Source organism: Triturus cristatus, chromosome 3_2 (genome assembly GCF_964204655.1).
Source record: "Triturus cristatus chromosome 3_2, aTriCri1.1, whole genome shotgun sequence".
Lineage (NCBI taxonomy): Eukaryota > Metazoa > Chordata > Amphibia > Caudata > Salamandridae > Triturus > Triturus cristatus.
The window spans coordinates 1,225,500,818-1,225,644,996 of NC_140584.1; the positions used below are offsets into that span (position 1 = coordinate 1,225,500,818).

Sequence of the window (144,179 nt, forward strand, 5' to 3'; positions counted from 1 at the left end):
GCCGCTCTGTCCCTGAGCCCCACAGTTACACCACCACGCAAGCGGTCACGGAGGTCCCCGGTCAGGGTGGTTGAGTCTCCCCCCCTGTCTCCACCCTCCCCCGGTGGCGCTGCGACCCATCCCTCTGACCCCCCCCCCTCCTTGGGGCCTGAGGTCCCTTCGGGTGCAGGGGACTCCCTGGATGACCTTGCAAAGGTGTGTAGTGCCATCCTGGCCTCCGCCTTTGGCACTGACCCACCCCCTGTGGTGGACTCCTCCATCCCTGCACCCACAACGCCGCCCCTTTGCCCTGATGTCCCTGCGGTGCCTGTTGCTCCCCCCCCCCTGATGCCCTCACCAGTGTGGAAGACGATGCCATTTGACTGTGCAGGCAAGGTGGGGGACACGCATCCCACTGTGTCCCCCATCCAGCTGAGAATCATTGACTGCCCTATGGGCTTTGTGAAGATTGAACTGCCTGCGATCCACGGACATTGTGCTCCTGCAGAATAAAGCTTAATTTTGTTTTCATTATCACACTACTGCTATGCTGGTATTGGTGTTGGTGGGGCTGCTACATGGTTTTGGGTGGTGTGTAAGGGTTTGGGTGTGTGGGATATGTAGTAGTGTACTGCTCATTGGTGGGACCCTGTGATCTGTGTGCCATCACAAGGTGTTGGCTAACTTTCTTTGTTCATGTAGGCAGTTACTGCATGGTGCACTTGTCCAAGGGTGTATTCCTTCCTCTGTGTACCCAGCTTTCTTCCCTGCAGGGTGTTCCCAATGTTTAGCGCAGAGCTGTGTCTACATGAGCTGTGTGTGTGACGGAGCCCTTCTACTTTGGCCATGCATGCAGGGCCATGTCTCCACCTGCGACAATCGTGGCATCCTTGGTGATCACTGTACTTGTGTGTGGAGTCTGTTGACATGAGTTCATGGGGACATGTTCCCTTGTAGCCAGTATGCATGTGGATAATTCTGGCCTCACACACATGTGTTACACCCCTCCAGTCTCAGGGCACTGCTGGGAGGACTCTGCACCCACCCCTCCTGTCTCAGGGCACTGCTGGGAGGACTCCACACCCACCCCTCCTGTGTCAGGGCACTGCTGGGAGGACTCTGCACCCACCCCTCCTGTGTCAGGGCACTGCTGGGAGGACTCTGCACCCACCCCTCCTGTGTCAGGGCACTGCTGGGAGGACTCTGCACCCACCCCTCCTGTGTCAGGGCACTGCTGGGAGGACTCTGCACCCACCCCTCCTGTGTCAGGGCACTGCTGGGAGGACTCCACACCCACCCCTCCTGTCTCAGGGCACTGCTGGGAGGACTCCACACCCACCCCTCCTGTGTCAGGGCACTGCTGGGAGGACTCTGCACCCACCCCTCCTGTGTCAGGGCACTGCTGGGAGGACTCCACACCCACCCCTCCTGTCTCAGGGCACTGCTGGGAGGACTCCACACCCACCCCTCCTGTGTCTGGGCACTGCTGGGAGGACTCTGCACCCACCCCTCCTGTGTCAGGGCACTGCTGGGAGGACTCTGCACCCACCCCTCCTGTGTCAGGGCACTGCTGGGAGGACTCTGCACCCACCCATCCTGTGTCAGGGCACTGCTGGGAGGACTCTGCACCCACCCCTCCTGTGTCAGGGCACTGCTGGGAGGACTCCACACCCACCCCTCCTGTCTCAGGGCACTGCTGGGAGGACTCCACACCCACCCCTCCTGTGTCAGGGCACTGCTGGGAGGACTCTGCACACACCCCTCCTGTCTCTGGGCACTGCTGGGAGGACTCTGCACACACCCCTCCTGTCTCTGGGCACTGCTGGGAGTGATGGGCACCCACCCCTCCTGTCTCAGGGCACTGCTGGGAGGACTCTGCACCCACCCCTCCTGTCTCAGGGCACTGCTGGGAGGACTCTGCACACACCCCTCCTGTCTCTGGGCACTGCTGGGAGTGATGGGCACCCACCCCTCCTGTCTCAGGGCACTGCTGGGAGGACTCCACACCCACCACTCCTGTCTCAGGGCACTGCTGGGTGGACTCTGCACACACACCTCCGATTTCTGGATATGTGCGCTTGGCACATACACGGTGGGGTTACGCACACTGCATTAGAGGTGAGGGTACGAGTCTACTGACACTGGTGTGGTGGGGGTACGCTCCGTACGTCCGCGGGTGTGGGTACGGGTCGTACTTACACTGTTGGGCAGGGGGGTACGCTCCTTGCATTCGCCGGTGGGGGTACGGGTCGTACTTACACTGTTGGGCAGGGGGGTACGCTCCTTGCATTCGCGGGTGGGGGTACGGGTCGTACTTACACTGTTGGGCTGGGGGTACGCTCCGTACGTCCGCGGGTGGGGGTACGGGTCGTACTTACACTGTTGGGCTGGGGGTACGCTCCGTACGTCCGCGGGTGGGAGTACGGGTCGTACTTACACTGTTGGGCTGGGGGTACGCTCCGTACGTCCGCGGGTGTGGGTACGGGTCGTACTTACACTGTTGGGCAGGGGGGTACGCTCCTTGCATTCGCGGGTGGGGGTACGGGTCGTACTTACACTGTTGGGGTGGGGGGTACGCTCCTTGCATTCGCGGGTGGGGGTACGGGTCGTACTTACACTGTTGGGGTGGGGGGTACGCTCCTTGCATTCGTCAGTGGGGGTACGGGTCGTACTTACACTGTTGGGCAGGGGGGTACGCTCCTTGCATTCGCGGGTGGGGGTACGGGTCGTACTTACACTGTTGGGCTGGGGGTACGCTCCGTACGTCCGCGGGTGGGGGTACGGGTCGTACTTACACTGTTGGGCTGGGGGTACGCTCCGTACGTCCGCGGGTGGGGGTACGGGTCGTACTTACACTGTTGGGCTGGGGGTACGCTCCGTACGTCCGCGGGTGTGGGTACGGGTCGTACTTACACTGTTGGGCAGGGGGGTACGCTCCTTGCATTCGCGGGTGGGGGTACGGGTCGTACTTACACTGTTGGGGTGGGGGGTACGCTCCTTGCATTCGTGGGTGGGGGTACGGGTCGTACTTACACTGTTGGGCTTGGGGGTACGCTCCTTGCATTCGTGGGTGGGGGTTCGAGTCGTACTTACACTGTTGGCATGGGGGGTACGCTCCATGCATTCGTGGGTGGGGGTACGGGTCGTACTTACACTGTTGGGCAGGGGGGTACGCTCCTTGCATACGCGGGTGGGGGTACGGGTTGTACTTTCACTGTTGGGGTGGGGGGTACGCTCCTTGCATACGGGGTGGGGGTAGGGTCCGTACATATCCGTCCCCACGCTATGTGATGTTTGTGCGGCCCGTACCCAGGCCTTTGCCACGTGGGTGCGATCCGTCCCGCCATTGTTGGGGTGACGTGTGTGGGCGTGGTCCGACTCGTACCCACGCTCTTCAGGCGTGGGTACGGGACGTACCTGTCTGGTTGTGTTGCCGGTTCGCGTGGTGACGGACTTCCGTTGTGGCGGTCGCTGGATTATCAGGACACGCCCCCACCCCCTCGTGGTGACCAGGGCATGGGAGTCAGGTATGTCCAGGCCATGTGTAGTGTGTCACTCATGTGGTTGTTTTGTGGCCTGCCCTGGTAGTGCCACCCCCACCCCACCCCACTTTCCCCCCTCCCTTAGTTATTCTGACCTTCTGCGGCGTCTGCGTCGTAACCTGTAGAGGAGGTGGACTGCTATGAGGGCAGGGATGACTCGTAGGTTCGGGTCCATGTCTGTCCGTCACGTACTGGTCCTCCTTGTTCGCGTCGTCGTCTGTCCGTCGCGTACTGGTGGTCCTTGTTCGCGTCGTCCTGATTTCCCGGCAGTTTTTGGCTGCCGCAAAATATTCACCGTGCGGGGTGACGTCGGTGCGAATCGTGATTCCTGGGTCGTGAATGGCTGGCTGCGTGCGTCCCGACGTCAGGTCGGCGCTTTCCCGGATCGCATTGGTAGGTGTTTTTTGTTCGGTCGGTCTTTTTTACGATTCGTACGGTAATGGTGTACCCGTGCGAATCGTAATTCCATGTTTGTATATTTTGACGACCGGGTACGCGTCGGACGGAGAATATGCTCCGTCCGACGGTTCGTACCCGGTTTTTACCGGATTGTGATCGGCACCATTGTGTGCGACAGATCTTGTGCTAAGAGATCAAAACCGGAGGCTCAAATGGGAACAAGTTACCCCAATAACTTTCCTACAGGAAACTCTGGCCAAAGTCGCCGGTGTAATTGCTATCTGTCTAGATAATACAAACCCCAGTGTCACTATGGTCGAGGCCTTTGGTGTTATTTGCCATCAAGTCAACTTAGACCTGACTGTAAAGGCAAAACTTAATAAAATAAAGGGCCCTAAATGGTTTGACACAAACTGTTCTAGGGCCCATTCAACCCTTCTTAAGGCCCTAAAACTTAAACCTAGAGACAGAGCGCTGATAGCGCTACTGAGGAAACAGTACAATCAAGCAATTAGGAAGAGGAAATCTGAGATAAAAGACGAGGCCTGGAATGATTTATTACTGCCCGAGACACAGAAAGATAGTGCTAAATTTTGGGCAATTATAAATCACCCATATTTTGTGGGATTAGATAATCAGAGAGCTGATTGTATTATTCCAGATGAACAGTGGGTGACACATTTTAGTAACATCTATAGTTATACTCACACCACTATAGAACGTGAAACTCCTCTCCTAAAATCGCTAACTCACATCTCACCTTTTACTCAGGAAGAGGTGAAACAAGCAATTAAAGACACACTCTGTAAAAAGGCACCGGGGCCAGATGGGGTCCCTGCAGACTTTTTTAAGAGCGCTCCTGAACTTAGCTCAAAAATTTTAACTAACATTTTTAATGCTACAAGGGAATTTATTTTCCCCTCTAGCTGGGCAAATTCGACCATTGTGCCAATCTTCAAGAAAGGACAAAGGACAGACCCGGCCTGTTATAGGCCAATCTCTCTTATTGACTCGAGCGTTAAAATCTTAGGGAGAGTCCTCTTAGGTAGATTGACCTTGATTTTAGAAAGTAAGGGTATTTTATCTAATGCACAATACGGCTTTAGAGCCAATAGAGGAACTTTAGACCAGTGCCTAAACCTAGAATTAATCCTAAATAAATATGTAATCGCCAAGGGGGGTTCATTGTACATGGCCTTTATGGATCTCTCCTCAGCTTTTGACCTGGTCAATAGGTCGAAGCTGTGGGGGATCCTTTTGGCTGTGGGACTTGACCCCCCTTTGGTTGAATACCTAGCTGAGCTACACAAGGACCTTATGACCTCAGTTAGAGTCACTAGGGAAGGAAGATGTACTTGTCATTTCAGGTCAGAGAGGGGGGTTAGGCAAGGGTGTATACTCGCCCCCCTCCTCTTCACTTTATACATAAATGACCTTGAGGCAGTAATGTCAAAATCCCATAGTGACATCCCGCGTGCAGGTGAGACAAAGATACCCGTCCTCCTGTACGCGGACGATGCTGTTCTTTTAGCACGCTCCGGAGTTGCGTTGAACAAACTTCTCACTTCCTTTGGAGTTTGCATGTCATCTTTGGACATGAAAATTAACACAGAAAAATCACATGTAATGATTGCTGGATCCGCAGGTAGGAAAAGAAAGTCGCTAACATTTTATTGCGCAGGGAAGGAGGTTAAGAGAGTCCCCTCTTTTCCATACCTAGGCGTGACCTTCGATGAAAAGGGCTCCTGGGGCCCCCAGCTTTTGGTTAAAAGCAGCGCTGTCGCTAGAGCGGCCGCAGGGCTGCTAGGTTTTGCTAAAAAACTGGGCGCCCGCCCCATGGAAAGTATCATCAAAGTTTATAAAGCAAAATGTTTGTCAGTCGCCCACTATGGCTCTGCTATTTGTGGATATACTAGCTCTGCCAAAATACAGAACGTAGAAAATAAATTTTTGAGATCTCTGCTTTCTGTTCCCCAATCAACTCCGATCTTTTCACTGCATACAGAGTTAGGTTTGGGCTACATATCTGATACCCTAAAATTAGCTCCAGTGATTGGCTGGTTAAAAACTTGGCTCAACCAGGAGCTTACTCTAAATCATATCATTTTAAAAGATTGTCTAGCCCTGGATAGAGCCCTTAACATTCCATGGGTAAGACATGTGAAAATCCAGCTTACCCTAGCAGGTCGTCCGGAGCTTTTCTCATCTCCAGATGGAATAACCCATGAAGACTTAAAATCAGTCAAAAACACTTTGTCCAACTTATATTGTCTGGAGAGGGAAGAAACAGAGCTGAAAAAAATCATGGTAAGGAAACATTGTATGCTTTCCTCTGCCCCAGGAATGGAACCATACCTTTTGTCGGTTACAAACCCTTACCACCGTTTTCTCCTAACAAGATTTCGTTTTGATTTAATTCATTTTATCCTGGGCGATTTTAGAACCTGGGCTAGACCTGATGATGCTGAACCATGTGACTGCGATCATTTTTCAACGCAGGACACAATGCACTTTATTATGTTTTGCGGTCATTATATTGAGATTAGAAAAAGATATTTGTTCCCTATTTTACGTAATCAGGGCTTTATTCAGGTAAAACCAGCCCTGCTGTTTTTGCAACTTCTTCCTAACACAAAAGTAGCTTTTTCAGTTGCTAGTTTTCTAGTTGCAGGAGCACGTTTAAACAAGCATCGTACAAGGCACAGGCACTTTATCTCTGGAAAATGATTTCTCTCTTTACTCATTCACTTAAATGAGCTTGTATTTTAATAAACCCTTCTTTTAATCTTTTTTAATTATTTATGCACATTTTATTGTAAAATTTAGTGTTTTTTTTTTATAATGATTGTTTGTAAAAATTTGTGATCTGATGAAATGGTGACATGTAGATTTGCTCGTTCTTTTATGATTTTTAATAATCGAATAAAGATAATTGACTGACTGACCTAGGGCATTGGTACTTCACAGGCCTTCCAGGGGCTGCAGCATGTATTATGCCACCCCTGGGAAGCATTCTCAATCTGACACCACAGGCCTGCTACTGCAGCCTGTGTGAGGTAGTGTTAGCACTCCTACACACAAAATACTATGGTCCAGCACCCAAAATACAATTAAAGTATGAAGCATTATTAAGACACAAGTAAATGTCAGTGGATTATATTCCATAAGAACACATGAGCTTTCAGCAGAGTTGTTTCTCATCAGATCCTTTATTCAGAAATTTCTTTACAACATGTTAAAACAGACCAAAGCCAACGCGTTTCATCCTCGCGGACTTCTTCAGGGCTACAAATAATATATATATATTTACAAAATGAATATACATTATTTACATAATTTATACAGTACAGACATTTTATACAATACACACAATATTTACATCAAGTTTTATTAAATAAATAAACCATGTTGTTTCCAGTTTCCTAATTCCTTCTGAAGAATCAATATTTCAATTTTTTTCATATAGCTACTTATTTCACCCATTTTTCTTCATGTATTTTTTATATAGAATCTTGATCACTCCGCTGATTCCAATATTAAAATATAAACAGTTTATAATATATTTCTAAAACATTTCATTTTTCTACATTCTTTATACTCATGAGTTTTTATTTTTTTAAATCTTTTTGTCCTAATGGAGCACGAGAAAAATCTTTAACCAGTGACAATATCATACACGTTAGATTTCGCTTACCACTGAATAGTGACTTTATTTTTCTGTGGTCTGTGCTCTACCCATTTAAAGTGCAGAATTCTTTATTTTCGGAATCTTTGTATACTCTTATGGTATCTATTAAGAAAATTATTTTTTTTTTAAAACACAACACAAATACGGCTGAGGTATGTTACATTCAGAATATATCACTGATTTTTTATGTAGGTTTAATGTAATTAACTAACCATACCTGAGAGGGGGAACAACCTTTACAACGCAACTTTTACAACGCACTACCATTACAACGAAACTGTTACAACGCAAATGCATTGACAACGCATGCCATTACAACGCAAGTCTTTACATCGACTTGCACTAGATGGCGTGCTAACATTAAAAATAGTGTAGTTTACTATCCAAACACCTTCCCTACTGTTACGTGGACTGGAGTTAGAATAGTAAATTACACTTTTTTAATGTTAGCACGCCATCTAGTGCAAGTCGATGTAAAGACTTGCGTTGTAAAGACTTGCGTTGGCACTGCATTTGCGTTGTAAAAATTTCGTTGTAACAGCATGCGTTGTAACAGCATGCGTTGTAACATCATACATCCCCTGAGAGAGGGATATGGCGATTTTGATACGTTCTATTCCTGGTTTTCGCAATACATTAAGTTATTCAGTGTCAGCCATCCCTCATTTCGATTGTCATCTAACTATTAGAAGAAAGGACATTCAATGTATAACTAGTCATGCCCATATATATCCAGTTCTAACATACATATATCTTTCTAAGACATCATAATTGTTTTTTTAAGTATTTGAGATTATTTTGTAGAAACCCCGTCTAGTCATAAAGATTACAGTCAATGTCTTCTGGGAAGGAATAGGTTGCCCAACTTGCACAGTGAAAGAAATTCTCAAGTAGAAAGGATTAGTTATCTGTCCATGGCAAGCAGGATTTAAATAGGATTTAAATCACAAATTTTAATCTTATATGAATTCCAATGAGTCACACCCACAGTTTTCTGCCCACTAACTTATATAGTTCAGCTCCAACTTAGTATTTAGTTCACAACCCCACCTCTAAACTCTAGCAGATTAAGTCTGCAATTCCTATCAACTTACTTGTGATTGTCAGTCAGCCGGCATGGTCGGGTGGCGTCAGTTTATGCCAGAGTGGGGATGATATCCACAAGTGGATGACTGCTATGGAGAGGGCCTGTAATGTTCAACAGGTCCCCCAGACCCAGTGGGCAGCAATCTTGTGGCTCTCCTTTTCAGATAAAGGTAGAGACAAGCTTCTCACTGTTCGAGAAGAGGAAGCTAATGACTATGAATCCCTGAAGAGTGCATTAATAGATGGGTTTGGCTTAACCACTGAACAGTACAGGTTGAAGTTCAGAGACACCCATAAAGCACAGACTCAGGATTGGGTGGACTTTGTAGATTGTGCTACCAAGGCTCTGGAGGGTTGGATAGTTGGCAGTAGAATCACTGACTTTAAAGGATTGTATAATGTGATTATGAGAGAGCAGATCCATAATAATTGTCAAAACCAACTCTTACACCAGTACCTGGTGGACTCTGATCTGACCTCTCCCCAAGAGTTGGGAAAGAAGGCAGACAAGTGGAGTGGTGTGGCTCACTGGTTAGAGGCAGCAGACCCGGAAGCAGAGGACGGCCCGGGACCAGGGTTCAATTCCCGACGCGGCAAGGTTGTGGACCAGGGCCAGCGGACTCGATAATTCTCGCCTCGGTGCCTACTCTAACCAGGGATCACACTCGGCAACTCTGGGCATTAGCTCGCCTCATCTCCACAACGGCCCCCCACATTCACTGGGGATGCCTGGTTTCACCTTGGAGATTCCCAGGAGGGACCATCTCACAGGGATAGCCAGGACGGGTTCCCCAGCGGTCTACAGCGCCACGACGCCTCAGGGCAGCAGTGCGCTTTACAAGACACATACATTTACATTTACAAATGGGTCAGAACCAGGGATAGGCCCAAGAACCAAGGTTGTGACCAGAAGAAAGATTCCACTAAACCCAAAGAGAAAGGTGGGGATAATAAAACAGAACAGTCCTCTGAAAGGCCCCAAAAACCCAGTTCTGGGGGTGGGTCCCAAAATCCTTCCTCTTCCAATAAGAAACCATATTGCCATGTCTGCAAGCAACCTGGCCACTGGAAAACTGACTCCAGCTGTCCAAAGAATGGCAATAAAGAAAATGTTCCTCCCACTGCAGCTCCAACACCTCCTGTTACTACCAGTAGTAGTCCCCCAGGTGGTGGGAGTGCACCCAAAAACTTAGTTGGGTTTTCTTGGGGAACTCAGGTGGACTCTGGTCTAACCAGGTCCCCTACACAAGCAACTCTAGTCTGTGATGGTGACATGGGGTTTGCCAACTTTACCATGAGTCCCAATATCTTGCGCAGGTACAGACAAGAGCCCATGATCAATGGTCAGAAGGCTGTGGCCTTCAGGGACACAGGGGCTAGTGTCACCATGGTGACAAGGAAACTAATGCCCCTAAAACAGCTTTTACCTGAGTTTAGATACCAGGTGACCAATATTGATGGAATTGGGACAGACCACCCCATGGCAGTGGTAAATCTCAGCTGGGGAGGGGTTACTGGCCCAAAGAGAGTGGCAGTGTCCCCAACCTTGCCTGTAGATTGTCTACTGGGGAATGATCTGAAAATCTCAGCCTGGGCTGAGGTAGACCACAATGCCCATTTAAGAATGTTAGGCATCCCCGAGAGAGTGGATGAGACCCTGAGGGCCTCATCTCCACCCCAGGAGAAATTAAGAGGAGTGAAGCCTGAAACTATGGATCACTCCACACAAACAGAGAGCATAGGGGGTGAGGAACAGTCCTCCCCCACCAGACTAAAGGTAAGGGTCAGCTTTCTAAGGGAACTGATCCTGCCCCTTGTGAAGTAGCTGCCCCAGAGGTGGCCAGGCCTGTCCTGGCCACAGCGCTAAAGTCAGGGGATCCTTCTAAGGTGGTACCCAGTCTGGAGCAGGTATCCTGCCCCTCTCTACCCTGCCTCAATCAGCCCAGGGCTGCAGAGGTCAGAGAGGTCAGTGGACCATTAGTGGGCCCCTGTCCAGAGGAACCCCCTCATCAACAGATTAGGGACACCCAGCAGAGTAGTTCTAGCCAGGTGCATATTCCTCTACATACTGAGGGATCACCCTTACCCCTAGGTACAGGCATCCCACAGATGGACTCTGTTGGGCACAGGGAGACCAGGGACATAGTTGCCCCAAACATTCCAATATCCTCCACTGCTCCAACGGGAGGGGCCCAACCCCCAGCTGTGGGCAGCCAGAGGTTGACCTTTAGGGCCAGATATGACTCAGTCATGGACAGAAAGGCTTCCATGGTGACCAGTGTCCTGAGGAAGTTGAGACCACCCCAAACAGGGCCACACTTTTAGACTCAGACACCCCACCAGCCTACTTCTGTACCAGAAAACAATACAGGTAATTTCCCTAGACTTTGGAGAAACTCTAAAACCCCTTGTGCTAGGATTTCCCAAGTGGACCATGAGACAGGGAGCAACCATGCTAGTGCCGGTTCTTACTTATATGGCCACTCAGGAAATAATGGCTTATCTGGACAAGGTTAGCCTTATTTCCTTTCGTTTGGGGAGGGAGGGTTATGTAGGAAGGTGGAATCTGACTATATGGTTGCCCCCACTTTTTTCCTGGTGTTTGAATGGTTTTTGACTAGTCTGGCTGGGATCCTGCTATCCAGGACCCCAGCCTATCTGCTTACTCCCTTAAAAGATTGGTGTGCATATTAGATGCACTAGTGATTGGATACTGTGGTACCTTATGAGCCCCTAGTATATGGTACCTTAGGTACCTAGGGCATTGGTACTTCACAGGCCTACCAGGGGCTGCAGCATGTATTATGCCACCCCTGGGAAGCATTCTCAATCTAACACCACAGGCCTGCTACTGCATCCTGTGTGAGGTAGTGTTAGCACTCCTCACTGAGGTATAGGTTCCTATATCTCACCATACACACACATATAAACCTATCAGCCAACCCTATAGCAGGCCCTATCAATCCTGAGGGCAGGGTGCTTGGTTTACTATGTGAGGGGGTGCTCCTGCATGAGCAGGACACCTCTGCAGCTGACAGAGTATATTCTCTGTGGCTGTTAGTGGATGCGGTTAAACCATATACTCTTGAATGGATGACATGTACCCACTGTACTAAAACAACAGAAATCTGAAAGAGCCCTGGCATCACAAAATGGATGCCACCAGCACAGACACTGGGCTGCCCTCCTGCTGCTGACTGAAACTCGCAGTGGAGGAAGCTCAACAATAGGCATCCTGTCACAGGGAGGTGTCACCACCTTTCAGACAGGATTTAGTGTATTGGAGCTGGGTGGGTGCACTCCTAGAGTGCTTTGAAGTCCTGCACTGGGGGAGAAGTAGGCACCTCTGTGCATATGCCAGCTCAAACTGGTTCAGGGGCTACCTGTCACTGCTCTGGCATGAAACTGGACAACCCTCCTAGAGGAGTGGTCATAGAGCTTGTCCCTCCTGTATCTTCATTATAAGATAGCAAGCATTGCCATTGCAAAGCAGATAACCCTGGACGACGCTCTACAAAGAAGAATCCTGTCCCTTCGACGTTCCACTACCTTTGGAAGATAGAAGAATCTCCCTTGGAGTCAAGGAGTGACTCCCCTGCTTGGCAGGCACTAAAAACCTTATTCAATGGTTGCAAACTTTCCCGCTCCTGGTGGAGTTCGAAGGCCCTGCTGCCCCAGAAGTAGATTTCCTGGCTTCTTGACGGACATTGTGAGTCCCCAGCGAAGCACAGGAACAGCAATACCCAGGGACCGTGCACAATTGTTGAGTGCAAACACTAAACAATATTCTACGAACTTGTGCATTCGACCATTTGTGGCCCAAGCCTCCAGCAGGTCTTGCACCAAAAATCAGCAGCCTACCCCATCCCGAGTGACCATGGGCTTCTGTGAAGCATTTCCTGAGGAGGCATCTATGCAATCAATTGCCTGTTGGCTAGTGGGTCGCCCAAAGACTTTCTCCTCAACTCAAAGGGCTCCCCTGGTTGCTCAAGGCCTGCCCTCACCTACCTTTGCTGGGTGAGTCCATCAGACCTTGCTGTTCTGCACCATCGACTTTCTTCAATCTACACGAGACCAGCAGTTGCCAAGGCTTGTTGGCTCCAATCGGGTTGCCGACACCGTCATCTGTTGCAGACTTTATGGGACACTCAGAATCTAGCTGCTGGTCATTGTCAATCCCTCCTGGACCTCGTGAGTGAAGAGTCAAAACACCATCGACAACCTGAAAGGACGCGACATCTGTGGTCATCCATCTTGCTGGCCACTGGTCACTGGCAAGTGACCTTGAACACTGTCCCTTCAATTTTCAGGTCTTCTACATCTTCAATCCATCTTCGGATTCCACCGGACACTTCTTCAGTCGTCACAAGCAGCAAGTCTTCTTTGGTCTCCATTGAAAACAGCGACTCGACCCGACACCAAAAGACACCTATGCACCCAGCTTCCCTGGGTGAGGTTACTTGTGCACTCCGGTGCCTTAGTGTGTTGGCCCTCGAAGTACTTACCTTGTAAGTGGCTTGCTTGTTGACTTCCTCGAAGTACCCTAGAACTTTAAAAATCCAACCGCGACTTGCTCCATTAAAATCAATAGGGAACCTGCGGCTGCGTTCACACACTGCACGCGTCTCCCGTGGGCTTGTTACTTACCTGCTAACATTGCAGTAGTGAAGCCCCAGCGATCCCCAGGCCCTAGGCCTTGTCGTTTTGCAAGTCGACATTGTTATACAATTTTTTTAGTATATGTTCTGGTACGCCCCTAGTGCTCCAGCCATATTTGTGCTTAATTTATTGTGAAACGTTGACATTTGAATGTGTACCTGGCTTCTAATCTCATAAAGAGATTAGTAGAGTGTGTAGTGAGTAGTAATAAATACATATATATTTGACATATATACCTGTGTGGTGTCCTTTCATTTGGTAATTCAAGAGATTATAAAGTAAAACAAGCTGCTTTACATTCCTCTGAGACTTAGCCTGAAGGCTGCTCTCCACAGCTACCACTAGGATAGCTTTCTTTAAAAGGTTGTCTTAAACCTATCTATCAAAAGAGTCGAATTGGACGGGGGCAAGGTGGCCACTTTAACTAGAGACCAGCATATGCTAGGCCAACTTCTCATAGTTGCACACAATGGGCCAAGCCCCACTCCCCCGCATCAGCCATGATATAAGTGCAAGCAGAAATCTATAATTAACAAGATTTATTATACAATTATATATATATGTAAAACAACCCTACACTAATCTATGTCCCTATCTCTAGCCCTAAACTAACTACCTAAAACCAGCCGGTGCTGGTGCCGGGGCTGGTGGAAGTGGTGGTGCATGTTGGCCTGACACCGGTGCGGGTGTGGCAGCAGTGGGATTGACAGTTTGGCATCCCACAACGACACCTGAGGTGGATGGTCTTGAGCCGCTGCCAGTGATGATGCATTCCTACAGCGACGGCCAGGTCCCTGCCTTCTTCTCGGCCCGGTACCTCCTTGTCATCAATATTGAAACCCTTATGTACCGTACGCACATGGAGGTACCGGTCCTTGGCGACCTGGAACCGGTGCTGTTCCTCAGGTGTCATGTTGTCTGAGAGAAAAAAAAATCTATGTCAGTTTTCTGTCCCCTACACCAGTGTTTCCCAAACTGGGGTCCGAGGACCCCCAGGGGTCCATTTGCACATTCCCAGGGGGTCCTCAGCGAGCAATTTTAAAAGCACTGCAAAGTTCTTTGCAAAATTAGCAGTTTTCGAGCAACTATAAAAGTGTCACGAAAATTCCAGTGATTAATGTACCTGCTGGAGAGAGAGATGAGAGTTTTCTCCAGTGGCAGCTTTGACTTATCTAAGGTGACACAGAGAGTTAATATGCCTACTGCAAAGAACGTGTACAATGCATTTTAAAAAAACAGTATTTTATGTGCATGGGTTACTGATTTTGCCACAGAGATTCTTTCGTCACTGTGCAATTCATAAGGGACAATCGTAATCTAGCAGTGTCCTATAAACTGTCATCAAAGAGCTGCTTGCAAACTGCATGGTAAAAGTTAGCAACATATGTTTATTCCCAGTCTATCATTATCCTGATGCTACTATGTTCCCACTTCCTGCACATGAACAATTTTGTAATGCTGTTTTGTCACTCCTATGTGTGCTGCCTAATGCAGCACACATGGAAGTTACAAAACGTCATTTTTATTAAAGATTGTTTTTGTGCAGGAAGGGTCACCTTCCTGAACATAAACAATCAAAGGTGTTTTGCTTTTTTCGTTGGAAAACGCAAAAACGAGGAGAAATAAGGCATTTCTCCTCATTTCTCCAAGTTAAGACCAGGTTTTTCATGGTCTTAATTTGGGTGCTGTCTCCTATTTAAGCTGACCTTGTAAATAGAGGGCAGCGTCAAAATCAATGGGTGTTGGAATGAAACGGCCACTGTAACTCCCACTGCCCACCATTTTCACGCTAAGCATTGCGTGAAAGGGGGCCTTATTTACAAGGCAGGGTTAAGCCACAATAAGTGGCTTAACGCTGCCTTGTAAATAAGGCGAAGCCCCTATTGCCACAGGAACATCGCTAAAAGTGACATTCCCATGGCGATAGGGACTTGTAAATATGCCCCTGAAATCCTTAATAATTCGAGTATTTGTTTTGTGTGCACACGTGTGTTTATTTTTTTTTAATTACTGTTTTAATGTTTGAAATTTACATCCTACAAATTGCTTGGGGGTACCCAGCTTTCAGCGGTGACTCAATGGGGGTCCTCAGGAGACAAATGTTTGGGAACCACTGCCCTACACTATGTAACCGTACAACATGAGATCTGAATCACAAGGTAAAAACAACATGTTAATTCAAGGACTGACCTGTTAAACACAATGTCTACGCATGAATAAATAACTACATGCTGTTGAGACTGACATGACAGTGCATGACATGGTACATGCACTGACACAACTGAAAGCTAAGGATACGCTACAAACATGGCACCTTTGGACAACCGGGCTGTGGGTGACCTGTACAATTGACTTCATTCGTGAGGCATAACCCCTACTTGCACAGCACAACCCTCTCCCATCCTGTGACAGACAGCTGCATCAGAATTACAATGCACATGTGCAGCCATGTGTGTCCCCCAGGAACTGTGTGCAGCACATCAAGTCAGTGCCAAGACAGGCAAGGGTGTATGTGTGCAGGTGTGAATAACTACCTATTGTAGTCTCACACTACATGCACAATAACAGGACTGGGACTGCCCTACTCACACTTGCAATCATGCTGCATCATGCCACCTACATGGAAACATGTTTGGTGTATGAATGCGGACTTAGGCACTTACTAACACCACCATTACTATGCAATTGGTGATAGTCATCCACTGCGAGGGGGATACATCATTGAACCACAACTGTCGCTCATGCATGTGTTGTAACCCCCAATCTCTCTTCAAAGTAGAGATGAACATGCATGCATCAACTACGCAAACTGTTACAATGGATTACACATTGTAATGGCACCCTGGGGTCATGAGGGTTGTGTAATTGTTATGGCTAATGTGTACACACAGGTATTGTTTCCGCAGTCCTGATTTTCAAATCTATGTGACATCAAATGATGCATAGCTAATGCATGGCCATGAAATGTGTGTTAAGTGATGTCACCAATTGTGTCAGATGAGTTGGTACACATGATCCTGATTCCAACCTGGAATGTCCACACGGACATAGCCTGTCAACACCATTGCAGTGCACAAATATCAATTATCAATAGACGTACACCTCTATGGAATGTGTCTGAGTAACACGCCATTGACAATATTGGGTCTGAGCTACACCCTGCCACTTCTGCTTCTGTGCTATGCAGCATACCTTAGGTATCACTGTGCCAAGATGTCTGACCTTGTACGGACATAAATGCACTGCCTCATTGTGCACAATGCTACACCTACTGCACGCCCCTTGGACAATGTTTACAGCATGTAAGTGTGCCATCTTGACTAGGCTGCGGAAATGAACATGGGAGTAAATGCTAGTGGCCTATTGCCAACACAACTGCAGTGTAAATGCCTAGTTGGCAGCATTAGTTGCTCGGAAATAGGCACATACATTGACATGTGCATCACTGACTGTTGATGGACAAAGTCACAACTCTGAATAAGATGCATTGTACCCCTTCAAACTACCATATTTGACACAGATCGGAAAGGCTGAATACCTCTGCACATCGTAGGCAATTGCAATGCGATACACACCCATACTGCTAATCAACAACGTGTTGCATTTGGCACAGACACTCATGACCACGCAACATGCCAATATTTCTTGTCACTACTCACCAGTGGCGTGTGGGTCCCGGTATCGGTCAATGTCCCCCGCGGCGATAGGTTGGCGTCCATCTGTGAGAGGACAAACGTAAATAGGTGTTGTTAGCAAACCCCAGCAAACGTGGCATATTCACAATGTGAATTGTAACAGTGACAGACAATGCTACATCCCTGTGGTGTTGACTTCATGTTGGCCCCATGACTGGGCCTACTTTGAATGGCATCCACACACGAACCTGTGGAAGCAGAGGCTGCACAGCCAAAACATCACTGCTGGCAGACCTGCACATATGAGTTGTGTCACGCAATATCAAGGGACCTCATCCACACGGAGCGCAAAAAAAACAGTTTTACTCATCATCCTTGACCGATCGCTGCGGCGTTCAGCACTGTCTCTCAAAGCCCACCAATATGCGGACTCCACAACAAAGGGATCCAAGACAAGGCCCTCAACTGGATCTGCTCCTTCCTCAACTGACATACGGTGTGGGTCAGACACCCCTCTTTTGTCTTGGAGCCTGCAACAACCACCTGTGGAGTCCCCCAGAGATCCTCATTCAGCCCTACAATCTTTGACATCTACATGGATCTGCTCACCACATCGGGATTAGCTATGGACTCAACATTGTATCATAGGCACATGACTGACAACTCCTCCTCGACACATCCAACTAACACAACTCTGGCAAACACAAGTATTGAGAAGCCATGGCAGAGCTTGCTAAATGAATGTCAAACAGCTGCATTGAAGTGAGCAACAACAAAAAATAAGTACCCATCATGGGATTGAAATGATAGATATATCCCTGATAGCCCTTGCGAGCTCTACCGCTACACGCCGGAAAGTAAAGGAAATACTCACTCACCGGAGAAGAAGACAAATCGGAAGCTCCGGACGACAGGAGATAGACCCGGGGACAGCGGCGCCCACTCGCCGGAGCAGTGGACCGAGACTCCGTTGGAGACAGCCTGGAGGTGAAGATAAAAGGAGCACCTGGCCCGCTCCCGATGAGAAGGTCGACTCCCCACTGCCCCGGGAGAGAGAGAGAGAGAGCCTCGAGAGCTGTTGGTGCACCCAGTTGCGGGAGCGCCTTGCACACACCCGGGAGCTGACGCGAACGCGGGAGAGGCAGGAGAGGCGGGAGAGTCTCGAGAGCTGGGTCTCCGCCCCCCCACCCACCTGCATTACAACGAAGCACACGAGTGCACTGCCAGCACCTGGAGCGGAGAAGGACGACACCCCCTCGGGCCCGTGTCATAGCGGTGAATAGCATTGAACCGGGAGGAATAACGGAGAAATCCTGGCAGTACATCGGACCTATGCCGGATCGGCATCGCAGGTCCTTTCAGCAGGTACCGTCCATCCCACCCACCAGCCGCTAACTTATTGATACATCAATGAAAAGTACACCCGGGCTCAATACGCCCCCTGGCTCCCCCTGGCAGCATGAACGTGGTTTATAACGCTCTAGGCATTATTCAAACACGCATCCATCTTGGTGTAGAAATAAGGAGCTGGCTTATTTATACATGCAGCCCCATGCTCAACAAAGATAGACTTTATTTCTTATTTTTCTGCGACCACACATAGGGATTAAGCCCTCACGTTTTGCCCAATTACTCAGTGGCGGCAGGGTGCATACACTAATCACCACAAGTCTTAACATGTTATGCCCGAACAGGCTAAATGCAAAATGGCAATCTTGTTGAGCTAAACAAAATAAATGAAGGACTACCCACCTTACCCCTCCACATGGACAAAGACAGAGGACTAACAAACACAGCACAACCAGACTCAAAGTACAGAGCCAGATACACCCCCCACAGAAACAGAAAGAGGACTAGACGAAGTTGGAATGCATAGACATAGGAATTTGCCTAGTTAGTCTGGAGGCATGGAAAGAGTGATAGGACTAATCACTCCCTCACGAGACAAGCAAATGGCCATCTTGGAATGACTAATATATCAGGCAAACACTCCAGAGCACAATCACTGATCAGTCAGTCCCCAGATCCTCTATTCCCGTAATACGGTGTTATAATAAATACCGTGACCACTACTCCCTTAATGCGATGACGTAATAAAGACTGAGGACTTTTACCATTTATACTCACCGAATAGATCCCCTTCCACTTGAACTCGCTATCTGTCCTTCTATCCCCCCCTTGCAATCCAAAACACACATTATGGAACCCAAGGGCCAACACACCTACTCCATCAAATACCCTCCTACCCTCTCAAAAAAGGCCGCCAAAGGATTCAAACATAATCTCCTAAAGGCACACCCAGAAACTCCAATCTCTGACCCCTACTTCTCAAATAGCACAGGACACATAACGAATTACATTATATTCTACACCAAGAGGAGAGCACAATGGCGGAAAGCCTTTCTTACCCTATTCTCAACAGCATCCACTAAGAAAACTGCACACGGCATCACACTATCTATCATTCCCTCTCCGTTCTACAACGCAACTGCCACAATCACCATTTACCATAACGGGATCATACTCTTGCAGGCATCAGACCATGACCTTAATATATTAGATAAGGTTGGGCGTAGTTCGCGAAAGTGCAGTTCGCACTACGCGAGCTACGCGTAGCACTTCGCGAACTGCGTAGTAACATGTTCGCACTGTGCAAGATGTTGTTTTCAATGATTGCACAGTGCGGACAAGCAACCGGCACTGTGCAATCATTGAAAATGGCATCTTGCACAGTGCGAGCTGTAGTTTTCTGCTGCTCGAGTAGATTTTTAATTGAGCGGCAGCTTTCTCAACGTGAACTGGTAGTTACTCATCGCGAGCGGTCGCGAGCATACGCGACCCCTCGTAATGAGAAACCTGACCTCCTCGCGTTGGGAATCTTGCCAGGAGGTTTATTTTCCATGCTCGCGATCGCCAACTTGATGTTGCTGATCGCGAACAAGGAAAAAGTCTCGCCGGGATGTCATTTTGCTTGCTCGCGGTCGCCAACTTAACGTTGAGGACCGCGAGCAAGCAAAAAATGACCACAGCACTACGCAAGACTACGCTACGTGTGTTCGCACTGTGCTACGTGCAATTCGCATAGTGCGAAGTAGCGCGAACTTCGCAAACTACGCAAGCGTAGCGTAGTGCTTTGCCCAGGCCTAATATTAGACAATATCTTCCCAATCTTCAAAGCGAAGGTTACAAGACCCTATACCACCTCTCATAACCTTATAAGTGTCCCCCCACCGATTCCCTCCTCTAGACATTCTCCCTCGGTATCCCATTGCACAAATACACCCACCACAGGTCCAACTATCACCCCTCTGAATAACGGACATCTGCATTATACCGACTCCCCCCTAGCTCCACCACTATCTCCACTACACCCACCCCGCCTCACACCCCTCTCACCTCATCCATAGCCTCCCCACACACACCCACCCTTCTGCATACAGCCCACACCAATACACCATCACACCCCCGCCCCACTATACCCCTTCCCAGTGATTTCCACCCCACAACAATGCAACACATAGAATCGGACACCCTAATCTCGACCCCTCCCCTCCCCATGGGACCACTACCCCTCAAACCAACACATGTCATACCCTGGGACTCCACACAAGCCACTAATCCTCCTCACTTATCCACAGTCCAAGCCTTCAAGATGACAAGCCCCACACCAGATGAAATTCTATTATCCCTACAACAAATAAAAGATGACATACAAACTCTTCATGACCTAATCCGGCAACCACCCAAACCCCAAGCAAAACCCATTCAACAGGCTTGCGCTAGCCCGTCACCTCAGGGACCCCTCAAATGGAAAACAGTACCTTACCCCAATGCATCATCCAGGCCAACCAGGGAAAAGAACACCTTATCACCAAGCTACATTACTTCCCTACTTCACTCATACGAACCTCCATCCCTACCATGTGGACCTGTACACTTAGAGAACACACAGACATGGTCCTTAATCCAACCCCTCAACCCCAATGCCTCAAGACTGACAAGACACACCCCCAGAGGCATTGTTGAAAGCAACCTCACAAGAGTACCCACCTCTCATGACCAGAACACCACCCCGACCAAGGCCCAGATAAAATGTATCCTTCTAAACTGTAGATCGGCAGCACGTCATGCAACTGATATAGCCGAACTCATTATAACCAATGAACCCGACCTCATCATTTTAACGGGAACTTGGCTAACTGAATCATCCACACCCATTTTAGACATACTAGTTCCCCCAAACTACTACATTACAAGACTAGATAGACCAGATAGGACAGGTGGTGGTAATTCCTGCATTCATAGGAACAACCTTTCGGTGAGACGCGCAAACATCCCGGTGCTCTCCTGACACCTGAGGTGGATGGTCTTGAGCCGCTGCCAGTGATGATGCATTCCTGCAGCGATGGCCAGGTCCCTGCCTTCTTCTCGGCCCGGTCCCTCCTTGCCATCAATATTGAAACCCTTATGTACCGTACGCACATGGAGGTACCGGTCCTTGGCGACCTGGAACCGGTGCTGTTCCTCAGGTGTCATGTTGTCTGAGAGAAAAAAAAATCTATGTCAGTTTTCTGTCCCCTAAAATATGTAACCGTACAACATGAGATCTGTATCACAAGGTAAAAACAACATGTTAAGTCAAGGACTGACCTGTTAAACACAATGTCGACGCATGAATAAATAACTACATGCTGCTGAGACTGACATGACAGTGTATGCCATGGTACATGCACTGACACAACCAAAAGCTAAGAATACGCTACAAACATGGCACCATTGGACAACCGGGCTGTGGGTGACATGTAAAATTTACTTCATTCGGGAGGCATAACCCCTACGTGCACAACACAACCCTCTCCCATCCTGTGACAGACAGCTGCATCAGAATTATAATGCACATGTGCAGCCATGTGTGTCCCCCAGGAACTGTGTGCAGTACATCAAGTCAGTGCCAAGACAGGCAAGGGTGTATGTGTGCAGGTGTGAATACCTACCTATTGTAGTCTCACACTACATGCACAATAACAGGCCTGGGACTGCCCTACTCACACTTGTAATCATGCTGCATCATGCCGCACACATGGAAACATGTTTAGGGTATGAATGCGGACTTAGGCACTTACTCACTCCACCATTACTATGCAATTGGTGATAGTCATCCACTGCGAGGGGGATACATCATTGACCCACAACTGCCAGTCAGGCATGTGTTGTAACCCCCAATCGCACTCCATAGTAGAGATGAGCACGCATGTATCAACTACGCAAACTGTTACAATGGATTACACATTGAAATGGCACCCTGGGGTCATGAACTGTTTGTCAGCTATATTGGGATCAGATGAAAGCGCAGGAGTGGACTCTGCAAGAGAGGCGGCCCAGGTCTCCGGAGATAGTTTGCGCCATTGTCGATCGGTGACTTCGGTTTTTGGGATCGAGTAAGTGCGAGTGGAGATTTCCCAAGAAAAAGGTACCAAAAAGTGGTCCGTCCATGGTAAGGACAGCGGTGGGTCAGAGGCCATTGTTGCTATGTTGGTGAGGATCGGGTCTAATAGGTGGCCTTTATCATGAGTAGGCTCTTTATTCACTAGGCGGATGTCTAGAGATGTTAGATCGATCCTAATGTCCGATGCTGCTCGATCCATGGGGTCCAGAAAATGGACGTTCAGGTCACCTAGTATGAGGAAATTGGGGGCCGAAGAAGCTAGTTGTGAGCTGGTTTCGACAACAGCGTTGATGAAATTACCCGGGGCCCCTGGTGGGCGGTAGATTAGAAGTCCTGCCAGGGTAAGAGCTGGGGCGACTTGGATGGAGAATTGGCCGCTCTCACAGTCCTCAATACCAGCGTTGGTCATGCGGCAGGTAAATTGTTCCCTGTGGATAATGGCTATCCCGCCTCCTCTCCCTCTTGGTCTATTAAGAGTTTGACAGATATACCCGGTGGGGAGGGCCGTGACAACATCTGAATCGGTATTGTCAGAGAGCCATGTTTCCGTTATGAACAGAAGGTCAAGCTCCTGGTTCTGAATCAGGAGGTTCATTTCGGTAGCATGTTTGGGGAGGGAGCGGCAATTAAGAAGTCCTAGTTTCAGAGCAGAAATGGGTGGTTTTGAGGTGGAAATCAGAGTGCATTGTGAGCAGGTAGAGAATGCCTTACCTGCAGTAAACGAGTGGTGACAGGCTAGGGTATTCTTGGGTCGTAGGTTATATAAGGTGTCCGCTGTATACGTTACTCGATCCTGAGGGGTGCCAGGCATAGTGACGGGGCCTAGGGCCTTCTGGGCCCGGACGGGCCCAGACGGGCTTGCCTTTGGCGCGCCTTCGGCGCGCTGACGGCGCGCCCGCTGCGCCCGTCCGCTGCGCGTCCGGTAGTTGCACATCCTATATGTACGAGAAAAAGGGGCGGGTGGGCGTGGCCTAGAGTGGGCGTGGCCTCTCTCCCTCGCCGAGAATGGCGGCAGGGAAGTTTGTTGGTCGCTTAACGTTGCAGCGAAGGAGTCGCTGTTTTGTTGACTCAGAGCCCGCTTCAGGAGGAGAACGGGTGAGTGAAGTGAAATTTAAAAAAAATACAGAGTATTTTCGGCGCTTTTGTGACACAAATACAATTTTTAAAAATGAAGGTTTCTTCTCCCGGCTTCCGCCTCAGGAGCTTTCAAGATTCTAAGCGAGTTGCGCTGAAGGCAGCGTTTAAGTACCAGGGGTGGCGGGTGGGCGTGGCCTAGAGTGGGCGTGGCCTCTCTCCCTCGCCGAGAATGGCGGCAGGGAAGTTTGTTGGTCACTTAACGTTGCAGCGAAGGAGTCGCTGTTTTGTTGACTCAGAGCCCGCTTCAGGAGGAGAACGGGTGAGTGAAGTGAAATTTAAAAAAAATACAGAGTATTTTCGGCGCTTTTGTGACACAAATACAATTTTTAAAAATGAAGGTTTCTTCTCCCGGCTTCCGCCTCAGGAGCTTTCAAGATTCTAAGCGAGTTGCGCTGAAGGCAGCGTTTAAGTACCAGGGGTGGCGGGTGGGCGTGGCCTAGAGTGGGCGTGGCCTCTCTCCCTCGCCGAGAATGGCGGCAGGGAAGTTTGTTGGTCGCTTAACGTTGCAGCGAAGGAGTCGCTGTTTTGTTGACTCAGAGCCCGCTTCAGGAGGAGAACGGGTGAGTGAAGTGAAATTTAAAAAAAAATACAGAGTATTTTCGGCGCTTTTGTGACACAAATACAATTTTTAAAAATGAAGGTTTCTTCTCCCGGCTTCCGCCTCAGGAGCTTTCAAGATTCTAAGCGAGTTGCGCTGAAGGCAGCGTTTAAGTACCAGGGGTGGCGGGTGGGCGTGGCCTAGAGTGGGCGTGGCCTCTCTCCCTCGCCGAGAATGGCGGCAGGGAAGTTTGTTGGTCGCTTAACGTTGCAGCGAAGGAGTCGCTGTTTTGTTGACTCAGAGCCCGCTTCAGGAGGAGAACGGGTGAGTGAAGTGAAATTTAAAAAAAATACAGAGTATTTTCGGCGCTTTTGTGACACAAATACAATTTTTAAAAATGAAGGTTTCTTCTCCCGGCTTCCGCCTCAGGAGCTTTCAAGATTCTGGATCACTTCCTCACTGGATACGTTGCTCCCGATAGTTACCACCCTTAAACAACCTAAAAGAATACCACCTGCTTTATGGTACACTCCTGAGCTTAAAACTCTGCGGCAAGAGTGTAAAAAAACCGAACGCGCATGGAGGCGCGACAAAACAGCGACTAACAAAATCCTCTACTCTACTTCTCTCCTGACTTATAAAACTACTATTCATAAAACCAAAAGTATGTTTTTTCAGGAGAGAATAGAGAATGCAGGTTGCTCCAGTAAGGAAGCTTACGCCATCCTTAAAGAGCTGTCTAAACCCCAAGGACAAGGATTAAGACCCATTGCCGACCCTGAAGCAGACCTGAAGAAATGCCAGGAACTGGCCAATTTCTTCCACGATAAAATCAGACTTATTCTGGAAACTATCCCCCCCTCCAGCCCCGAGGAAAACATCGTTTGCCCACACACCTCCACCTACCTGTCCACATGGGGCCAGGTCACGGTGGATGAGGTATCAAATGTGCTCAACTCTATGAAGAGCGGCTCCCCTAGTGACCCTGCTCCTATTCGTAACCTTAAAGAGGTAGCCCCCACTATCATCCCTTCCCTGACCCACCTGATTAATACCTCTCTCCAACAAGGAGCTGTACCCCCGAGCTGGAAGAAGGCGGTGGTAAAAGCTCTGCTGAAGAAACCTACGTTGGACCCCGAGAATCTGGCTAACTACCGACCCATCTCCCTATTGCCGGGAGTAAGTAAGGTCGCAGAAAAATTGGTCAATAGGAGACTCTCTCAGTTCCTAGAGGCCAATAATAAATTAAAAAGCTCCCAGACAGGTTTTCGACCTGGACAGGGCACGGATATCGCCCTCCTGGCTGCTGTAGAGGAGGCAAGAGCACTATTGGATGGGGGAGGATCAGTGGCAGTGATCCTCCTCGACCTCAGTGCAGCGTTCGATACAGTTGACCACCAACTTCTTATCGAAAGACTGGCTAGGGTGGGAGTGAAAGGAACAGCCTTATCCTGGCTCTCATCTTTCCTGGCCCATCGCTCTTACCAGATCTGGGAAAAGAACGCCCGCTCCTCCGAAATGCCCCTCCAATGTGGTGTTCCTCAGGGCTCCTCCCTGAGCCCCACTTTATTTAATATCTATATGTCCACATTGGAGGAGGTTATTATCCCTTTCGGAGTGAGCGTCGTCAGCTACGCCGACGACACTCAACTAGTGGTGTCCTTGTCCCACCCCAAACAACAGAAAGCTGATCTGCTCAACTGCCTTACCCAGGTTCATCACTGGATGAACAGATCAGCCCTCAAACTTAACGGGACAAAAACCGAGGTCCTTATACTGGGCCCGAAAGGAGCCTCACTTCCTCTGGACTGCTGGCCAGTCTGTCTGGGCCCGCCCCCTGACCCTAAGAAAGAGGTTAAAAGCCTGGGGGTGTGGATCGATTCCGATCTCTCCTTCATCTCCCAAGCCAAGAAGGTGGCGGGGACCTGCTTCGGCCTCTTAAAATCTCTGAGGAAAGTCCTGCCCCTTCTCCCCCCTAAATCCCAAAAACTTTTAGTCCAAGGTCTCATAATATCGAGACTGGACTATAGCAATGTGATTTATCTGGGTGCTCCTGAAGCTACCCTTACTAAACTACAGATGATTCAGAATGCGGCCGCCCGGATCATCACCAACGCCCCGGCCAGATCATCTGCCAAGCCCGCCCTTAAACTCCTCCATTGGCTCCCCATAAGGGAGAGAGTCAAGTTTAAAGCCTTATGTCTCGTTCATAAAACACTACAGAACCAAGGCCCTCCTGTTCTCAGTAAAATGGTCACTCCCTATAGGAACTCTAGGCCCCTCCGCTCCAATGCAGAAAACTTCACGAACATCCCTAGATTCAGAAAAACTCGAGCAGGAGGAAGACGCTTCTCGGTTCAAGCCTCCCGCCTTTGGAACGCACTCCCCCGTAACCTACGTTTTGAACCCCAATACCTGCGCTTCAGGAAACTGTTAAAAACTCATCTTTTTCCCTAATCCTGTACCCCCCCTTCCCCTCCTGTTGCTTCAGTTTCCGCCTTCGTTCCTTGCCCTTCTTAGTCTCTGGCTCCGTTTGACCTGGTGAATTCAGGGTTCTTTAGCGCTGGGATACCTCCGGGTGACTATCGCGCTTTACAAAAATAAATAATAATAATAATAATAATAATAATAATGAGGGTTGTGTAATTGTTATGGCTAATGTGTACACACAGGTATTGTTTCCGTGGTCCTGATTTTCAAATCTATGTGACATCAAATGATGCGTAGCTAATGCATGGCCATGAAATGTGTGTTAAGTGATGTCACCAATTGTGTCAGATGAGTTGGGACACATGATCCTGATTCCAACCTGGAATGTCCACACGGACATAGCCTGTCAACACCATTGCAGTGCACAAATATCAATTATCAATTGACGTACACCTCTATGGAATGTTTCTGAGTAACATGCCATTGACAATATTGGATCTGAGCTACACCCTGCCACTTCTGCTTCTGTGCTATGCAGCATACCTTAGGTATCACTGTGCCAAGATGTCTGACCTTGTACGGACATAAATGCACTGCCTCATTGTGCACAATGCTACACCTACTGCACGCCCCTTGGACAATGTTTACAGCATGTAAGTGTGCCATCTTGACTAGGCTGCGCAAATGAACATGGGAGTAAATGCTAGTGGCCTATTGCCAACACAACTGCAGTGTAAATGCCTAGTTGGCAGCATTAGTTGCTCGGAAATAGGCACATACATTGACATGTGCATCACTGACTGTTGATGGACAAAGTCACAACTCTGAATAAGATGCATTGTACCCCTTCAAACTACCACATTTGACACAGATCGGAAAGACTGAATACCTCTGCACATCGTAGGCAATTGCAATGCGATACACACCCATACTGCTAATCAACAACGTGTTGCATTTGGCACAGACACTCATGACCACGCAACATGCCAATATTTCTTGTCACTACTCACCAGTGGCGTGTGGGTCCCGGTATCGGTCAATGTCCCCCGCGGTGATCGGTTGGCGTCCATCTGTGAGAGGACAAACGTAAATAGGTGTTCTTAGCAAACCCCAGCAAACGTGGCATATTCACAATGTGAATTGTAACAGTGACAGACAATGCTACATCCCTGTGGTATTGACTTCATGTTGGCCACATGACTGGGCCTACTTTGAATAGCATCCACACACGAACCTGTGGAAGCAGAGGCTGCACAGCCAAAACATCACTGCTGGCAGACCTGCACATATGAGTTGTGTCACGCAATATCAAGGGACCTCATCCACACGGAGCGCAAAAAAAACAGTTTTACTCATCATCCTTGACCGATCGCTGCGGCGTTCAGCACTGTCTCTCAAAGCCCACCAATATGCAGGCTCCACAACAAAGGGATCCAAGACAAGGCCCTCAACTGGATCTGCTCCTTCCTCAACGGACATACGGTGTGGGTCAGACACCCCTCTTTTGTCTTGGAGCCTGCAACAACCACCCGTGGAGTCCCCCAGAGATCCTCATTCAGCTCTACAATCTTTGACATCTACATGGCTCTGCACACCACAATCGAGATTAGCTATGGACTCAACATTGTATCATAGGCATATGACTGACAACTCCTCCTCGACACATCCAACTAACACAACTCCGGCAAATACAAGTATTGAGAAGCCATGGCAGAGCTTGCTAAATGAATGTAAAACAGCTGAATTGAAGTGAGCAACAACAAAAGATAAGTACCCATCATGGGATTGAAATGATCGATATATCCCTGATAGCCCTTGCGAGCTCTACCGCTACACGCCGGAAAGTAAAGGAAATACTCACTCGCCGGAGAAGAAGACAAATTGGAAGCTCCGGACGACAAGAGATAGACCCGGGGACAGCGGCGCCCACTCGCCGGAGCAGTGGACCGAGACTCTGTTGGAGACAGCCTGGAGGTGAAGATAAAAGGAGCACCTGGCCCGCTCCCGATGAGAAAGTCGACTCCCCACTGCCCCGGGAGAGAGAGAGCCTCGAGAGCCGTTGGTGCACCCAGTTGCGGGAGTGCCTTGAACACACCCAGGAGCTGACGCAAACGTGGGAGAGGCGGGAGAGGCGGGAGAGTCTCGAGACCTGGGTCTCCGCCCCCCCACCCACCTGCATTGCGACGAAGCACACGAGCGCACTCCCAGCACCTGGAGCGGAGAAGGACGACACCCCCTCGGGCCCGTGTCATATCGGTGAATAGCATTGAACCGGGAGGAATAACGGAGAAATCCTGGCAGTACATCGGACCTATGCCGGATCGGCAACGCAGGTCCTTTCAGCAGGTACCGTCCATCCCACCCACCAGCCGCTAACTTATTGATACATCAATGAAAAGCATACCCGGGCTCAATGCGCCCCCTGGCTCCCCCCGGCAGCATGAATGTGGTTTATAACGCTCTGGCCATATTCAAACACACATCCATCTTGGTGTAGAAATAAGGAGCTGGCTTATTTATACATGCAGCCCCACGCTCAACAAAGATAGACTTTATTTCTGATTTTTCTGCGACCACACATAGGGATTAAGCCCTCACGTTTTGCCCAATTACTCAGTGGCGGCAGGGTGCATACACTAATCACCACAAGTCTTAACATGTTATGCCCGAACAGGCTAAATGCAAAATGGCAATCTTGTTGAGCTAAACAAATTAAATGAAGGACTACCCACCTTACCCCTCCATATGGACAAAGACAGAGGACTAGCAAACACAGCACAACCAGACTTAAAGGACCGAGCCAGATCCACCCCCCAAAGAAACAGAAAGAGGACTAGACGAAGTTGGAATGCATAGACATAGGAATTTGCCTAGTTAGTCTGGAGGCATGGAAAGAGTGATAGGACTAATCACTCCCTCACGAGACAAGCAGACGGCCATCTTGGAATGACTAATATATCAGGCAAACACTCCAGAGCACAATCACTGATCAGTCAGTCCCCAGATCCTCTATTCCTGTAATACGGCGTTATAATAAATACCGTGACCACTACTCCCTTAATGCGATGACGTAATAAAGACTGAGGACTTTTACCATTTATACTCACCAAATAGATCCCCTCCCACTTGAACTCGCTATCTGTCCTTCTCACCCCCCCTTGCAATCCAAAACACACATTATGGAACCCAAGGGCCAACACACCTACTCCATTACATACCCTCCTACCCTCTCAAAAAAGGCCGCCAAAGGATTCAAACATAATCTCCTAAAAGCACACCCAGAAACTCCAATCTCTGACCCCTACTTCTCAAATAGCACAGGACACATAACGAATTACATTATATTCTACACCAAGAGGAGAGCACAATGGCGGAAAGCCTTTCTTACCCTATTCTCAACAGCATCCACTAAGAAAACTGCACACGGCATCACACTATCTATCATTCCCTCTCCGTTCTACAACGCAACTGCCACAATCACCATTTACCATAACGGGATCATACTCTTGCAGGCATCAGACCATAACCTTAATATATTAGACAATATCTTCCCAATCATCAAAGCGAAGGTTACAAGACCCTATACCACCTCTCATAACCCTATAAGCGTCCCCCCCACCGATTCCCTCCTCTAGACATTCTCCCTCGGTATCCCATTGCACAAATACACCCACCACAGGTCCAACTATCACTCCTCTGAATAACGGACATCTGCATTATACCAACTCCCCCCTAGCTCCACCACTATCTCCACTACACCCACCCCACCTCACACCCCTCTCACCTCATCCACAGCCTCCCCACACACACCCGCCCTTCTGCATACAGCCCACACCAATACACCATCACACCCCCGCCCCACTATACCCCTTCCCAGTGATTTCCACCCCACAACAATGCAACACATAGAATCGGACACCCTAATCTCCACCCCTCCCCTCCCCATGGGACCACCACCCCTCAAACCAACACATGTCATAACCTGGGACTCCAAACAAGCCACTACACCTCCTCACTTATCCACAGTCCAAGCCTTCAAGATGACAAGCCTCACACCAGACCTCAGACTAGACGAAATTCTATTATCCCTACAACAAATAAAAGATGACATACAAACTCTTCATGACCTGATCCGGCAACCACCCAAACCCCAAGAAAAACCCATTCAACAGGCTTGCGCTAGCCCGTCACCTCAGGGACCCCTCAAATGGAAAACAGTACCTTACCCCAATGCATCATCCAGGCCAACCAGGGAAAAGAACACCTTATCACCAAGCTACATTACTTCCCTACTTCACTCATACGAACCTCCATCCCTACCATGTGGACCTGTACACTTAGAGAACACACAGACATGGTCCTTAATCCAACCCATCAACCCCAATGCCTCAAGACTGACAAGACACACTCCCAGAGGCATTGTTGAAAGCAACCTCACAAGAGTACCCACCCCTCATGACCAGAACACCACCCGGACCAAGGCCCAGATAAAATGTATCCTTCTAAACTGTAGAACGGCAGCACGTCATGCCACTGATATAGCCGACCTCATTATCACCAATGAACCCGACCTTATCATTTTAACGGGAACTTGGCTAACTGAATCATCCACACGCTAGTTCCCCCAAACTACTACATTACAAGACTAGATAGACCAGATAGGACAGGTGGTGGTATTTCCTGCATTCATATGAACAACCTTTCGGTGAGACGCGCAAACACCCCGGTGCTCTCATCATGTGAATACCTCTGCCTACACATTACGAGCAATAACAAGCCAATTTGCTCACTACACTCTATCTACCATCCTCCTGGCAACAACCTCACCTTCATCGAACACATGATGGATATTCTAGCGACAAATGCAGGACAACAGAATACACAGATCTTCCTGGGGGAATTCAACCTCTACTGGAACGATCCTGACGATCCAGAGGTCAATAGCCTCAAACTTTTCCTATCCGACCTCATCTTGTCCCAAATATGTGACAGTCCCACCCACGGAAAAGGCTCAATCCTTGATCTAGTAATTTCCAAAGCGGACTCTTCCCAGCTAGAATCGATTCTCCCTTGCGACTGGTCTGACCACTACATTATCACCTTCCATATCAAGGAAGGTGTTAAACTACTCTCTGTCCAACCTACAAGAACGAAAATCTGGAAGAGGAACCTAGAAAACATCAATCCGGCCGATCTTGCATCCGCTAGTCACTTCCTCACGCCAGCACCGGATGGATCAAAGGATGTACAGGATATGGCCAATCACTACTTCAACTCTATGAACGTGGTACTTGACACCTTAGCCCCATTACAATTAAAAAGAGTCACCAAAAAGAACTCAAACCCTTGGTATGATGGTTGAATAAATGAAGACAGAAGAGCACTGAGAGCGATTATAAGACAATGGAGAGCCGCCCCATCATCTGCCCACCTCAAACTACTACGAAGCACCAGAAGTGCCTACTACAGAAGGATTAGACGCTCAAAAGCTGACTTCATAGGTGTACAACTAGACCAAGCCAAGAATCGCCACGAAAAATTGTTTGAAATAATCAATACTCAGTCTAAGGGTGGCCCCCACTCCCTCATGCCAACCTAGATATAATCCCCAACTGTGAGGATCTTGCCTCCTTTTTCACAACAAAGACTGATAAATTAAAGACAGACTTACTTAATGATCTATTATCCATTACCAATACACACTCAATCCCCTCACGGTCCACGCTTAACTGTTCCACGATACTTGACCTCAAGAACAATGCCTCCTGGACTACCTTCAACCTCTACAGCGAAGAAACTATCCTAAACACGCTCACCACTCTGAATCCTTCCAATCATTTCACAGACCCCCTTCCAGCATCCCACTTAAAAACCTTCATGCCACTGCTAGTGCCCCTATGGACTAGAATCATAAATTCCTCTCTCATGCAAGGAACCATCCCTGACATCCTCAAAGCTGGTCAGGTAACCCACATCCTTAAGAAAGTATCAGCGGACCCATCAGACCTAAACAACTATCGACCAATATCCAATATCTCAACCTTGGCCAAACTACTCGAAAAATGTGTCCACATGCAGCTTAGTCAGCACATAGACCACTTCAACCTGCTCGACCAATTCCAATCAGGCTTTCAATCAGGGCACAGTACCGAATCAGCCATGACCCACATAATTGATGTCGCGTTACAAATACTGGATCAAAACAAAGCATGTTGGCTAATCCTACTTGACCTCTCTTCAGTGTTCGACACTGTCAAACATGACAATCTACTTGACCTCCTGAAGCATAGAATGGGGCTATCTGGAACAGTGTTAAACTGGTTCACTTACTTCCTCCAAAACAGAACACAAAGATTCAAGATCAACCAATCTTTATCCAACCCCACCCCAGTCACCTTGGGAGTACCCCAGGGCTCTTCCCTCTCCCCCACACTCTTCAATCAGTTTATGGAACCACTCGCAGAGCTACTAAACTTCGAAAATATCCAATATCACATGTACGCAGATGACACACAACTCTACATTAAGGTCCAATCTCTTGAAGACATCAAGGGCCTCATGTAGGTAGCCAAATACCGGTCGGTAACGGCCGATTTTCGGTAAATATGCCGTTACCGACCGGTATTCAGACAAGTGAGATGTAGGAGTCCCAAAACCAATTTTCGGTAAATATGAGGCGGTAAATACCGATTCATATTTACCGAATTCCAAAATACCGATTCAGAGTTACCGAATACATAATTAACGAATCGGTAAATATGAAGTGGTAAATATGAAGTGGTAAAAATGAAAATGACATGTAGGAGCACTCGGTAATTAAGAAATCCAAGAAAATCGGTAAATTAGAGTCGGTAATTAACACGGATTGAAAGCAGGTGGTAACCATCAACAATGCATATGAGCAATCCCAAAATGCTACAGCGTGGACAACATGGCCGCTATGTACGTCATTGCAAGGCGCCTACGTCTACAGGCAGCAGGACTGAGGGTGTGGCGACGGGAGGAACAAATCTACAGACAGCGCATCACACTATTCCAGCTGACTGATGCAGAGATACATGAGAGGTACAGGCTAGACCCCGAAACCATCATGGACTTAATCAGGGACCTACAGCCACTCCTGGACCATCCAATAAGAAGGGCGCACGCCATACCCCCACATGTGCAGGTGCTCTGCAGCCTACATCTGCTGGCATCCGGCAGTTATCAGGTGGTGATAGCTGCGGTGGGTGGGGTATCCCAGAGTTGCCTGTCACGTTTCTTCAGGAAGTTCCTGGATGCCATGATGCAGAGAATGCACCACTACATAAGCTTCCCAAACACACAGGCTGCACTGCAGAAAACAAAAACAGACTTTTATCACATGGCACAGTTCCCCCATGTCATCGGCTGTATTGATGGTACACACATCCCAATCTGTCCACCAGCTGATACAGAGCACATCTACAGGAACAGGAAGTCCACCCACTCCATCAATGTGCAGGTGATCTGTGATGCAGGGAACATCATCACAGATATTGTTGCAAAGTTTCCTGGGAGCACCCACGACTCTTACATCTTCCAGAATAGTGGGATCTACACACGACTGAGTGCCGGAGATTTCGGAGAGGGATACCTGCTAGGTAAGTAACAGTGACGCCCCTTGAAACCTGCAAATCATAGTGCATAGAGGCATGTTACTGATGGTTCCCTTTTACTCATCCAGGCGACAGTGCATATGCATGCCGGTCATTCATCCTCACTCCCTACCTACACCCAGCAACCCAGAGTGAGAGACGATACAACGTGGCACACAAAACAACACGCAATGTGGTGGAGCGCACGTTTGACCTACTGAAGAGCAGGTTCCGCTGCCTGCACAAGAGCGGAGGCGCACGCCAGTACAAACCCATCACCTGCTGCAAGATTATTGCCACTTGTGCAATGCTGCACAACCTTGCCACGAAAAAAGGTACAGATGTGGAACTGACATATTTTGAGGACAACGAGGATGAGTCAGGCCAGCCAGAGGGCAACGCAGCTAGAGTGCCAACTGCAATCGATGGGAGAGAGAGACGGGCAGATATCACATGCAACTATTTCTGAGTAAGTAAGGGGACACAGCGAGTTGTGAGAAGTCCTGACGTAGTTTTAATGTGGCACCACGCCATGAACACATGAACAGGCCAATCTGGCAATATACCATCTATACAAGGAGTATGTCCAGGGTTACGTCACCCAATTGGAAGTGGCTAAGCAGGGCTACATCAATGTTTGCGCATACGCGCTGCAGTGGTGGATTGCACGGCCTGTGCATCCTCACTGGAGCCAACCCCAAGCCGCCTGCTGCTCCTGCGTGCTTCTGGGACGGGGGGTGTGATGCTGCTGCTGGTGTCGATGCTCTCCGCAGCATCCCCTGCAGCAGTTGTCGACGCCTGACTAGTCAATAGCACCCCTAGTGCACTTGTCACCTGCACCATCCCCCGAGACAGGTCGCTGCAGCACTGTGTTAGGCCCTCCTGCATCGTCACAGAGCGCCGGCACAGTAGAGAAGTCGCAGTTGCCAGACGGTTGAGTGCCCTGCTGGTAGTGTCCCTTCTCTGGCGTTCCCGGCGCCGTGCTTCGATGTCAGCATCTAATTTGCTGCACAACTGCTGGATTGACTGGGACATGTCCCGAATGCCCGCAGCCATGCCGCTAATGTTGGTGTCCATGTTGACTAATGTTGTCTTCATCACCCGCATGTGCCTCTGGACTGACATGACTGCCTTTGATTGCAGGCGCTGTTGCTTCAACATTTGGCCCTCGAGCCCCAAGAAGACACCATGGCCGTCAGTGGGTGCTGGTGGACTCTGGACACGCGACCTGCGGCGCCCTCTTGCTTCCGTCTGTGCTGCCTGTGAGGTGTGGGGCACAGTGGCATGGCTCCCTTCCTGGGGCCCGGTGCGGTCTTCTGGGCCCATGCTGTCGTCTGACGAGGTGTCTAAGGCTCGTAGCCTGGCTGCTGGACGCCTCCTCATTCTCACACCTGCAAGCGGAGATGTGGCCGGTGATTCGAACATGAGTGGCGATGCTGGCTCTGGTGGTGGTGATGCTGGCTCTCGGTGAGGTGATGCTGGCTCTGTGTGCGGCGAGGCTGGCTGTGTTGGTGGTGCGGCTGCCAGTGGGCCTGCTCCCTGGTCTGAACTGGTGCTGGCTAGAGGTGATTTATGTGGCCGGTGTGCCGTCTCTCCTGCAGCATGCCCTGTCCTGCATGATGTCACATCTGTGGACAGAAATACAACATTGGCTCAGTGTCCCCGAAGGGCTGCATTGCATGCGTCACAATAAATCATTTCACATTCCAATATGTCCCCTGTCTCCTTGTGCCTCGAGTGCGTGACATGCCTTGTTGCCCTGTAACATTTACGTCATGGTTAGTGTTGCCCTGACTACATCTCCCGGAATGCATTGCCTGTCTGCACTGACACGTGTGGACTGCAGTGTGATTCTCGTTTCACAATGGGGGATGTGGGATAGGGGTAGGGGGGGCTACATTGCTGTGCTTTCGTCTTACCTTGGTGTGTTGCGGCTCTGGCAGAGCTGTCGGCGTCCCCAAGACCCACGACGCTCTCTTGCTCGATTGTAGCCGCCACCAGCTCCTCCAGTTCGGTGAGGGCAGGTGCCCTGTTGGTTCCACCTCCGGTCTGGCTGGCCTCCTTCTGGATGTCGCCCATCTTCCTCTTGGTTACAATCCGGAGGTCATACCAGCGCTTTTTGAGGACCTCAATGTCCCTGTGGGTCACTCCCACAGCATTGACCTGCGCCTGGATGGCCAGCCATATGTTGCGCTTTTCGGCCTCAGGCACTTGCAGGGATTGCCTTCCAAACAGCTTCTGGTGCTGCTTCACCACCTCCTCCACCAGCACCTGGAGTTCCTTGGGGCTAAATTTCAGCTTCCTCCTCCTTTCCCCTCCGTCTTTCTGTGTTCTCTGGCTGGACATGCTGTTCGTTTACCCGCTCGCACATGCAACGGCTCCCTGCCTCTCCTCTGCACTCCAAGCTTCTCCAGGGTCGGCTAATTATGTACACCTGCCTGGGTGTGGCCACTTCGGCTAATTATGTACACCTGCCTGGGTGTGGGCACTTCCTGGTTGGGTGGGCTGTCGTTGCACTGGATTAGCTGTTTCGTCAAGTCATGTGATTTGATTTACCGAATCCGTACATACCGATTCGGTATTTTCCGATTCGGTAAATACCACCTCGGTATTTACCGATTCGGTAAATAACACCTCGGTATTTACCGAATCGGTAAATACCACCTCGGTATTTACCGATTCGGTGAATTCCGATTCGTGATTACCGAATGTTACCGAATCGGTAACTGTTACCGAATTTTTACCTACATATAACTTACCGATTCTAATTTACCGATTCGGTACGGCTCGGTATTTAAGAACCGGTAAAATTTATTTACCTACATGAGGCCCCAAGTCCCTTAACTCAACACTCCAAAAGACACAGACCTGGCTAGCTAAGAACCATTTAAAACTAACACACTAAAAACAGAATTTCTCCTAATCGCTCCCCCTAACCAAACAACTATCATCCGTGAGTGGATGAAGCACCTAACTGCACTCGACGGTCAACCTCTCATCATTGATTCCACTAAATCTCTAGGAATAACCCTGGATAATAAGCTTGGTCTTCCCGAGTCAACGACCGCTCCTCTCAGAGCATCAATCAATACAGCCGCCAGACTCGTTACAGGCACCAAAAGAAACTGCCACATTTCCCCTGACCTGCATGCCCTAAACTGGCTACCTTTTGAGGCCAGGATCCAGCTAAAAATCGCCTGTATGACTCATAAGGCACTACACCACAAAACCCCGAGGTACCTAGCCGAAAAACTGGTATTATCAGGTGGTAACAGGTCTACCAGCAGTTCCAACAACCTCTACTGAAACCGCAACGTTTCTCCAAGACAAAAACATACAATCGTACCTTCTCAGGAATGGCCCCCAGAATATGGAATGCCTTACCCCCAGAAACAAGACTCAATCCATCTACGGCTTTTTTAAAAAAAGAAGTGAAATCGATCCTCATGTCCAAATTCACATGAACCTATAGCTATGTGCCTTTCTCTGTATTCTGTATATTGTATACACATAATCCTGTATTTATATGTACACGTCTTCCTTTTTTCCTCTGTTTGCTATGTAAAGCGATCTGATTCCCGCAAGGGTCTTGTTCGCGCTATACAAAACCGTCAAAATAAAAATAAATAAATAAAAATGCTTCAAAACCTCCATGCATGGAATTACACAGGGTCCTCACACGGCATGGGGAACCCACACCCCAACAAGGACAAGGCACGCAACATGGAACCCATCATGGACTCCGATGTCCAAGATAATTGCAAGATCTATCCGGTCTCATCATCCTGCTTCCACACACTCTGCCTCCTATGTCAGACAGTCAAATGACTCCTACTCAAACACACATAGACACTCACTCATGTCCTGTGTGACAGCTCACCCTACTACGGCACCACAGTCCATGACAGAATTTACATGAACAACATCCGCAAGCTGCAGGACATCTCAAATGCAACCACAGGACTCATCCTCACACTGCCAGGACCCTGTCACACCTCCCACCACCTGCGCACACTCCACTGTCTCCAAATCAAAACTAGAGTCACCTTCAAGATGTTCACCCAGGCTCACACAGCCATCCACAACACTGGGCCAACATACCTTAACGTCGAACACTCTTTCCATGGCACATCAAAGGACCCGACGATCAGACCAGCTGGCCTATGCCGTGTTCCCCTGCCCCAGAGAGACCAGATTGTGAGTCTGCTCCTTTTCCTACCTTGCAGGCATGGCCTGTGGCAACCTTCCGCTACACCTCTTACAGGCAACGTTGCTCCCCATCTCCAAGCTCTAACTCTGAACATTGCTCTTCAACAGACACACCCCTTGATATACTTCAACATGCAAACACCGCCACGCACCCTGCAACCCTTCCTGCTGAGTATACGCTCACATTAAGCATGTGTATTTTGGGATGGTTAACACCGGGGATCTCCATTCTTATGTGGTATTTCCAGTGGCCAACGTAATCTACGCGGTCATTGCAACGCCAATCGTCACTCCACCTTGCATTGCATGGCGCACATTAATAATGGATATTTGGATTGACTATCCCAATACCTTCCCTACTGTTGCACACATTGTAGTGGGAAGAGTGAGTCATACAAATCCAAAGTCAAGGCCATCATGCGCAAGTATTTTTAGCAAGTCGCACTGACTGCATTAACCACGTTGTTACAGTGTCACGGTCTTGAGACAACATAAAGACATCATATCTTCTTGTCAAACACGTCACTCATATATGTACGTAACATTAGTCATGGACAAAAAGTAATTGGTACTTACCACCCTGGATGCCAGGCATGACTCTTGTGTAGTCCAGCAGGTCGGCCTCCCGCGCCAGCATGTCCTGCCAGCGGTGCTTCCACTGGCGCACGGTCCTGTTGACTTTAATGTAAATATGTAAATTGATACTTGTATAGCGCACAACTCACCCGCAAGGGTCTCAAGGCGCTTGTATGAATACCGCTGTGGAACCCATCCTGGCTTTCCCTGTGAGGCGTCCACTCCTGGGCACCCCCAAGGTGGAGGCCAGGCATCCTTAGCGTTGTGGGGGCCGTTGAGGAGATTAAGCAAGCTATTGCCCAGAGTTGCAGAGTGGGACTCCATGATTGGAATGGCACCGAGGCAAGAATTATCAGGTCCGTGGAATTTTTGAGCCCAAGACCTGCCGAGGCAGAGAATTGAACCCTGGTCCCGGGCTAGACCTCTGCATCAGGGTCTGCCGCTCTAATCATTGAGCCACACTTCTCCATTGTCGAAGCGGAGCATCTGCACCCGCACAAGTTCCCACTGCAACTTCTGCACTGCCACACTGTAGCCCTGGAGGATATGTCCTCCCCTCTCCAACATCAGAGGCAGGTAGCACCGCACCAGCCACAGGAAGCCTCCCAATGCCCCCTGTGACATCCGCCCTGACCTTCCCACCGCCGGTATCTCCACACACCCCAGTTCTCACCAAGACTAACAAAAGAAAACCCTCTAATGACAGAATACGAAAATAACCCACAACAAACACAACAAGACTGAGGACAGTAGACAGTAAAAAGTAAATAAAATGTAAAATAATTCAAAAAGACACTTTAGACAGGACACAGCAACACAGCAACACTCCAAAATCCACTTTCCACCAGCACAATCCACAAAACACCTCCTCACTCAGCGAAATCCACCACAATATGCTCAAAAGAGAAAGTGAAAGTGAATGCCACACCCAAGGGAGACAGAAAGCAGGCATACATCACTTCCTGTAAGTTAGAGGCAGTTTTTGTACAAAGCTACAAAAATCTGCACGCTAAGGGGCCGCTAATGTACTCAGTCTGATACTGTAATGTGTATGCGGCCCGTTTTATTAAATGTGATCATAATCTGAACGCTAAGGGTCCGCTAATGTACTCAGGCTGAATAAATGCGATCAGAATCTGCATGCTAAGGGGCCACTAATGTCCTTAGGCTTACTGTAATGTGTATGCAGTCAGTTTTGTTCAATGCGATCATAATCTGCACGCTAAGGGGCCGCTAATGTACTCAGGCTGAATAAGTCGATTAGAATCTGCACACTAAGGGGCCGCTAATATCCTTAGGCTTACTGTAATGTGTATTCGTCCAGTTTTATTCAATGCGATCATAATCTGCACGCTAAGGGGCCGCTAATGTTCTCAGGCTGAATACATGCAATCAGAATCTGCACACTAAGGCCCGCTAATGTCCATAGGCTTACTGTAATGTGTATGCGGCAGGTTTCATAGATAGCAATGGGTTTCTTCACGCTAAGAGGCCGCTACTGGCCTGATGCTGATACAGTATTGCAGGGTTTGTCCAGCCATGTCCTTTTAAAAGCACGGGAGAAATATCATCGCGTTTGAGATAAAAATATCACGCCCCACCATTTTTCAGACAATGATGGACAGTCAGGCCAAAACTCTGATCACGGCACAATAATACAATGTGAAGATAGGTTTGCACAATGAAGGCAGACTCCTTTTTAGGGTTACATATTTTTATAGAAAGGCAGAAATATTTGGCAAACACAGCTTGCTGCCTACATCTGGATGCCGGCCGTGCAAGCATTGTGGGCATTTACACAGCGTTTAAGCCGCAACCCAGAGTCCAGCCTCATACCAGAAGAGCGAACAAGCCACTAAGAGTGTCTTCCATTTTCCAAAGAATAACCATGTAAAACAGACAAGTGAAACAATCAAGAACAAGGGAGAAAAGAAACCCCTCCCCCAAAACTCTCCCACAACCCCACCTTCCGCACCGGTTGCAGCCTACCTAGATGATAGTAAGCATACACAATATGTGTGGAAGGGAGCCCCCTCATCAATCCACTGGGTGAGCGGCGGCGGATCATTGCCCCATTGGCAGAATGCGTCAGACCTGCAAGTACTTTGGGCATGTGACTTCCGTCATATCTTGGGACAATGAAATCACAAAGGGGCAACACAGATTTGCAAAATCTCTCACCCTTCCCTCTGCACCCCGAGACAGACACTCCATAGCTAATAGGTTCCTTAGACGTTGTAACCAGGACAGGAGCCCTGGAACTGCCACTGTACCCCACTGTGCTAGGATGTCCACCAGCAACGCTGGGACTATTTGCCTACCCCTGAGGGATTTTAGTGGGAAGGCCTTCAGATGTGAGAGGCCAAGGAGAGTGTACTCCGGTGCGCCAGGTATTGCAATGTCGCACACTGTATCTAGGTTATCTAAGGACTCACCCCAATATCTTTTCATTTTTGGACAATGCCAGAGTAAGTGCACGAGGGTACCAGTCATTCAGCATCCCCGACAGCAGTGATCTGGCTTGCTTTTATCCCAGACATGAAGTTGCACAGGTGTGCAACACCAATGAGAGCGAGCCTTGAAGGAGGTTCCAGCCCCCGCTACACAGTGCGCAGTGTGGTGTGCGCATACAGGATACGTTCCCATTCCTTGGAGGAAATCGGCCTCACCAGCTACATTTCCCACAAAACCTTCGCTTTTGTGCACTGACCACTCGGAATGGTGAAAATAGCATTTTGTACAGCTCAGATATGAGGGAATGTTATTCCTCCTTATGCGCTAACCACTTCTCATATGACGTAACAAACGTCGAGTCCCGTGACCCAGTGTGTTATTTGGCGTTATGAATACACATCAGCAGCAGAGAGATCATAATCCTGTAGGGGCGGCAGATATGGCACAAGCCCTTCTGGATCAAAGAATGACCCTATGCTCTTGCAGCCCTGTTCTCACCAGCGATGGAATATCGCTGATTCCTGACCCGGGGGCAAGTCCGGGTAATCCACGCTGAAGTTCATCGGTGAGGGGGAAAGAGGTCCACCCCTTCCGTACTGCCACCCTGTCCAAGACCTTTTGGGTGGGCGCCCTAACCAGCAAAGAGTACAAGCTCCAGGGCCAGTGCTTATGGGCTAGCCACAGTTATATCGAGATGTTTTTGCCCACCACAGACTGGTCCATGAAGTTCCAGTGCTTCTCCGATAGCAGCCTTTTCCATTCCACTATATATCAATGGCATGTGGCTTGGTAGTAGCCACCAATGATGGGCAATCCCAGGCCACCTTGCATTTTCAGGCGTGTAAGCTGCACAATTGAGAGGCACGTCCGCTTGCCCTCACTGACAGACTTATTAACGGAGGCTTTCAATTGTGTGAGTGCACGGGGGTGGGACACCATGTGTTCAAATTGACATACATAGGAAATGCGTGGAAGATTCTACATTTTCCCTCCCGCTATGCATCCAAACCATGTGAGGCGCAGTTTTGAGCAGGCGTCCAGCGCCTTAGCCGTCTCATCCAACTGTGTTGAATATTTGAGCTTCACTGTACAGGCAAGAGTCGGAGACAGGTGGAGACCCAGGTACTGTGTATCCCCCTGCACCCAACAGAATGGAAATTGTTGTTCCATAGACAACACTTCCTCAGGGGTATACACAAACTACCTTTTATGTTCCAAGACAGTTGACACCCAAAATGGCATGTAACATTACTCATTCCCACCTCTTTTGGTAATTTCACAAACATTCGTTCAAAAAAGGGATGTGAATTGTAAGGGCACTACTCACCTGGGATGGTCTGTAGGTGATGAGTATGTGCGCATATCAATCCGACAATAAGGCTGGGCATGATGTGCCCTACTCACACGTGAGGCTCCCAAGTCGCTGTGGGGGAGTGGGAGTGCAGCTCCGCCTCAGCCAAATAGCCATGTCTTGTCGTTCCGCATGTAAGCGTGCTGGGTGTGAGATTGTTTGATGTTGACTTTCATCTCATCCATGGCTTTGCTTGCGCCGTAGGTGGCAGCTCTTCCTCTGCCTTGTGATTTGCTGATCCCGGTCGAGTCTGCAAGGTCAAGGTTGTCAGAGCAGCAGTTCTTCCTGGGGATTTTGAGGTTGACTCTCTCGTGGATGTCTTTGTGCCTGATGATGTGTAGTGAATTGTAGTTGTGTGTGAGTAGTAGCAGCTTACTTTCTCCTTGTCGGTGCTACATTGGATGTTCTGTACGTGTTGCCTCTTGTGTTTGGGACGTGGGTTTCTGAAGACAGGTGTGTCTGTAGCTTTCAGGCTGTGTTAGAACTTGTGTAGTGGCGTTTTGTATCTCCCTGCGTAGAGTTTGTTGCAGTCCAGTCTGCTGGGGATGAGTGCATTTGTGACACTTTTAATGCATCCTGGGGTTATCCATTGTGATGGATTCTGTTAGATCTTTAGACAGTTGTAGCACACAATGGAGTAGATCTGGATGGGCAGGATGATGGAGGATTTGGGATGATGCCAAACTTGCGTGCATGGTCTGTCAGTGAGGGCAGGCTCACAAGTGCAGATAACCACCAGAGGTTATCCCATGAAGATGTGGATGGACCGGAGATGAGGAGGTCAGTCTTCTCACAATTGAGCTTTATGCAGAGGTGTGTCATCCAATCTGCTCGTTCCGACATTCATTCCTGGGAGCTGGCTTTTGTGTCTCCTGCATTATTCTTGAGGGGGAGGATGAGCTGTGTGTTGTCTGTGTGGGATGATATGCTTACCCCGTGCTGTCTAGCAATGGCAGTGAGTGGGGACATGTGCATATTGCAAAACGTGTGTCTTAGTGACGCTCCATGTGGTACTCAATCAATCAATCAATCAATCAAATAATTTGTAAAGCGCACTACATACCCGCAAGGGTTTCAAGGCGCTGAGGGTGGGGAGAGGGGGGATGCTGTTGCTACTGGTCGAACAGCCAGGTCTTGAGTCGTCTCCTGAAGGTTAGAAGGTCTTCGGTTTGTCGCAGGTTGAGCGGGAGGGTGTTCCAGGTCATGGTTGCGCAGTGGGAGAAGGATCTGCCTCCGGCTGTGGTTCTACGGATGCGTGGGACGGTAGCCAGGGAGAGGTCTGCGGAGCGGAGTTTCCTGTTGGGTACGTAGAAGGAGAGTCGACTGCTGAGATAGGCCATGCCGGTCTTGTGGAGTGCCTTGTGTGCGTGGATCAGGAGTTTGAAGGGATTCTTTTATAGAAGGGGAGCCAGTGCAGGTTTCTCAGGTGGGGGTGATGTGGTCGCGGCACGGGACGTCGAGGATCAGGCGTGCAGAGGCATTCTGGATTCTTTGCAGTCTGTTGATGAGCTTGGTCGGGGCTCCGGCGTAGAGTGCGTTTCCGTAGTCGAGTCTGCTGCTGACTAGGGCCTGGGTGACTGTTTTCTTGTGTTTGTCGGGATCCATCTGTAGATCTTGCGGAGCATACGGAGGGTGTTGAAGCAGGTGGAAGAGACTCCGCAGTTGTTGCCTGTGGTTTAGGAGATAGGGGTGGGTGATGGTCCTTTGGCTTATTGCGGGGAAGACGGAGTGGACTCAGGTGAGGGCTGTTCCTCGGATCCCCTTGTGGTGGTGTCTGGCATGTGGTGTGTGGTGTGTGAGAGGGTGTTTGAGGCTGCATAGAGGTGTAGTAGGATGTGTTGTCCGCAATGTGACACACCTCAAGTGGCATGCATATTTAATCATTTTCAGCATGGTGTACGTTCTTGGTGCTGTGGTTGATGCCAAAACAAGACTGGGAGTGGTCCATGATGGAGTTCTCTTCAATGTAGCCAGTCAGCTGGGTGTTTATGGGTCTCTCAGTGACTTTGTCCACCATGGGTTGCAGGGAGATGGCCAGATAGTTTGTCTTGTCTGTTGGGTCATACTGCCAATGAGCCAATTTGTTAAACATCGTGACCGGTCTTGACGGTTTTCATGAAGGTGTCTAGGGATGGTGTGCATGTGAGCCTCACTCAATGTCTTGGATGCATGAAGAGTTTCTTTCCCCCATTTGGCACCATTTCACACCCAATTTACAGCTTAGACCCTCAGTTCACCCACTTTTAAGATTTGCACCCAATTTAGGACACATTTTACCAAATTGAGCACCAAATTCACACCCATTTTTCTACTGGGACACACAGTTCACACCCACCTCTCATATTTGAGCACCATTCCACACCCATTTCATAGATTTGAGCTCCATTCCACACCCACTTCTCCACATTGGGCCCCATTTCACACCCACTTCTCAGGTTAGTGCCCCATTCCACACCCAATTTTCTGATTTGGCCCCCTTATCACAGCCTTAACAGTTATATTTAACAATGAATTAACCAATGAAATCATTTTTTGTCAGTTCATAGACCATACATTATAAATTATCATGTCAAGTACACCCTGTGAATCGTGAATTACATAGTATTTGACACAACCATTGATGAGTTGTGTGCCCGATTTTACCCATTGTAAAGTCAGCTTGCACACGCTTGACACACTATTGCAACTCTCTGGGATGATGAAACATACACAGCATGATTTTACTTTGGCACTCTTACTTGCAATTATTGTACAATGGTAACATTTCATAGTGCTATACTGATGCAGGAGAGTAACTTGCAGACAGGGTATGTGTGTTGAGTTTGTTTATTGTCACAAACAGTACTTGAGGTCCTTTTCTACATTAATGTATTTGCTTTTGTCATTCAAAATCTGATGTGCTCATGTGAAGAAATTATTTATGATCCTGTCCCTTTGGGCAATTCCAGCCGCAGTGGCTGTGGGGTGTGGGCCACCTCGCTGCTCCTCGTCATCATCCTGTTCATCGTCCGGTGCTGCAGGCACTTGTATCCAGGGGGCATTTGTGCGGACACAAATGTTGTGCAATACATTGCGTGACTTGAGCACGCCAAATGTACGCTCCACGATACCACGGGCGTCGATGTGCAGCATTGTACTGCCTCTGTGCCTGCGTGGTGGGGTTTCGTATGGGTATCATCATCCACGGGCAGAGAGCATATCCTTGATCACCTATGACATGTGAGGGATAGATGGGTACATGATTCATTAGGCATACTATGTTGGCAGTGTTGACAGTTTATTATCTTGTGATTTTAGCAATTTTTAGACTTAGGTTAGACATGAGTTGCTTCTGGCTATTTAGCAGCATCAATGCAGAGTACATTGCCTCAGTGATGATCGTCCAGCCAGCCATTTAGCTTGTGTTTGCTGCACAGTTGCATACGTGTCACTACACATGTACACAATGGAACTGAGACCTGACCTAAAACCACAGACACCAACAGGCAGCCTGGCTCTCCTGACATGTAGCCAGGGCACTGAACCACACTCCTCGCAGTCACCGCCATGTGAATGGTAAAAAGACATCGGCCACACATGACACAGCTCACATTCAGACATGCATCTCATGCTGATGGCAGACCTGTGACACCACACAAGCAATGCAATTGTATTTTCTGTGAGATAACGAGGGAGAGTCCGAAGCCACCTCACCTGCAGGGCCCACTGGAGACCGTGAAGGTTTGAAAACACCATCAACAATAACTTTTGACACAACTTAAACTTCATGGCCTGGGTCATCTGTCACTAGCAGGGCATGAAACTCACATGACACCACTTCTCCAAATCATTTACACTATGTGGTTTATTTGACCAGATCTGACTGGCCACACACTTCACCATGCTGATACACATGGCATGGCTCACCTTTGCACACTTCTTAGCATTTGTAATTGTTTAGCATTTTACCTATCTATTTCAACACACAAGTAGTGGCCGAATAGACATCCACTTACTTATCGGGCAACCACATAACACACCATATCACAGGGGTGAGAATGAGAAATATGTGTGGCAGAGTGAGAGAAGAGATGCTACGAGACACCATCAACAGCAGCACCAACAACACTGCAGTCAACACCAATGGCGCTGTATGGTGGTCTCATAATACATTTTCCGGTCTATGCATGCACATTTGCCACACTCTGCACTTCCTACAATCAAAGTGCATTGTTACATCCTTGGTCATGACAAACCTCTGAATTGACACAGTGATTGTACATGTGTGAGTACTTATTTCACCTCCCCCGCTGGCAGCCTGAGCTGGGACAGCTTCCCGGGCACACACACACAGCCACACCCCAGTACTTCACAGGTCTTTCATGGACCATTTACTTGTTAACGAGGTTTTGTTATATTTCACCTCTGGCACACATGCATCTCCACTCTGACTATCGCTGGACTCGCACAGCCCCCATGGTGCAGAGTCTCTCAGAGTCTACGCTTGTGTGGCAGTGTTTGGTGGCACTCTTATGAAATCTGCAGACATGGCACACAGGCACAATGTCTGCAAGGTCCACGGCCCAACAAGAAAGGCTTGCCAGGCCGCTGGCAGCACGTGGGCCATACTATGAGTACCAGTGCTCTACGCAGTGGAGCCTGTATACCTCATCCTCGTACACAATACATCAGCATGTGCCCATGCATTTTGTGCCCCCCCCAAATCAGTACCTAGGCAATGTATTTACATCCTGCCTCTTGATGGGTCAACATGATTGTGTTTTTTGAGCATGTGGTGTGTTCAGTTGGTACTTACCCACAAGCAATGCATTTCCATATGTGCCATCCTGGAAGCGCTGGTTTATGATGCAGTGTCGGAAGATGAATGCATCATGCACACTTCCTGGAAATTTGGCAATGACATTTGTGAACAGTCCGCGGTGGTCCACTATTGCCTGCACATTCATTGAATGGGTGTGCTTCCTGTTGCGATATATGTGTTCGCTGTCCGCAGGGGGCACAAATGGTACATGTGTGCAGTCAATTGCACCGATCACCTGTGGTAAGCCAGCAATGGCATGGAATCCTTGCTTAATGGCAATCTGCTCTTGCACAGTGTTGGGGAAGTGAAGGTGCTGGGGAATCAGGCTGAGTATGCCATCCAAGACAGTGGGGAGGAAGGTTGAGAAGGCTGCCTGTGATACTCCACCGACTCTGGCTGTTGTTGGTTGGAATGTCTCAGAGGCCAAAAAGTGCAGCACAGCGAGCAGTTTTGTCTGCGGAGGGATGTTGGTTGTCTGCTGTGTTGGTGGCGTCTGCCTATGGGCAATAAGGGTCAGGATGTGCTGGATGGATGTCCTTTTGAGCCTGTAGTGGGCTATGACTTCCTCTGGCCTCTGGCCTTAAGTCTGCGAGGTAGACACGTCTGCGCAGTGCCCGCTGTCTTCTTCGTCGCTGCATGGGTGGTGCTGGTCCTGGTGGTGGTGGCATTGGCGGTGGTTGTTGTTGTTGCTGCATTGGTGGGACTCCAATCTGCATGATGACTACCTCCATGACTTCTGTGGCTGTTCTGGGGAAGCTCGGGCCGACTCTCCCTTATATACACCCACTTATCTCCAGTGTAAGTCAGGTTTTTATCAGGTGTTAGTAACTGGAGTTAGCGTGCGTTTTTTTGTAGCTAAGTGGTTTGGCGATATCCTTGATAATAGTGAGAAGCTGTTTTAGTGACTTTTTTCGTGGGATTTCAGTCAGGAACACCTACTTTGCATGTCATTAGCGTTGATTATCGCTGGCTTGAAAGGCGATAAATTTCCGGTCGCTATCGCCGGAAAAGTAACACTAACAGGGGTTAGTGTCACCTTGTTGATAAGGCGAATTATCGCTGCTTTATCACCGGAGACTGGCGCTAAAGAGGCGATAATGCCCTTGTTGATATGCCCCATAGTTGTTCAGCTGCAATGAAAGGGTAGGTGGCCCAGAGGATGTGGCCACAACATGTTCTTGTCTACAAATAACATAATAATATATATATATTAGCACTGATTGCAGAAAGGCTCACTTGAGCAACACGAGTGGGCACTTCAAATCCCAGAAGGCCGTGCAAGCGACGACGCCCATGGGGGCGGGGATTTCGAACTATCAAAAGAGCACCTTTACCTTCGTGCAGTTCAGTCATCTACAAGCCAATGATTAAGGGCAGGGGCCCGAAACGCGTCTGGCTACATTTTGGACTTTGCATCACCTACGATGTTGCGCTGCAGTCACGAATAAATTTTAAAGCATATTTCATCCGTGTGTGGGCTCTCTCTTAAAGGTAACTTTTGCGGATTGATGTTTACGACCTTCCTAGCCGTGAGAGAGTCCCGCTGCAGTTCCAGCAGACCTGTATGACGCCAACCGGCAGCCATCAAAGCAGGACCGGAGCCGTTTTTCGTGACAAAAAGGTGTCGGTGCAAACTTTCGAGGTCTACAAAGTGACCCACTGGCGATATTATAATGAACTTATCACTGATTGCAGAAAGGCTCACTTGAGCAACACGAGTGTGCACTTCAAATCCCAGAAGGCCGTGCAAGCGACGACGCCCATGGGGGCGGGGATTTCGAACTATCAAAAGAGCACCTTTACCTTCGTGCAGTTCAGTCATCTACAAGCCAATGATTAAGGGCAGGGGCCCGAAACGCGTCTGGCTACATTTTGGACTTTGCATCACCTACGATGTTGCGCTGCAGTCACGAATACATTTTAAAGCATATTTCATCCGTGTGTGGGCTCTCTCTTAAAGGTAACTTTTGCGGATTGATATATATATATATATATATATATATGCAAACTGATACTGTCCCACATTAAGCATGAAATGACATTAGTTTAAATAGCAACAAAACGTGTCTATGTGACCATGAGTGGTATACCTTGACATGGTAAAGTTACCTGATGTTAATGTTACACTGCAAGGACCTTGGTTAAGGAACCATAGTAAAAGGAGTTCTTCCCTCAGGAGATTGACACAGCATAAGGGAGGATGCCGGACTGCTAGTATTGTGGGAGGAATGAAAGGGTGAGCTCCACACAATATCAAGTGTTCAAGCCCAACAGGCAAGTGTCACTGTCACTGGGAACACAGGAAATCTGAGGAGTCGGATTGAGTACATCATGCGTGTAACATAGGAAATAAGAGTGCTAAGGTGCGCAGGTCCATGGTATTTCTTCATTCAGACTAGTCTTGTGGCTTCACAGCCTGAACACCCAGCTTTGCTCTTTGACAAAAAGGAACTTGGACATATCTTGAACTGTCGCTCGTGATACCATCCACTGCAAGTCATTAGCGGTGTGGCCTTGTTCAATTAAATGATTTGTCAGTTTGTTTGAGAGTGTCTTACTTCTTATGTGGCTCCGATGCTCTGTAATACGTGTTTTGATTTTCCTGATGCTAAGGTCCACTAACCACTAGTCAGATGAAGGTGATGGCTAAAAGGCCTGGTTGAACAGCCATGTTTTCAGGCAACGTTTGAACGAGCTGTTGTCTTTGGTGGTCCGTATGGGAAGTGCATTCCAGCTGAAGGTTGCAAGAACTGAGAGGGAGGAGTAGCTCTATTTCTTCCACCTGGTTTTGGGCACAACAGGCAGCAAGGAGCCTGAGGAGCACAAGTCTCTCATTGGAAGGTAATGAGTGAGTCTGTTAGCCAAGTAGATGGGCCAGCCTTCTAGAAATTTCTGTAAGCCATCACAAGCCACTTGAAATTAACTTTTTTGGCAGATAGATAGCCAATGCAGATCCTTGAGGTGAACATGAATATGGCCATATTTTCAGAGAGTCAGGAAGCAGCATTCTGCACCAACTAGAGTCTCTTGAGTTGGCATGTTAGTAGGCCCCAGTGCAGTGCGTTGGCATATTACAGCCATTAAGGTTATGAGCACGTCATCAGGGATCTTACGAGTCTAGTCCTACTAGGGGAAGCGCGTTCTCTCTGTGACTTTGTTTATGCAGCTCGTACAGTGCCAGGTTATTTAATTGAATTCAAAGTGATGATGAAAAGTTTGCATCTATGCATTGCAAAAAGGAAACTGAGATGACTCATCAAGGGTGGTAAAAAATGGGAATATAATTAAATCTAAGATCATTCCCTGTAATCCATTAGTTCCAAATGTAGTTTTAGTTAAGGCAATTTGGAATATGGATTTAAGAACAGTTGATAGACTTGAGTCAAAACTAGTCGTACTATAGGTGATCTGTTTTATAGACTTTTATATATCTTCTTAATTTCTTTCATCAGCACCCAAGGCCAAGAAGAGGGGTGAATCGGAAAGGTCCGGGACAAGCTGGTCAGCCAGCGCAGACCACCAGAGCGGCTGCCGAAGGCTCTGCTGTTTCTAGTAAGTCCTTTTATGATTGTTGTGAACTTCTTAGGGTAGAGCCATAGAATCTTGGGGTATTTGTCTATTGGAATGTTGGTGTTATCTATCATGATTCATGAAAATTCAGATTGCAGGCCCAAGTAAGCTAGCATTGGAAATAAAAATCCCCATGGTTGTTTATTGAGAAGGCTGTCTTTTTCCTACTCATGCCTAGTTCTAATACAGTTCAGCTCACGAGAGAGTGACCATGGTCATCATGGATCACATCCCATCCCCCCAATGAAGTGCGCTACAGACCCGATCATTTATATTTACACTATATCAGCAGTTTCCCATGACAGTGCTGTCAGATGGCCCATGGGGACATTGTCGACTTCATTAAGTTAGCATGTGTACGCTGCAGACTGTCCGCTGCTTTGAGCACGGTACAACATAAGTTTATTTTTGAAATACCTCTTTTGATATTTTAAAGCAAACGCAAGATGATGATGCTCGGAGTGCTGTAACTTTTCAGACACTTACCCCCACTCACAGACCTAGGTTGAATCCATCATCGTTTTTTAGCTCACTTCACCACCCCAGTTCGGACCCAGCCATATGCAAATCGGTCTTGACTCTGTTCTTTATGGGATTAGTCCAGCCCAAACTGCCAAACCAGGTCTTCCTTGGACCAGAAACAAGCATCCTAGAACTGGTTTAGGGTAACATCCCTCATCAGCCAGGCTAGCATGAATCCAGTGGCAAAGTGAGCAAGGGTCTACGTCTTGGCATACTCTGCCAATTTAGGATGAACAAAGCAAACACACGTAGATGATGGACAGAGTACTGACACTTTTCAGACTTTTCAGAGTGTCTGAAAAGATTCAGCCCTCCATCTGTCTTCTCCTTGTGTATGCTCTTTTGATATTTTCACATGAGATCGTACCGCTGTATTCACGGTTTGCAGGTTCCTGGGCTTTAGTCTGAACATTGTGAACAAGGTCGAACAACAATGCCCCTTGTTATTCTGTTGTTATAGGCGCTAGCACCTAGACAAAACATATAGATCCAGCTTTTTTTTGGGACTACGTATTTTGGACATATTGGAACACACGGATAGGTAGCAAAAACACTTGGAAAGCGACCTTTCCAGGGAGAATAGCATGACGGCACCTATGATGTAGATCCATCATCTATAGACTGAGGTACGGGGTCTGCAGATATTGGCCAGAGATCTTCTAAAATATATTCATCCTGCTTCTATAGAAGGGATGGGAGGTTAGGCCATGCTGTCTTTCACTATGACAACTCCTTTTATGATTTAGGGACTACTTGCTACGCTTATTGTTGCACGTATACTGCATATTAGAGCATGTTAGTTAAAATACATATTTTAAACTTGTTTGTATCTCTGTCAGATCATATTGTGGACAAGTACAAGAGTGTGAGCGAAAGGGTGATGTTTTGAAACCACGATTCCTGAGAGAGTCGGGAGTGTTGTGTTCTGAGGTGTCTAATCACTTGTTCCTGTGTGAGTGAGTAAGAGGGCAGGTGAGGCACTATAGCTAGTTGGTCAGAGGCTCATGAGTACTAAGGTGGTAGAATGACTTAATCCCTGTATACTAAGGTCCCATAATCCTATGCATAGTTATATGTTTGTGCAGAATCCCTGAAACAGTGCCGCAAGGCTGGAAAAACAGAACGAGGTCCAACTCCCATTGCATTTGCCATCCAACACCATATGTCTTTCACTGACCTTTATGACACACCCGGCTTGTCTAACCTTGAAAACTAACCATTCAAATGCCCAGAGTGATATTTGGAAGATACTGACATGGAAACTGAGCTGTAGTGTTGCTTTTGTGTTGTTCCTATAAACCTATATAGAATCTGCACGTTTAGACACATAGACTGTGGGATTGGTGTCCATACTGATTCCATTCCCCCCCACCGGGTATGTTCGCTGTATACCAGCTAGCTCACCGTGCCACTGTAAACTCCTCTTACCAAGGAGAGAATAGTTCCTGGCAACTATCAAACATGACAGCTCTGCCCCATCAGGGACCGTGGAAACAGTACTTTTCGCTCAGTCCCTCGTGCTCACTTGTCTCAGTGAGGTCCACAGCATAGATGGTGGGATGTTTTCAATAAGCATTTATTGAACCAGAGTCATTCTAGTGTAGAAAAGGTGTGCTGAAACAACCATTAGACTGAAACAGATGTACATTTCTACCATAGTGCTAAAACAATGAATACAGGCAGGCATAAAAATACATGACAATGAAATGCGTACTCCTACGATGCGACCCTAAATAGATGCCCCTAGGTGTACCTAGCATGTATGTAGGTGTAGAGCCAAGAATCCCCCTAGGCTGAAGCCAATCCCATTTCCTGTATTGAGAGACTTTGGGCCCCTGTCTGAGTCTCAAGATGGACACCCCGTGAGGGATGTCAGAGCACTGCGAGCTGGAGTGTCTGTGTACAGGAACCTCTGGAACCTCTGCGTCTTGCGTCAGTGTGTCAGCATGGAAGTATTTCACTGCTGCCTGCCCCAGCAAAGATATGGTGTATATATACCCAAAAGGTACCCTTAGGGGAATCTACCTTGCGGTTGAGGATGACGGAGGGGGTTGACCCTTATACATAGTTTTTATGCAGAAGATGGAAATCCTGCAGTGATTCTGAGAATCTTCATGCATAATTAATTAGGCTACTTTATGGGGAAATCCACACGACATTTATGCAGCATTTAACTAGGCAAAAGGAAAATACCGAAACCCATTGTGTAGTGTAATGGTACGGTAAATGTAGGTGACAGGTTAGGGGCCTACTCAAACCTTTATTGGTATACCCAATGAAAACATCTGGTTAATCAAAAGGGGGGAGAGAGAGGTACGTAGTGGACCTTGCCTCCCATATTATATCTTAATCAAAAAACGTCCACTAGAGAAACCTATTCCAAATGATATCTTTCCAGATACCCCAGTGATCACTAAGGGAAACAAGTAATTTTCTTAAAATAACCCTCACCCACCAAAAGGTCCCTTGGTGGCATGCTTTATCATTGGGTTCTTCCACCCCGCTGCAGGACGGGCGTGCTGCGACTGAAGGAGATGTGGGAGCACTTATTTTTGCAGATGTCGGTTATATTACTAGAGTAGGAGTGGAAGGGTCAGATAGTAATAAAAACATTCTAAAAAATACCAGGAACCTAAACGTTATCAAACCCTGTGGCGGGTATTGTTAAAAAAGGGGGGTTTTGAGTCACACAATGTAATGAGTGTGTTACTGGCGGTCGAAACGTAACATTGCACTGCTGTTGTATTTGGGGTTGTGTACCTGGGATCTAAATTATGCGTAATGTTTTATTCTTGCCCCACAGAGCATTGGTGATGCCAGCTCCAGTGCCGCTGCAGGTAGATATGGCGATGGGTCAGTTGGAGGGGGAGAAGCAGCAGCAGGGACGGGTACTGGTAAGTGACATCATTTCTTGTAATTACAATGCTCACTAGCTATTGCCGTGGCTTTGCTCTTCGGCATAAAAAATGACCGCGAAGTGACCACCCCAGCTTTACCAGACACAGCGGTGGATGACTTTTTATTATGCCATCTTCTATCTGCAATGCAGCAAAATCTCACATAATGAGCTTTGATGGCTTGAGGGATACATGAAAGAGCAGAAGGTAACTTAAAAGAAAGGAAATGGTATATGAGTGAAAGGGTGGATGGGCGAAAATATGGCTTGAAAAGAGGGTTGCTATGTATTGAATGGGTGCATGGGAGAAAGTAAAGCTTAATCATGGTAAATATGGGTGAATTAGAATGAAAGGATGAAGTCTTCTCATGAGGGACGTGATGCTGCTGACTTACTCTGCTTACTTGGTTTATATAGGGTTATCACTATCATTTTTCTGTTATGTTATGTTATATTATTTTATAATGCGTGCAGCTACTCCGAAGAGTGTCCCAACGCAAAACTAAGAGGAGTCAACACACTAACACTAGACGAAAAGGTAGGTTTTTAGATGTTTCTTAAAGGCCAGAGGGTCTTGGGTATTGCAAAGTGCAAAAGGAAAGCATTCCATGCCTGGGCGGCTTTCACAGCAAGGGAAGAGCTGCCCAGCCTGTGGCGCACGAAGCAGGGCACTTGAGCTAGAAGAAGTGCTGATGAGTGTAATTTTCTCAGCGTGACATAGAAGGAAAACCGCTTCTTCAAATAGGCGGGACCTAAACTGAGCTCCCTATATAATTTTTCTATATAATTTTTCTATATTAGGGGATTTTAATGTTCATTTTGATGACATCTTATCCCCTGTCACAGTTGAATTGATCGAAAGTCTGGGGTCCCTTCTTCACGATCAAAAAGTGAGTGGTCCTACTCACCTCAAAGGCCATTTTCTCAATCCGATCTTTTCTGATATTAAAGATCTTCTGGTCAGTAATCTGATTCCGGGATCCTTGTCTGACCATAATCTGATCCCATTCTCAATGGCCCCTTAGTTGCAAGTACGCCAGGTGTGATGGCCAAAAAACTCACCTGCAAATGGTCAAAATTATCCATTGAGTCCTGGGTGCCAATTCTCAACAACACCAGACCTATGTTTCATCCTAATCCCATTACGGTGAACGATAAGCTTGACAAATGGCTCGAATCCTCATTAGAAACTGTGCTCCCCCAAAAATTGACAAGTAAGAAGATAGGAGCCAATAGAAAAGCGAGGTGCACTCCAAAGCTTCGAGAGATTAAGCAAAATTGTAAACACCTGGAGAGAAGATGGAGGAAAGATTTTTCCACTATTAATAAAATTGAATATAGGGAGGCTATAAAAGCCTACAAGGCAGAAATCAGTTGCGCTCAGACGCTTCATTATGAAAAATGGACCACATCAGCTTCCAACTCACCACGTAAAATTTTTCATATTTCAAAATCCCTCTTTAGACCCCCCTTCTTTTGCACCTGATGATGCGCTTTTGCATAGTAATAAATCGGCAACATTCTTTTTTAAGAAAATACAAGATATTTACTCCTCTTTCCCCAGACCACAACACAACAAAATGCTCTATCTATAGTCAATCAGTTTCTAATTCAAGATTGCTCTTTAGCGGAAATTCCTCCTCTGAATTTGAATCTTTTGCGAAATATTCTCAACCATTTGAAATCTGGTTCCCCTAGAGATTTGGCCCTTCCCACTATTCTTAACCAAGTTACCGATACGGAATCCCCTATCATCTTGAAAGTGATTAATACCACACTCTCAATCGAGCTTGTTCTCCCTCGCTGTAAGCAAGCTATGTTTAAAGCTCTTTTTAAAAAAATAAATATGGATCCAGAAGTATTAGCGAACTACTGTCCCATTTCTCTATTGCCAGGAATTACCAAAAATGTAGAAAAATATGTTAATTCTGTTCTTTCTGCATTTTTGGAGGATAATGATTGTCTCCACCCCTCACAAACTGGGTTTAGACCTCAACAGGGTACGGAGACCACTCTTCTGGTAGTGTTAGAAGAGGCTAGAAAAATCCTGGATGCTGGAGTCTGTGCTGCGATTGTTCTCTTTGATCTAAGCGCAGCCTTCGACACGGTCAACCATCAACTGCTCATCCAGATACTCAGGGAGGTAGGAGTGACAGGGACAGCTCTTAAATGGCTTAAGTCCTTTTTGGAGTATAGATCATTCCAAGTATTTGAGGATTCATTTACTTCTGAATTTATGCTGCTGGAGCAGAGTTTTCTGTTCAAAATTTATCGGGTTTTTAAGCTCCAGATTCAACTATATGTGGTGATTAAAATGACTAATTTTAAAACACTAATTAATAGTTTGTTTTGTTGAAAGTCTGAATTAATCAACATTACTAATGAGAAGAAACAACTATACGTGGGATGCATTTATGTTGCTTATTAATAATGTGCAGTTTTACTAAAAGAGTGTTGCAAAAGTGTTATTTTGTTCGTGTTTATGCTTTTAAAATAACGTGTGCTAATGCTTTCCTGTGTTGCAAATGGCTAGATAATTACATACACATAAGGGTATTAGTGGGGATTAACACTGTACAGTCATTACGATGTGGTAACGTTGTTTGTGTTTCTTTTAATTAAGATGGTTCGTTTTGGCCTAAAACAAGATGGCTGCCATTTACAGCCTGCACTCGAGTGATTGGGTTTTTTACGAGAGGCCTTGCTGAACATGGTTGAAAGTCACCTGACCATTGCTTCTGCTGGAGTCTTGGAAGTTTCCGCGGTGACAGTGACTCCAGGACTGCTGCCAACCCTGCTAACTGTCCTTGGAAAAGATTAAAACCACAATGAACATTTAATAATTCGCTATGGTTCCGAGGAAGGACATTAACAAATGTGTCGTTTTCAAGTTCAAGTTTCCTTCTTCCGTCTTTTTATTTTTGTGATTTTTCCTGAGCGGAGGTTTTTAAAAAAATGTTGCAATGCAACATCCTTTCTTGCTCGCTCTGCTCAGTGGCTCAACGGATATTCAGAATTTGTTTGTAACTTTTATTCTGATATTAATGGTATAAATATTACTAGACCAGAGAGGGTGTTTGTTGGTTCGTTCATTATTTTTTCCATTCGTGGGGATCGTTGCTGAGCATGAGGACGGCAGCTCAAGTGACTTTACTGAGAGATCGGTCCTGATTTTTTAGCTAGAATAGGTAACTATGAGAATGATGATCTTGCTATTAATAGATTTACAAATTGAACTAATTTAGATAAATAAGCATTTATTTGAATTCCAGTGTCGAGTGATTATTTCTTTGTCTTTATTGAGTATCAAATGTATTTCTTGTGTTCAAAATCATGACTCAGCACAATATCTTTATGGTTGCATTGACCTCATTGTAGATGCAGATTGGATGAAGGTTTCTTCTCTTATATTCAAGGTGGATAGAGTAATAGTGTGAATTTTAGTGTGATGGGCCCAAGCGTATGATGTGTACATGTGCGTGTGACTGTGAATTTACTCTGTCCGTGGAAGAAGAGAGATTTTATATGCGTCGATCTGCAGCAGTTTCCTGGTAGCAGTATGATGGTTAGATTATTGTCTTGATCTGATTAGATTGCTTGTACATTAGACTTCGATTTATTGATTATTGATTGATGTTGAAATATGTACTAATACTATATGTTGAAGTCGTCATATTGAGTTTTATGTAGTGCTTCTGGAATTTGGGAGCTGATGACAGTTCCGTAGTAGGGTAGAGGGAATTGTGTGCTGCTCTCGGGAAAGACGGGATTGTTGGAATTACCTGTATGTATGCAGGGAATAAAACGTGTGACAATTAAAGTTGCGCGTCACATTGTCTGGGTTCGGAATCAGTGACATCGTTGTGTGTTACTACTAGAGATATTTTCGCTATAAAAGAGTGTGTATGATAGTGAAGGTTATCTGTGAAACTCTGGTTTAAGTCCCAGGGATCCATAAGGATTGCCGTTAAAGCTTATCACTGGAGGGGTAATAGGTATTCTCTGAGCTTGTCTGAGGGACTAGGCAGAGGTAAGCGCTGCTTGGTTAACGTGTGTAATAATTCTGTAGCAGAACAGACTGTTTGCTGTTCTCAGGAAAGGCAGGATTCTGTGTGGATGTACTACATTTTCTGGTGTGAAAGTGCATGGATGTTTATGCATTCAGTTGATTGTAAAACTCTTTGGAGCATTTCAGGAGGAAACAGTTAATGGATGTTCGTTAGAAGGGCAGAGTAGAGGGATGTGCTACTGTGTCAACGAGAGTGATAATTCCGTAGTGGAGCAGAGGTAAGTGCTGTTCTTGAGAGAAGCGGGATTTTGTGAGAAAGATTTTCTTTACTATTCTGTGGTTAGCGAAACAGACAATGGAGATGTCTTTATGTTGTAACTAATAGATTTTTGTAAAAATTTGGATACGAAGTCTACTGAAAGGGTTTTGTAAAGGAGGGGTAGACGAGTGACAGGAGACAGGAGAAAAGCGACTGCAGCGACTGCTGACGTCAGAAAGACCGCGCTGTGATTGGACAGTGGGTTGGGACAGTGTTCGCGCTGTGATTCGTGCGTTAGTGTGAGCCGCGCAGGGATTGGAAGAAGTACAGTGTGACGTAGACGCTCCAGGATTGGTGCGTTAGTGTGAGTCGTGCTATTATTGGATGAAAAGATCGCATAGTTGCGGAAGGGACTAGAGAATATTAGTAAAGTTAAAATGTATTACTAACCTGAGGAGAAAAAGAAAAGGTCCTTATTTGGTAAAATCAAAAGGTGGTTTGACAAGTATAAGGATATAAAAACTAGAGAAGGGGAATTGTTACCTCCGACAAGAACTCCTGCATCCTTCATGGTTGCGAAATATGGGTATCATACCTGTATCTGGTTAGACAATTGGGCTAAGTACACTAAGGAAGATGGGGTTTTAGCTTTCCCGGAACATGGTTCATTTAATTTGGCCGTGTTGAGAAATTTACGGGAGAAAATGTTGTGTCTAGAACCTAGACCAAGGCCGACACAGTTCGAGGCATTGGTGGAATGGGAAGATGAGGTGCATGAGCGAGAAAAACAGAGAAGTGGGAATCAGTATAGGTACATGTTCGGGAGGAAATATGATCGTGAAACTCATCATGATCGAATGAGGAGATGGCGAGATGCTAGCATGACAGAGGGATTATATCCTATGAGGACAGTGGATGAGAAGGAAGATAGAAAGGAAATAGGAAGGGTGTCCGATGCGGAAGCAAAAAGGTATGGGGGAAATGATTATGAGGATGAGGTCTTGGATGACATGATTTACAAGAGACCACCTCCATATAGACCAGAACAAGAAGTGAGGACACCAGTTGCTACTCCTATTAGAGAGACTCTGAAGATTATTAAAACAGAAGTTGTGACACCTGATCTGAAAAGTGGTAGCTCTTTCATGGAAAGGGAGAAAGAGGAAGAGCGAGGGAAAGAGAATCGAGTTGGTGATGAGAAAACAAGAGAATTGGCCAGAACTACATCTGAGCTGACTGAGAAAATAAGGGAACTGACGAAAAATCTAGAAGCTGTTACGGTACCTGTAACAATAGGTCCGGTTGTGCCTATTTTTGACAAGCAGAGAACGGGTGAAAGTGGTTTGATAGTTCCATATGTTGGGAATGGATTAGCAGGTTCGGTTAGTTCATCAGGAGAGTTAGGAGTAAGGACGAGAGAAAATCAGATGAGACATACTGGATGTGATAATGAGTGGGATGCACAGCCTAATTCAGGATTAAATACTGGTTGTCTAGGAGGGCCAATTTTGGAACCACAGAGGATGGCAAAAAGAGTGAGTACAGTGAAGAAGTCTACAGAAATAACGGCTGAGGATTTGAAAGATTGGATGAAAGTTCTTCAAAAGAAGGAGAAAGATTCTCAAGCAGTTGATGTAGCCAAATTGCGCATAGAATTGGAGGAACTTGTTGCAGGAACAGTTTCTATGGAGATACTGAAAGATCGTCATGATGGGGAGTTGTTATTTATGTGTAAAAGTATTACCTGGAGGGCTAAGAGTACACATGACAGATTAAAAGGAAAAGTTAATGAAATGGGAGTTGACATGGACAAAGTGAAAGCTTTGCAGAAACCTTACAGAGTGGATTTTTCTGAAAAAGATATTGAGAATTTGAATAGTGTTGGCAGAACAGGGCAGATTAAGGAAATGATTGTCCTATTGCGTAAATGGGGTGATGTTGAAAGGTGGAAGGATAGGTGGTATAAGAAAAGGGAAGATTCAGTGGACAGGACTTATTCAGCATTTCCTGTGAGGGAAAAGGAAAAAACAATGGATGCTTATCCTATGAGAGAAATACCTGGAGGAGGATATGTACATGTTCCATGGTCCAGACAGGATATTTTATCATTTACGAATGATTTCCCTCGACTGAGAGAGAAGCCTATCGAGTGGTATAGGCAGGTAGACAGGTTTGTGAAATTGTCAAAAGTGCTGTGGATTGATTTGAATAGTCTGTTTGATATAATTGTTCCAGCAGACTTGTGGGCAGAATGCAAAATAGTCATAGATTGGCCTACTAAGGAATACCCAAGGGACCCAAGGACAGGAGCACCAGATCCAGAAGGTATGAAAAAATACGAGCAGGTCATAGTATTCCTGAAGATTAAGGTACCTCCTAAAGAGACAGATTGGGTTAAGATAGATCGAACACATCAGGAAGCAAAAGAATCAGTTCATGCTTTTTATGAGAGATTGATACTGGCTTTTAAACAGTTCAGTGGAGATGAGCACCTGGGTGACAAGGATTTGAGTCATTTTGTATATAGGCTTGTATATGGTTTGAGACCTGAGATCAGTGAGAGAATACGTGAGCATACTGTCGACTGGCAGAGTAAGAAGATTGACGAAATCCTGAGACATGCGAAGTACTTTAGTGATGAAATTGAAGCAAAACAAAGAAAGCTGAAAGAGAAAGCAATGTGGGCACAAGTGAAAGTGGAAGAAAGACAAGAAGCACAGTTGGTGGAACAAGCAAATAATCCGGGAAATAGGCCCAGATATGTGGGAAAAGGAAGGGGAAATTTGGAAGAGGCTAAGAAAAAGTTCCCTTGTCACAACTGTGGACAATTGGGGCACTGGAGATCCGAGTGTGTGAATCCGCCATTAGTAAATAATGAAAATAAATCCTTAAATCAACAGGTGCAGAATGAGGGGTGTAATAATTAGCAGCAACAGCAGAAGGTTGTCAGACAGCAGAATCAAGAGACCAAAACCGCCCTTGCCGCAGAATAGAGGGTCCCAAAAGTACAGCCAGGATTCGGGATTCTACAATGATGAGCAGGTAAACAAACAGAGACGTACTAACCCGGTACAGCAGTACTGGTTAAAGAATGGGGGGAGTGAGTCTGAGGGTGACTATTGACGGTGCCGAAGAGAGGAGGAAGAGTGCATACTTGGTGCAACTCTAGAAATAGACCAGGCAGGACCATTTGTGGATGGGAAAATAAATGAAGAAGGTGTTACTTTTTTAGTAGACACAGGAGCAACAAGATCAACTGTCAGGTCAGCAGATGTGAGAAATCTTCCTCTCTCGGACGAGGTAATCCAAGTGGTGGGTGTAGCTAACACACAGATTAAAACTCGTCTTACTGAACCAGTAAGGGTAAAAATAGGAACATTTTCAGACATGCACAGATTTGTGGTCTGTGACACTAGTCCAGTGAACCTGTTAGGTAGGGACTTATTGTGCAAGATGAATTGTACGATTTTCTGTACTCCGGATGGAATAGCTTTTGAGACACCAGATGAGGATGTTTTATACAAGATGACTTTAGACAACAGAGAGAGTGAAATTGTTGGGACATATGCTGTTTTTAATCCAGATGATTTGCCCAGAGAATTGAGAGATACAGTGAAAACAGCAGTTTGGGATTTTACTGGAGAAGATGTGGGATTGATGAATAATGTAGATCCAGTGAAGATTTCAGTGAAAGAGGGAATTGCTTATCCTAATATTCCCCAGTACAAAATGACACCAGAAATAATTGAGGGAATAACGCCTATAATTGAGAAAATGATCCAGCAAGGAGTTTTGAGAGAGTTACTGAGTAGTCCGTGTAATTCACCGATAATGGGGCTAAAGAAACCAAATGGTAAGTTCAGGATTGTGCAAGATTTGAGAAAAATTAATAAAATTGTCGTGGCATGTTGTCCCATCTTGCCAAATCCATCTGTGATTTTGTATCAGATTCCTCATGATGCCGAGTGGTACACAGTGATTGATTTGTGTCATGCTTTCTTTTCAATTCCGTTGCATCATGACAGTCAGCCAATTTTTGCATTTAGATTTGGACAGCGTATTTTAGCATGGTGTCGTATCCCACAGGGGTATACAGAGAGTCCTTCGATATTTAATCAGTTGCTAAAGAAATCTTTGGAAAGTTTGACAATGCCTGAGAACTCAGTTTTGGTACAGTACATTGATGACTTACTTGTAGCATCAAAGACACGTGAAGCTTGTGAAGTAGATACCATAGCTTTACTGAATCATCTGGCAGATGGAGGGTTAAAGGTATCTCCAGCCAAATTGCAATTTTGCAAGAAAGAAGTACATTATCTTGGACACAATATTGAAAAAGGTCTGAGAAAAGTGACCGATGACAGGATTAGAATAATCAGAGGAATGAGAGCCCCAATGACCCAGAGAGAAGTGAGGATGTTTTTTGGGAATGGTGGGTTATTGTCGTAAGTGGATAAGTAATTTTTCACTGATCGCAAAGCCATTGATTAAATTGACAAAAAGTGAGGTGAGAGATCCACTGGAATTGGATGCAGAACAGATGGCAGCATTTGAGGAACTAAAAAGCAGAATGTGTGAAGCCCCTGCTTTGGGAATGCCTGATTATGAGAAAGAGTTTGAGTTGTATTGCAGTGAAAGAAATGGATGTGCACTTTCAGTGTTAATCCAGAAACATGGCCAGCTGAGAAGGCCCATTGCGTACTTCTCTTCGACACTTGATCCAGTAGCTGTGGGTTTACCAGGTTGTCTGAAAGCCGTAGCTGCTACATGCAGAAGTTTGGAACAGAGTGAGGGAATAATCATGGGATATCCTGTAAGGGTATTTGTACCTCATAATGTGGCGATTCTTTTGACAAGAAGCAGAACTCAATACATGTCACATAGTCGGCTGACTAAATATGAAAAAATAATTCTGGGAGCATCAAATGTGACTCTTGAAAGATGTGTAAATGTGAATCCAGCAACGTTGTTGCCAGATGCTGAAAATGTGGGTGTGAAAGATGAAGTTGATCATGATTGTTTGGATGTGCTTGACTTCTGTACAAAACCGAGACCAGACATAAGAGATTTACCGTTGCCTGAGAGTGATCATGTGTTGTTTGTGGATGGATCATGTCTGAGGACTGATGATGGTGTGCTGAGTGCAGCATATGCAGTGTGCAAAGTTTCAGAAGTTATGGAGGCTTCATCTTTGAAAGGAGTAAGGTCTGCACAAGTTGCTGAATTGGTGGCATTGACGAAAGCTTGCAAGATTGGAAAGAATTTGAGAGTGACTGTGATGACTGATAGTCAATATGGATTTGGAGTTCTGCATGATTTTGGCCAGCTTTGGCTACAGAGAGGGTTCTTGACGTCGAGTGGGACTCCAATAAAGAATGCAGAAGTGATTGAGAAATTGCTTGAGGCGATACAGCTGCCTAAAGAATTAGCAGTTGTAAAATGTGCTGCTCATGGACAAGGGGATGATTTTGTTACCCTTGGCAACAGGTATGCCAATGACATTGCGCAGTATTGTGCGAAAAATAATCAATCGATTAATCGGGAAAGAGAAAAGGAAATGTCTTTTTGTTCTGTGATGTTTACTAATATCCTAGAAACATGGAATGAGGTGAAACAGTTGCAGGATGAGGCAGGAAATGAAGAAAAGAAAGATTGGATTAAGGCAGGTTGTGCCCCAAGAGAAACAGATCATGTTTGGATTTATAAAGATGGAAGACCAGTCATGCCAAATAGTATATTGTCATCAATGGCAAGGATGTATCATGGCCAGGGACACCTGGGGAGGGATGCAATGATTAGGTCATTCAAACAGACCTGGTATAATGCAAAGTTTAGGCTAATTGCAGAGAGCATCTGTCAAAGATGTTTGATTTGTCAGCAATTTAACATTGGAAAGAAAACGGTAGTGAGCCTAGGAACAATAGGCAGAGAAGGAGGTCCTTTTACCAGAATGCAAATAGATTTCATTGAAATGCCCCAAGTGAACAAATTGAGGTATGTTTTAGTGGTGGTCTGTTTGTTCTCAAGATGGGTGGAGGCTTATCCGACTAGGAGGAATGATGGAATAACAGTTGCAAAGTTACTGTTGAGAGAGTTGATTCCTAGGTACGGGTTCCCAGTGACAATTGAGTCAGACAGAGGGGGGCATTTCTACAATGAGCTCATGAGTTTGATTTGTGAAGCATTAAGCATACAGCAGAAGCTACATTGTGCTTACCGACCAGAGGCTTCTGGCGTCGTTGAGCAGATGAATGGCACAATAAAAAATCGAATTGGTAAGATGTGTTTAGCCACAGGAATGAAATGGCCTGATGTCTTGCCTCTAGTGTTGATGACTATTAGGTCTACTCCAGATAGAACAACAGGTTTAAGTCCACACAAAATCTTAATGGGACGTGCAATGAGACATGCATTCATACCTGTCAACAAGTTGATGACAATAACTGATGACATGATTTTGGATTACTGTAAAGGCCTGGCTGACGCAGTTCATTCTGTGTTTCACCAGGTTGGAGAGGATGCTACAACACTTGAAAAGAAGCAAGCCCATGATTTGAGTCCAGGAGATTGGGTGAGAATAAAGGTCCACAGGAGAAGAAATTGCTTGGTTCCAAGGTGGGGAAGACCAAGACAAGTCATTTTAACTACGACAACTGCAGTGAAGTGTGCCGGTGTGAAGAACTGGGTACATGCGAGTCATACTCTAAGAGTTCCAAATCCAAAAGATGGGACTGGGAAAAAGTATTTTGAAGAATCAGATTCCAGTGATGATGAAGACGCTGAAACAGTGAGAAGAGAAAAGAATCCTGATAGAGGTGAAGGAGAACGAGAGTCAGGTGATTCTTTTCCCTTACCAGATGGAGTTTCAGGAACTTCAAGAGAAACATTGAGAGTCTCAGAAGAGAGATCAGATTGTGTAAGAGTGTCTCAAGTTCCATCGAGCGGTGGAGGAAAAAGAAAAGAAAAGAGAAATTCCACAGTGATTACACATGAATCAGATGAAGAGGTTGAAAATCTACCTGAGATTACGTCTGAAGAAGTAGGGTCAGCAGAAGATAGAGAGGGACAGATTGCGGAAGACCCCCGAGGAGGTGTAGGGAATATTCCTGATAAGCTAGGTGAAGGGACAAGTAGACAGCAAGAAGATTGCGTGTCGGAGACCCGAGGAGGGACAGAAGTAGGGAAATCTCAAGTGGTGGAGAAGAAGAAATCTGTGGAGCAAAAGAAAATAATTGAAGAACAAGAGGCAATTGAAACAGAATCAGATGAGTGAGAATGAGAAATCAGAATGTCGAGTTCTGAGAAAGAGGGCTTGGATTGGAGAAAGAAACAATCGAGAAGTGAAACAGAAAAGAAGTGTGAGAGGAGATCTTTGGCCTAACAGGATAAAAAGGCTGAGGTATAGACTGACAAGAGTAAATCCGTCAAAAGCTGAACAAGTAAACGAGGTGTCGAGTCAAAATCAAACTAAAGAAGAAGAACAGAAGAAATCAAAGGAATCAGAAGAGAACAAAAGAATAAGAAAACCCAACCAAAAGTACAGATCACCGGAATGGACTTATGTGGCACTGCCTGAAGAAGAAGAAGAAGTGGCAGGGAGTCAAGTCAATCCGAAGGGGATCTTGAGAAAAGTGGTTGAGGAAGAAGAGAAATCTGTTGGAATATTGAAAGTTATTCTGACTGACATTGGGGAAGAGTCGGATGCTCAGGATATTGAACATTTGATACAATTTGATGTTGATGAAGAAGAAGTAAAAAGTGACGAAAATCCAAACTGAGTGAACTGAAAGAGTCAGTTGGAGAAAAGAGAAAAGACAATCCAGTGAATGCTTGCTGCTCTAGAAGTTCAAGTAGTGGAGTAGTAGAGGCTAAGTCAAAAGACACAGTCAAAGTAATAACATGGCTAACACTGAGAATAATAAAAATAGATGTATCTTTATGAAAAGATGGTGCAGAATGTGCTGCTGCTGTACAGGATTATTATTGTTATTATGGGTTGTATTAGCTTTATTAGTTACATTTAGAGTTACAATAGACACTTCAGGAGTACATACTGAGAATATGACTAGTGTAGATAAAAGTTCACAAAAGATAGTGCCAACTAGAATTAGTAATATATACTTACACAAAGATAGGTCAATTAATGATTTTTCTAGCAATGTTTTTTCAAAGTTGCTGTATGAATACGTGAAGACAATGGAAGTAAGGGATTGCTACGTTTGTATGCAATTGCCTGCATCCATTTCAGAAGGTGTTACTTATCACCATCTTCCAGCCACGTATGGAATTTCATGTAGTGTGTTACTTAGTGTTTTTTATCTTTTAGGGAAAATAGATTATGAGATGTCTAATAAGAATAATATTTTTGGGCAATTACTTATGAATAAGAGATTAAATCCTGCTAAAGAAGCTAACATTTTAGGTGAAATTTTTATTGAAACAATAGAATTACCAATAGATTATATTTTTAAGAACAATTTAACATGTAGTTTGGAGGAAGAAGAAAAAGTATTTTTAGACATGGTTGAGAAAAGAAGAAAAAGAATGCAAGAAAAGGCAGGAGGATATAAGTTGAGTGAGACAATGTGGGACATTGAAATGGGAAAGAAATTGAAGGAAGGGGCCAGTCCAACTTTGGCTTTAGATGCATCACAGAAGGGTAAACTTTGCATTACCAGGAGGGAATCCCAATATGATACATACTTTGTTGGGGCTAGTGAGTGTCATGATACATACTTTATTGCAACCGGGTGGGGATTCAGAGGAGGAGAAGATCCGGTTTTCCCGGGAGTGTATTATATTTGTGGGAACAGGGCTTATTACAGGTTGCCTGACCATTGGTATGGCACATGTTACGTTGGCCTGGTCTTTCCAAAGATATTTCATATAGATAGAATAGAAGATGCAGAAGAAATTAATCTACTAACACGCTTTAAGAGAGAAACTTGGTCAGAAATTGTAGGAGATATTTTTGGAGCTTTGATACCAGCAGTAGGAGTTTCATTGAATGCATATGGAATTCGAAAGCTGTCAACAGTGGTGGATCGCTTATCGACAAGTACCGCTGGAGGTTTTTTAGTAGTTAATACTGAAATGGTTGCTTTACGTGCAATGTCTATGCAAAATCGACTTGCCCTTGATATTCTATTGGCAAAATAGGGTGGTGTTTGTGGAATTTTGAAAGTTCAACATTGTTGCACTTACATTCCTGACGAAAGCAAAGATCTAAAGGTCTATATCAAAAATATTACTGATTTGCATAAAGAACTGGTACCATTGGAAGCCGAAAATATCTGGACTAAAATAGCTAATAAAATAGTTGCTATTAAGGATTTTATTGCTAAACTAGGTAGTACTGTCATTGGTAAGGTATTGTTTCCTTTGACGTGTGTGATTGTTGCTTTATTACTACTCAGATTGGTGTGTGTGTGTTGTAAAAACAGGGGAGGGAAAAAGAAAATAATTAGAGAAAATATTGAAAGGAAGCAAAAGCAAAAGAGGTCAAAAAGAGACCCACAAGAGATAGAATTAGAGGAATTGAGGGAGAGTGTCTACTTAGAGTCCAAAAGAGAAGATGAGAGGGTGTCTGGTGTGTAATGTTGTGAAAAGACATTTTCAATTTCTCTCCAAATTTGGGAAATTTGCGTGCATTTCTTCCTACACTTGAAAAGAAGCAAGCCCATGATCTGAGTCCAGGGGACTGGGTGAGAATAAAAGTCCACAGAAGAAGGAATTGCTTGGTTCCAAGGTGGGGAAGACCAAGACAAGTCATTTTGACTACTACGACTGCTGTGAAGTGCGCTGGAGTGAAGAACTGGATCCATGCAAGTCATACTCTGAGAGTGCCAAATCCAAAGAATGGGATTGGAAAAGAGTATTTTGAAGAATCGGATTCCAGTGATGATGAAGACACTGAAACAGTGAGAAGAAAAAAGAATCCTGAAAGGGGGGAAGGAGAAAGAGAGTCAGGTGATTCTTTTTTCTTACCAGACGAAGTTTCAAGAGTTTCAAGAGGAGCATTGCAAACCTCAGAAGTAAGATCAGATTCTGGAAGGGTGCCTGAAGTTTCAACGAGCAAAGAAAAGAATAGTTCCACAGAGACTATTGCTGAGACAAATGAGGAGGTTGAAAGAGATCCATCTGAGATTGTTTCTGAAAAAGTAGGGTCAGAAGAAGATAGAGAGGGACAGATTGCGGAAGACCCCCGAGGAGGTGTAGGGAACATTCCTGATAAGCTAGGTGAAGGGACAAGTAGACAGCAAGAAGATTGCGTGCCGGAGACCCGAGGAGGGACAGAAGTAGAGAAATCTCAAATGGTGGAAAGGAAGAAGTCTGTGGAGCAAAAGAAAATTGTTGTTGAACCAGAGGCAATTGAAACAGAATCAGATGAGAGTGAGAATGAGAAACCAGAGGGTCGAGTTCTGAGAAAGAGAACTTGGAACGGAGAGAGAAACAATCGAGAAGTGAAACAGAAAAGGAGTGTAAAAGGGGAACTTTGGCCTAACAAGATAAAGAGGCTAAGGTATCGACTGACATGAGTGAATTCATCAAATGCTGAACAGGTGAATGAGGTGTCGAGTCAAAATAAAGCAAAAGAAGAAGAACAAAAGAAATCAAAAGAACCAGAGGAGATCAAAAGAATAAGAAAACCCAACCAAAAGTACAGGTCACCGGAATGGACATATGTGGCACTGCCTGAAGAAGAAGAAGAAGTGGCAGAGAGTCGAGTCAATCCGGAGGGGATCTTGAGAAAAGTGGTTGAGGAAGAAGAGAAATCTGTTGGAATTCTGAAAGTTATTCTGACGGACATTGGAGAAGAGTCGGATGCTCAGGATATTGAAGATTTGATACAATTTAATGTTGCTGAAGAAGGAGTGAAAAGTGACGAGAATCCAAATTGAATAAACTGAGGGAGTCACTTGGAGAAAAGTGAAGGAGAAATTCAGTGAATGCTTGCTGCTCTAGAAGTTCAAGTAGTGGAGTAGTAGAGGCTAAGTCAAAAGACACAGTCAAAGTAATAACATGGCTAACACTGAGAATAATCAAAGTAGATGTACCTTCATGAAAAGATGGTGCAGAATGTGCTGCTGCTGTACAGGGATATTAATGCTACTATGGGGTGTGCTTGCTTTATTAGTCACATTTAGAGTTACAATAGATACTTTAGGAGTATATACTGAAAATATGACTAATGTAGGGAAGAGTTCACAGAGAATAGTGCCAACTAGAATTAGTAATATATACTTACACAAAGATAGGTCAATTAATGATTTTTCTAGTAATGCTTTTTCAAAATTATTGTACGAGTACGTGAAGACAATGGAAGTAAGGGATTGCTACGTTTGTATGCAGTTGCCTGCATCCGTTTCAGAAGGTGTTACTTATCACCATCTTCCAGCCACGTATGGGATTTCATGTAGTGTGTTGATTAGTATTTTTTATCTTTTAGGGAAAATAGATTATGAGATGTCTAACAAGAATAATATATTTGGGCAATTACCTATAAATAAGAAACTAAATCCTGTTAAAGAAGCTAACATTTTGGGTGAGATTTTTATTGAAACAGAAGAGTTAACAATAGATTACATTTTTAGAAACAATTTAACTTGTAGTTTGAAGGAAGAGGAAAAAGTTTTCTTAGACATGGTTGAGAAAAGAAGAATGGGTATGCATGAAAAGGCAGGAGATTATAAAATGAGTGAGACAATGTGGGACATTGAGATGGGAAAGAAGTTGAAGGAAGGGGCCAGTCCAACTTTGGCTTTAGATGCATCGCAGAAGGGTAAACTATGCATTACTAGAAGGAAATCCCAATATGATACATACTTTGTTGGGGCTAGTGAGTGTCATGATACATACTTTATTGCAACCGGGTGGGGATATAAAGGAGGAGAAGATCCAGTTTTCCTAGGAGTGTACTATATTTGTGGGAACAGGGCTTATTATAGGTTGCCTGACCATTGGTATGGCACATGGTATGTTGGCCTGGTCTTTCCAAAGATATTTCATATAGATAGAATAGAAGATGCAGAAGAGATTAATCTACTAACACACTTTAAAAGAGAAACTTGGTCAGAAATTGTAGGAGATATTTTTGGAGCTTTGATACCAGCAGTGGGAGTTTCATTGAATGCATATGGAATTCGAAAGCTGTCAACAGTGGTGGATCGCTTATCGACAAGTACCGCTGGAGGCTTTCTAGTAGTTAATACTGAGATGGTTGCCTTACGTGCAATGTCTATGCAAAATCGACTTGCCCTTGATATTCTATTGGCAAAAGAGGGTGGAGTCTGTGGAATTTTGAAAGTTCAACATTGTTGCACTTACATTCCTGACGAAAGCAAAGATCTAAAGGTCTATATCAAAAATATTACTGATTTACATGAAGACTTAGTACCACTGGAAGCTGAAAGTATCTGGACTAAATTAGTTAATAAAATGATTGCTGTTAAGAATTTTATAGCTAAAATAGGTAGTACTATATTTGGTAAGATATTGTTTCCTTTGACATGTGTGATTGTTGCTTTATTGTTACTTAAATTGGTGTGTGTGTGTTGTAAAAACAGGGGAGGGAAAAAGAAGATAATGAAAGAAAATTTTGAAAAGAAGCAAAAGAGGTCAAAGAGAGACCCACGAGAAATAGAATTAGAAGAATTTAGGGAGAGTGTGTATTTGGAATCAAGGAGAGATGATGAAAGAGAATCTGGTGTGTAGTGCTTTGAAAAGACATTTTCAATTTCTCCTAAAAATGGGGCTAAATTTTTTTTGGGTTGGTTTTTGTGGTGATAATATATCACCAAAGGGCGGATTGCTGGAGCAGGGTTTTCTGTCACAATCCGAACATCAGCTTATGTTTATTTGTCGTAATTAAAATTACTAATAACTGATTTACTAGATATTAAATTTGTTAACGTTTAATTAATCAACTTTACTAATGAAAGAAATACACGTGGGAATGCATTTATGTTGCTTTATTAATATGTGTACTAAGTTAGAGAATTAATTAATTAAATGTGCATGTTTAAATGTGCTGTCAGTTATTTGTTTAAATGCAAACGCTATTAAATAACGTGCTTTTTAATGCTTCTTTATGTTGCAAATGCTAGATAATTACATACACATAAGGGTATTAGTGGGAATTAACACTGTATAATCATTACGATAAAGTAACGTTGTTTGTGTTTCTTTTAATTAAGATGGTCCGTTTTGGCCTACTTAAAGATGGCTGATATTTACAGCCTGCGTTGGAGTTGCTGACATTCGGAGAGAGGCTTCGCTGAAAATGGTTGAAAACCACCTGACCTCAGCCTCTGTCTGTATTAAAAGTTTCCGTGAGGACAGCAGCTCCAGGCGTAATGCCAATTGTGCCAATTGTCCTTGGAGAAGAATAAAACCACAATGGACTGTGATAAACTTGCGGTGGCTTTGCTATGATTCCGAGGAAGAACATTTTGAGAAAGATACATTTTTAGTTTTAGCTTCCTTCTTCCGTGTTTTTATTTTTGTGATTTTTCTGAACGGAGATTTTTGAATGTTACTAAATTGACATCCTTTCCTGCTCGCTCTGCTCAATGGCTTAACGGACGTTTAGAATTTGTTTGTTACTTTTATTTTGTAAGTTTCAGTATAAATATTACAAGACTAGAGAGGGTGTTGTTGCTTTGCGTGCATTTCTTCCTGAACCTATGCCTGAGAGGATCTGCGCTGAATAAAGAGGACGACGACTCGGGAGACTTTTCTGAGAGATCGGTCCTGACCTAAATATGACATTTAGCTAGAATAGGTAAATATGAGAATAACATAATAATGATTTTGCTATTGATTGATTTCCATTTGAACTAATTTTAGATAAAATAATCCATTGCTTGAATACGTTGTTGGTGGTTATTTCTTTGTCATTTATTGAGTTTCAAATGCACTTTTATTGATTAATATCAAGACTTAAGACAAGATCATTTGGTCACATTGGCCTCAGTTTAGATGCAGATCATTTAGGATTTCTCTCTTGTATATTCAGCGTGGATAGAGTAATAGTGTGATTGTCAGTGTGATGGGCCCTAGCGTATGATGAATGTATGTGCGTGTGACTGTGGAATTACTCTGTCCATGGAAGTAGGGAGAATTTATATGCTCTGATCTGCAGCACGAAAACTCATAAAAACTGTTCTGATTCCTTTGAGACAGTTTTGGAGTTTTATGAGTTGACCGCTTTAAGCGCTGGGATGCCTCCGGGTAGCCATGAGCTCAAGAAATGCCAATTCAATTCATTCATTGGCTAGGATAGCAGAGGGCACTCTGTGTGAGGCTGGCAAGGCAAGGATGGCAGAGGGCTCTATGTGTGAGGATGTCATGGCAAGGATTGTAGAGTGTACTATGTGTGAAGCTGCCGTGGCAAGGATGGCAGAGAGCACTCTCTGTGAGTCTGGCATGGCCAGGATGGCAGAGGGCACTCTGTTTGAGACTGCCGTGATAAGGATGTCAGGGTGCACTGTGTGTGAAGCTGCCATGTGATAGATGGCTGAGTGAAATCTGTGAGAGGCTGCAGTGCCACGGATGGCAGAGGGCATTCTAGTCCTTCTTCCCTGTCCACTTTCACTTTGAGTTTTCGCGAGCTAGACGCATCTAGTTACGTTTATAAGCTGCCCGCGGTACCTCGGCTTCTTTAAGCATAACTATCACCGAGACCCTGTTTCGATCTGTTACATCTTCAGGCAATTGCCGATGAACACCAGGTAAGCTGGAAGATATTTGGTTGTTTATATTTGTTTTAAAGCATTTTCACAACGAGTTTTTATCAGCGCATCATTGATTAGAACGTTGTCGTTCTACCTCAGGTTTCCGAGTTTGACAAACACAATTGTTCGGACACCTTTCAACATTAGTTTGGACATTCGATTTCTTGCTGAACTAAGCCAATATTTTTAACGGCTCAACATCATCTTCAGGTATTGACTTGATACACGGGGTAATTTTTGTTCTTTCATTTTCTTCGTTATGCACTTTCTCTCTTGCATTAGCAGATTAGCAGAAGTTATCTCACATATAGTATTGCAACGAGAAGGTCTCGTGTGCGTCCACTACAGTGAGTACATTACGCACATCTTGTTGGTATGTTTTTTCATAACAAGCAGCTATCGCTTGAATATGGTTTCTCTCATGTTTCCAGAATTAGAGTGGATAGATGTTTTCTTACAGCAGATTCTTTTGGCTACAAGTAAGTGCTGTTGTACCAGCACCCATTCATTTTTCACTAGTAGCACGTCTTATTATTTTTTTCACTTTGGTTTGGGGCACAACTTGTCTATCTTTCTCCTGCTTTTTTCACAAGACACAATACTACTGTTCTGAACTTTTGTGCACTGTTTTTTTCCTTTTCTTTACACGGGAAGATAATTGTTTGGAGTTGAACACGTACAGGTTTGATCCTACCACTTTGGCCATGTACGCTGCATCTGTTATTGAACATTCTCTTTGTGAGATTACATGTTGTACAACTACGTGTTGTTGTTTTTTCTTATTTTTCCCACAGAGGCCCCTCAAGAAGGGATTTTTGGTAATCTCGAAATGCTTTGGGCACCAATCAAAACAGCGGCAACAATCTCTGCAATTCATGTTTATTGCTGATGTTGTTGTTTTTCATATAAAACTCATTGAAGTCTTGTATTTTTGCTGATGTACACAAGCATTATTTTCATGTGCAACATTCTTTGTAATAATTTTTGATTTCTTGAGAACTTCACAATCAAAGGAATATAAATATTGTTTATTTGTATTATGGTTGATACGATTGTCTTTCTTTGTTAAGGAGAGTGTATTTTAATAATAATTCCGTTCCCCGCTGTGCATCCGGTATACAGGTGATAGTTCACCTGCTTCTTCTTTTCTATCACCGAACAGCCACAAGGAAGTATTTCCGAAAGCTGCAGAGGGGATCAGCTCATGCTTGGGCACCCCCTCACACAAAACCAAGCACTCTACCTTCAGGATTGTCAAGGCCTGCCATAGGAGTGATTTATAGGTTTTATGTGTCTTTATATATATGTGGATATAGGTAGCCTATACCACTGTAAGGGGTGCAAGCACACCCTTACCCAGGCTGCAGTAGCAGACCTGTGGTGTCATTTTGGAGGGCTTCCCAGGGGTGGCATAATACATGCTTCAGCCCCTGGTAGGCCTCCGAGGTACCTATTCCCTAGGTACATAGTATACCATATACTAGGGGCTTATAAGGCACTCCAGAATCCAATTAGATATGTACCTAATGTACATGCAAACCATTTTAGAGAGGAAGTAGCAAGGCTGTGGTCCTGATTAGCAGGGCCACAGCCAGACTAAGGTAGAAAAACAGTGAAAATCCAGGAAAAAGTGGGAGTACCCATGTGAAGCAGATCCTACTCTCCTACAGTGCACTCTGTGTGAGGCTGGCATGGCAAGAATGTCAGAGGGTACTCTGCATGAGGCTGCCATGGGAAGGATGGCAGAGGGCACTATGTGTGTGGCTGCTGTGGCAAGGATGGCAGAGGGCACTCAGTGTGAGACTACTGTGGCAAGGATGGCAGAGAGCATTCTTTGTGAGTCTGGCATCACCAGGACTACAGAGGGCACTCTCTGTGAGACTGCCATGATAAGGATGGCAGAATGCACTCTGTGTGAGGTTGCGATGTGATGGATGGCAGAGTGAAATCTGTGTGAGGCTGCTGTGCCACAGATGACAGAGTGTACTGTGTATCATTTTGGCTTGGCAAGGATGGCTGAGGGCACTCTGTGTGAGGCTGCCATTGCAAGGATGGCAGAGTACTCTCTGTGTGAAGCTTCCGTGGCAAGGATGGCAGAGTGCACTCTGTGGGAGGCCGGCATGGCAAGGATGGCAGAGGGCACTGAGTGTGAGTTTGCCATGGTAAAGATTACAAAGCACACTTTGTGTGAAGCTGCCATGACAAGGACAGCAGAGCCCACTCTATGTGAGGCTGCCGTGGCATTGTAAAGATGGCAGAGTGCACTCTGTGTGAGCATGCCATGGCAAGGATGTCAGTGTGCACTCTTTGTGAGGCTGAGCAGGTATGGCAGAGGGCCCTCTGTGTGAGGCTGCTGTAGCAAGAATGGTACAGTGGGCTCTGTGTGAGGCTGCTGTGGCAAGGATGACAGAGGTCACTCTGTGTGTGGCTGCCATGGCAAGGATGGCAGAGGGCAATATGTGTAAGGCTGCCATGGCAAGGATGGGAAAGTGCATTCTGTGTGAGGCTGCCATGGCAAGGGTGGCAGAGGGCAATATGTGTAAGGCTGCTGTGGTAAAGATGGCAGAGTAGGCTCCATGTGAGGCTGCCGTGGCAAGGGTGGCAAAGGGTACTCTGTTTGTGGCTGCTGTGGCAAGGATGACAGAGTGCACTCTGTGTGAGGTTGCCATGGCAAGGATGGCAGAGTAGGCTCCATGTGAGGCTGCCAAGTCAAGGATGGTAGATGTCACTCTGTGTCAGACTGTCAATGTAAGGATGGAAGAGGGTACTCTGTGTGTGGCTGTCGAGTCAAGGATGTCAGAGGGCACTCTGTGTGAGGCTGGCATGGTAAGGATGGCAGGGTGATCTCTGTTTGAGGGTTCCATTGCAAGGATGGCAGAGTGCTCTATGTATGGAGCTACAGCCCCATGTATCACATTATTACAGTAAAAAACAGGAGGACAGAAAAAAGCAGGAGCAAGCCAAAAGAGAAACCGCTGAGCTGATCCAATAAAAATACAGACCGACCGAGGGGCCTCTTTGATTGAAAAAGTACAAATAGCACCAGTCTTTAAGGGAGCTTCACCTCCAAACCCCAGAAGGTATCCACCCAGTCCCAATGGCATAGGTAAGGTAAACTGGCTACAGCTAGGCCTCATTGAGTGCTATTACTATCAGAGAATGGGCCACATCTCAAACCAACACTGCTAAAAATACACCAGGAACAGAAAGGAATAATCCCGGGTCAGTTCGCACAAAATACCCATTCCCAAAACCAAGCCTAGATCAACACAAATGCATCGTACAATCATCCTCAGGGAAATCAGGCAGCAGGCACCCTACCACAGCAGGGACCGGGTGGTTATCAGAACACATGGCAACAGCGGCAGCAGGCAGGAAGCCCAACACAGGAAGGACCATGGCCACAGCAGGAAGGGGTGACTGTCTGGGGAGGCAATGCCCTTGCACAACCACATAATACAAATACACAGTCAGTAAAAACAACCCCTCAACATAGCATGTCCCCTCCATACCCACTTCAAATACATTTCCTTACCTGAAAAGCACACCTGACTCCAGTCAGAAACAAAGCAAATGGACCCAATCTCAGTCATTATGTGCAGAGCCACAAAAGGGCCACGGACAACTCACTGACTACCTCCAGTGTAGAACGTTAGTATCAGCATCGTCCGAATAGTTTGGGAAAACTCCCAACAAAACCTGCACAAAGAAACCCAAAAGAAGCCCAAAACTTGAAGTATCCATAAAAACCATAAGGTCCCGGAATGTTATATGGAGGGGAGTCCAACTTCGCTGATTAACCAGTACGAGGACAGCCAGCAGAAGCTCAATCTGTCAATGTTCACTGTCTTGCTCCGGCGCACTGTCCTGGTGTTGCACTTGACCGAGCAATGTTGCTCTTTCCTTGCTGCTTTCAGTCTCTGAGGGTTTCAGCACCGTCTTCTTCCTCAGACGAGCAGAATGGCACAGATTTGGGGTACGGAGGCCTGGCCTTGGAATTGGCAGTGAGTGAAGGATTCTCTTAGAAGGGCCTCCATGTCCAGTACGATTGAGCGGCTTCAATAGTGCGGATATTCTTTGATTCATTGTTCCAGACAAACTGAAGCAGGAAAGAATGTCCCCACCTACATCTGATTCCTTTTTCACAGGGATGATCAGTCAGAGGCCTAAGGCTTCAGTGGTGATGTAGGGTTATCGAGGAGAGATCTTGATAGAACCAGACCTTCATGCCCTCAAAGTCTGTAGCATTTCTGTTGTGAACTGCAGGCATGATGGTGTTCTTGCACTTATATTAGTAGCGGAGACATATATTCTGGTTGACCCAGAAGAGCGTGCTGGGCGTCCAGCCCTATGGGTACGATGTCTTGGTCAGCCAGTTCCTGGGCCACATGGTGAAACATGTGAAGAACTTAGACTTCCAGCTTTCCAGGGGATGCCTGCAGGGGGGACTCCTTTGATGCCAATATTAGAGAGCATGGTTCTGTTTTCAAGGTCTTCTTGTTTGCATTGAAGTTACAAGTTCCCAGCGGTATCCATCTAGATCCTCTGTTCAGGAATAGGTGGTCTGCTCCAAAGAATCTTTTCTCTAACCGAGCTCGCCAAGGTCCTGCCAATAATCCTTTACATTAGCTGCTATGTCTTTATTAATGTCTGTGATGTCTTCCAGAAGGGTCCCAAACAAATGCTCTAAGAAGGTCCTTGTCACTGAATCGTCCTTTCGCTGGGATCCACCTGCAGCCTCCTCTACCACAGGAGGAAGAGAGTGTGGCTCCTCTTCAGTGTGCTCCGTTTTTTTTTCCCAGCTGTTTGGCAAACATGTCCTTCGGAATGAAAATCTTTTTGGGGTTGCATTGTGATGTCATTGCCGTACCGTTAGTGGGCTCTGTGTCCAGTGGGGGAACTGTGTATCAAAATCTATGCCACCACTTCCAGCCCCATGCAGGTAAGGAGGCTGCTCAAGTATTCATGTCCCAATAAACATATGAAGTAAGCAGGGGTCTAGGCAGTGGTGGTGGGTCAGAGGGGGTGTAGTAGTAACAGCAAGGGAGACCACCAGTCTAAAATGGCTCCGCAGTAACCACTGCGGTGCCACCATGTGAGGCCTGGATACAGAGGGGACAATTGTTTTTCTGGTGGTTTGGGTCACAGGAAGAGGTGCTAGGCTGCAGCAGGGCTGACGCATACCTCTTTGCCTGTGGGCCCAGGTGCAGCTTCTAGCAGACTCGGTCGGTGTTCTGCCGCCATGGGGAGAGAACAGAGTGCAAGGCACTGAGACCGGGACCAATTAAGGAAGACTAGAGGGTCCCTGGTAGAGCTGAATATGTATGGAGAAGGAGGAAGGCAAAAACAAGGTAAATAACAACAAAAACTTCTCCAAAAACTATTAACTTACAATAGAGTGTCCATGATATTATTGAAATTGTCCAACAGACCAATGATTTTAAATATTTATTATTCAAAAGTATAAAAATATAGTGGATAGATCATTTTTTCTTTTTTAACATACATGTTTTTCATTATATGAACATACTAAAGAACAGAGACAAATATAAACAAGCATTGGCATAGCCAATAGGTCTCGCTTTTTGGACCTTATAAGTATTTAGGTATGCAGCAGCACAATATCCTTGGTGCAACAACATCAACCGTTGCATGGCTAAACACTTATAAGGTCCCCAAGGCGAGACCTATCGGCTATGCCTATGCTTGTTTCTAGTTGCGTCCCTCTGGCTTTGATCAGTGAGGAATCTGATTCTGCAGGTAAATCAGGTTGGAGGTGAAGGGAGAAGAGGAGGAATAGGTTCCTTCGAAGACTCAATTAATTTCCTGCGCCTAAAGGTAGAGCCCCAAAAGCGGGGTGTGTTAAGCCCCCAAAACTGGACCAATACGTAGACTAACTTGCCTAGGCCCTGTTGTCAGAGACTCCACGAGTACAAGGTCTGTTCCCTGCTTACAGAGATTGTTTCTGACCTGTGCATGAGAGCACAAAGCCTCATGAAGTCAGAAACTTATTTTAATTCAGCTTCTGGGAGGTTCGCTTTTTCTGCAACACTCACGGCAGGGCCAGAGTGACTCTCGCTAAATTGGGAAGTTGGTCCTTCAAATGGCACAGTCTGTAAAATTACCCACTTTGCAGCTCAAGTGGCAGAAGTGATGATGACATAGCAGATAGCACAGCGTCCACGCTGTAACCACTTCAGCAGCTTAAAGCAGACTGTTGAGCATTGAGCGCTCACTGGCAACATATTTTATTATAGGTTGCTAGCATTGGTGTTGTAAAATAATACAGCGATATGATTAAGCATTCACTGAAGACATGCGCTCTTCATGTCCGAATTATGTTTCTTGTCTTATATTGACTAATGTTCAGACTCCATTTTGTATAGTCATGACTCCACGTGCTCTGCACGAGAAGAGTCCTACCTCTGCACTAGTCACTCCCGTGATCTGCCTGGCAACAGTCTATAAATAACTCCTTTGTCCGTTTAGAGTATGCTCAGAACTGACCACATCTGCTACTGATTAGGCTTTGCTTGAATATGTTTTCGCGGGTCTCGGGAATTGTTAACTCCGCCCATGTATTGATCATACATTGAACATATCCATATAAGGTCATAAATCTTGCTTCATGTTGTATCCACCCACTTATGAGCCCCTCTGTTGTGTATAAAAGAGGACCATGTGCACAAGTTCTGTGTGCTACTCTGTACAATACTGTAGAGTGTTGTGTAGGTTGTAGGACCACCTTTAAGGGTTAATAAACTTTGTCTTTGTATTTGCAGTTTCCGTGCCAACTTCCTTCTAGCACTTCGTACACAGAAGGGCGAACCCTTTGTACTTGCGGGCCTGGTTGGGGCCTGTACTCATCAATTGGCGCCCGTCACGTGGGGCTCATCGGCGACTCGGATGCTCGAAGGACTGGTCGTGACGAAGGAGTGGAACCTTACCGGGGACGTGATCACTGCCAGTGGCGCCTTTTAGTCCTGGCATCCCGAGGCTTTCTTCCTTCCCTTCCGAGCTGACCATCTGGGTGGCGCCGGTCCTCGACTGAGACCTCTTCTGTCGGTTTGCCGTGCGATAGCCGTTTGGGCGAATTTGGAACTTGGCAGTTGGAATCTGGATGCTCTTGATTGGTAAGAACCGTTGTACGGTACTTGCTACGAGCTTTTAAAGCCTGGGTTGGCTATTTGATTTGATTTGTGATGACCGGTCATATTTTGTAATCAGTAATGTGGAAATATATGCGTTGCAACACATATATGCAGGTAATGTGGAGATATTTCTCCAGAGTTGTTTGAATTTGAACGGCGCAACGTTTAAGTGCCCTTTTTGGATAATATTGCATATTTTGCACTATTCGTGAACATGCCTGTTTTGAGCGCACTCCGTAAATGGTGCTGCTGTTTTGGAAACCGGTTAAGTCTTGAGGAATCTGAACCAGCCCCCCCAGAGGGGACTCCTAATAGGGACATGTACGTGAAGCATGGTCTGTCCCCTATAATGTACAGCACATTGTGGAGGAAATATACCAAGAAGGATCCTGAGTTGCGATGGCCTTTGTATGGATCGTTTGATATGCGTAAGATTGAGTACGTGGAACAGTGTATATGTAAGCGGCGTGCAAGACAGGACATGTTTGAATGTATACGATTGTGGGTGAAAGAAGTGCGTGAGCACGAGAAACGTGAAAAAGCGCTGATTGACAAAGAGCAACGGAAAAATGACCATGTAAAAGTGCAGGAAGCGAAGCCTCGTGAGGAAAAAGAATTGGCGGAAAAACAGGAGAAAGAGCATAGGTTACAAATATCGGGTCAATATGCTGTTCGGCAGCCTCTTTACCCTGTCCTTACTAATCTTGAAGATGATTTTTCTCTATTAGATCGTTCTCCGCCACCTTATGTTGGCCCGTCCGCTCCAGGAGTCAAGGATTCTGCCTTGCTTAAGGAGAAGGTAGATACGCGGTCTATGTTATCAACTGATCGCATGGGTGAGCTTCGGAAACTTTCTTTTCGTGCGATCAAAGATAAACTATCTTTGGCTGAATTATTGTCGTCCTTGGAAGGATGGCAGGATAGGGAAAAGTTATATTTTGCTGCAACTTTTTCTGATGAAGTGGTTACTGCTTTTCGGAAATACTCTGATGTTTTTGAAGCTGAAGATGTAATATTAGACTCTAAAGCATTACGTAACGGTGTCCTTTCTCCCTCTAAGGTACCTGATGTGGTTCGACGGCTGTTTGCGTTACGGGACGTGATGTTTCAGCTAAAGGAAAAAGCACGCCAAAAGACAGAGGAGGAGCAATCGAATCTCCATGCAGGCGGAAAGCAGTCGTCTGTTTCCCATTCAGATAAGATTGACCTAGTGCATGCTAAGCCGATGTGAGAGGCAGCGCCTCTGTATGTTCCTCCTAAGGGAGCGGGAACTAGTTCGGATATGTTTTCCCCCGATGCTAGAGGATACTTTGTGTACAATTGGGTTTATACTCCCTGGCATAGGGCTGATGTTATGGCGTTGAAGAATGCACTACCTGATCCCCGAAAGAATCCTGCCGCCTTTTATGAGGAAGTTGAGGGGGCTTTAAACTCTTGTACTATGACTTTAGCAGACATAGATTTGTTCTTTGGGCTTATTTTACCGCCAGATATGTGGCGATCCGTACGGAAAGTGGATGATCTAGCCGTTTTTAAAGCAAAATGGTCTGAAATAGAAGATGAGGATAGAGAGAGAAAACCCACGCAAAAGCCGCCCCAGCTTATTTTAGATCTCCCAGCTGCCATTCTGACTAAGTTAAAAATGATTATCCCCCCTAAAAAAATTGACTGGAATATGCTAGCCTCATGCAAACAGAAGGTTGATAAATCAGTTTCTGATTTGTTCACACGATTCGAGGAAACATTTCATGATTTTAGTGGTCAGTCACTTACGGATGATACGGGTCGACATCTCTTTGTTGATAAATATGTGTCAAATTTATTGCCAGGAGTAGCAGCTCGATTAAAAGCGAGTGAAAGCTCTTGGTCAACATCGTCTCTGGCATCCCTCCTGACCATGGCTCAGTATTATGAGTGTCAGGAACAAGAAGCAAAGGGTAACGAAGAGAAAAAGTCGAAAGATTTAAAGACGAAGGTGATGTTAGCGCAAGTGTATGGTCCGCCTCGCCGGGGTACTGAGAGAGGTAGAGGAGGATTTTACGGTCTCCCTTTTGGTCGTTCAGATGTAATTAAAAATCAATGTGCGTATTGTAAACAGTTGGGTCATTGGGCCAGGGATTGTCCGGTATTACACGCACAGCGCCAGGGACGTGGCCAGGGGCCGATGAGAGGTAGAGGAGGTTTTTTGGGCCCTAGAGGAAATTCGAATGTTCGTGACCGATTTGATCCTAATATGCAGCAACGTGATAGGCCTAATGTGTTTGATCGTCGAAATCAGTATCAAATGTCTGATTATGACCGCCCTGGGTATCATGATTCACAACATGCATAGGATTGCGTAAGATGGGGGGAGGAACCAGTTGAAGTGCCAGTAGATCAGAGGGGTCCCTATGTTACAGCACATGTTTTGGGTGCTACTGATCAGTTCCTGGTTGATACAGGAGCTACTCGTAGCGCGCTGTCCAAACAATTGGTTCCGAGGGCTACCCCGTCTGGCTTAATGGTTACATCGATAGGGTTCGATGGCACACCTTCCCTTAGCCCTTTATCACAGCCCCTTGCATTTCATGTTAATAAGTTTTCTGCACCCTTTTGCTTTCCCCGAACACGCCTGACAACATTGTGGGTCTGGATATGCTCAAACATTTCAGAGCTACGATCCGTTGCTCCCCTGAAGGAGTGCGTGTGATTTTAAACGATAATTATCCAATGATAGGAAGGATGAGTGTGGTTGCAGAGGACACTGCATTGGCTTCTCTACCCCGTAATTTGTGGGCAACTTCAGATACTGATGTGGGCCAAATGGTTATCCCCCCGGTACACATTAGTGTAAAGGAGGGAGCTGTGTTACCACGCCTACCTCAATATCGCATTTCACAGGAGGGAGAGGAGGCACTTGTGCAGATAGTACAGGATTTGATCAAGGTGGGAGTAGTGGAGGAAGTTCCATACAATGTCTGCAATAGCCCCATCCTTCCAATTTTAAAGAAAGACACTGATACTAGGATTTATCGTTTTATTATTGATTTGAGGGAGGTGAATAAGATAGTGATACCTCAATACCCAGTGGTTTCTGACATCACAACATTGCTTACTCTGGTCCCGCCAACGGCGACCACATTCTCTGTTATCGATTTGAAAAATGCTTTCTTTTCGATCCCTATTCATCCTGATAGCCGATATCTTTTCGGCTTCACTTTAAATAATCGTTCATACAGATTTTGTAGAGTTCCTCAAGGCTATACAGAGAGTCCTAGCATTTACAGTCAAGCATTAAAACGACACTTGGATTCTTTTGTTCTACCTGAAGGGGTGGCCCTCATACAATATGTCGATGATATCTTATTGGCGGCCGATGCTCCTGAGCTATGTGAGAAGTGTACGTTATCTTTGCTTTCCTTTTTAGCATCACACAATCACAAAGTATCGAGGAAAAAATTGCAATTCTGTAGACCAAAGGTAACCTATCTGGGTCACTTTTGTCTAACGAGGGGAGTGCACTTACATTAGATCGCATTCAAGCAATTTTGGACATGCCAGTACCTTCCACACAGAAGGACGTGCGTGCATTTCTGGGCCTTACTTCTTTTTGCAGGCAATGGATACTAGGTTTTTCACATATAGTTAAACCCTTGTTAGCACTTTTGACGAAAAATACTCCAATTCCTCTTCCCTGGTCAGATGAGTGTGAAAATGCTTTTCAGCAACTACAACAAGCCCTTTGTTCAGCACCAGTGTTAGGCACCCCTGATTATATGAAGCCCTTTACATTGTATGTACATGAAAGAGATGGATGTGCGTTATCAGTTTTAGTGCAGATGCACGGCGACAAGCAGCGCCCTTGTGCATATTTTTCGGCAGTACTTGATCCTGTTGCCCGAGCATTGCCTGGTTGTTTTTGCTCTGTTGCGGCGACAGCTGTGGCAATACGCCAAAGTGAAGGAATTGTGTTATCTCATAAGCTGTTGGTGCTGGTTCCCCATGCTGTTGATGCCCTGTTGAATTAGACAAAGACGCAACACTTAACTAGTGCTCGTCTAACGGGATATGAGTTGACGCTGTTGGCTCCTCATATTACACTGAAGAGATGCGCAACATTAAACCCAGCCACATTGTTGCCATTTCCGGAAACTCAGCCTGAGGCACAAGTAGCACACGATTGTATTTTTGTAACTGAGGAACAGACAAAGGGTCGTATTGATCTACAGGATACGCCCTTTACAGATGTGGATGGAGAACTGTGGGTGGATGGGTCGTGCCTGAAGCTACCAGATGGTACAACTTCAGCGGCATATGCAATCACCACGTTACGAACAATAGTGGAGACTGCACGCATACCACAGAAATCAGCTCAAGCAGCGGAACTGATAGCATTAACACAAGCATGTGAGCTTAGTGCAGGATTGTGTGTGAAGGTTTATACAGATAGCCGCTATGCCTTCGGAGTAGCGCATGACTTTGGCCTACTCTGGAAGGAGAGAGGGTTTCTAACGTCGCACGGAGCACATATAATGCATGGAGAGTTAGTTCACAACCTCTTGACTGCATTAACATATCCAAAGAAGATTGCCATAGTTAAAGTGGGAGAAGGGAATGCTCTGGCAGACCGAGTAGCACGAAAGACTGCGATGCAGCCTGACTCCACTGCAATGTATGTTGTGAAGTCACAGGCAGAAAGATGGCACGATGCTAGGAAAGAAGTGTTAGAGATACAGAGGACCGCTTCCGATAAAGAACGGGAGCAATGGTCTAATGATGGAGAATTGGATGATGAAGGTTGTTGGAGAAATAAGCAGATGGATAAATGGAAGTTACCCACAGCTTTTGTACAACCTATGGTTCAGATGGCACATGGGCTAGCACATGTTGGAGCTTCCGCAATTGTTAAATTGCTCACACGAGTTTGGGAGCATCCAGAGATTGCTAGCACGGCAAAGAGAGTAGTGCAGACTTTCATGATTTGCCTGAAGTACAATCCGGGAAAAGGGACACGAACTCCAGCAGGAGGATATGCAACACCCACTGCACCTTTTGAAGTTTTAAAAATGGATTTTATTTAGCTTGAACGCTGTAATAATCTGAAGTATGTTCTAGTAGTGGTTTGCACCTTCAGCAAATGGGTTGAAGCATGCCCTACGAAAGACAATACTGCAATCACTACAGCCAAGGTGTTATTGAAGGAGTTCTTCCCTCGATATGGTGTTTGTAGACTGTTGTGGAGTGATAACTGACCTCATTTTATAGCGGACGTTATCAAGTATGTCCTCAAAGGACTGGGAATCACCCAGAAATTCCACGCAGTGTTTCACCCTCAGTCTGCGGGATTAGTTGAGAAGTACAATGGCACTTTGAAGCTTAAGATAGCAAAAATTCAAGCTTCCACTTCTTTGACTTGCCCGGATGCTTTACCTCTGGCATTATTGTCAATTAGATCAATACCGCATTCTCAAACCGGTCTCACGCCATATGCGATTGTGTTTGGGCATCCGATGAATGTTTGGGGCCCACCGAAACCAAAGTCAGTGTATGATGTACCTTGTGTAATGATGAGTGATTATCTGGCACAGTTAACTGATAACTTGGTTTCCATTCATCAACAGGTTCGAGAAGCGCTCCCTGACCGTTCCACAGGTGAAGGCCACAATCTCCGGCCTGGAGATTTTGTTTTGGTGAAATCGTTTGAGAGAACGAACAGTCTAGAGCCGAGGTGGTGCGGTCCTGAGCAGGTCTTGCTTGCAACGAGCACAGCTGTCCGGGTCTCCAACTGCAAAAATTGGATCCACTCTATATACTGTCGTAGAGTGCCACCCGGATTAGTGGAGCCTGCTGTATTGACCGACCATCGAGAAATTCTGACTGCGGAGAAAGGCCGTGCTATGGAACCGAATGATACTGAGGAGCTCTTCCCAGACCAAGCGACCCCTGGAGTAAGAAGATATCACTTTAGTCAGCAGAAAGCAAACTCCTTGTCATGAATGCACAACAGTAAACACACCTTTCACACTAACGGGATTGAAATGAACAGCATAGATATAGTCAAAACAATTGAGAGAAAAAATATGACATAAACATTTATTCACAAATTCATTAAAAATTCAGTACACAGTTGAATCAACAGAATCTGTGGATGGGTACTCAGTATTGTTATAAAGCTAATTATGAGGCAATTACAATATAGTACCTGAGTAGAAAATATCCACAATAACAATTTATCAACACCATAAAACATACGATTAGGGACAATCTAAAAAGGACAATAAGTCCTATTCACAGAGAGAAATCACCAAATCAATGATATATCAATTGTGACCCCAGTTAGTATTACTTTAAGTTATGTATGTCACAAAAAACTATAATCCAAGATTTTATGTGGTTTCCTCTTTGAGAGCATCGACGCGTTTTGGTGGGCACTGGTTCCTTGCCAACACCTTCATCTGGAAATTTAAAAAAGAGTCCCAATAACAATCATGTAAAAAACGAGCAATCTGAAAAAAACATATATGACATAATTTTAATTATTTGCACACTTAATTTGTTCTCTCAATTTCTGACCAATCCTACTGTTCAAAAAAAAGACATCCACCCGTTCCAGGCAAGTGATACAAACATACCATTCATTTATAGCATTCGAAGAATAAGTAGTCTTCTTATTGTATTAGTGATAACTCACTTAATATTACTACAGACAGACCTGCCCTGTTGGTAAGTGCACCTATGGTGGTGCTAACAGCCAGATAGAAATTGTCATCTTAGCATCATAGTTGTTTTCACTTTCTACATTCAGATCTTTATGCTACCATTTCAGTTATAAGGCACGTCTATATTTCACTAAGCCTCACGGGGAATCAATCACCCTATCACTAGAGATCAACATAAAAAACATAATTTTATGATAGTAGTCATGACTAAACAACTCACATTAATTTTTAGAGAGCTGTATCCATATGTGTGCTGCCAGAAATTCTTTTCATTAACTTTTGACAGTAACAAAAGGTTAACCTTCACACTGGATATATAGACACCTATTAAAATAAAACACAGCATATTCAGAAGCTTTGTCATGAAATAACATTAAAGATATATAGCGAAGCTACTCAGAAGTCCATATACCTTGTCAATATCCGCTTCGAGTCTAAAGAGACCTCAGGGCAGTTTTATATGTCTATTTTGCATCTGCTTCAGGTTTAAAGAAACCTCAGATCGTGTTCTCTTCGTGGATGAATGTTTTCCACACCAGCTGACAAGCATCTAAAAACGAGTAAGTACCAAGTTTATTCAAGGCAATATCCTGCGTGTAACTAACGGACATAGAGAGAAACAGTACTCTATTTAATGAGACCACTGTCAACTAGATATACGTAAACTAATTCACTCTATTGCCTATTTTGTCACAATATTCTGTCAGCTCAAAACATTATCGTTCGTATTTAAAGCTCAAGCGCCTATCCTCGGTGCCTACCAATTTGTCAAGTAATTAAAAAAACAGCACCCATAACTTCTTACCTAGATGGCTCTTCACTTTAAAATCCTATTTAGTCCATCAAATCTGAATAGATTTTTATTCTCAAAGCCACGATACGGTGCCAATAGAGCACTACGGGGGTAGAAAAAGAAGAAGAATTCTTCCTTAGAACAAATACAGCCTTCGTATCCAGATACTACTGTATTCACACCCAGCAATCGCCAATGCGACCTACCTCCAAACGGCCTGTAGTAGTACACACGAAAAAGTCTTCTGCGTGGATGTCAGCTTCCCTCAACTCAACTTGTGTGGTGGTATATATACGGAAATCCACCTCATCTCGCCAATAGGAAATGATAACATCACTTCCGGGGCAAGTAGGACTTAAAGTCACGACTATGTGAGCTTGCGCGAAAGGGGCCGCCATCTTAAAAGAGTTATCAAACAGATTTGTACACAGTCAAAGTGCAGATATAAGCATGTAGCGAGCTGCCATCTAAAGAAATAACACTTTAGGTTGATATTATTGTCAGCAATCGAATTTACTAGGGCCTTATTAAAGCTTTAAGTCACCACTGTGTAAGCTTACGCGAAAAGAACCGCCATCATAGAGGAGTTATCAAAGGATTAGTGCACATTCAAAGTGTAGACATCGGAATGTTTCTTAACGATATCTTCGTCGAATCAACCCTCACGTTATGCCACATTTAGCGATCTTACATCTAAGAGATAACATTTTGGATAGATATTATTGTCAGCATTCCCTATATATTAAAGTTTTTTATGACCTTACTAGGACTGCAACCATCATCTCTTTATGGTCAGAGCAACAGCCCATCGTAATCTGTTCGACATAGAGATTCAGCATACACCCGGACCTATGTGTTGTCCTACAGATAGCCAATCCTCGTGAAGCGAGGATAGCAAGACAAAAAACACATCATACTGATATTGTTTGTCTACATAATTGGACATTTGTCACGGTTTTACTCCCAAAAACCGTCTCTCAGTGCCCAATATAGAGCCATGCAGACTCATGGTAATTGGAATAACGTATAGGATAGACCGATAAGTAGGTCCGGGTGTATGCTGAATCTCTATTCATGGCAGCTCGCAACATGCTTATATCTGCACTTTGACTGTGTACAAATCTGTTTGATAACTCTTTTAAGATGGCGGCCCCTTTCGCGCAAGCTCACATAGTCGTGACTTTAAGTCCTACTTGCCCCGGAAGTGATGTTATCATTTCCTATTGGCGAGATGAGGTGGATTTCCGTATATATACCACCACACAAGTTGAGTTGAGGGAAGCTGACATCCACGCAGAAGACTTTTTCGTGTGTACTACTACAGGCCGTTTGGAGGTAGGTCGCATTGGCGATTGCTGGGTGTGAATACAGTAGTATCTGGATACGAAGGCTGTATTTGTTCTAAGGAAGAATTCTTCTTCTTTTTCTTCCCCCGTAGTGCTCTATTGGCACCGTATCGTGGCTTTGAGAATAAAAATCTATTCAGATTTGATGGACTAAATAGGATTTTAAAGTGAAGAGCCATCTAGGTAAGAAGTTATGGGTGCTGTTTTTTTAATTACTTGACAAATTGGTAGACACCGAGGATAGGCGCTTGAGCTTTAAATACGAACGATAATGTTTTGAGCTGACAGAATATTGTGACAAAATAGGCAATAGAGTGAATTAGTTTACGTATATCTAGTTGACAGTGGTCTCATTAAATAGAGTACTGTTTCTCTCTATGTCCGTTAGTTACACGCAGGATATTGCCTTGATAAAACTTGGTACTTACTCGTTTTTAGATGCTTGTCAGCTGGCGTGGAAAACATTCATCCACGAAGAGAACACGATCTGAGGTTTCTTTAAACCTGAAGCGGATGCAAAATAGACATATAAAACTGCCCTGAGGTCTCTTTAGACTCGAAGCGGATATTGACAAGGTATATGGACTTCTGAGTAGCTTCGCTATATATCTTTAATGTTATTTCATGACAAAGCTTCTGAATATGCTGTGTTTTATTTTAATAGGTGTCTATATATCCAGTGTGAAGGTTAACCTTTTGTTACTGTCAAAAGTTAATGAAAAGAATTTCTGGCAGCACACATATGGATACAGCTCTCTAAAAATTAATGTGAGTTGTTTAGTCATGACTACTATCATAAAATTATGTTTTTTATGTTGATCTCTAGTGATAGGGTGATTGATTCCCCGTGAGGCTTAGTGAAATATAGACGTGCCTTATAACTGAAATGGTAGCATAAAGATCTGAATGTAGAAAGTGAAAACAGCTATGATGCTAAGATGACAATTTCTATCTGGCTGTTAGCACCACCATAGGTGCACTTACCAACAGGGCAGGTCTGTCTGTAGTAATATTAAGTGAGTTATCACTAATACAATAAGAAGACTACTTATTCTTCGAATGCTATAAATGAATGGTATGTTTGTATCACTTGCCTGGAACGGGTGGATGTCTTTTTTTTTTAACAGTAGGATTGGTCAGAAATTGAGAGAACAAATTATGTGTGCAAATAATTAAAATTATGTCATATATGTTTTTTTCAGATTGCTCGTTTTTTACATGATTGTTATTGGGACTCTTTTTTAAATTTCCTGATGAAGGTGTTGGCAAGGAACCAGTGCCCACCGAAACGCGTCGATGCTCTCAAAGAGGAAACCACATAAAATCTTGGATTATAGTTTTTTGTGACATACATAACTTAAAGTAATACTAACTGGGGTCACAATTGATATATCATTGATTTGGTGATTTCTCTCTGTGAATAGGACTTATTGTCCTTTTTAGATTGTCCCTAATCGTATGTTTTATGGTGTTGATAAATTGTTATTGTGGATATTTTCTACTCAGGTACTATATTGTAATTGCCTCATAATTAGCTTTATAACAATACTGAGTACCCATCCACAGATTCTGTTGATTCAACTGTGTACTGAATTTTTAATGAATTTGTGAATAAATGTTTATGTCATATTTTTTCTGTCAATTGTTTTGACTATATCTATGCTGTTCATTTCAATCCCGTTAGTGTGAAAGGTGTGTTTACTGTTGTGCATTCATGACAAGGAGGTTGCTTTCTGCTGACTAAAGTCATATCTGGTACCCCTCTCCTTTGTCCTTGGGGTCCCTCTCAATTTTTCTAACAGTAAGAAGATATCACCTCAGACCAAGGAAGTGAATTTTTCAGTATCAGGACACGTTGTCAGAACAGCCCTTGGGTTAGTGAAACGGAGAGCCAATGAGGCAAAGGGGGGGGATCAGCCCTGCATTAGTGTAGTGACACCCGTCTTGGCCCGATGGTGAAGAAATCAACCGCTGCCTAGGGGGAAGAGTTCTGACAACCTTTTTAGTTTCAGGAAGATATTGACATTTGTTTGAAAATGGAGAAGAAGAAGATTTTTTGTGCAATAGGTTTTATTGTTGCTATAGCAATTGTTGCTACAACCACGTGGTTTGACAAGGATGTAATTCCTGCCCGTGAGTTGCTTGTTATGTCTACTCCAGTGCCTGAGGAGCACTACTTCTACACCCTTCCATACCAAGAATTGAAGCATCGCCAGTCCTATCTGAATAATACTTTCATCCAGATGCTGCATCATACCCACGTTGGTACAAATGCTACAAACTGTTGGATATGTGGTATGATGCCAGCTCATCAGAAGAAAGGAGGAACACCATTTATACCTCTTCCTTTCTCTCATAATGGCTCTTGTAGAGCATGATACACTTTGCTTTTTGCCACACGAAAACCTACAGTGGGACGATTACTCTTCAGACTTAATAAGCAGTGTCATCAGGATAAAGAAGGCTTTCCACAAGCCAATGGGACAGTATGGGAAGAATATCGACCAGACAATGAATCGACTCCCTACATCTTTACGAACACTAGAAACATTAATGGAGATGAGAAATTTGTAATTTCAGTGGCACAAGCCCAAGCGGACCTGTGTGTCCAAAGTGTTGGTTATATTCCTGTTGGTGTTAGTGATTGTATTGTCGTATTGAATATAGACGGATTAAATAACAGTACATTTCTGGCCTCCCACAATACCTATTTTGTTTGTGGAAATAAAGGCTACTATCGTTTGCCTGCCGGATGGTCCGGGGTATGTTATGTGGCATTTCTATTACCCCCTGTATTCTTAGCACCTGCGTCTTATCATAAAGACTTGAAGTTGTTAAACAATGTAACCGTAAATAGGTATAAACGTACTGTATCTATTGATGATGTTGATCAGATAGATACCAGTTTGCAACAGTATGTTGATTTTAATCTAGGACTGTTCTTCTTTTTTGGAGCTGCCTTGAATAGTAGGAGGATCCGACGATTAACAAGGGTTGTAGAGGCTGTGACGAATCAAACTGCTGCTGCTCTTGGGAACATTACAGAAGAATTGCAGATCACCAGAATTGTTGCATTACAGAATAGTATGGTATTAGACGTTATGTTAGCAGATAGAGGTAGAGCATGTAGAATCATAGGAAGTAGTTGTTGTGTGTTCATCCCTGATCACACGCCATCAGTTTATAAAGCTATTAATAAATTGCATAAAATTGCTGCTGACATTCATACAGAAAATGGCACTTGGACCTTTTCTGGATGGTTTTGGACCTTAATTACTACATGGGGATGGAAAGTTCTAACTGGTCTCTGTATCATTGTAGCAATCTTGTTCACATGTTGTATGTGTATTCAATGTGGTCCTATGATATGTTCCTTATGTGTTTCATTCTGTATCCCCGATAAGAAAACTATTACTGATGTCATCTATCAAAAGAGTCTAAACAAAGAAATAACTGAGATGATGAGAATTGATATAAATGATGATTATCTTGATTATCCTAGCAAGCCGAATGTCTTCAGCAAATGCTGAAAGGGTCGTCTGTTGTAAAATAAAACAGCGATATGATTAAGCATTCACTGAAGACATGCGCTCTTCATGTCCGAATTATGTTTCTTGTCTTATATCGACTAATGTTCAGACTCCATTTTGTATAGTCATGACTCCACGTGCTCTGCACGAGAAGAGTCCTACCTCTTCACTAGTCACTCCCGTGATCTGCCTGGCAACAGTCTCTAAATAACTCCTTTGTCCGTTTAGAGTATGCTCAGAACTGACCACATCTGCTACTGATTAGGCTTTGCTTGAATATGTTTTCGCGGGTCTCGGGATCTGTTAACTCCTCCCATGTATTGATCATACATTGAACATATCCATATAAGGTCATAAATCTTGCTTCATGTTGTATCCACCCACTTATGAGCCCCTCTGTTGTGTATGAAAGGGGACCATGTGCACAAGTTCTGTGTGCTACTCTTACAATACTGTAGAGTGTTGTGTAGGTTGTAGGACCACATTTAAGGGTTAATAAACTTTGTCTTTGTATTTGCAGTTTCCGTGCCAACTTCCTTCTAGCACTTCGTACACAGAAGGGCGAACCCTTTGTACTTGCGGGCCTGGTTGGGGCCTGTACTCATCATTGGCACATTGTGAGCAATGTTGTGGTGGTGTTCATAAAGCTCTAGAATGCATGACAATAAGTTTTAGTGTGAAAATGGGGGTTAATGACTAATAGCTCACTTCGCGATGTTAGGACTTCAACTTACAAACTACAAGTAACAGAAGGATCTCTGAGACAAAAGCAGTAACTCACTGAGCGATCTTTATAAAATATAAATCTGGGATCTGCCTGTTAAACAGTGTGCGTTGCAGTTGCCACATCAATCCTCCATGTCACTTTGAGTCAAAACTGCGACTAGACAAATGCAGATATTTGGTGGAAGTGCAATAACCGCCAGTTATCTAACCACTATTATCCCTACACAAAGATCTTTACAGCAGGTGCGATATTTCAAAGGGCAGTCTCTTTGTGACGGATTAATCTAGATCAGATTTATTATCACGTTTGTTCTTGTTGCCAATTTCTTTGTGTTGTATTTTTCAAGAAATAATGTGTAAGTGGACAGCCAAACTCGTTCTTCATATTATTATATTTTTGCAGATTTTATATAGCGCGAACTCGACCCAAAGGTATTGGAGCGCTTTACATGAGCATCGGTTAGGTTACACATTCAGGCACGGTGAGTTGAAGTGATTTGCCCAGAATCACAGGATGTGGACGCGACCCCGAGGCTCGAACCCTGGTTTCCAGCACCAAAGCCGGCAGTCTAGCCGCCGGACCAAATCCTCTCCCTCATGACTTCACCCCCTTTTCACTGCTGCTAATTGGTTCCTGCAATACATTTTTCTAATTTCCAGCACAGGGTCGTGTAATTCGCTTGAACTCTATATAACGAGCCAGAGTTCTCGAGTTCAAACTCCTTCACTTTTCTAAGATGTCCAATCTATTAACGGTGGGCCTGGAAACACAACTAGGGTAAACCGGAAACGGGGTAGCTCTCGTTAGTAACAGAAGAAAGCGTGCTTAGCAACGGAGTGTAAACTGCGCTGAGGGTCTCGAGATGCCGTTGGCAGTGAAAGATCACTCGTGGGAGCAGACTGATTCTGCGGTTTATATATCTGTGCCCCTAAAAGGCGTCAGAGCAGGCAAAGCCGACGTTGTATGCACCGAGGAATACCTGATGGCGAGAGTCTCGCTGCTGTAGTACAAAAGCAGCCACGCACAGTCGCAGACAGAAGGGAAGAGGCATACTGTACCACCCCAGGAATAAGCGGGCACAGGCAAGTGAAGGACAGGGGCCAAGAGCAGAGGGTTAGAGAGACTTAGGACAGATGCTTGTCTAACAGCGTCCTGGCAGTTACATTTGATTCCCCTAATGAACTAAAACTCTGTCTTTTGAAAGCGCCACCTGTCCTAAAGCTCTCATCGTGGAGTTTGGCACGCTCAAATTCATCGGACGGTATAACTGAACATTGTGACGAAAATGGTGGCATTTGATTTCTTCTGGTACACTTGGAGTTGAAGAGCCTGTGTGTTGCAGGTCACTTGTTAAGAACATCCCCATTTTATAACCACTTCAATAACTTTTCTGGAGAAGGCAAAGTCAGTTTACAGTTGTAGCACCTATCTCTAATGCAATATGGTTTGAATATGTATACAACACAGCCCCCGTAGTGTGCGTGTACCTGTTGTTATGAAGAACTTGGTAGTGTTTACTTGCTTACAACCCAAACAGTGGAGGTAGTGGTTAATGTACTGACGATCTTGAGGGCAAATCGGGTTTGTGCACATCAGGCATCCCAACAGAACCAAGAACATGCAGCCGTGCAGCCGCGAAAGTGATCGCGATCAAACATCAAAGCAAAAGTGAAAGTAATTGAGGTCAAGCACGGCATGCGTGCCCCGCACATGCACTGTAGCTCTAGGCTGGCCTGGTAGCAATTTTTGGAGACCTCTCAATAAGTCTCGCCAGATCAGCGCATGCGCTGTGTCAGGCAAGACCTAAAAATGCTTAACACAAGATATGTTGAAGAGCACCCCCACAACACTGTGAAAAAATAACATCTTGTACATAAAACAATTAACACAACATGAACACAATATCAAAACAGGTGAACCAATGAACAATAAACATGTTTTGTTCTTTAGTAGTAAAGTTAGAATTTTGATCTAAACTTATACCAAAAGTCTAACTTTACCTTTGTGAATCAGGCCCTAAAACGGAATATTAATGAGCCTCTTGCAATTTGCGAGCCCATTGGGAATTGCAGGCCCTCCCAGGGATGGTGGCCTGCTGGCTTCAGAAGACCACCATGTCTGGGACTACTTTTTAATAAAGCAGTTTTTTTTTTAACGCAGCCCGTTTTTCTTAAAGGAAAACGGGCTGGATTTAAAACAGAAAAATTTAACTTTTCAGTTTAATTTTTTTTAAAGGCAGGCAGTGGTCTCTGGGACTACTGCCTGCTTAAAAGATATATTCCAGGGGGGCGTGGCCAACCACCAGGGAAGATGGCTTGTTCTTGAGGCGGCTCCGTCCGAGTGCGCTCGTCCATACAACTATCTGTTACTTAATGATCTGGCAGTTGGTGTATTTACTCACCGGGATGTAGCTGACGACACCGGGGATCAAAAGAGCCTTTCCCCATTGAAATCCGCTCACCGATTCCAAAAATCGAGCCGCTGACGCACTGCATGTTGCGAGGGGCTGCCTCTCTCATGGCACGGATTCCGCTGTGTGACGGCCAGCGGCCCCGTTCCGGCGGACCTGCGGCACTCCGACATCTCTGTGGCGCTACAGAGGGCCGGTAATGAATTTGACGCATGTTGCGGCTATGACAGGGTTGGCGCCCATCGCTGAGGCAGCGTGGTGCAGTGCACCAGGACGGTGGGAGCCCAGCTACCTCCTGACTGCCTGTTTACCGCTGGCCACTGGGAGACCTGACTGCCCCCTTCATTGTTGCCGGTGAGAGGGAGCTGCGGCATGCCCCAACCTGCTGAGGATGGTGCCTGTGAACCGCCTGCTGTATTCAGAAAGAGGGGGGAGCGGACCAAGATTCCCCTACTCTGTAGAGGCCCGGCCGCTGTGCCATGGTTCCCCCTCTGGGCCTTCTGTCCCCTAAGCTCGGTAGGATTTCCCCCGGCTGGCTCCAGCTACAACAGAAGACTGCACCCAAGCTTTGAGTAGCCCACAGATACACATGGGCCCGGTGTGGACTGCTGCTGGACTATGCAGGAGGGGTGCTGAGCCCCATTGGCTCATGTGATTGCCTGGCCTGGATGGATGCATGGCCTTGCGGGGGGACCTGCTCCTGATACCCTGCTGAGTGAGGCCTGCTTTGCGACTTGAGCCTGGATATCTGCCCCCTAATTCGCTTTCCCAAGTCTGGCCCTTTTTGAGGTGGTTTTAGTGATGACTCAGGCAGCACCCCTGGTTGAACGGGACAACCTTGTATTTCTTATATTTGGGGCTGCCCCGGCGTGGCCAGTTGCATCTGGGCTTGGGTTCGCAGCTCTAAAGCAGCAATGCAGGCTAAACTGAACAAATGTACGTGGGACAGTGGCCCCAGCGCCAGCCCAAGGGAGGGTCCCACCACACATGAGAAGGCACAATGGGGTAGAAAGAAGAAAGAACTGACACTATAGGAGGTCATGGAAGCTCTCACGACCGTGCGCAAGTAGCTGGCATCACACATTGACGCTGTGTCCTCGGAGGTCTACCTTATCTGGGAAGACATGCGATCGATGAATTCAAGGCTGAAGGACCTCGAGGTCAAAATGTGTTCCCTGGTTGAAGACGCCTCTGACCTGCAGCACAAAATGAAGGACATGCAGGCCCACACCGCGAAGCTGGAGGCACAACTGGACAATTATGAGGGGCGCTCCCAGCGCAATAACATTCGCATCTTGGGGGTGCCGGAACCGACTGAGGGGCCATCAGCGGATCTCTTTGTGGAGGACTTGATCACCACCTATCTGAAGCCGACAGGTCTCTCCAACTTCTTTTCTGTCGAAACGGCGCTGCAAACCGAGACCCGGGGCCCTCCCGTGGTCCTTGCTGGCTAGGATCTTCAACTTCCGGGATAGGGATGTCGTCTTGCAGTGTGCCCGGTCAGCAGCAACATTGGATTATAAGAACTGTCGAATTACCTTCACAGTCACTGTGCAACGTGAGAGGCGCAGTTTCCTGAATGTGAAAAAGGCGCTTCGTCAGCAGGATTTGAAATATGCCATGTGCTTCCCCGCCAAGCTGAGAGTGGAATCGGAGGGGAAAGCTTGGTTTTTCACCACCCCTGAGGAGGCCTGGGACTGGCTTGAATGACGTACGTCTGGCCCGTGAAGCGGCCGCGTCCGAAGAGCGAGAATGGAGGAGGGAACTGGCGTATGTGACAAGAATACCCCGCATGACGAGCAGGAGACAGCGACCGGAGGGTCAGAATCATTGGTCTTTATGTTTATTTTTTCGAGTGTAGTGGGCATCTTCTTTACCCGGGAGTAGGTCAGGGCCTTGGCCCCCCCTGCGGTGATACAGACCTTGTAATCAAACTGTTATATGGTTTATCAGGGAATTTTTCAAAATGGACTTAAAGTGACATCAGGGGTTTAAGGCACTTCTGTATTGGTCCCTCAACGGTTTTGGGGGGATTCATAGCTGCTTCCTGACAATTTTGGTTTGTTAAATATGGTCACCAGCTGCTAATGTCAATGACGGGTGCCCGGCTTGTTACATGTACCCTTAAGTTTGGTAGGGGTGGGCGATAGGCACTCCGATAGTTTGGGTAGGCAGGGGGTTTTGACACCGACAAGCAGGGAGGCAGGGAGGGGTTTTTTTGGGGTTGTTCTTCAGGTTTGGGGAGAATGTTTTTGTGTGTATTGTATTGTTTTTGTTGTACGGGCATGACACATTTGACGGGTCACACGTGAATGCAGGTGCAGGTTCCTCTTCTTTGTGGTACCCTTTGGTGATTGGTTCATGGTTCTTGGGATGGGCTCCCTCTGGTATCTGTTCTGGGTGGTTTTCTCCAGAAAAATCTCTTCCTCTTAGATGGTGTAATGGCCAAGGCGACTAGAAAAAGGCTTAAGTTACTGTTGTGGAACGTCAACGAGCTGGGGGATAAAATCAAGAGGGGTGTGGTTCTCCAATTTTTAAAGCTCTACTCTCTTGACATTGTATTATTACAAGAAACCCACTTGCTAGGTAATGCATGCAAGGCCCTGTCCCGCTGGGGTTTCCACTTGGCGGCTCATACAGCTTTCAGTTCTGGCTCCCAGGGTGTGGGCATACTAGTCCGAAGATCATTCCCTTTGACCGTTGCCTTGGTTCGCACTGACGCTCTGGGCAGATTTATAGCCATCACTGGGACATGGAGGGGAGTACACTTAATCTTATCTCGGTCTATATACCTCCGGGCTTGCAAACCCAAGCCTTTGTTGACCTCGGGAACCTCCTCCTTGGCTTTCCGGATGGCAGATTGCCGATTGGAGGCGTCTTTAATTCCATTGTCTCTGATTCACTTGATCGCTGGCCCCAGAAGACATTGCCGCCCTCCCGCAAGCAGATCCATAGCTTTCTTGGTGCAATGGGCCTTGTCGATATCTGGAGGGGCTTGCACCCGACCGATTTCCAATACACTTATTTCACGGGGCCTCATCGTAGTGTGTCCCGGATTGACTATGTGCTGACGCTGGCCCACCATTTCCACATTGCCAAAAACATGCAACATCTGGCCAGGGGGATCTCTGACCACTCATTCTTTGTCATGTGAAGGTGGGAGAGCCCATGGTTGACCGAGTGGCACCGATCAACTCCTGGTATCTCACGGATCCCTCCATCAGGGACAAGGTCCTGAGTGAGACAGATCTCTGTTTTCAGGAAAATGAGGGTTCAGTTGACTCGTCGGCGGTACTCTGGGAGGCCTATAAGGTTGTTCTATGTGGGTGGTCTTGGCACAGATAGCCAGACAGCATAAGGAAAGGGGGGCTGATATCCTTGACTTGGAGAACGCAGTTTGTACCCAAGACTCGGCGGAAGCTCGCCAGAAACTCCGTAATAAAGTTAAGGAATTCTCAGATTTAGCTATGGAGACTGATAAGACCCACCACCGGGCCACACTCAGTAAAATTTACAATTTGGGAGACAAGGCGGGCAAACTACTGGCCTGGCTAGATCGCAGGGATAGGGCCCAGCATGTGGTGGTACAGCTTGTGACTGATTCACTTCATCATCCTACTGCACCACAGGACATAGCAGACACGTTTGGCCACTATTATCACTAGCTTTACACATCTCGCATGACACATACTGAGGAAGACTCCACCTCTCTTTTCCACGACATCTCCTTGCCACTACATTACCGAGGAGGAACGCTCCGATCTAGACATTGAGCTTTCGGTGGCAGAAGTCAAAAAGGCCATCCATGACCTGCGGGGAGGGAAAACGTTGTGCCCTCATGGTATCCACATAGAATTGTTTAAAATCATGGTGAGCAGGAACGCGCTCTTTCTTGCGACCATGTGCCGTGAAGGTAAGTAAAGGGGTATTTTACCCGAGGACCAGAGACTGGCAAACACCGTTATCATTCCTAAAGCCTGCAAGCCTGCCGACAAATGCTCGTTATATCGGCCTATTTCACTGCTCAACTGTGAAGTGAAAATCCTGGAGAAGATTCTTGCCACTCATTTGGGAATTATGCCTGCGAGCAACACCTCTCTCAACTTGCAGGCTTCATGGAGTTCTGGTCCGGGTGAATACGATCAGGGAGGATGCAGATGTGGTGCCCCTGTATTTACTCTCGGAAGAGGCACCCAAGGCTGTCCTCTGTCACCGTTCCTTTTTGCTCTGGCCCTGGAACCCTTGGCAGCGTGGGTCCGTCAGGACCCTGCTATCAGGGTCTTCGAGGGACGCACGGTTGGGAAGACCACATTTCATTGTACGCAGATGATATCCTGCTTTATTTGGCCTCTCCGGGGGCATCCCTAAATGTGGTCATGGACATATTCTGTGTATTTGGCAGGTTTGCAGGATATGCGATAAACTGGCCTAAGTCAATACTTTATGTCCTTTGTGGCAAACAGCCCTCATTTCCCCGGAGCGGTTGACTAGCGGAAGCGACTGACGCCTTCAAATACTTGGAAATTTGGGTCTCTAAGGACCTTTCCAGATTCTACTAAACTAATCTTCTGTCGACTCTGGTGCATCTTAAATCAGAATATCTGACGTCATCAGCAGAGGATTGCGGTCACGTGAGTTATAGTTGACAGCACTAACTATAACGGGGGAATTTAATTGGTTTTTTACGAGTGAAATGTCCAGCTAACTATAACATGTGTGAAACCTATGGTTTTTTAAGTGAATTTGCAAGGTTTTTTAAATGCTAATTCCTAACTATAACGTGTGTGAAACCTATGGTTTTTTCAGTGAATATATATATGCATATATTCCAACATACTCACAAAGAAGAAGGGGTCCCAAAGGTGGTTTACAGCCTACTTGTAGTAGGTGGTAAGCTGTGAGTGTTTTCCGGCTGCAAATGCGGTACATAACATGTTGACTCGCTATTAGGAAGGGACGCCCCTTCCTAATAGCGAGGGACGCAAATGCCGTTTAGCGAGTCAGTGACTCACTAAATAGCATTTGTACATTCAATAACCCTTTTTAGCTGCCACAAACGGGAGGTACTCCTGTTTGTGGCCACAAAAAAGGGTCGTAAATCTGGCCCTTAGTCTTTAAATCTCCATTTACACACAGATGTTTCTTCAAAACTCAGTAGACTATGGTGCTGATTACGATCCGGTAAAAATAATTCCCGTACGATTCGTATCCGGTCTTTTTACCGTACGAATCATACAAGTGCCGTACAAACTGGCAAGTACGATTTGCATGGGAAAAAGTCCATACGAATCGCATTGGGAATTATTCCCTACACGTCCTCGGGTCGGAAAAAGTCTCCGACACGTCCTCGGACGATTTACCGTACAAACGTGAAAAGCGAAGTCCGACCGTGCAAGTACGATCCGTCCCGGGCATCCGATTTTACAACCGTATGGTTAAAAGACCGTCCGCACCGAACTCCTATAGCAACCATGGAGACGTCCAAACAGGTGCCCGGTACGCGCCGTACCCCCCCCCAGCCCCCGCATGTACGCACTGTACCCCCCCCAGCCCCCGCATGTACGCGCCATACCCCCCCAGCCCCCGCATGTACGCGCCGTACCCCCCCAGCCCCCGCGCTTACCGGGCCACCTACTCATGTCGTTTTGCGCCGTACTTCGCATTTCCGGCACTTTTTGGGTGCCGTAAAAATATTGCCGTCCGGACTGCTGTCGGACTGCTGTCGGTTCGAATCGTACTTCCTGGGTCGTGAAACGCTGCCTGGAAGCGTCCCGACGGCACGTCGCAGCATTCCCGGATCACATTCGTATGCATATTTTCGTTGGTCGGTGTTTTTTACGATTCGTAATAATGGTGTTTCCGTGCGAATCGTAATTCCATGTTTGTAATGTTTTACAACCGAGTACGAGTCGGACGGAGAATACGCTCCGACCGACGGTTCGTACCCGGTTTTTACCGGATCGTAATCGGCACCTATATGTCCAGGAGTGCTTAGTGAGAGCATGACATCTCTGCACTCCACTAAGCAGAAGCCAGCCCATCCAAATCTCTATTGTCAATATTGGTCCAATTGTTTCCTGCATCCACACACGTTCATATTAGCCAGTTTAACCATCACGTGCAGAAGATATCCAGAGGTACCCAACAGGGCTTCCTATCCGTTCCTGGTTTGGTGGACTAAAAGACCAAGCATGACCGCTTCTCACGTGACATCCTGAGGGCTCAGAAATGAGGGCAAGGGGACATCCATCTTTGATATAGTATGCCGGTAAGGCATTCCCTGATCCCGGCAAGTGATCTGTACAGCAACACTCAGGAAGAGAGAACTACAGAAACAAGGAGCCTGCAAGCAGGCTGAGCACCTCTATGCAACAAAGCTCCTGGAAATGATCCAGGCTCAGGCAACTAAATAGCAACCACATGTTCGAAACATAAATATTAGAATTGCAACATTTTTCCTCATCCACACAGATTGTGATTGTGTTTCACTCTTTCTCCAATTTAAACAGCATTATTCCTAACATTGTTTCCTCAAGAGAATGCTCCTTTTCCCGAGGATGAGTCTTTCTTCAGCATTTTAACGGTATGCCACAAAAAGGATTTTCTAGATACAATAGCCTAGTGTTTACTGAGTCCCTTATGTCCATGTTTCACAGGCACCGTCCCCACCAGTTCCCTTACCTGAGGAGACCACAAAATCCCTATGAGGTCACAATGCATCAACACAATATTCCAGAGTGGAAGTTATCTGGAATTCAAAAAATGTGTTACAGAAAAGTTATGGGTTCTAGTTCCCCTGTTGTGAAATTAACCATATGGAGAAAGTATCCTATGATTTTTGTTCTGTATTACATTTTATTCAGATATTAGACTGCTTCATATGATGACATCCCGGTGCTGATCAAATTAATATTTTCAAATATTTGACTGGTTTATTTGATTGATCAAACAGCTAAGATTCCTTCCATCACATTCACAAACGGTATTCATTCATGACAGTCCCCACTTTAATCCCATGCTTTATAATTTAATTAAGTTTTAGACAGAGGAATTTTTTTTTTTAAATGCATAATACCTTTTTGGATTGGGACTTTGAAAGACTTTCAAAATATTTGACTCCTAGGCTTTTACAGGGACCAATCAACATGGTTTATCTGTCCAAGCCTCAATTGGGGTCATCCTCAAATTGCTCCTAGGTTTATGTTCATCTTAACCATTGATACAATGTTTTATTAGTATCATAAATATAACACCCAGCACATGAGAGGATCTCAATACGCAATGTACACCATTTTTCTAATACATTGCGTATTACAATCTAGGTCTGTTTAGTACAAGTGTATTCCAATCTAGTTCACATAGTACTTGTGATGTGCTTGCTATATTTAAGACAGAAGTATCAAAAGGAAGGAATAAAAATATAACCAAAACTCAAACAATTCCCCACCCCTCCCCCCTCCCACCCTAGTACTGGTATTCTTATTACCTAGTTCTATTATGTATCTGGCATACAGGGCGTCTTCCTCGCTAGGATTCAATGTGTGTCTCCTGTGAAGAAGGCGAAGGTATTTCAGACAAGTGATTTCTTGGAATTCTAATGACAACTGAGTGAGGAGTGGTTTCCACACTTCTTTAAATGCCATAGTCTGTGGAGCTAGCCGAGGTACGTGGGTGCTATTTATGTTCCCCAATGTGCTAAAATATTTTGAAGCGCTTCCCCCAGGACCAGTCCCATCTTTTTACCCTTGCGAGATTTCAATAGAAATGTTAAAGGGTTAGGCAACCCAAGCACTATATATGTCGGGAATCCTGGGCTCTGTGTCTCAAATCGTAGGTCTATCTTATCTAATATCTTGGGCCAATCAGTTGACAAAATTGGACAGTCCCAAAGCAAGTGTAATAAGGTGCACTCCTTTGAGAAGATCTCATTCACAGCCACCGCTTTTGTCTTTGTTTATTTGTAATTTTGTCTATCATATCATATATTGATTTGTCATGCACATTTTATGTACTGCATTGTGCCTTTGTCTGAAATTTTGAAATTATACACTTTAATGTAGATATGTTTACAACTAAAATGGTTTCTGCAATTATTCATATAATAAAAATCAAACATGTTTTTATAAATATTGTGTACACTGAGTTCCCTTCTGAAACAGTTATGATGATCATTTTCATTACATAGTTGTTCATTCTAGACTGCCTAGGGTGTTTATGTTCATATAAGGTGCCCTCCTCCCCACACCCACACCAAGAAGTGGGGCTGCAGTCTGGATTCCCTTTGTTGAGGCGCAAGGGGGTCAGGTACCAATATGTGGCTATCTTGGTAGGCGTTTCTTTGCTGGCCATGTTTTGTGCCATATGTTTGGCCCTATAATAGATTTCTCCCCATTCCTTTCTTGATAAATCCCTTTCTAGTTCCTTTGCCTAGTGTTTCTGACTAGCGGTAGGTTGTATGGGGGCCGATTGACACAACATATCATAAGATTCGGAGACCAGTTTTTATCAGTACTTTTGGTGACTAGCCATATCTCGTATCTTGTCAGTTTTTGTCTGACTTTTGAGTGGACATCAAGGTGAAGTAACCAAAGTCTTAACTGCATATAATTGAATCGCTCTGTCTCAGGTAATGTATAGTCCTGTTGCAGCTGTGTGAATGGTATAATCCTTTCAATGTCAAATGCATGCTGTATTTTGCCACATTGTGAATGCCTTACTATCTAACCCTGGCAGGAGCACCCTGTTATCCAACAATGGTGAAATCAGAGAAGGGAATGTTGTAAAATCCTTCCTGATGGTGAGCAGTCTAAATATCGACTTTTTAATATCGAGTGACATAAATATCGAGTCAAAAATATAGAATGTAAAAAATATCGAAATAGATAATATAGATGTAAAAAATATTGTTTATTTTTTTGGTATGATATGTCGATGTAAGTGATATCGTTAGTAAGAATATCGACATGTATAAATATCGTAATTGTATGTTTAGTTAATATTTGTAAGTTGTTTGTATATATGTTTAAAATGTATATAATATGAATTTTGTTTTTATAGTTTTAGGGGTGGGATGTAGGGTTATAGGGGATAAGGGTGGGGAGTGTTTTAAAAATATTTAATAATTTTAAAAATAATTAATAGAAAATTTAAAATTGTTGTTTAATTTTATGTTTAATTTTAGGAGCGGGATGTTGGGTTATAGGGGATAAGGGTGGGGAGTGTTTTAAAATTGTTAATTTTTTTTAGATTATATTGTAAAATTTATTGGAAAATTAGAATAAAATTTTGAAATGTATATGTAATTTTAGGAGCGGGATGTTGGGTTATAGGGGATAAGGTTGGGAATTGTTTTAAAAATTTAAATTGGGTTTTGAAAATATTTTGAAATTTATTTCGAATTTTAAAATGTAATTCCGATTTTTAGATTTAATATTAGGAGTGGTATGTTAGGTTACAGGTAATAAGGGTGTGAAGTGTTGTACAATTTTTTTTGTAATTTGTAATATTTAATACAATTTTTTTTGAAATTTGTAATTAAAATTTGTTATATTTTATTTTAGGATTGGGATGTTGGGTTATAGGGGATAAGGGTGGGGAGTGTTTTAAAATTGTAATTTTTTTTTGATTATAAAGTAAAATTCATTAGAAAATTATAAAAAAAAATTGAAATGTATATGTAATTTTAGGAGCGGGATGTTGGGTTATAGGGGATAAGGGTGGGAAGTGTTTAAAAAATGCAAATTTGGTTTAGAAATTATTTGTAAATTAATTTTGATTTTTAAAATGTAATTTAGAATTTTAGATTTAATATTAGGAGTGATATGTTAGGTTATAGGGGATAAGGGTGTGAAGTGTTGTAAAAGGTGGTTTTTAATTTGTGATATTTCAAAAAATTTTGGTTGAAATTTGTAATTCAAAATTGTTTGTTATATTTTATTTTAGGATTGGGATGTTGGGTTATAGGGGATAAGGGTGGGGAGTGTTTTAAAATTGTAATTTTTTTTTGATTATAAAGTAAAATTCATTAGAAAATTATAAAAAAAAATTGAAATGTATATGTAATTTTAGGAGCGGGATGTTGGGTTATAGGGGATAAGGGTGGGAAGTGTTTAAAAAATGCAAATTTGGTTTAGAAATTATTTGTAAATTAATTTTGATTTTTAAAATGTAATTTAGAATTTTAGATTTAATATTAGGAGTGATATGTTAGGTTATAGGGGATAAGGGTGTGAAGTGTTGTAAAAGGTGGTTTTTAATTTGTGATATTTCAAAAAATTTTGGTTGAAATTTGTAATTCAAAATTGTTTGTTATATTTTATTTTAGGATTGGGATGTTGGGTTATAGGGGATGAAGGTGGGCAGTGTTGGAAAATATTTATATTAATTTATGAATAATTTAAAATAATTATTAGAAATTTAAAATAAATGTATACATTTTTATGTAATGTTAGGAGGAAGGTCCTTCTCCTACCTGGCCGCCAAGACCTGGAACTCCCTCCCGGCTGACCTGCGCCTGACCCAAGACCACCTCTCCTTCAGGAAGAAGCTCAAGACCTGGCTGTTCGAGCAGTAGCGGCACCACCCCCCCCCCCCCCAAGCGCCTCGAGACCCTACGGGTAGGTAGTGCGCTCTATAAAAAAAAAAATGTCTCTGATTGATGTTGGGTAATGGGGATAAGGATGGAGAGTGTTTTAAACATGATTAGTTATTTAGGAATATTTTTAAAAAATAAGTTCCTAATAAAAATGAAATATCAAAGTTAATATTTATATTTAGGAGTGTGATGTTGGGTTATAGTAGAAAAGGTTGGGGTGTGTTAAAACATTTTAATTTTGGTGTAATATTTTTGATAATTTATTGAGAAATATTTTTCTACAATTTGATTTGTATATTAAATTTTATGAGTTGGATGTTGGGTTATAGGGGATAAGGGTGGGTATTGTTTTAAAAAAGTATATTAAATTAGTAATATTGAGTAATTTTAACAACAAAAATATATATTATAATATCATTTGTAGTAAAACAATTAGGATTGGAGAGTTGGATTTGTATAGGCTAGGGGTGGGTATTGTTTTATGTAAATGTTTGAATAATGATTAAAAATTAACATTTGTTGATTATATATTGATATTTATATATTTAGATTGCACATACTCTAATTAAATATATATCGGAAGGTGAAGATTAAATTAATTAAGATCAGTGTACATGATCTACTATAATTACATAGATTTAGGAGTGGGAATTCTACATTCATTAAGTTCAGTGTCCTGCAACCTACCCTAATTAAAGATAGATTGGAGTGAGAATAGTAAATTAATTAAGTTCAGTGTCCAGCACCTACTCTAATTAAATATATATTGGAGTGGGAATAGTAAATTAATTAATTTCAGTGTCCAGCACCTACTCTAATTAAATATAGATTGGAGTGGGAATAGTAAATTAATTAAATTCAGTGTCCAGCACCTACCCTAATTAAATATAGATTGGAGTGGGAATAGTATATGAAGTAAGTTCAGTGTCCAGCACCTACTGTAATTAAATATAGATTGGTGTGAGAATAGTAAATTATTTAAGTTCAGTGTCCAGCACCTATTCTAATTAAATATAGATTGGAGTGGGAATAGTAAATTAATTAAGTTCAGTGTCCAGCACCTACCCTAATTAACCCCTTCAGTGCCCATGACGAGCTGGACTCGTCATGGGCCGCGGTTGCGCTGTGCCCATGACGAGTCCAGCTCGTCATAGACCCCGCCCGCTAATGCAACGGCCGGCACAGGGCGGGGAAAGGGGCGGGCACTGAAGGGGTTAAATATAGATTGGAGTGAGAATAGTAAATTAATTAAGTTCAGTGTCCAGCACCTACACTAATTAAATATAGATTGGAGTGGGAATAGTAAATTAATTAAGTTCAGTGTCCAGCACCTACCCTAATTAAATGTAGATTGGAGTGGGAATAGTAAATTAATTAAGTTCAGTGTCCAGCACCTACGCTAATTAAATATAGATTGGAGTGGGAATAGTGAATTAATTAAGTTCAGTGTCCAGCACCTACTGTAATTCAATATAGATTGGAGTGAGAATAGTAAATTAATTAAGTTCAGTGTCCAGCATCTACCCTAATTAAATATAGATTGGAGTGAGAATAGTAAATTAATTAAGTTCAGTGTCCAGCACCTACCCTAATTAAATATAGATTGGAGTGGGAATAGTAAATTAATTAAGTTCTGTGTCCAGCACCTACTGTAATTCAATATAGATTGGAGTGAGAATAGTAAATTAATTAAGTTCAGTGTCCAGCACCTACCCTAATTAAATATAGATTGGAGTGGGAATAGTAAATTAATTAAGTTCAGTGTCCAGCACCTACTGTAATTCAATATAGATTGGAGTGAGAATAGTAAATTAATTAAGTTCAGTCTCCAGCACCTACCCTAATTAAATATAGATTGGAGTGAGAATAGTAAATTAATTAAGTTCAATGTCCAGCACCTACCCTAATTAAATATAGATTGGAGTGGGAATAGTAAATTAATTAAGTTCAGTGTCCAGCACCTACCCTAATTAAATATAGATTGGAGTGGGAATAATAAATGTATTAAGTTCAGTGTCCAGCACCTACTGTAATTAAATATAGATTGGAGTGAGAATAGTAAATTAATTAAGTTCAGTGTCCAGCACTTATTTTAATTAAATATAGACTGGAGTGGGAATAGTAAATTAATTAAGTTCAGTGTCCAGCACCTACTGTAATTCAATATAGATTGGAGTGAGAATAGTAAATTAATTAAGTTCAGTGTCCAGCACCTACCCTAATTAAATATAGATTGGAGTGGGAATAATAAATTTTTTAAGTTCAGTGTCCAGCACCTACTGTAATTAAATATAGATTGGAGTGAGAATAGTAAATTAATTAAGTTCAGTGTCCAGCACTTATTTTAATTAAATATAGACTGGAGTGGGAATAGTAAATTAATTAAGTTCAGTGTCCAGCATCTACCTTAATTAAATATAGATTGGAGTGAGAATAGTAAATTAATTAAGTTCAGTGTCCAGCAATTATGTTAATAAAATATAGAGTGGAGTGGGAATAGTAAATTAATTAAGTTCAGTGTCCAGCACCTACTGTAATTCAATATAGATTGGAGTGAGAATAGTAAATTAATTAAGTTCAGTGTCCAGCATCTACCCTAATTAAATATAGATTGGAGTGAGAATAGTAAATTAATTAAGTTCAGTGTCCAGCACCTACCCTAATTAAATATAGATTGGAGTGGGAATAGTAAATTAATTAAGTTCAGTGTCCAGCACCTACTGTAATTCAATATAGATTGGAGTGAGAATAGTAAATTAATTAAGTTCAGTGTCCAGCACCTACCCTAATTAAATATAGATTGGAGTGGGAATAGTAAATTAATTAAGTTCAGTGTCCAGCACCTACTGTAATTCAATATAGATTGGAGTGAGAATAGTAAATTAATGAAGTTCAGTCTCCAGCACCTACCATAATTAAATATAGATTGGAGTGAGAATAGTAAATTAATTAAGTTCAGTGTCCAGCACCTACCCTAATTAAATATAGATTGGAGTGGGAATAGTAAATTAATTAAGTTCTGTGTCCAGCACCTACTGTAATTCAATATAGATTGGAGTGAGAATAGTAAATTAATTAAGTTCAGTGTCCAGCACCTACCCTAATTAAATATAGATTGGAGTGGGAATAGTAAATTAATTAAGTTCAGTGTCCAGCACCTACTGTAATTCAATATAGATTGGAGTGAGAATAGTAAATTAATTAAGTTCAGTCTCCAGCACCTACCCTAATTAAATATAGATTGGAGTGAGAATAGTAAATTAATTAAGTTCAGTGTCCAGCACCTACCCTAATTAAATATAGATTGGAGTGGGAATAGTAAATTAATTAAGTTCAGTGTCCAGCACCTACCCTAATTAAATATAGATTGGAGTGGGAATAATAAATGTATTAAGTTCAGTGTCCAGCACCTACTGTAATTAAATATAGATTGGAGTGAGAATAGTAAATTAATTAAGTTCAGTGTCCAGCACTTATTTTAATTAAATATAGACTGGAGTGGGAATAGTAAATTAATTAAGTTCAGTGTCCAGCACCTACTGTAATTCAATATAGATTGGAGTGAGAATAGTAAATTAATTAAGTTCAGTGTCCAGCACCTACCCTAATTAAATATAGATTGGAGTGGGAATAATACATTTTTTAAGTTCAGTGTCCAGCACCTACTGTAATTAAATATAGATTGGAGTGAGAATAGTAAATTAATTAAGTTCAGTGTCCAGCACTTATTTTAATTAAATATAGACTGGAGTGGGAATAGTAAATTAATTAAGTTCAGTGTCCAGCATCTACCTTAATTAAATATAGATTGGAGTGAGAATAGTAAATTAATTAGGTTCAGTGTCCAGCAATTATGTTAATAAAATATAGAGTGGAGTGGGAATAGTAAATTAATTAAGTTCAGTGTCCAGCACCTACTGTAATTCAATATAGATTGGAGTGAGAATAGTAAATTAATTAAGTTCAGTGTCCAGCATCTACCCTAATTAAATATAGATTGGAGTGAGAATAGTAAATTAATTAAGTTCAGTGTCCAGCACCTACCCTAATTAAATATAGATTGGAGTGGGAATAGTAAATTAATTAAGTTCAGTGTCCAGCACCTACTGTAATTCAATATAGATTGGAGTGAGAATAGTAAATTAATTAAGTTCAGTGTCCAGCACCTACCCTAATTAAATATAGATTGGAGTGGGAATAGTAAATTAATTAAGTTCAGTGTCCAGCACCTACTGTAATTCAATATAGATTGGAGTGAGAATAGTAAATTAATGAAGTTCAGTCTCCAGCACCTACCCTAATTAAATATAGATTGGAGTGAGAATAGTAAATTAATTAAGTTCAGTGTCCAGCACCTACCCTAATTAAATATAGATTGGAGTGGGAATAGTAAATTAATTAAGTTCAGCGTCCAGCACCTACCCTAATTCAATATAGATTGGAGTGGGAATAGTAAATTAATTAAGTTCAGTGTCCAGCACTTATCTTAATTAAATGTAGACTGGAGTGGGAATAGTAAATTAATTAAGTTCAGTGTCCAGCACCTACCATAATTAAATATAGATTGGAGTGGGAATAGTAAATTAATTAAGTTCAGTGTCCAGCACTTATCTTAATTAAATATAGACTGGAGTGGTAATAGTAAATTAATTAAGTTCAGTGTCCAGCATCTACCCTAATTAAATATAGATTGGAGTGGGAATAGTAAATTAATTAAGTTCAGTGTCCAGCACTTATCTTAATTAAATATAGGCTGGAGTGGGAATAGTACATTAATTAAGTTCAGTGTCCAGCAACTACCATAATTAAATATAGTTTATTATTAGGCATATAATAACAATTAAATAATTGAAATAAACATTTAATTAAATAATTAGTATTTAAGATTTGTATTATTGTAGTAAATATTTTATAATGGATATGTATTTTTGTAATGTATATTTTGGATATTAATATATTAAGAGAAAGACATTTTTTTAAATATTTTTTTGGTTTTAGTAGATGTTTAAGATTTTGTAAATTCATATTGTATACTGTAAAAAATTTTATGACAATATATATATTTTTATTATTATTATAGTAAATATAAATTATTTATTATATTTATTATTATAAGTTAAATATTTTTCACGTATATAAAATCAATAGGTATTATTTTTTAGTATTTTTTTCAAATGTTTTACTAATGTTTAAAGTAATGTGTAATGTTAAATAAATAGTTAGGATATTTATTTGGTGTTTTTTAAGTTATTATGTTTGTTTGGGTCTTTTATTTAGTAACCGCTCGCTGTTGTTTTGGGTTATTTTGGTAGAATGCAGGTCGCGGTTGGGAGCTGTTTCACGTTTGAGAAGGTAAGAGTTGTTTTCTTTATTATTAAAGAGTTTTAAATGTTTTATGGAAGTAGTAATGTTGTAATAAGTGTGTATCGAGTGATGTTTTAGAAGTTCTGGTCTTAGTAAAAGTTTGTATACGGTTTTATAATTAACGTTGTGTTCCGTGTTTGCAGCTTTGTTAGTGTTATGTTATTTCGGTGTTTTAAAGTTTTATAGTGTTTGAATAATGTTTGTAGTGATGTTTTTAGATGTATTATGTGTGTTTGTGTGTGGGTGGGAATGTTTGTTTATGTTTTGTAGGTTTTACGGAGATGATTTTTTCGTCTCTCTCGAACAACATTTTTTTTTAAGGAAGTGTGTATTAGTTGTGTTAATAAACATTTTTTTACACTTACTTTATTGTTCGGTTTCCAGGAGTGGTTATTGTTCTTTTTAATATTTTTCGGGATTTTTATGGTTATTCCATTGTTTTTTTTTGACGTAGACTATTTTTTCGAAACACAGTTGTATTTTTCTATTTTATTTGGGATTTGTTTTGATATCTATGGATTTAGAACTACCTGGATTTATTTGGATGAAAAGTTATTATTTTATTTGAGCAACTAGACAGGTAAGTTGATTTAATTTTTTTTATTGTGGGTGGGAACATTTTGTATTTTTATTACTGTTGTTGTGTACTTGTTTTGTTTAATTATGTTGTCTAAATATATGTATATGTAATTTATTTATATATTTTAGACAAGATAATTAATTATTTGAGATAATAAAGTGGTTTCTTTATGTAGTGATAGTTGTTTTAGTAGAATTGTGGCTTAATTTGTAGAAATGGTTTAGAACAGAGTTTTTGCTATTATATTTAAGTACTCAAGTCCTCTTGTGGAAGGGTATAGCTGTACCTGTTGTTGTAGGTAATTATACATTTGAGTAGTTTGTCTAGATTGTTTTGGTTTTAATTGTAGGACAGATTGTTGCATTCGTAATTCTTGGAAACTTTGTTCCTTTTGTATGGAAATTAGTAGTTTTTCTAGTGTTGGAGTTGTTCTTCCAGTAGAAGTTAGGAATGCATTATGCCAGCTCTCGACTGCGTTGTTAGTTTTGGATTGTTGGTTGAGTGTACTTACATATACATTCCACCAAGGTATTTGGAACTTTGGTTGACGTCTATAGCCTGATCTGTGTAGTCTACCCACCCAGGTATCCTCAAAATAATCTAAGAGGGGAGATAACTTTAATTCATTTTGTTTGTAGAATTCACTTTCTAATAAAAGATTGTAATGTTCTGCAACATCTGTGTTTGGTACATAAGCTAGGGCTGTTAGAAGTTTAATTTGATGTGCAAAAGTTATGTTTGTGGCATATTCTACACTTAGTGAAGATTTTTGTAAATGTCTCCATAGACATTGGTTTAGATGAAAGTAACATCCTTGGATAGATGTATGGGGGTACAGTTTTAGAATGGTATTTATCATGGCTTGCTCAAAGTCTATAATAATTCTTTGAGGAAAAAAATCATTTGATTCTTGTTTTAATTTTCCTAGCATTTCATTATATGTTGTGTTTTGTTTGTTAGGTAATAGTGCATAGATTAAAGGTATGCAAGTGTAGTGATATTGACCGTGTATTGTGTAAAGCTGGTAGAATAGTTTGGGGCATATTGTAAAGGTGCCATCCATCCTCCATGTTTGGCATTGTTGCAGTTTAGTTATATTGTTTGCAGTAGCAAACATTATGATTCTTTTTTCTGTACTTTTGTTATCAAAAAAAAGAAAAGGTTCATTATTGTGGGTGATCGTTAATTCTGGTGGAATGATGATATCTGCAAAAGTTTTAGGTGCTGGCATTGTTGTTGTGGTTGCTTTTTTTGTCCTAGCAATTGTTCTTTTTATAGAAGCAATTGATGGTAATTGCCCTCTTGCTTCTTTGGCCACTCTAGATAATACTTCTTTTAGGATAACACTTGTAGCAGTTTGTGAACCAGTGCTTAATTCTTTTATATTTTCAATGGTTGATCTGACTTCTATTTCAGAGAGATTGGGTGGATGATTATGCTCTCTAGTATATAGTACAGTTGTTTCTCTTGTTGTTGCTCGTCCATAGCATTTGTTTGAGTAATATTTTGTACACTTCCAGTTCACTTTTCGTTCAGTCTGCTTTTCTTGGGTGTATGTGTAACCCATGTAACACAATAGGAATTTTCCTTTCTGCGATGTTATAAATTGTGCTTCTCCTGTCATTGTGATGTTTTAGAAATCTGGAAAAAATGTATATGAAAATATATGCAATAGTACTTTCTATATTTAAATGAAAATAGGAAATAAACATTTATTTCATATATATACTTACCAAATGTTTTTTGTTGTATTTGAACGAGGATGTTTTTTGTAGATAAAATGCTGTTTAGTTCATATAGGTGCCGATTACGATCCGGTAAAAACCGGGTACGAACCGTCGGTCGGAGCGTTTTCCCCGTCCGACTCGTACCCGGTCGTAAAACTTTACAAACATGGAATTACGATTCGCACGGAAACACCATTTCCGTACGAATCGTAAAAAACACCGACCGACGAAAATATACATACGAATGTGATCCGGGAATGCTGCGACGTGACGTCGGGACGCTTTCAGGCAGCGTTTCACGACCCAGGAATTACGATTCGAACCGACAGCAGTCCGGACGGCAATATTTTCACGGCACCCAAAAAGTGCCGGAAAAGTGAAGTACGGCGCGAATCGACCAGAGTAGGTGGCCCGGTACGCACCGTACCCCCCCCAGCCCCCGTAGGTACGCGCCGACCCCCCCCCAGCCCCCGTACGTACGCGCCGACCCCCCCCCTGCCCCCGTACGTACGCGCCGACCCCCCCAGCCCCCGTACGTACGCGCCGAACCCCCCTGTATGTACACCCGTGTATGTGTCATACCCCCCTGTACGTTCGAGTCGAACCCCCCGTGTACGTTCGAGTCGAACCCCCGTGTACGTTCGAGTCGAACCCCCCGTGTACGTTCGAGTCGTACCCCACCCGTGTATGTACGGTGCGTACCCCCCCGTGTACGTTCGAGTCGTACCCCCACCCGTGTATGTACGGTGCGTACCCCCCGTGTACGTTCGAGTCAAACCCCTGTGTACGTTCGAGTCGAACCCCCGTGTACGTTCGAGTCGTACCCCCACCCGTGTATGTACGGTGCGTACCCCCGTGTACGTTCGAAGGTCGACTCGAACGTACACGGGGGGGTTCGACTCGAACGTACACGGGGGGTTCGACTCGAACGTACACGGGGGTTCGACACGTAAAACGGGTGTACATACAGGGGGGTTTGGCGCGTACGTACGGGGGCTGGGGGGGGGTCAGCACGTACGTACGGGGGCTGGGGGGGGGGTCGGCGCGTATGCGGGCACGTCTCCATGGTTGCTATGGGAGTTCGGTGCGGACGGTGTTTTTTCCATCCGGTTGTGACCTCGGACGCACGGGATGGATCGTGATTCCTCGGTCGGACTTCACCTTTCACATTTGCACGGTAAATCGTACGAGGACGTGTCGGACACATTTTCCGACCCGAGGACGTGTGGGGAATGATTCCCAATGCGGTTCGTATGGACTTTTTACCATGCGAATCGTGATTGCCAGTTCGTACGGCACTTGTACGATTCGTACGGTAAAAAGACCGGATACGAGTCGCACGGGGAAATTTTTTACCGGATCGTAATCGGCACCATAGTCTGTGAAAGTTAAAGAAAATATATTAGTTTGTTTTGAAATTTATAAAAAACTAGAAAAAGAGAACATGGAATTTTGTTTGTGGTTTACGATGTTTTGGGGTTTGAGTTGGATTTATTTAATATTTTCGAAAGTATTTTGATAGTATACTTACTTTTTTTGTGAGTCTTTTCTGGTAATTTTCTAAGTTTTCTTTAGCTGTTTAGAGTAATATCTGTAGTGGAAACATAAAGAAATGGAATATATAAGTGTTATTTTTTTTTTTTACTAAAGATGAATTAATGTTTTAGTTTAATTTGCCAGTTTAGTTAGAAAAGGTAATTTACTTACGTTTTTCGAAGTGTAGTAGGATTTAGGTTTCTTCTGTTTAGCAGAGTTTCTTCTTCTTTCAATGCTTTGTTTAAAGGCACAGTAGAAGACATGTTTTAATTGGTTTATATAGTTGTTTTTAAATTGTTTCTTTAATGTGATTGGTTGCTTTCTGTATTTGGCCTTTCTATTGGATGTTTTGAATTTTTTTTCTTTAATTGGTTTCCTTTTATGGAAAATGCTAAGTTAGAGTATATTTAGTTTTAAAGGAGGAGAATTTTAAATAATTATATAGAAAATGATTGTTTATAATGTGTATGAATAGTTTTGAATGTGTTCGAATTGCCTATTTGATAATTATTGTAGTGTTTTGTTATTATGTAGTTAAATATTTATATAGTTATAGTTATAAATGTTATGTTTAAATTGAATATAATGTGAAAATGTGTGTTTTAGTCAAATATAGTATTTATGTTGTTTAAAGTATTGGTTTTATTTGTATTACAATTGTCGATATATGTAAAAAAACGATATAATTGATGTCGATATGTTTGTTTTCGATATTTTTAACATGTGTGATATTTATTACTTCATGTCGATATTTAGTATTGCGATATTGATGTGTGCGATATTTGTGTGATCGATGTAGTTGTATTTCGATATTGTAGTGTCGATATTAGTGTAGTTTTTTAATTAAGTATACAATGTCGATAATTTTGATGTCGATATTTTTGTTGTGAAATTTTTGTAGGTCGATAATGTGTCTTTCGATAATATGTCAGAGATCCCTTCCTGATAGCTACCCCTTCCCACACTTTCATCACTGACTTTGAAACAGGTGACCTCTGGAGGCTCTGTGGCCTACCCGTTTTCTTTAAAAAAGGAACCTTCCACAAGAAGAGTACTGCTAGTGCTCTATCATGGAATAACCAGTACTTTTCTGATTCCTCTCTGCTCCACTCCACGAGGTATCTCATTTGGGCTGCTCTAAAATAGTCCCGTAAGTTTGGAATCCCCAAACCCCCTATTCTGGTTTCATATATCCTAATTCTCTTTGCAGGCGCGGACGCGGACCTGTCCAGATAAAGTGGAGTATGTCCTTTTGTAACGTAGTGAGTGTTCCCTTAGGTGGAGAGACCGGTAGCATCTGGAATAAATATAATGCCTAAGGTAGGAATGACATCTTAATGGCCGCCACGCAGCCCAGAAGTGACAAATGATAGTGCCTCCAGGTATTCATCTCCCTCACAATCTGCCGGGAGAGTTTTGCATAGTTAAGCTTGACCGTTTGTGCAACCGTCGGTAGGGGTGGGTGGAATTTGCGAAATATACTTCCGCAAATTATCGCGAAAATGTTAAAAATCTCCGCAAACACGCAAAAATATCGCAAAGATGCGGAAGTTTTTTTCCCGCCTGTTCGCGGTATTTTTGGTGTGATCGCGGGTCGCGAACTTACCCATGCGGTTGCTCACGGGCGCGGCCATCTTGTTTTCACTTGTCCCGCCCTCTCGCGATGCTTACTTCCTGTTCCAGGTCGCGCAATGCATGTTCGCGCCTGTTCGCGGTCAATATTTCCTGTTCGCGACCGCTTTTACTTGATCGCATTGCTTTTTGCTTGCTCGGGGAGAAAATATCGCGTGAACTTGCGCACGTGGTCGCAATGGGCGCGGCCATCTTGTTTTTCACTCTATTGCATGGTTCTGGGGCCTGATTTTCAATCCTCCCTAAATCTTTTCAATCCTTTGTTTATAGCCACTTTTTTTGGATCTTTATTACTTATTATTTCTCTAACTATTTTCCTGCTTCTATATTTTTGGTTTTTGTCTACTTTTTTTTGTTTTTTAGCTACTTTTTCTCTTTCTATTTATTTTACCTTTTCTTTCCCGCCCCGTCCCCAGAACCATGTCCAAGGGTAGGGCTGTTCGCCGGCGCAGCCAGAGCCGCGACCGCCTTCCTTGCGGAAGGCGGCGCCCACAAGGGGTGCAGGCACGGGCCTTATTTGGGGAGGTGGAGTTGGCTGCACTAATTTTCTTTGTGCAGCGCCACCTCCCCTCAACCCTGGCAGCAGGTGGCAGGCCTGGGTCCGGGTACAGCCTCCGGGAACGTCGGCAGCGGTGGGGGAAGGTGCGCCGGGCAGTGTCACGCATCTCTGGGGTCCGGCGCACCCAGGCACAGCTGACGCACCGGTGGTCCGACATCCTGGACCGTGAGCAGGACCTGCTGGACCTGCTAGGAGTGGAGGTCCCGGGGCTTGGTGAGTACCTATTTAATTATTACAACTTTGTGTCTGTTCTTCTGCTCTGTGTTATATATTGCGAATATCTTTTTTTCCTTCCAACCAGCTAGAATGTTGCTGCTTACAATACATTGCAGGTTAACGTTTAAAAGTCTTCTGTGATTATGACACAGGTGCTCTTCTGCGCTACTACTAATCTTACTTGTTTGCAGCTTTGCGTTTGCGCTCGCTTAGCGTGATTCTTTACGAGTTTATTTTAGAGAAATTAAGTTACGTAATGCTACAGTGACTCACGTCCACTCCTTACTTTGTCCTGTCACTAATAGATAGGGGCGGATTCATACTTAGGTTTAGGTACTTTGTATGAGCTTCTAATTTGTTAGCGGTATGCGTGATGCCCCCTCACTCAGTTACGTGACGTGCTGCTAGTACAGCACTCTTTAATTAGAACCTTTTCTAGTTTGTTCAATGAGTGGTGGTAGGCTTAGCAGTTACTTAGCAGTAGCAGATCAGCATCAATCAAACCAAAATTTGGTGTATACAAAAAATGTAATCATGTTCATGTGTCCTCCATGATTGGACCATACGCTTTGTTGAGGAATACAGTGGAAATGCGTACTGTGTTGCCGATCACGATCCGGTAAAAAAAAGGCCCGTCCGACTCGTATCTGGTCTTTTTACCGTACGAATCGGACAAGTGCCGTACAAACTGGCAATCACGATTCGCATGGTAAAAAGTCCATTCGAACCGCCTCGGGAATAATTCCCCACACGTCCTCGGGTCGGAAAAAGTGTCCGACACGTCCCCGGACGATTTACCGTACAAATGTGAAAAGTGAAGTCCGACCGAGGAATCACGATCCTACCCGTGCGTCCGACCGTACAACCGTATGGTAAAAATACCGTCCGCACCGAACTCCCATAGCAACCATGGAGACATGTGCCCGCATACGCGACCAACACTCCCCCCAGCACACATACGTCCGAGTCGTCCCCCTCGTATGTACACCCGTGTACAGGTCGAACCCCCACCCGTGTATGTACACCCCAGTACGTTCGAGTCGAACCCCCACCCGTGTACGTGTCGTACCCCCGTGTATGCACACTCCAGTACGTTCGAGTCGAACCCCCACCCGTGTACCTGTCGTACCACCGTGTATGTACACCCCAGTACGTCCGAGTCGAACCCCCACCCGTGTACATGTCGTACCACCGTGTATGCACAATGGAAAGTACAGTTCCCAGGCAAATATATACGACTAATAGTTCAAATTGATAAAGCACAGAAGTAGTAAAACAAACAAATAATGCAGTTCACAATTTTAATTAAAAAAAGACATAAAAAATCACATATAGTGAAATAACAATATACAATAAAATTGGAATTTTCAATAATACAATTCAATGATATAGATTACACATAGTGGCAGAACATAAAATATCTTCACGACACGCGTTTCGGCACAGATTGCCTTCGTCAGGAGTAGCCACAACAAATCTAAAGAATTAATGAGAACAATAATTATTATACATACAATTCTGTGCTACAACTTTGATTTAACAATGCTGAGTTTGTCTGAAAAATGGTACTTTTCTTTAAGGACTTACATGCAACTGATAATTTCGTTTATTTTTGTTAGGGAAAATAAAATGTATTTTTCTATGTTACATGCAATGTTGTTAATGTTTTGTAGGTGGGGTAACTGTTTTACATCACACTGTTTCCTTGCTGGTGCATGGCCGCCCATAGCCTGTGTTTGATTTCAATAATTTGCTGACTGTATAAGACACAAACAGATAGATGCGACACACCTCACTCATTGCCTGGTCATTCTAGTACTTTCAGTCTGTCCTCTAGTCTATGCATTCTTTGGAGTGGTGTGTGAAAATGAAATCATTGACAACATGTACATTATTAATTCTGCCTCCCCCAAACTTCTCTTACCGGTGCTTGATGTTTATGTCCAACTGTGGCACAGCACTGGCTGCATGGTGAAGATGGTTTCCTTTTTCATACATGCCATGATTGGGGTGGTGGTGGTGGTAGTATAGTAGTAGTAGTAGACACTGGCAGGGCGGCAGCATTTGCAAAAAAAGAAAAGGAGACAGTCAATCGCCTTTGAGAGACTGTTAGAGGAGTAGTTGAATGAAGTACAGTACAGAACTTACCGAGCAACAATAATATGCTCAAATATTTGACAAACAAACTGAATGGTGGTTAGGAGGATAGCCTACTAGACAGAGTTACAAACTATAGTTGTGTCGACTCGAGTCCCTTGACTATGCCTACAGTCTAACAGTTAGTGCTGTATATGAGGAATGACAACAAACAAATCCAATCAATGCCGGCAATTCATGCTGAGGTATATGTTCCTTTGTTAAATAAAATAACCTCTGAAATATCCTACTCATGGGTGGCCAAGCAGAAGAAGATCATCGCTCTGCCTTGAAATTGAAGTAGTGTTGCTTTCACCACATCCGCCCCAGCAAGTGTGTGATTAAGTATAGGTGTACATTTAATTTAGTTACACCTCGACAATAAGTCACAAAGCCCGGGGGAAGAGGGTTAGGGTTTGTTGATTGGATGGGAAGGGGGATTTTGGGAAAGGTTTGACATAGAAAAACAGTATGCATACATAGACAAACAAACGACAATCATTGAAGACTACCATATCCATATGTTAAGGGAGAAAAAGGCAATGCATGCATGATGATGACAGACCCGGATTACATACACTTCTAGTTCTTGTTCTGTTGTTCCGGCCTTAATACTTTAACAGATAGCAAATAGAAATTTTAAATATTGGTAGGGAAGAATCGTAAACACAGAGCAAACCTAATGATGATTGATAATAACTCCAAGAACACACTGTTGTAAAGATTGTATACAAGATATTAATAAAATTATTTAAAAGAAGTTAAAAGTGGATACTGTTACTGTCTTATCCTGGTCAAAAATGTGGACTGGATTTTCGCATCTCGGCATTCCTCCTGCTCCTCTCGTCCATCAATCTTGGGTGTGTCGCCTCGCCACTGCCCGGCTGGAAAAAAAAGGTGATTGATTGGTAAGGTAATTAATATGCATTGTAAGTTTTTACAAAGTTTTGGCCAAGGCCCTGTCTGTAATTTTAGATTGAACCAAAGGGGATATTGAGAAATAAAGTGAAAACAAATGCACAAGTGATGGTGTAGTGCAACAAGAACACTTTCCGAGGTGGCATGTATGCATATGCATCATCTCTACTCTAGTCTGTTTCCAGCATTGACCTTCAACAGTAAGAGGAGAGATCAGACCCACAGTGCTTAGCATTAGCACATCCTACGTTAACACTTTACAGTCCTTTTTTTTTCTCTCAAAGAGTTGGACAAACGCAAAGCACATTATCCATTCCAAACATAGCATGTTAAAGTTTAAGTTAGTAAAATCAATGCACTGCAGTCATCCCACCGCTACACTCTATTCAACTTCTACACAGACATTTGGGTCTGCTGTGGGTGTTGTTGACGTGTTTACCTTTAGGCTTTTCCGTTTTATGCCACTCCTGAAACATCCTCCTGACTTCATCATCATCTCTGATACTTCTACTGACTGACTGGAGATCGGCCTGCAGTACAAGTATAATTTTTATGACACAAGAAGAGTAGAAATATAAATTTATTGTGTACAGAAAGATAGTTTCATACTAGTACACTGTGACAGTACTTTGTGCACAACAAACAACGCAAAGACAAAGACCAATAGCTCAGAGTCAGGTGTCCAATGCATGCCATTAGTTGTCATCATTCATTACCTGTTCCTTCTCATTTTAAGTTAACGGGCCGTCTTTCGCCATCCTCGTGATGGACAGTGCTGTTTTGTCACAGTCATTTGCATCGCGCAGATTGAGTGAGTCCCCTTCCTGTATTGAATTAAAAGCAATGTATCACCAAGATGCAGGAGAAGTACACATTTCTTATTTGCAAGAAGGGGACAATTTGTGTGTTCTGTAGAAAGTTGATTAGTGGCAGTGCACAAGTACATAAATTCATGCGCAACACACACAACAAAATCTCCATCATTCAGTCTGCGATTCTGCGGCCAATGCATGGCATCAATCATTACCTGTTCCATCTCATCTTGTTAACACTGCAGGCCGTCTCTTTCGCCATCATCATGATGGACGCGGCTGTTGTGTCACAGTCATTTGCATTGCGCAGATTGAGTGAGTCCCCTTCCTGTATTGAATTAAAAGCAATGTATCACCAAGATGCAGGAGAAGTACACATTTCTTATTTGCAAGAAGGGGAAAATTTGTGTGTTCTGTAGAAAGTTGATTAGTGGCAGTGCACAAGTACATAAATTCATGCGCAACACACACAACAAAATCTCCATCATTCAGTCTGCGATTCTGCGGCCAATGCATGGCATCAATCATTACCTGTTCCATCTCATCTTGTTAACACTGCAGGCCGTCTCTTTCGCCATCATCATGATGGACGGTGCTGTTGTGTCACAGTCATTTGCATTGCGCAGATTGAGTGAGTCCCCTTCCTGTATTGAATTAAAAGCAATGTATCACCAAGATGCAGGAGAAGTACACATTTCTTATTTGCAAGAAGGGGAAAATTTGTGTGTTCTGTAGAAAGTTGATTAGTGGCAGTGCACAAGTACATAAATTCATGCGCAACACACACAACAAAATCTACATCATTCAGTCTGCGATTCTGCGGCCAATGCATGCCCTCAATCATTACCTGTTCCATCTTATTTTCAGTTAATGGCCAGTCTCTCTCGGCTCTGAAAGCAGGATAGCTATAGTAGTCATCTTATTCATGGTCCACTTGTTTTGGAAGTACGAGGAAAGTTTGAATTTGTTGATACCATCTTCCAATCATCATTCATGAGGGAAATGGAATTGAGCAGGAGATTGAGTATAATCGAGCGGAGGAGCTGGATTCGGAGGACTGTACTGTCAAATGGCAGACACCTGAAACTTGTATCTTAAATTAGAAGAGTAGAAGACGGTGATAATGTATTTGTTGCGATTCACAATTTTATAACCGGAACGACAGACCCAAACAAAGGGGGAAAAAAGGGAGGAAGACAGTAAGTGCGAGCTTAATTGTCAGGGAAGTATAGCTCGTCCTCAAACTCTGGGGGTTCTTCCAGTAGTAGGTAATCATCTGACACAATACTTCCGTCACCTGAGCCGCTGTCCTCATCTTCCTCTGTTGATTCATGTATTGTGTAATTCGGTGGTATGAAGTGCTGATTCATTTTGATCATTGTTAACCTCTCCACGTTTTTTGGAGATAGACTGGTCCTTCTCAAGGTTACAATGGAACCAGCAGCACTGAAAACCCGTTCGGAAGAGACACTTGCGACAGGGCAAGCCAGATAGCTTATCGCCAGCCTGCTGAGCTGTGGCCATTCAGACCTTTTCCTATACCAATACTGCACTGGGTTTTGATCAACGTACACCTCTGTTGGGTCGTCCAGATACGCCTGGACCATCCGCTCAATGTTCAGGGTTGCTGCTGGTAAGCTTTTGTGCTGTTTTTTCTGTGCATCAGCACTGTGCTTACCATAGCCCATCTTTACATACCAATCTGATAATGATTGTACTCGGCCTAATGATCCAGTTATTGTTTCTGTAGTCGATGGTGATGGTGAGTGTTGTGATTGTGAGCCAACCGCACTGCCCTCAGCCGACGAAGTTGCACTTGATTCTGCATGGCCTGCTTCAGTATCAGTACTTGTTGTGGGTTGAGGTGGCGGGCTTTTAATTAGCAGCCCTTCCTTTTCAAACTTAATGGCTGCTTCAGCTATACATCTTTTGTAGCGGGCAACATCATTGTCGGAAAAAGCAAGGAAGGTCTTCACTAGTCCTAATTTTGCACATGGATCCAAAATTGTGGCACAAATGTAATGTTCTTGTGACAAAATTTTATTTTGTATCCTTACATTTTCAGTTAAGCGCCTGGATAAGCTCTCCACCAAGTCATGGGCTTGCCTTCTGTCCTCTACACCTTTGTAGGATTCAGACACATTATTCAGCTCATGCTCTAGCATTTGCAACAATGGGATAGCTTGTCCCATTGTACAGTCCTCCTTGCTGACTTCACGTGTGAAGACCTCAAAAGGAGACAGCATCTCAGTCAGGCATTTAATTAGGAACCATTGCTCCCTCTGAAGGGTCATGCCTTTAACACTAGCATCACTGCTTCTGTACTAGACATATTCATGGAGTGACCTGCGCTGTTCGTACAGACGATCAAGCATGTAATACGTTGAGTTCCAACGTGTTGCCACCTCCTGGATGAGTGCCGTGACTGGCATCCTAAATTCACGCTGGATGATCCTCAGCTGCTTCCGAGCTTTAAAAGAATGGCTGAAATGAGTGCACATTCTTCGGCAGATGGCCAGTAAATTGCTGACTGTGGGTTCTTTTTTCAGAAAGTCTTGCACTATAATGTTTATGCAGTGCGCCAAACACGGAACCCTGAAATAGGAACCAAGTTCCATGGCCTTAAGTACATTACTGCCATTGTCTGTGGCAACAAAACCAATACAAAGCCCTCTGGGCCGCAGCCATTCCAAAACCTTGGTGCGAAACTCTTCTAAAATGTTTTCAGCCGTATGAGATTTCTCCATGGCGAACATGGCTACAGTTGCATATTTCCGAGTACCTTCAAAAATCGCAGATGTGTCAACAACACCTCGTGCAGATAGTTGATCTCTAACCCCCACAAAAGAGATCCAGTGTGCAGTGATGCACATGTAATGTGTGGCTTGGCAACTGCTCCACATGTCTGTTGTCAGGTGGATATTGTGCACAGCACTCTGCTGCAAACCTTGACCAACCAATTCCAGCACATCATGATGTAGTGCCGGAACAGCAATTCGTGCAAAATAGGACCGGCTGGGAACCTTCCATTTAGGGCAGATGGCAGACACAAATTCAAGGAAACCCTCCCCTTCCACAAATGAAAAAGGAAGAAGGTCCAGCGCTAACATTTTAGCGAGCTTCGCATTGTACAATCGTGCCGTTGGGTGCGTTGGAACTGCCCCTCCAACCTAAACATGCTCTCAATGGTAGGCTGGCTTACTTTCCTTAGTGGTGCTGTTTTCATTAACCCACTAAGGCTCAACGACACAGATTGTCTCATTGAGGTAGTCGCTGGTCGCCTTGGTGTCTCAGCCTGACTCTGAGTATGGCTCTTACTGCGGTGCCACTCTGATGTTACTGAGGAGGATGTGGGCGTTACCACTGCAGTACTGGGGACAGGGCTAGAAATGCCTCCTTCTTCACCTTCCACCACAATAATATCGCTCCCTGATTCACCTTGACCAACTTCAATGGGTTGAGTTTTTCTACTTTCTTTTAACTTAAGTAGGTGAGCCTCCCACACGATATTGTGGTGTATTCTGAGATGACTTGCTTGTCCTCCGGTACCATAGTTTGTACCAAGCTTACCACGCCGAACACCTTGCCGACAAATTGAGCATATAGCAACGTTCTCCTCCTTGGCGCTAACAGAAAAGAAGTCCCAAACTGGGGAGGAGAACTTTCTGGCACTGCTGGATGTGCCACTTTCAACACCAGATGAACTTGAGGGGGTGCTTGAAAATATGTGACCCTGTCCACCTACACTGTGACTTTTACTACCACTACCTACTGAGATGGTTGAGCTGGATGCAGGTCCCTGCCGGGCCTTGGAAAATATGGCAGCTGGAGGTAGTGGTGGTGTAACCTGTGTTGGTGAGATCCGTGCTACATCCCGCTCAGTAGCAGCCTTTCTGGATAGGGTGAGAATGTCGGTCTCCAATCCCTTTGGGGCGGGAGTAATGTGCGTGATGACTGGCTCATCTTCATCAACATCATCATCACCCCCCTCTTCTACATCTACCTCCATAACTCTAAGTTTTTCTGGGACCTTCCTTTTCAGAAGCATTGTCTTGTGGCGTACATCACTCTCAGACCGAGCTGGTGGGACCCAAGTGTCATCACGATCATCAGAAGCGGGGCTTGAAGAAGAAGATGATGGACTAAGCCTCCTTTTCCTTGCTGGTGGTCTGGAAGACAATTGATCTTCTGAAACAGTGGTTTGACTTTGCTCCACTTTGTCTGCAGGAAGCTTGATTTCCTGAAATGCCCCTACGTCAGGAGCAACAACTACTATGGTGGGCTGTTGCGGCGGCTGCTGCTGTTCTGGTTGCGGCGGCTGCTGCTGCTGTTCTGGTTGCGGCGGCTGCTGCTGCTGTTCTGGTTGCGGCGGCTGCTGCTGCTGTTCTGGTTGCGGCGGCTGCTGCTGCTGTTATGGTTGCGGCGGCTGCTGCTGCTGTTATGGTTGCGGCGGCTGCTGCTGTTCTGGTTGCGGCGGCTTGACACTGATCTGCTGAGTTTGCGCCTGCGTTGAACTTGATTGTGTACTACTTTGCGGTAATGACATTTCTTGACCATCGCTGCTCGTTAGTAGACTGGCTACCTCTACGACACTAAAGCCCTTGGGCCTAGGTTGGTGGGTTTTGACCGCTGTGCTGCTCCCAGCTTGGTTCCCGGACAACGCTTTGGTGCCAAAAAAAACATTGGCCGGCACACCACCAGTCGTGGTTAATGGCACTTCCTTTTTCTGTTCCTTCTTCTCACCGGCAACTTTCTTGGTACTGGACCTGGTACCTTTCTTTGGGGCCATCTTCTTCAGATGTCAGGCAGGATGCAGATGCACAACAAGTTCTGGGTACACATGGGCGTGATGCGCAGCAGGACTTCTGTTTGGCTGGCAGTACAACGGGTAGCCAGGTGATGCCGATGACACCTCCTACTCTGTCTTTTGTGCACCTAAAAGCAAATAAGACAGGAGAAGAACATCAGTGAAATGTTGCATTTGTTGTTGTGGTTCAGTTACTTAGTACTGTACTAGTGCAAACAAAAGATAGCTCTAGTTCAAAGAAAAAGTCATAAATGGCTAGACTATGTTATACTACTAGTACTGTGTACAGCCACACACTACACTCTCAGGAAGGATAGGAAAGTTAATAATAAACAACAAAATAAAAATCTAATGGAAGTGGGGTGGACCATTGCATTATTTGAGCATCTCAGCATCCATGGAGCTGCTGCTGGCAAAGGGGGTGGATGGATGGAAGCAGTAAGCCAAAGAACCAATAGGAAAACCATGCAGGCCTATGGCAAAAGCAGGCCACTAATACTCACAGTCCAACCACCCAAAAAGGCCACCAGCCACATGGAGAGACACACAAATGACAAAGAAGCCGGGGGGCTGGGAAACACCAGGAGCTGACAAAAGGCCTATACAAGCCAGGTAAAGGATGCCTGCTAAAGCACACTGCTCTTACTTTTTAATGCAACAAAATGTAAATACGAACATTCACAGGCCCCAAAAAACTCTGCAGGGTGCATGCATTGCACACCAACACACCAGTGACCAGACACATAAAAAAGCATGGATTGTCCTTAAGACAACCAACATCTTTAAGGCCACCCCCAAAAAACACACTTCCCCAACTCAATCCAATGCCATCCATGCCCTAAATGAAGTCGAAATTCAACTGAGCACACAGAATACAGTAGATTATTAAAGCTGTGGCTACCTGCTCTGATCCTAGTGGATGAAAGCAGGCCTGTTGGCAGACAAGGCCAGGCAAGCTTGCAGGCCTAGGCCTCAAAATGGCCACCAGCCAAATGGCCAGGCCCAACAACATCAGCAAGGCTACCCCCAAAAAGCACACTTCCCCAACTCAATCCAATGCCATCCATGCCCTAAATGAAGTCGAAATTCAACTGAGCACACAGAATACAGTAGATTATTAAAGCTGTGGCTACCTGCTCTGATCCTAGTGGATGAAAGCAGGCCTGTTGGCAGACAAGGCCAGGCAAGCTTGCAGGCCTAGGCCTCAAAATGGCCGCCAGCCACATGGCCAGGCCCAACAACATCACAAAGGCCACCCCCAAAAAACACACTTCCCCAACTCAATCCAATGCCATCCATGCCCTAAATGAAGTCGAAATTCCACTGAGCACACAGAATACAGTAGATTATTAAAGCTGTGGCTACCTGCTCTGATCCTAGTGGATGAAAGCAGGCCTGTTGGCAGACAAGGCCAGGCAAGCTTGCAGGCCTATGCCTCAAAATGGCCACCAGCCACATGGCCAGGCCCAACAACATCAGCAAGGCCACCCCCAAAAAACACACTTCCCCAACTCAATCCGATGCCATCCATGCCCTAAATGAAGTCGAAATTCAACAGAGCACACAGGAAACAGTAGATTATTAAAGCTGTGGCTACCTGCTCTGATCCTAGTGGATGAAAGCAGGCCTGTTGGCAGACAAGGCCAGGCAAGCTTGCAGGCCTAGCCCTCAAAATGGCCACCAGCCACATGGCCAGGCCCAACAACATCAGCAAGGCCACCCCCAAAAAACACACTTCCCCAACTCAATCCAATGCCATCCATGCCCTAAATGAAGTCGAAATTCAACAGAGCACACAGAATACAGTAGATTATTAAAGCTGTGGCTACCTGCTCTGATCCTAGTGGATGAAAGCAGGCCTGTTGGCAGACAAGGCCAGGCAATCTTGCAGGCCTAGGCCTCAAAATGGCCACCAGCCACATGGCCAGGCCCAACAACATCAGCAAGGCCACCCCCAAAAAACACACTTCCCCAACTCAATCCAATGCCATCCATGCCCTAAATGAAGTCGAAATTCAACAGAGCACACAGAATACAGTAGATTATTAAAGCTGTGGCTACCTGCTCTGATCCTAGTGGATGAAAGCAGGCCTGTTGGCAGACAAGGCCAGGCAAGCTTGCAGGCCTAGGCCTCAAAATGGCCACCAGCCACATGGCCAGGCCCAACAACATCACAAAGGCCACCCCCAAAAAGCACACTTCCCCAACTCAATCCAATGCCATCCATGCCCTAAATGAAGTCGAAATTCAACTGAGCACACAGAATACAGTAGATTATTAAAGCTGTGGCTACCTGCTCTGATCCTAGTGGATGAAAGCAGGCCTTTTGGCAGACAAGGCCAGGCAAGCTTGCAGGCCTAGGCCTCAAAATGGCCACCAGCCACATGGCCAGGCCCAACAACATCAGCAAGGCCACCCCCAAAAAACACACTTCCCCAACTCAATCCAATGCCATCCATGCCCTAAATGAAGTCGAAATTCAACTGAGCACACAGAATACAGTAGATTATTAAAGCTGTGGCTACCTGCTCTGATCCTAGTGGATGAAAGCAGGCCTGTTGGCAGACAAGGCCAGGCAAGCTTGCAGGCCTAGGCCTCAAAATGGCCACCAGCCACATGGCCAGGCCTAACAACATCAGCAAGGCCACCCCCAAAAAACACACTTCCCCAACTCAATCCAATGCCATCCATGCCCTAAATGAAGTCGAAATTCAACAGAGCACACAGAATACAGTAGGTTATTAAAGCTGTGGCTACCTGCTCTGATCCTAGTGGATGAAAGCAGGCCTGTTGGCAGACAAGGCCAGGCAAGCTTGCAGGCCTAGGCCTCAAAATGGACACCAGCCACATGGCCAGGCCCAACAACATCAGCAAGGCCACCCCCAAAAAACACACTTCCCCAACTCAATCCAATGCCATCCATGCCCTAAATGAAGTCGAAATTCAACAGAGCACACAGAAAACAGTAGATTAATAAAGCTATGGCTACCTGCTCTGATCCTAGTGGATGAAAGCAGGCCTGTTGGCAGACAAGGCCAGGCAAGCTTGCAGGCCTAGGCCTCAGCGGCCACCAGCCACATGGCCAGGCCCAATAACATCAGCAAGGCCACCCCCAAAAAACACACTTCCCCAACTCAATCCAATGCCATCCATGCCCTAAATGTGCTTGAAAATGAAATACATTCAAAAAACAAAAGGAAAAGTTGCTTCATCATGCACACACACACCCATGAGGCCATGGCCATGGCTAGCTCGGGCCTACTACTACTACCCACAAAAATAAAAAATAAAAAGGAATGATGATAATTAATTAATTAACTATCTAAAATAAATTGTAGTTACAACAACTGCAATGCCCACAATCAAACAAACACAACAACCACTTACTTGTAAAATATCCTATTCCATAAATCCTGAAATCCAATTGCAATGATGCAGCAGACAAAAAGAGTGATCTTTCCAGCTCCAAATCCAAAGGCAGAATGAGCAGGAGATGGACAAAGCACTGGGAGGAGCCTGCTGGACAGGAACAGGAAGTTGGAGATTCTGTGTCACTTCCTCCCTCTCTCCACCTTTTAAAAAAATGACTCCTTGCACAAAAAAGGACAGCTAAATGTCAATGTAAGGAGTTCTTTTCATCCAAAATCAGCATTTGCAGATGGTTTCATGCTGCTAGAGCCGATATTCCTCTCCAAATTGAAAATTTTACGTTGTTGAGTTCTCGAGCTTCACATTACTACCGCCGGTGTGACGAAAACAACATTATCGCGTTCTCTTCTCTGTCCCTGTTGCGTTGGATATGACGTTTTCGCTGTCTCTTTCTCCTGTTCGCGTTCGATTAGACGTGCCCGCGTCCTCATCCTCTGGCTCGCGATGTAGAATGACATGTTCGAGATCTCAATCTTCTCATACTCACGCAGTGCATGATCGCGAGAAGAAAGACGTGATCGCGCGACAAATGACGTGATCGCGTCACAAATGACGTCAATGCGGCCGCGAACTGTTGCAAGACAGCGCAAAATGGCTACCAAAATCCAACATCTCGTGGAGAACGCGACCGGGTCGAGAAAACTTGTCGGCGAACGCAGGGATTCAGGTAAGGCGATCACGCGCACGCAAAAATGTATTTTTTTACAGCGCGAGCAACAAACAAATTAGCGCAAACCTGCGGAATGCGGAATTTTTGACATTTTCGCGCTCTCCGCGGAACGCGAAAATGCCAAATTATCGCAATTTCCGCGAACGGAACGGAATTTTGGCCCAGGCCTAACCGTCGGGGCAATCTAAATCCCTAAATATGGGATAGAATCTGCTACCTGGATCTCCAAGAAGCTATGTCCAATTGTCCCTGGGTATGGCAGTGACCCAGTTAGATGGAGGATCTGCGACTTCCCTACATTGACCCGGAATCCAGAGACCCATCCAAAGGACTCCAGTTCCCTTAAAAAAGCCGGGAGTGATCTCCCTGGGGATTCAAGTGAGGCTAGTATGTCATCGGCATATAGGCTTATTACATGTTGTTCCCCCCCAACAGGAATGCCCTTAATATCGGCATCGTCTCTAAGCTTTTGGGCCAGCGGTTCAATGTATATTGCAAACAGGAGGGCCGACAGCTGGCACCCCTGCCTGGTGTCCCAATGGATGGAAAAGGGATGAGAAGAGAAACCGTTGAACCTGATTATGGCTGTAGGAGAGCTATAACAGCCTGCCACCCAAGATCTAAAATGGTCTCCCATGCCAAAGTGGATCAAGGTTCATTCCAGGTATCCCCAGTCTACTCGATCAAACACCTTCTCGGCGTCAACCGTTAGTAGTAGAGCATCCATGTTTGTGCGATGAGCTTTATCTATTAAATGGAGGATCCCATTGGTGTTATCCCCACTTTGCCGGTTTTTGACGGATCCCGTTTGATCCCGTTCTATGATACCGGGCATCAATGTGCCTAGTCTCATGGCCAATATACTCGTGAACAACCTTAAGTCCACATTGAGAAGGGACACTGAGCGGTACGAGCCACACATTCTTTTGTCCTTCCCTGGCTTCGGCAGGACCACAATGGCTGCCAATAGCATTCCAGAAGGTATCGATCCCGGCCTCCCAAATTAGTTAAATAGCTGCATCAGGACTGGCGCTAGGATGTGGCAAAGTGATTTGTAATATCCCGCCGAGAATCCATCTGGCCCCGGTGATTTAATGAGTTTAAGTTGTGATATCGCCCCAATCACTTCCTCAAGCCAGATGGGGGTGTCTAGCATCTCCACCTGGTCCCTAGGTATCGTGGACGTGTGGGCCCTCTCTAAATATGATGTCATGAGCTGCTCTGACCTGGCCTCTCACTTGTATAATTCTACATTGAAGTACTTGAATATGTGTGCTATATCCTCACCTTCTATGTGTTCCTCCCCCTTGCTATTCTTAAAAGCCTGGATCTTTGTCTGTTGGCTCTGAGTCCTGAGTTTACTTGCCAACATGCGCCCTGTCCTATCCCCCCATGTAATAGGAGTACTTTAATCTCAGCACTGCGTACTCAGCTCTATCGAGATCCAGCCCTGCCAATTGTACCCTCATCACTTTCAACTAGCTCCATTCCCTTGGCGCTCCCGTCCGTCCATGAGCCCGTTCCAATTCTAAAACTTGTGCTGATAATTGGTCATTCTTATCTCTCTGTTCCTTATTCTTTGCTGCGGCAATAGCGATTAGCTAGCCGCTCACCACCACCTTCAGTGCCTCCCACAATATGGCTATAGAAATATTTCGGATGTCATTCACCTCTAGGCAATCCCTAATGCATTTAGTGAGCTGTTTTGTCACTATGACTTTATGTAGCATACTTTCCCTCAGCGTCCTCTACCAGCTTATTAAGTTCCGTCATGCCCATTAGGTAATCAAGGCGGGCATATGTGCTATGGGCATGGAAACAAAACAAATATTGTGATATTTGAGGGTGTTTTTCCCACCATAGATCTACCAGCCGCAGGGTCTGAAACCATCTGACCCCCTTCTCGTGAGAAGCTCACCAGCCTGCGTATAACGGCTCCCTGATCTATCCTTAGCTGTATCCATGACTATATTTAAGTCTTCCCCCACCACTGTCAAGCGTTCTTGTCTATTCATGACCTCTGAAAGTGCTCATGTCCCGAATTAGGTTGCGTATATCGATCATATCACCAGTGTGTGTCCCCCCACCTTTATTGTATAGGCCAAGAGCCTCCCTTTAATTTCTCCTATTTTATCTCTCACTTACCCTTGAAAGCTTTTAGCAATCAAGATTGCCACTCCTGCCTTTTTGTCTGAAGAGGAAGAAAAGAATTGTTGGTGGAAGATTCGCGACCGCAGTCGGTGCCAATCTTTTGATACAAGATGGGTCTCCTGGAGGAGGCACACATCTGCACCAGAATTTTCCATATATGAGAGAATAGTGATTCTCTTAATGGGGTTATTGAGGCCCTTTATATTGAGTGTAAGAACCTTCAGTGTGCAATACGACATGTTATGGGAATGGGAATGTTGCTGCCTGGAATTACCTTGGAATTTCTGTGTCTCCTCCCCACCTTTCTCACCCTGGTGTTTCCCAGCTCCCATGAAACACCTATTACATCTGTAGACCCTTCGCCAGAAATACCAGATCCAATCACCCCTAACCCCAACTGGAACCCTAACAAATCCTCATATTGTCCCGGACCCGCAGGTCGAGTTTGCTTGTCCTTGGTATACAAAAGAGTTGGATGCATAATGTGGTCAAAACAATAAGACCCCCCCACTCCCAGCAGAAGCCCCCACTACCTGCCCAGCCATCCTCTGTTTACTTTTCTGTCTCTCAGCCCATCAATTGCCCTCGTGGGATGTCTTTTCCTTGGACAGCAATTCTAGAACTGCTTGTCTCTCCTGAGCTATCGCGGTGGGATCCAGTTTTGCTGCATGTCCCGTGGTGGGTCCCCCTCTGACCTGCTGCCAACGACTTGGAGCTACCGTGTGTCGATTTCTCTCCACCTCTTCCTGGTGTGGATGTTCAATACCCAGAACCCAAAACGTTTCCTGCAATGATCTGAGCTGGTACAGTTTGCCCTGCCAGATCAACCTGAAGGGATGATCCCATGAATACGCCACTCCTTGATTCCGTAGATGCATTGTTGCCGGTCAAAATTCCCTTCATTTTTGTAAGATTATCATGGCAAGATCTTGTTAAAGGGCAAAGGAATGTTCCTGGTAATTAAGTGTTTGCCTATCCCTAGCTTTCCGTAGTATCATTTCTTTCAGCTGACAGTCCGGAAGGTAAGCAAGGATATCCGGTGGTGGTGCTGCTGCTCGTTTGTGCGCTTCCACCCTGTGTGCTTGATCTATCTTAATTTCAACGTCCGGTGGGACCTCAAATATGTATCTAAATAGCCCCTGAAGGTAGTGGGTAATGTCCGAGCCTTCTTCCTTGGATGGACCTCCCATAATTTGGATGTTATTCTGGCGTGCCCTGTTCTCCAAATCCTCGACAGCATGTTAAATAGCGTCTCTAAAAAGGAAGGATGGACTGGTGCTTCGGTGGTCTCCGAGTCTTGTCCCACTTGTGAGGTGGGGGATATACGCCCCTCTCCGCCACTTGATGTTGGGAGATTTGGGAGCATATCTTTCAGATTTTGGTCCTTTTTTCCTCTTACATGCTGGCTGCTAATTCAATTCACCACCTTACTTCCCCCTGCACCTCTTTCTTCAGGCTGCACTCTACCTCTAGAGCGGCCCCTGCCTTGTATTTGTGTTGAGGTCCACTCTTTATGCAATTGGGCCGCTCTCATTAATCTCAATAGCCCGGTCTGTCCTCCAAATCTTTATCTAAATGTAGCAGCCTGTTGTCTCCTCTGAGTATTCACTCCCGGTGGACTTCCCAGCCTGGGAACTAACATATGCGCACTTCTAGGCCCTTTGTCCCATGCTTTAGTGCCTCCTTCACCGGCCTTCCCATCTTCCTGGGGCTCACCAGGCCCGGATGCTGATGTAATGTGGGATTGTCTCTTCTGCTGGGTCTAAATGGAGGCTTCTCCTTCTCATAGACTGCCCCGCATGCTTTACTTTTAGGTTTGGCCACGGTCTCCACATTCCAGCCTCTGATCTATTCAACCACTTCAGCCCCAGCCCCACTGGGCCCACTCTCGATCTTCACTCCCTGGGCGCTGCCTTGGTCTCTCTTTAGCACTTTCGCCTTTTGCCCCCTCACAGCCCCTCACTGGGTTCTGTTCTGGTCTCGCTCATACCCTCTCTGCTGACCGTCCTCCTCTCTGGACTTGTGGTTGTTACAAGGTCGCCTTACCCCACTTTTGTTTCTGGCGCCTCCTCGGTCACCCTGCTTGCTGTGGGGATCTCAAGCACTACGGGGTGTTGCATCAAAGGGCTTGGCCCCTCACCACCTAGCACTTCCTTGCGTTGTGTGCCGGGGGCAGAGATACTCTGAGCGTGCTCTTCTACTCACTCTCCTCGTGATCTCCCCCGGCCACCCTGAGTTCCTCCGCCGGGTCTCCACTCGGGTCTCCTCTCTCCACTGGTGTACCTCATGTGTGCCCGCTGCCCAGTAACTCGCCTTGATTTGTCACCGCCTTGCACGCCCTCGTTATTTCAGCTCCGGGGCTTCCGACGTCTTTGTCCCATATCAGGGTGCTGCCGCCATTTTGCTCTCACATACCAGTCGCGTATTGGGCGAACAACAGTGGAACTACTGGTCTGCCGCCCTTTACTTGGCTCCCAGAGGATTCACGTGAAGGTCTTCTGGCGTTATGGGCCTCTCACTGCTCCGCAAGCAGCGGATGGCGGCTCGGCAGGCAGATGGGAGCGGGGAGACAAACAGGACACATCTTATATAGTCGCCATCTTGGCCACGCCTTGCTAGTGCTGTTTCTGACTTAAATCTTTACAAATGTATATCTCCGGTTACCCTTTGTAGAAAATTATGTTTTTGGTGCAATTTTGTTTAATAATTCTTTCTTTATTTTTGTGCCCTGTAATGGGATTTTAATTTCATTGTGTATTTGACTTTTGAACTGTTGTGATTCTTCTAAGACTTTACATATTTTCTCTAAGTTAAGCCTTTCTGCTCTTTGCAATTGCTACCTAGAACTGAGCTCAAATTTAAATAACTGCAACATTTAACTGGATCTAACACATTTGTGATTTTGTTACTTGTGGTGGACGCCTATTCACCCCAATTAAAAATCCACATCCTCACACTGTACTTTTCCAAATTTTTACTAACAATATTCACCTAAGGATACGGCTGTACCCAGTGCCGTCACAGGAGGAAGTTCTTCATGTGTAGTCCCAAAAGTCTATAAATAGAGTTAAGATTCTATAGATATCTACAACCTTTCCATTCCAAAATATGTGCGCCCAGTACATTTCTGCTAACCCCAAAGCCCAGAAACATGGTAACATGTGCACCAGCTCTGCTTTCTTTTAGGTTTGAGTCTCTGACTCTGATACACACATTCAACCACAAACCACAGCAGAGGGAGCCTTCCTAGAGAGATTAGGCCCACTCTAACCTGTGGTGAGTGGACTGCGGACGCAAATAGTCAGTCTAAGAGTGATATACTGTCTTTCACACCACTGGTGGGTACAACACACATGAATCGACTGGTAAGATGTAACCTGCATAAACGATCTCCTGCTTACTGTGGGCATTGCCTCATCAATGTCTTCTCCTGGTTTATGCTATTTTAAGAGGCAGCACTTCCCTACACAGAACCTTTTCCATAGAAACACTTTGACTCATTCCCATCCTTCAACCAAGCAACCATCTATGAGGATTAATGGAGCATGTACCAGTCCAAATCCATTCTCCTTTTTAGGGTATATATTCCACTGACCATGACCCTTCAGGCATTCACTCAGTCTATGGGGAGATACAAACTTCCCCCTCTGCCTTCGAGTCCATCCTACCAGCAGGTAGCAGCTCTAGCAAATCACCCTCACCTCCCAGGAGCTTCACTGGCTCACCCTGCCAGCGGGTATCACTTTCAGGTTACTCTCTGCAAGGCTCTCCACACCACTACTCACCTCACCTATCTGAGAAACCTTTCCTTTCACACCAAGCCCTTTCATGAATCTGGATCTCCACAGCAAGGAGGGCGGGCATCTCCTCCAAGGGCCCAGGTCTGAAATAATCCTCCCTTTCATAAGGGAAAGATCTTTGTTTAACCCAATGTTCTATTCAGCCACCAGTCTAACCCTCAGCTATTCATCTGTCTGTTTGTATAGGTCCTGAAAGCTTGTACTGCCTAATGAAAGCCTCCTCTGTAATATTGGTATTACACTGAACTTCTGACACCACCAGGCACCTGTAATAGGAAGATGGCATAGCCAGTCTAAAGTAACACATCACAATGCCTTCTGTTAGGACCGAAAGACACAGAAACGCAGGTCACTCAGCATATAGCTAGAGAGTGTCATGCCCCGCGGTCATGCCCCGAGATGCGGAAGGTATTTAAAGGGAGCAGAATGTTCTAACGCTGCTTAGCGTTCTTGCAGATAGCCCATTTCCGTCCTTTTGAGATTTGCCTGACTTCCGGTTTACGATAGTGTTTCCTGTTTCCGGTTACTGACGAGGTGCAGTAATCGAGTGCTGGTGGACGCTTAGTTCCTGGTTTGGAGTGGCGTTTTCGAGTGTACAGAAGCGGCATTAATAGCCGCTCAAGTCCCTCTGGTTGGTGTAGCTTTTCCGGCTGAGTTCACCGTTACCAAGTAAGGTCTCAGAGCCCGTGCCTTGTTGTCTGTTGTTTTCCGTGAGCCTTGTGAGTCCTGCTCCACATATGGTTATGTTGGGCGAGCCCGGGAGACTAAATCTTATTTGGAGTTTTGTTGTACTTACGAGTGGAGCCTGAAGTTAAGGTGCCCCTCGCTCTTTGTGAAACCGGAGTAATATTTGTTCATGGTGGCATTTATGCTTTCATATTTTCTGACCCTGGAAAGTATTGTTCTTCCCTTAAATCCTTAAGGCTTTTTCCCATTCTTGATCTTGCATTACGTCCCCTGATACGTAGTGTAGGTGGTGTTACCTAGCGGGGACCATAGGGCACTATTTTAGGTTGCAACATTATCATACAGACATCACGGTAATTATTATTTGCGACTCTGACGATACGGTGGGGAACCGATGTTATTTAGGAACACCTAACTTATGCTTATCTGTGTCTTACTAGCTCTAATATAATCCAGTCACTGTCCGACTAGAGAAGAAGAAGAAGTTGGTTAGTCTTCCTTCCAGTTCGCTAGGAGAGTAAGGGGGTGAGCTAGAGTATCTTCACATATTACATTCATATCCAAGGGGACTGTTGGATTTCCATTTATGTCTTCTCCTGTGATTCTTATGTAGAGCAAAGTACAGATTTGTCCTGCTACGCCAAGCCAAAGTGAGAGGGAAATTATTCGTGGTAGGTTTAACTAACTTTGAAGGTTCCCAGTTATGAGATTAGTGGAAATTGACGTACAGTAATAAAGACTTTGTTTTACAGCTGGAAGTTCCTGCCTTTTATCCCTGACGTGCTCCACCTACAAGATCAGCCTTCTCCCTGCCTACCCTTGTTTTGTTTCCCTGTTTTCCCCTAGCGTGACCTTCGTACTCTAGAGTCAGATAGAGTCGTAGGGACGCAGGGGACGACTGAGGACATTCTCCAGGATTCCTGACGCTCCTGCGGAACAGACCCAGCGATCCTTACAGAGAGTAGACAAAATTTGTGACCCATTTTTATGAACTTAATTTCCTCAAAAGACACATTCATTTGTTGTTTATAATGAAGCGTTTATTAATTGCATCTATTTTAAGAATACAAATTCCACATTTGTTTCTGTATTCAGATCCCTTTAATTAGAAGGATAGAGACTGTGGATTTAATAAGTGGCTGTGTGGAAGAAATAGAAGGAACACAACACACCCATTCTCACACATAAGGAAGAGGGAGACTCCTCAGAGGTCCCTAACATGATGAAGGGAGTCAGTCTTTGACCTTGTTGTACTGTTTTTGTCACAGAAATCCACACACACTTACAAGATCCTCCCTACATACAGCAGGAGGTCAATTATCGCCTATATTGTACTCACCCTCTAGTGACATCCCCAAATATTTGTAAACACACATATTTATAGGTATGTCTTTAGCCTTTACCTATTCGAAAAGCTAGCACACTTCCTGATGCGATGCTTGTTCTGTGTAGAATGCTCTACAGCCGATGACTGCGCTATAGACCATCCCAAAATACCACAGGCCTTAAGCACAACATAAGGACTTGCTGCAACAAGAAACAATTTCCTCATTGCTTTTGGTAAAGCAATTTTCAATCTGTAGCAACAAACAAATAGAGTCATAGCGAGGCAAAGAGATTCAGAGGGAAGCTAGGAGAGTCAAAGAGAGCCAGAGGGAGGCAAAGGGGAGGAAAGGGAGTCAAAGAGAGTCAGAGGAGGCAAGCAGAGTCAGAGGGAGACAAGAAGGCTCAGAAGGAGTCAAAGAGACTCAGAGGGAGGCAAAGGGAGGCAAAGGGAGTCAAAGAGAGTCAGAGGGAGGCAATGGAAGGCCAAGGCAGTGAAGGAGGGAGGCAAAGACACTCAGAAGGAGGCAACGTGAGGCAAACAGAGCCAGAGGGTGGTACAGGGAGGCACAAAGAGTGTCAAAGAGAGACAGGGGAGGCAAAGAGAGTCAGAGTCAGGCAAACAAAAATACTCAGGAGGAGGCAAAGAGAGTCAGAGGGAGGCAAAGGGGAGGAAAGGGAGTCAAAGAGAGTCAGAGGAGGCAAGAAGAGTCAGAGGGAGGCAGGAAGGCTCAGAAGGAGTCAAAGAGACTCAGAGGGAGGCAAAGGGAGGCAAAGGGAGTCAAAGAGAGTCAGAGGGAGTCAAAAGCATCAGTAAGAAAGCTAGGAGATCAGAGGGTAGGTGGGTAGCAGTCCCCTGGTTGATTAATAAAATTCCTCTCACTATTTTTAATATCTCTGCTCCCACTGTTCAGGATAAGCTATTTTGGCCCCATATTGTATCCTTGCTCATGCAATACACTGATGATTACCTTATTTTAGGTGGTGATTGTAATATGGTTATGGACCCATTTTTGGACAGAAGATCTGATTCTAGATTCTCTTCCTCCCCCATGCATTCTCTATTTACTTCCACTATTTCTCAAAGAGCACTAGTAGACTCTTGGAGACTTTGTCACCCTACTCTTAGAGAATACACCTTCTACTCACCCCCTCACTCTTCCAAGTCCCGGTTGGATTATATTTTTATCTCCAAAGCCCATATTCAACACATTACTCACTCTGATATAGGTTCTATTTTAATTTCTGATCATGCCCCGGTTTCCTTAAGTCTAGATGTAATCCCTCCCGTGAAAGGCACTAGGAGATGGAGGTTTAATAACTCTCTTTTATTGGACCCTACGTTTACACAGGCCTTTCTTGAATTTGCCTCTTTATTTTTTGATGATAGTGACTCTTCCCAGTTACCCCCTTCTCTTTTTTGGGACACCTTTAAAGCTGCTTCTAGAGACTTCATTATTACATTTGTTGCCCGGAAAAGGCGCACGGCCTCTCAGTCTATTCATTTACTTAACACTCAAATTAAAAAGCTAGAGCATTCCTTTTATTTATCTAAGAAACAATCTGACCTGGACAATCTTATTAAGGCCAAACTCTCCTTTAACAAACTCTCCACTGAATCTGCCAATTTATTTTTACTTAAGTCTAGTGCTAAGTATTACAGCGCACAGAATAAAGCCGGTAATCTTTTGGCTAATTACCTCAAAGTTAAAAAAGAACGTACTAAAATTGACTCCATTGTTACTTCCTCTAATGTGACGGTTCATAAAGATGAAGATATCTTAGCTGAATTCACGCATTTTTACCAAAAATTATATACTCCTGAATCCTCACCTTTATTGTCTGACATTACTCGCTATTTGTCCTCCATTCCTTTGCCTTCCTCTTCGGATGTTGATTTTTCCCCATTGGAGGCTGATATAACACATAAAGATATTCTGGAAGCTATTCAAGTTCTTAAAAGAGGTAAAGCCCCTGGCCCAGATGGGTTTACCATAGAGTTTTATTCCCATTTTTCCTCCCTACTTCTTCCTAAACTTTATCAACTATTTTCCTTTTTTATTACAACACAGAAATCTGATGGTTCTTTTCAGAAAGCTCTAATCTGTCTTCTTCCTAAAGATAACAAAGATCACACTTTATGTAAAAACTATAGGCCAATCTCATGAATTAATCTAGATTATAAAATTTTTGCAAAAATTCTTGCGCTTCGTTTGGAAAAAATTCTTCCGCAATTAATTAGTAGAGAGCAATGTGTTTTTATCAAAGGCCGTCATCTTTCTGACAATACCCGTCTCTTTTTTAATGTCTTAAGTAAATCAAATTCTTATAAGGATTTATTAGCAGCTGTTGCATTGGACGCTGAGAAAGCTTTTGACAGAGTCAATTGGCAATTTATTTTTTCTTCTCTCTCTTGGTTTGGTTTTTGTCCTAAATTCCTCTCATATGTCTCACTACTTTATTCTTTTCCTAGGTCTTTTATTTTAGCTAATGGTCTTGTCTCTTCCTCTTTTCCTCTTCTCAGAGGTGTCCGGCAAGGTTTTCCACTTTCTCCGCTTTTATTTATTTTAACATTAGAACCCTTCATAACAAAAATTCGTATGACTGACGAAATTTCTGGTTTTCCCTATGGTGATAAACATCTAAAGATCTCTGCTTACGCAGACAACATTCTTTTATTTATCTCAAATCCTCAAACGTCTCTGCCGAGATTTTTATTAGAGGTCTCGGATTATGCGTTAGTATCAGGTTATAAACTTAATGTGGATAAATGTGAAATCCTCCCTCTAAATAAATTCTGTTTTCATGCTGACTTTTTATCTTCCTCTTTTCACTGGAGTCCAACTAAAATACCTCGGCCTTTGGTTCACACCTTCTATTAAAGATACTGTAGCATTAAATTTAAAAAATTTGCTAATAACCCTCACTACCTCTACAGATAGATGGCATCCCCTGTTCTTATCCTGGTGGGGCAGATTAGACACTATCAAAATGATGTTAGTTCCAATAGTCTTATTTTTCTTGTCGAATCTTCCAGTTAATATTCCTAAATCTTATTACAAAAATATTTATTCCATATTATCAAAATTTTTATGGTAAAACAAGCCAGGCAGAATGTCTTTTTCCAAACTTAAATCTCCTAAACATTTAGGTGGTGTTAATTTTCCTGACTTCTCCTCGTATCACACCTCATTTTTCCTTACACACTTTACATCTTCCAGTTCTGACCATATACCTGACCCCAATTCTCAGCCTTTGTGGGTAGAGGTTAAATCCTCCTTTTGTCATCCTTTTACGTTTGAGGAATTTGTTTCATTAACACACACTCCAAAGAAGTTTTCTCTTCCCATCCTTAAAAACATTCGCAAAATCTTTCGTCCTATTATTTTGCATAATTTAGATGATCGTGCTCGCTTTTTGCAATCTCCTATTTGGTATATTCACCGTATCAAAATTAAAAATAGGTCTCTTTTTTGGAATGACTGGATAAGTTTCGGTCTTAAATGGACTCATCAGCTTTTTCAAGATGGATCTTTTATTCCCTTTTCTGTTCTTCAAACTAATTTTTCTCTCCCCCTATCTTTTCATTCCAAATATACATTATTGAGGACGGCAGCTCAAAATGCCTATGATACTCTTACTTGTTCTTCCATACAGTATAATTCTTCTCCCATTGCCTTAACATTTTTATACTCTTCCCCCTCCGCCTCTCAGATTTATAAAAAATTGCGAGATACGTCTGCCACTCGAGAAAAATCTATTGTGGAATGCGCTTGGGAATCAGATCTAGATGATTCTTTTTCTATTTCCACCTGGGATAACATTTGGATCAAAATAAGGAAGTCTTCTAGAGCAGCGAATACAACTCAAACTTTATTTTTTATATATAATAGACTTTTAATTACCCCGTCCAAACTACATAAAATTGATTCTTCTATCCCGTCTACATGTTGGTCCTGTTCGGCCTTGGTAGCCGATCTTAAACATATGTTGTTTACATGTCCTGCTGTTCATCTTTTCTGGGGTAAAGTGTGGCAACAAATTAATACCATTTTCTCTTCAATTTTCCCCTTTTCTCTTTCCCATATTTTTCTTGGTAGCATTTCACAAATATGGTCCTCCTCTAATATTAACACATCCATTGTTGATCTCCTTATAGCTGTAGCGTTCAACAAATCACGAAAGCGTGGAAGGATACCTGAAATATTTGCTTTCAACCCTGGTGGTACGGGGTTTGCTATAATCATAGACTAGACAGGGCCTATGTTCATCCTATTACTCTTGCTATTAAGCGGGACTTATTATGGTTACCCATTACTACCTTTTTGAATATGTCTGCCCAATCCCTTCCTTTACATAATCCTTGCACCGAAGAAGTATCCAAACCTCCTTGAAATTGTTATTATTAATGATTGTTGATTATTATTTCTGTTTTGCCTCCTGCCGAATTATTAGTTCTTTAATAGAGAAATATTTTTGTTTAAACTGCTATTTTTATTATATATTGTTGTACTATGTTCCTTGACACATCTCTCTCTCTCTTCTTCTTTTCTTCTCCTTCTTTCTATTTCTTTTTTGCTTCCATTAAGTTTTTTGCAATGTATTCCTTTTATAAAATGTATGTTATTATTGCTATTGATCTTTTTGTTCCTTAATAAAATTTTCTTTTAAACTAAAAAAAAAGAAAGCTAGGAGAGTCAAAGAGAGCCAGAGGGAGTCAAAGGGGAGGAAAGGGAGTCAAAGAGAGTCAGGAGGAGGCAAGAAGAGTCAGAGGGAGGCAAGAAGGCTCAGAAGGAGGCAAAGCGATTCAGAGGGAAGCTAGGAGTCAAAGAGAGCCAGAGGGAGGCAAAGGGGAGACAAGGGAGTCAAAGAGAGTCAGAGGAGGCAAGAAGAGTCAGAGGGAGGCAAGGAGGCTCAGAAGGAGTCAAAGAGACTCAGAGTGAGGCAAAGTGAGGCAAAGGGAGTCAAAGAGAGTCGGAGGGCTGCAATGAGAGGCAAAGGGAGTCAAAGTGAGTCAGATGGAGGCAATGGAAGGCCAAGGCAGTC

General features: G+C 44.5%; 1 protein-coding gene across 2 annotated transcripts in view; it reads right to left on the minus strand.

The window, feature by feature from the left end:
* Positions 1-138,844: 138,844 nt before the first annotated feature.
* Positions 138,845-144,179, minus strand: part of LOC146859519 (CD5 antigen-like) — a 1,224,668-nt gene continuing 1,219,333 nt past the window's right edge. For both annotated transcript variants that reach the window (XM_085650229.1, XM_085650228.1), the window contains one exon: positions 138,845-144,179. This exon is cut by the window's right edge and continues 1,446 nt beyond it. The gene's annotated coding sequence lies outside the window, so the exon portion shown is untranslated.